The sequence below is a fragment of the Mustela putorius genome, unplaced genomic scaffold (genome assembly GCF_011764305.1).
Source record: "Mustela putorius furo isolate JIRA1106 unplaced genomic scaffold, ASM1176430v1.1 tig00003942_pilon_pilon_pilon, whole genome shotgun sequence".
Lineage (NCBI taxonomy): Eukaryota > Metazoa > Chordata > Mammalia > Carnivora > Mustelidae > Mustela > Mustela putorius.
The window spans coordinates 13,837,259-13,980,807 of record NW_025422087.1 but is presented as its reverse complement, the minus strand read 5'-3'; the positions used below and the strand labels follow the sequence as shown (position 1 = coordinate 13,980,807).

The 143,549-nt window shown below is 52.0% G+C and overlaps 1 protein-coding gene across 1 annotated transcript; it reads right to left on the bottom strand.

The window, feature by feature from the left end:
* Positions 1-26,274: 26,274 nt before the first annotated feature.
* Positions 26,275-116,426, bottom strand: CNIH3 (cornichon family AMPA receptor auxiliary protein 3). The gene is made up of 6 exons (XM_004761890.3): positions 115,661-116,426; positions 68,947-69,015; positions 65,224-65,271; positions 34,474-34,586; positions 30,491-30,634; positions 26,275-27,308 (listed from the first exon to the last, which is right to left on the bottom strand). The coding sequence occupies exons 1-6, from the start codon at positions 115,739-115,741 to the stop codon at positions 27,281-27,283; spliced, it is 483 nt and encodes a 160-aa protein (XP_004761947.1). The 5' UTR covers positions 115,742-116,426; the 3' UTR covers positions 26,275-27,280.
* Between the last annotated feature and the right edge of the window lie 27,123 nt (positions 116,427-143,549).

Sequence of the window (143,549 nt, the reverse complement as noted above, 5' to 3'; positions counted from 1 at the left end):
GCCGCGTACTGACTCCTGGAGCCTAAGCACGAGGACTGGACTATCATAACCTCACGGAGCGTGGGAGGCACGTGCTAAAGCAGGGGTGCGGTGCTCCCCTCAAGAACTAACAATGTCTGCTCTGCTGTGTTTCCAGCCAAGAGCACAGGATCACTAAGCAGAACGTCTGAAAATGTGTAAGAAGAAAATTATAAGGACGCCTAAACTTGTCTGTTAGACACCTCTCTCTTTTCTTTTTTTTTTAAAGATTTATTTATTTATTTTAGAGAGAGAGAGCAGGTGTGAGCAGGGGAGAGGGGCAGAGGGAGATTCTCAAGCAGACTCTCCTGAGCATGGAACCTGACGTGGGGCTCTATCCCATGACCCTGAGATCATGACCTGGACTGAAAACAAGTCAGCTGCTTAATCAGCCGAGCCATGAGGTGCCGCAGCACTGTCCTGGCTCTGGCTAAGGCAGTGTTTTCTAAGCTACAGATACACTCATACTGAACCCCCACCTCCTACTACAGCTGGCCTCCCATAGACCCATCCTTTCACAATAGCCCCGCAAACCGCCAGTGAGGCTGTTTCTCAGACGCACCCATAGTGGTTTGTGCCAGAGGTGGGATGTGAGATCAGTGCTTACTACTTCAAACCTCCATGGTGGGGGCCTTGAGGTCTCTTGATTGTGTGGGTCTCCTGCATACCCAGACCTGTCTGTTCTGAAGAAGCACAGCCCTTCCCCCACCTGCCTAGGCAGAAACCGGTCCTGTGAGGACCCCCAGTCTCTTTGGACTCCCAGGGGAGCAGGGGGCATTTCCAAGGGGCTCCCCACCAGGGCTCCTGGCCCCTCTGAAGCCACGCCCTCCAGAAGGATGCTGACACCAAGGACACCCCCGCAGAATTTCCCTGAAGAAGCCAGATGTCCCAGGGTCCCAGATGGGCCTCCCTGGCCCTCAGATGGGGGCCTGGGAGCTAAGTAGAGGAACAACGCCCTGTCCAACTTGGGCCGCACTGTTTCTTGGCCCCAAAGAGATGCTGATGGTTCCCAACATTGACAACGACCGTTGGCAACGCTGATCTTCTGGCTTCTGGCCCGAGCCTCCCCCAGCTCGCCGGCTCTGGCCTTGGAGCACTTGCTGGCTGCTGGTGTGCAGCACCCGGGCCACAGGAAGGCGCAGATGACACTTTTCAACTCACAGCCCCTGAGTCACAAATGCACAAAGAGGGTTCCAAAGTTGGGATCCAAGAAATAGCAGATAAAAACATCGAGTGCGCATGAGGAAGCCACGTAGTCCCCCAACCCCCTCTCCTCCCGCAGCTCTGTCTCTGGATCCTCTGGCCTCCTTTGGCAGAAACAAGCAAACAAAGAAATATTAAAATCCCCCCTGTGTATTAGAGCACGCAATTCAATACCAGGGCGGAGGCAGAATCCCACACAGCAGAGGAGTCATTTGCAAAATAATGAAGAAGAAAACTGCAGAGAGCTTTAAATAAGGCAATGCCAGCAAATGTGGCTGCAGACCCTTTCTTATTAAATATCCCCCTTCTCCTACCCTTGGGAATCAGGATAACTCAGAATCCTACTGAGCAATAAGCTAGTTCATATATTTCCATACAATTTTACATCGTTACACTTATTTTATGAAAGCATTTTAATATTGCCGTGAGAAACATCCATAATTGCTTTTAACAAGCATTTTTAAAGAAATGGTTTTTACTTAAAAATCAGCTTTTGGGGCACCTGGGTGGCTCACTTGGTGAAGCATCTGCCTTCCACTCAGGTCATGATCTCAGGGTCCTGGGATCAAGTCCCCCATAGGGCTCCCTGCTCAGCCGAGAGTCTTCTCTCTCTGCCTGCTGCTCTGCCTGCTTGTTCTCTCTCTCTCTCTCTCCCTCTCAAATAAACAAATAAAATATTTCAAAAATGCTTTTTTAAATTTTTTAAAAAGAGCTTTTATTCTAAGCGGAAGCTATAGATTAGAAGTTTTCAAACAGCAGTCTATAGTGGCTAAGTAAGCAAATTTTATCTGCGAGCTGGGGGCTCCTACAGAAGAAAGGAAATTTAACGTTTGGGTGCAATGCCGGCGTGGCGGCTACTGGGACCAGCCTGCGCTCTGCAGCGGTGCCCTCCTCCCAGGGCCCGCAGGCCCTACGCACCCCTTAGAGAGACCCCCGTGGACCAAATCAAGCCCCACTCTGTAGATGTGAGTGGGCCCAACTGGCCCTGACCAGGGAGCCCAAGCCATGCCACCCTCAGGCCCAGGATCCTGCCTCTCCCTACCTGACCCCGCCCTGACGGCCGTCTGCAGCCCTGGAAACACGCCAGGCCTGCCTCCAGGTCCCATTTCAGTGTCTCTCGTGGTCTTCCGTGGGACTGTGGCTCACCGTCCGGCACCCTGTGCTCTACCTAACAAAGGTTAACAGGGTCATGGTTCCTATGCTCCAAGCTCTTCCACGGAAGCCTCTTGCCCCTTTGAACAGGCCCAAGGGACCGCACTTCCGGAATCTTCCTCCTGTGAATCCACTAGCGTTCAGAAGGATTCTGACATTCAAGGAAGCGGCTCACGGGTCCGAGCTTCAGTTCTGGGTCCCGCAAGGGTTTTTCTCCCTCTAGAAAGTTTCTCGGTCATGCTGCGCAGGACTGACTCTGGAAATAACACCCATGTTGCCAAAGTAAATGTTTCACTGTGTCTCTGTTTTTCCTTCTCTAAACGTGGATATTTTTATTTCAGAAATATTCCCTGCTCACTTAAACACTTGGAAATGCAAAAGGTAAGAGAACATAAGTCACAGATTGTTTTCACAAACACGGTGCTGGGTAACACGTCAGTGGTTTTCCTTCTGGGCTTTTCTGCAGGTACGTGGAACTGTCTCACTTACAAAACCATAGACACACCACAAAGGCAGATTCTCGCTCAGCCTCTCGCTGTCAGCGTTTTTCCACAACGTTACCTTCATTAACATTCATCTTAACCGTAAGTTACTCCAGAGAGCAGAAGCAGCCTAATTTATGTAGCTGGTCCCTTCTGAGGGCCATCAGGGTGTTTCTGACTGTAAATAACCCACGTCAGCTCCTTTGTGCAGTTGTAAACAGGGGAACTAAAACTTAGACATTCATTTGCTCTGATACAGAGCCCAGCCAGCGCTGACCCTGCTCAACCCCTTCCCTCCTCCCCTCATTCTGGTACTGTATTATCTCAAAGGACATGTGTGTCCTGCCAATTCTGTCTTTTTCCCTTGGGGGTGAGAAATGTCTGTTTTAGGGATCTGCTTAGGTCTGAGTGTGTGACTGAGGCTTGGACCTGCTCTTGCCTTTAAAGTTCAGATTGCCAAGGCTAGTCCTTCCCTCTCTTCCAAGCTTAGAAGGCTGGTAAATCTCTCTTACCTTTTTTCTGTTTTTTTCCATGCTTTGAATGATTTTAGATTTGCCTCCTTATTCCATCAAGCATTTAGCTTTGCACGAAGAATCAGGTGTGGAACTTAGGATACAGAGTGAAGATGAACTAATTTCTCTCGAAGTCCCAACCCTGTAACCTAGTTCTGTGTATTGCAGAAAATCTCTTTCCTAATCAGAGAGTAGTTCCTTCATCTAGAATACAAAGTGTTCCTTGGCTTCCTCTTACGCTTCCATACACCCATCCAGCAAGTATTACTTCAGTGTCTGCCGTGTGCCCGTCTCTGTGCTGGGTTCTAGGGGGCCCCGGGGTAGATGACAGCCAGTTACCACATGGGTAAGCAAACCAACCCTCGCTGAGTTATAACGCATGACACAGCCAGGGAGAGCCCAGAACACCGTGATAGCTCATTGCAAGAGCAGACAATCCGTTCCCTCAGCTCTCTGAATTTTCATAACTAATAATTTACTATCCCCTCCCTAACTCACTGCTACTCCTGCCTGTTTATTCTGCCAGGTGGGAGTAAGAACGCTTTTTCCCCCCACTTAGGAATATATCACATGGTATGATTGCTTTAAATAACATGAAATAGAGCGATTAAATTGTAAAGAATTGACATTCTGATGTTCCAAGACAATTCTATTCAAGTGTTCTTTTCGAATTCTTAGGAACTATTTGTAGTTTTATAGCTTTCTCCAAATGCATTGTTCAGTTCCCCCAGTGGCGTGTTTGTGGGCAGCTGTGTTCCCCCTGAGACCACAATGCCCTATATGCATGTTTGTGGGCATTTCATATTTTTTCTGCTATTGTAATCAGGATCCTAGGTTTTTTCATGTTTTCGAACTTGTTTTTAATGTCATAAAGGCAAACTATTAATTTTTATGTATTTACTTTTATGTAAGTTACATATTAATTTTTATGTATGTACTCATCTGCTCTGCTGAGCTCATTAATTCCCATCCCCCCCCAAGTTACCCATTTCAGTTTTCTACAGATGCATTCCAGTCTGCAGACAATAGGCTTGTTCTCTTTCTTCCCAATATTTAAGACTTCCTGTTTCTCTGCCCTATTTGTATCAAATTTGCCAGACTGTCCAGAAAAATAAATAAAAGTAATGGTGATTATGGGCTTCCTTAATTTGTGTCTGGTTTGGTGAAAAGTTCATCAAAATTTCACGGTTTCATAGGCTACTTTTTAATCAGGTTAAGAAAGTATCCCTCTAGTACTAATTTTTAAAAGAGCTTTTATTAGGAACAGGTGTTAGATTCTTTATTTCTGCAATCTGTTGTAATTTTTTTTTCCTAGTGACTATTTGTGCAAGATAATGATTTCTTTAGATTCCTGGCAGCTGCACGAGTCACACTTGACAGTGTCATTGCCTGATGTCTCTCTAGAGACGGCCGTGGCGTCCTTAGGTACTTTGGCAATTCTGGAAAGGGCTTAACCTTGGAGTCATCCCCCCTTGGAAGGGCAGAGATGGCTCTGTGGACTCAAGTGGAAGACACTCTAGGCTCCAGACGAAGAGATCCAAGTCCCAGCAGACACCCAAGTGAGGACTGCCACGGAACGTTGTGCAATCTTGGGGGACACACATTTCCAGGGAGAATGATGAATGGATCTGGGAATGGAAGGGGAAATGCATTTTTCAGTGTCACCGAGTGGCAGCCAATTTGGGGGCACGTCCTCCTTCTGCTCTGCAATGTTCCTGGACCTTTGTGTGGTTTGATTGAGGTCTGGTCGGTTTGGCTGGAGGACGTGGCAAACATCAGCGAAATATGAAATTAACCTTGACCAGAACATTTGGGTCTGGTGTCTGGTCGGCGTGGAGCGGGCCTTCTGTGCAACATCTTCTTGCCCAGTCTTGGAGGCTTCTGGTAGCTGCATTCAACAGCCCTGGCTTACTCAGCTGCCCATCTCGTGGGCAATCACTCAACAAATATTTACTGAGCACTGCTAATGTGCCCTGCATTATGCCAGAGTATTTTGAAATGTAGGTTTTATTGTTTTCTGGTGAGGCCAACGGATCAGGCAGAGACTGTCGTGGACATGATCGTCTGCTCCTAGTGGTCCCCAGGAGGAGGGAGCATGGTTCTGTGCAGGGCCCCACAGGGCATACCAGGGCCAGTCCGCGGGCAGAGAGGGCAGGAAACATGGGCAGAGAGCCTGTGATTCCTGTGGAAAGAAGCAGACTGGGGATTGGCTACTTGGAATGATTGCAGAGGACTTGGGGTGGGGGACCAGGGCCAGTGGACAGTGACCCGAAGTGTGCGAGCCTCATGAGAGCCCAGGTGCTAGGGGCCTGGCTCGGGTTTGGTTGGTGGGCACATGAACGTTGCTTCTGCGGGCGGGTCCTGTACTATCTCTTGGAACCAGTTATCCCTGCCAGGGGCAGCCTCCCCAGGCTCAGCAGAACCCCAAAATGTAAAAAGGTAAGAAAATACAGAAACTAAAAAGACGTGGTCAAAGCGGCAGAGCTTACAGGGAGAAAGAGAGAGGTGGCAAGCCATGAGAAAGGGTCAGAGAGATAACTTGAGGGAAATGCAGGGGAAACCGGGCTGATACTCCATTGATGTCCCTAATAGAGGTGACAATAGGCCAGGCCACCACCGAGTCCTTGAATTAACAGAAGAATAAAGCAAATATGGTGAAGAGTTAACTGGACTCTCTCCCCTCTGGGGGCCTCACCGGCTTCTACTCCTCCACCGTTCCAATTTTGCTCTTCCTGAAATGGATCTAGGAGAGAGACGGCTCCAAGGATAGAGCCCAGGAGAGTTTGTAAACAGGGCCGGACGGGACGGGCACCCTCCTGACCACGGGCCCCTCTTCAGGTGGCTCTTGGGCACCCCCCAAGCTCTCCTTTCCTGTGTGGCTCCTCTCCTGGAGGCGTGGTGGCAATCTGCCCCCCCCCCGAGGGATGCGCAGAGGAGAGTTCAATTCTGTCGTCTTTTCGGGCCACCAGAAGGCTGTTCTTGCCGTTACTTCATGAGTGGACCGTCCAGACTAGTTCCTGCCCAACATCAAAGTCCAGCAAACACAGTTTGACAAACCAGAGTGTTGTTAGGAAAGAATGGGACCCAGTTGCCCAAATGTTCGTTCAGAATAAGACATCTAACCGAGCCTTGGGTGTTATGTATTTTTATATGTTCTCACAGGCAAGAGCACAGCGTCAGCGGTCCTCTTTGGGTTTATGGAAGGAACGGCACGAAGAGGTATACCCCTCAGGAAACCGCTATCAGAGTAAACATCCTTCCATGACCCGGGTGGCTGACTGGTCACACTGGCTGATGGTCACACGGCCATCAGCATGTATAGACTTTTCCTTTTGGCCAGTCTGCTCCAACATTCACAAGAGCGTATAGGGCAGAGTAGTGTCAAGAAAGCGGAGAACTCTGTATCTGGCCAAGACTGTTTACATCACCAGGGGCTACATGCACAGTTCCGAGGCTCAAGAAGACTCGTTCAATTTTTAGCACCTTGGCGCGGAAGAAGAGGCTGGGCATCTGAGACCTTACGTGGTCGAGAGGAGGAGGGTTGCACAGGGGTGTTAAAGGATGTTCTGTTCTCATCGTGCATCTGAACGTAGGGCCAGCGTTTCCAGATGTTCTCAAAGACAATCCTCCCTAGAGCCCACCCAAGTGACTCGACCCCTTGCGCCCCTGCCCCCCACTCCTGGACCTAGTTCTCTCTCTGGCATCCTCACTGATGGAAATGCTCTGGCCTCTCCCACCAGGTGCTCCCACGAACGTTCCCTTGGAATGAGAGGGGGAAGGACACTCAACAGGTTCTCCTTCACAGTCAGGGAGGCGATGCTGTCACTCCGTAATTTAATTTTTTTTTTTCTTTATAACTCTTCTCATCAGTGTGGCAACATTGAAAAGGCCAAGATTAGGGTGTAGCTCTTGGAAAATTGTCCATGGAGCCCATCTGGCATGTTGCAGACCAGACCCCTGCTCCGGGGGTATGAGGGTTGGCGGTGCTTGGGGAGAGGAGACAGGTGAGATCAGTCTGCAGAGGACTTGACCAAATTATCCGTGCTTCTCCGCAAAAATTCAGAGCTCATCCTCTCAACTGAGAATCAGCTTGATTCTCATCCTCTGGACTCCTGTAATATTCAGTTTATCAGTAAGTCCTGCTGAGGCTACTTGAGCATGTCCCCAGATCCAACCACCCAAACAGCCACCTCGCCGGTCCAAGCCACTACCAACGGTAGTGATGGTCTGGCAGACCCATGTATCCTGTCCTGTGACCACGGTAACAAACCACCACGAACCTCATGGCTAAAAGCAGCACAAATTCATCATCTGCAGCAGATTAGCAACCTGATGCCACGGGCAGCCTTATGGCCCCATGCGTGTAAAACAGCATGTTCGTGGGTTTGGGGCTGAGGACGCGGATGTTACTGGGAGGCCCTTATTTGGCCTCTAATGTGTCACTCAGCTCCTTTCGCCCCTCACATCAGTCTCCTCTCCACACAGCCAAAGGGAGAGCATGAAGCCATTTACCAAACCACCTCACTCTGCTCAAAACCCTCCCGGGACCCTGCTCCCCACTCCCACAGTCCCCAGCTCCCCAAGCACCATGGAGATTCCCCCATGTGCAGTCCCGGCAGCCCCAGCACCATGGAGGTCCCCACCCCGCAGTCCTGCACCTGGAGCACTGTCGAGGTCCCCCGCCCCCCAGCTGCAGGAGCAGGTTCTCAAGCATGGAACAAATCCCATCACTCCTGGCACTGACCCTACTACGTCCAGAGGAGTCAGACTGCACTCAGGCGCTCTGGATTATTCACAATGTCTTCATCTGTGCCCCCGGTGGAGGTTGGTCATTGCTTTCTGGTTTCTGCGTTACTGTGTTATCTGTGTTTGGTTTTGCTTTGTAGAATAGATTGTTGGAAGCTTTGCACCTTCTAGCTCACAGAAATATAGCTAGCATAGAAATGATTTTTGTCTTTAAAATTCGGAAAACAACCCATGCCTTTCTACATTTTCAAATCTCAGTGAGTCTTCAGTTTAGCACGGCCAAGGGTAAGGCACCCCGTGAGGAAGTCTCACGGAGCAAGCTCTCAGAAATACACGTGGTTCATTGTCATGCTCCAGGACCCTTCCCCGTCTGTGTATCCACTTACTCTAGCCCAAATACAATATAAAGACTCTGGTTACGGTGCTCCCTTCTGATCCGGGGCTGTGTGGAGCCTGAGCCTCGAGCTGTTTCCACCGCCAGGGCCACCCGCTGGGGTGTCCAGACACCCCGCACTGGTGGCCAAACAGCTGACCCCGCTCCCAGGGTCCTTCACTCTAGCAAACCGTGCACTAACCAAAGGCCTGGGTCACTTTCCAGACTCTGGATGCGCCAGGAGACGCTTGGCCAGTCCTTCCCAGCCCAGGACCCCACACAGGGTCTCTGACGGGCCAGCATGCAGACCTGGAGGAATTGGCCACGGCACCCCACACGTCAGGATGGTGCCTTAGTCAGGCTCTGTAACAAAACACAGGCCCTGGGGCTTGAACATCTATTCCTCATGTGTGGGGAGGCAGGAAATCCAAGGTCAAGGAACGAGTATGCCTCCTCTCTAGGGAGAGCTCTGTTCCCAGCAGCTCCCAGGCCTCATTATGAGGGGATCAGTCCCATCGCGATGACTCTCCTGTCATTAACCCTCACTATCTCCCAAAGGGCCCAACTCCTAACACCACCACACTGGGGTTTCCAACGCAGTTGGATTTGGATTTGGGAGACACAACGCAGTCCATAGCAGATGGGTACGCTTTAGTTAGGAGGAGGTCATTTCCACTGCAATCTGCCAGAAGAATCACTATTCACACACACACACACACACACACACACACACACACGCGCGCGCTTTTATTTTGATTAGAAGCTACTAACTTGAAACTGACATTCTGATATTCTCCCCAACATCATATTTGCCAATATTTATAAACTCTGCGAGAAAGCCCTTGTGAGGTCTGCTTTCAGAAAGAGCTTGAATCTGTTACAAGAGAGTGTTACATCTAGTCCGTGAACATGACCCCAGAACAGAGCTCGGGAGTTCACTGTGTGTCTCGGAACAAGACTTTGCTGCCTAGAAGAGAGGACAGGAGCAATTTCAGAAGCTTCCATTGTCACATCATCTGAGGATCTTTGCCAACTGACTAACCCACACACTCCCCATCAGTCCTGGGCTCCCCTCGTGCTTCTGACATCCCAAGATTAAGATAGAGTTAGTTATATACACCTGTTTCCATGCACTTGGCCTGCATTTGCTTGAGGGTGAAGGGAAGCCTTCCGGGCTCCTCTGCATGCACCCCTGTGTTCTCAGAGTCACTTCAGTGGTGTCTGACCTCACAGCAGCACCCACGGTCAGCACAGTGCCTGCTGCTGGTAAGGGCACCATGCACCTTCAGAGATTCATGGGTAACCCAAAACTGGCCTGTCCTGTGCTTCCAGATTTCCCCTCTCTTTGAACTCCTCAGCTCCATCTGAGAAGTGCTACATAGTGGGGGGATGGGTTGAACTACAGGCCCCATAAGACCCCGAGCTCCACGACATCACACAGGTGTAAGCGAGCACCTGTGTCGGGGGAGCCCTGGCCCCAGGCCACACACAGTGGAGTAGGAGAAACGAGAGAAGCACAACCTATGGTCCATTATTTGGTGCCCAGAGTCCTGCCGGAGGTGAAGATGGGTCCCCCTGCCTCTGGTGAACCCAAGTGGAGCAGTGAGACCGGAGCCAGGCAGAGCGCCTCGGAGCAGAGCAGGTGAATTTGGAGCAAATCAAGGAGGCCCCTGGGAAGTGGTCGACAACGGAGCTGGGACAGCAGCCAGTCACCTTTCTGGGCCGCTGATCATGGTGGGGTCACCATCAGGAAGCTGAAAGATCAGGGCCCACGAGCAGGATGGGACCACAGTGGTTCTCAAAGTGGGGGCCTTAGTCCGACAGCACCGGCATCGCCTGGGAATGGGGAGAAATGCAAATTCTCAGATCCCAGACCTGCTGACTGTGAAACAAAAGGTGGGTCCCAGTGTTGCTAGCAGAATGGCACCACAGGGAGGCAACAGTTAAGCCCGCCTTCCTCCACTTCAGCTCCCCCAGAAAGTCACCTGGGCAGCCCACCCTAGACCACATGGGCAGAATCTTTGAGGGACAGAGTGGGGCATCTGGCTGTCTTTTTAGAACTCCCTGGGGAATCCCAGTGCTGGAAAACCACCAGCTCTAAAACCATTCCTGAGAAGTCCTTTCTCAATGAACGGCCATAATATGTCCTCACCGTCTCGAGGGTTGGAAATCGTGGACAGAGCACGTGCTCCTGCCATCCTGGCCCCCGCCTGTGATTCCACGCAGCCCTGACTGGGGAGGGTTATCCAGAAAACATTTTTTTGGGTTTTTTTTTTCCTGATTCTTTTTTTTTTTATTCTTTTTTATTTTTTATAAACATATATTTTTATCCCCAGGGGTACAGGTCTGTGAATCGCCAGGTTTACACACTTCACAGCACTCACCAAAGCACATACCCTCCCCAATGTCCATAACCCCACCCCCCTTCTCCCAACCCCTCTCCCCCCAGCACCCCTCAGTTTGTTTTGTGAGATTAAGAGTCACTTATAGTTTGTCTCCCTCCCAATCCCATCTTGTTTCATTGATTCTTCTACCCACTTAAGCCCCCATGTTGCATCACCACTTCCTCATATCAGGGAGATCATATGATAGTTGTCTTTCTCCGCTTGACTTATTTCACTAAGCATGATACGCTCTAGTTCCATCCATGTTGTCGCAAATGGCAAGATTTCATTTCTTTTGATGGCTGCATAGTATTCCATTGTGTATATATACCACATCTTCTTTGTCCATCAACAGATGAGTGGATAAAGAAGATGTGATATATATATCCAGAAAACATTTAACCGCATGAACTGACCGCACTTACCCAACACTTCTCCTCTCCTGCTCCACGGCTGGCTGACTCCTTGGCCGTCAGGCTAGAAGCGAATCCTCAGAAGCGAGTTAGCACGTGCTTTCCTGAGATCTGAGATCAGTGCGATGCATGTTGAAGGCAGCTGTGCTGGGGACTCGGGGATGGCCTGGGAGGGACCCGGTGCGGTTCCCAAAGAAGCCAAGAATAACAGGTTTGTCATACTCGCTATGTGATGCTCTGAGTTTGGTCTCCCTCGGGGCTTCATTTTTATTGTCTGCTCAGCATTTCAACCTGGTTTCAGTTTTTCATGCTTCTTTATTGAATTCCAACATTATGATGCTCTCTCTGCTTTTCCCTCTTTTCTCTGGCAACGGGGTTTGGTTCCTCCGGCTCTTCCCCTCGCCGTCATCCCTCACACGGTCCGGGAAATGCCGCATAGACCTGATGTGACACACGCTTGGGACTGGGCCTTGCTTGAGTGAAACCCATTCAGCATGACCTCCAGCGACAATCGCCATGATAATTGTGTACAGTTATGGACTAAGTGTGCTAACCGAGATTAAGTGCCTTTCATAATCTCTTCATGCTTCCCATCAAGTTTAGGGGCTGCTTAATTCAGCCCTTCTTGTAAACGAATTAATCCACAAGCAATATGTGCTTTATAGTCTGACTGATTACCAAGTTTATCCAGTCTTTGCTAAGCTCAGCCCAGCTGGGCAGAGGCAAGGTCCCGGGACAGCAGTGCCCACCCAAACCCCTGCTCCTGCTCCTTCCTCCCCTGCCTCCTTGCCAGCAGGTGAACCAAGCCCCCCTCCCCTGACAGTAAGGTTTCTGATGGCTTCTCTGTTTCTTCTTTGAATGATAAGAGATGGAGAAGCAGAAATAAGCTCCAGATCTTACAAAAGCAGTCTCTTTATGCTTCGCTCTCTGCTCCCCGCTGCAGGACGGCTGGGGGAGGTTTGGGGATGGGGACCCCAGCACAGCCAGACTTGTAGAAGTCAGGCCGGTGGGGGAGGGGTCCCAGGAAGCCACAGGCCTTCCTGCTCTGTGTCAGGTAGCTCAAAGACCTGCCTGCACCCCTCCCTCCTGCCCCGCCTCAGCCCAGCCCCAGGCCCCACCAGGTAAAAAAAAAAAAATCTGTGCTCTGCATCACAAACACCCTTGGGGGACATTCCCCTCTATTCTTGGCTATTTCTTTAGTTCCTTGCACTTCACCTCATCATGAGTAAACTGGAGGCAAAACTAGCCCCCACCTCAAAGGAGTGCTGGGCTGGCCTAGAGTTGGTGTGGGGGGAGGGGGAGTAGTGGTGCAGCTCCCTCAGCCCCATCGCTCAGGGTGTGGCACATGCTGCTTGGGATAAGGGGCAACACCTCTCCTTCAATTTGGGAAGAGCAAAATGGCCGTGCTTGGCCCATGTGGGAATGGAACTGGCTGCTCCTGGGACAGACCTGCCCTTGAAGGAGGGAAGAGGCAGAGAGGAGGGAGAATCTGGATCCACCCAGATCCACCTATGGAGCCCAGCCAGCTGCATTCGGAGCTCCGCGGTAGGAACCGGTAGTGTGGTGGCCTGCTGTACCGCCACTGCCGGTGACTGTGGAGATTTTGTGCTTCCCACCTCTTGGATTCTGGATTTTTCAGGGTTAGGGGTCCAGGTTCAGGGTGGAGAACATTCCCACCAGGGGACACACAAAAGAACTACTGAGCTGAGTGTAATGGCCCAGCTAGGGCTCTTGGGGCTCATGCCGAAAGACTTGGCAAGAAACAGAGTCACTCTGTCGGCAGGGGAGCTGAGCCTGACCAGCAGGAGCGGGGAGGGCTGCTGTCCATGGCAGGGCACAAGGAATCGGGGTTGTCAGCTTTGCGCCTCTTGGCACGCCCCTGACCAGTTTTTATCGTAAACGGATGTATTCAACCACGGCCAAGGGCCAGTCATTTGGGATGAGGGTCTTCGTCCCACACACAGATTGGTGGAGGGGTTGGCGGAGGTGAGGGAGGCGAAGACCTTCAGTCGTGGCCTCAGGATCAGAGACTGTGCTGAGCTGCCGTTCACCCTCCGACCTTCCTCGTATGTGCTTCTGGCCTCCTGGAGAAGCCACTTCCAGAAACCAAATGAGGAAGATGATGGTTTTGTGCCCTCCTCCCCTCAATCCTGCGCAGCCAGGAACTGCTCTGGGGACTGAAGGACTCATCCCCTCTGCTCACAGCCCTCTCCGGGGATTGTCCATACTGCACCTTGCTGTCCCCCAAGGTGACCCCAAAATCTCCCAAGGCAGCCTGGACCCAGTGACGGGCACACAAAGAGGCAGAAACACCCGCATGCACCAAGGGGTCCACTGAGGCCTTTGGTAGGACAGCATCACACAGCGTCACTTTCCCTCTGCCAGCCCTATGTCAGCTCCCCTCACCCCTCCCCTCCCTCCACTGCGGGCTGGCCCCCAGAGGAACTCACTAAGAGACTTGCACAACCAAATCCCCAGCTTGTGCTTCCTGCCACAGACACCCCTTTTGATCTCATGGGAAGCCAAGTTCTCCAGTCTGGCCTTATAGCTAAGGTCACTGTATATATGTAGCTAAGATGGTTTCTGGCCTACGTCTACCTTATTCTGGCCTAGCCTGAAGCCCATCACAGGATCCAACTCAGCTCTGGACTTTCTCAGGGACACGGGGGATGACATGCAATACAGAGAAATGTCTAAGTCGGAGTGCAACCAGGTCAGCGTGAGGGAGACTTGGCCCAGAGCACCCCCTTCTCACTCACCCTGCTTCCTCGGGCTCTTGGAATCAGCCCCTTGCGAATGCACCTGCTGCTGGCACAGCCCTGCCCTGACACCTCCCCTGAGAGGCCCCCCCAGACTCTAACCCCTTGTGTGTATGCCCCATGCTCCCACAAAGACACATGCTTCAGCACTGTCTTGAGACTAACCTTCAGGGGTCATTTCTACATTTTGTCACGAGAGAAGTTTCTAGGAATGTGCAGAACACGGAAGAATCCATAATAAGAAAAAAAAAGTCCCATTATTTGGTGGGGGGGGGGGTCAGGGAATGACTGGTTTGTTATGTTTCTTGATTGTTTCGTGTTAATTTTATTTTTCCAGGAGTATTTCAAGATCTTTTGGGAAGGAGAAGTTTGACTCACTTATCTTGCTTTCTGTTTTTCTTTCTTTCTTCTTCTTCTTCTTCTTCTTCTTTTTTAAACCTTCACAGCATCTGTCAGGGTGCCAGGGAACTAAAAAAACACTCGGTAACTATAGTCAGAGGATGGTGAGTGAATTCCACATAGGGCCACCACCCAGCACAGCTCCCTGCTCACCAGAGCTCAATGGTGTTTGTTGAATGAGTGAGCGAGCATCCCCCCCCATCTTGGAAAAGGCTCTTGCTTATCCACTCCTCTTATTTGCCAGCCTGGTGAATACGAAAAACAATATAAAAAGAAGGAATGAGACAAAAATATACAAGAGTGGGATGAAATACTTGGTATTTAAGTGATTTCTCAACGTTTTACCGGGGAATTCCGGCTCTTATCCTGTCTCCTTCGTTGGCAAAAGGAGCTGGGCGTATGTTTGAAAGGCCTTTCCTCTACCGAGTCACCTTCCAAAATCCCCCTTCCTCAGGTCACAGGAAGGCAAGCCGCAAGACGGGAAATTCAACATGAAGAACAGTTGCGTATATTGAAATGCCGGTGTCCAAGAGAAAACCTTCCATGAGACTTTCAATCCTTTTAGCTGCTGTCTACACAGGCGGACTTTGGTTTACTGAGGGGGGCTTTAAGGCAAAGTCTACAGCTTCACGTAGTGATGGCTGGCTCTGGCTGACATGCTGATCAATTTGCCTGCTGTGCTGAATATCCCCCCCTAATTTAGGATGCTGTTCCCATGCCTTCCAAAGAACTAGACCCTAGAGCTAGAACCAGAGCTAGAACGTGGAAAACTAACACAGGGACCAGTGACATTCCACGGAAAGAAACTCCAGCCAGGAAACCCTCAATATCACTCGAGCTATCTCTTCATTTGTGAAGTAGGAATGTGATTTGGAATTAATTGTAATCACTTCTGCAAAGCACTTCACACAGGAAGTGTGAGCCCCGTCAGTCACGGTCACTGTATATATATTATTGTGAAATATGTTGTTGTTGTTGTCGTCATTGTTGCTGATGTGAGGGACAAGTCTGCAGGCAGGGGTCTGAGTTTCCGTGTGGGACCATGAAAGAGATCTCAGCGCCTGCCTTCTCAGCTCAGCCCCACTGGCCTCTTGCTTGCAGATGCTCATAAGGTTGAGTCCATGCCCTTAAGTCTGTGCCTGCTGCAGCCAACCTTCCAGATGGCCCACCACCACCCCCATGTGCTGTCCCCTCCACCACTGAACCAGGACCCAAAACACAAGGGGTTTCTCCCTCTCCCCTGAGTCATCTGGAGGATGCAGTGAGGGGAGGCCCATGCCGTGAGGAACTGAAAGCCAGGGCCCCCCACCCAGAAGCACTCAAGTCTTCTGGTGACCTCCACCCAGCCAACACCCACACAACTTCAAGAGACACCTGACGCTGGAAGGACTCAGCTAAGCCACCCCCAGATTCCTGGCCCTCAGAAAATGGACGTTGGTTGTCCAATGCAGCTAAATTTGGGGATGATTTGTTATGTACCAAGAGATAACTCATACATGCCTTCTTGCTTAAACCTGATTGAATGCATAATCTCAAGCCAAGGTCCTTACTTCAAGAATGTTAGCTTAAGAAATGGAAAAGCAGGGGCGCCTGGGTGGTGCAGTGGGTTAAGCCTCTGCCTTCAGCTCAGGTTCTGATCTTGGGGTCCTGGGATCAATCCCCACATCGGGCTCTTTGCTCAGCAGGGAGACTGGTTCTCCCTCTCTCTTTGCCTGCTGCTCTGCCTACTTGTGATCTCTCTGTCAAATAAATAAAATCTTTAAAAAAAAAAAAAAAAGAAAGGCAAATAAAACTGTAATAGCTGAAGTTTCTCATGCTCTTTTTCTAGTGACCCTAGTTTTAGGGATGATGACTCACCTGCCTGTCTGTCATTTCCCATCTCTCACTCATCCATCCAGGCCATGCCTTAAGATTGGGGTTTTAAGATAGAATATATACAAATAAATAATACATAGTAGCAGGGGGAATCCTTTTTCTTTCTAGAATTTCTTTCGGGAAGTTTTCTTCACAAAACTGTTTTTGGGGGCACCTGAGTGGCTCAGTTGGTTAGGTGTCTGTCTTCTGCTCAGGTCATGATCCCGGGGGTGCTGGCATAGAGTCCCACATCAGGCTCCCTGCTCAGTGGGGAGTCTGTTTCTCCTTCTCCTGTTCCCCCTGCTTGTGCTCTCTCTTTCTCAAATAAGTGAATAAAATCTTTAAAAAAAAAAAAAAAGAAAGAAAGAAAACTGTTTTGACCACCTAACTTGGGGGAAAGTTAGCCTCTGGGGCATGATTTTTTCAATATGAGACTGTAGTGTGTGTGAGTGTGTGTGTGTGTGTGTGTGTGTGTGGTGTGTGTTGGGGTCAGGAGGGTGGCAAGTCACATTTATTTGTGTATCTTCAGAAGAAACACAAGAGGGAGAGGAAGGGAGAGGAGAGGGTGAAGGACAAAGACTCCATGCTGTTGTTCTTTCCCTTGCTCCCCCTCATCTTATGTAAAATTACTAAACTCACAAAATAAGTGAGGCATATGAATTAGAGAGAAAAAAAACCATGATGGTGCAAGCCTCTGTGTTCATACCAGTGAATTGGATTATGGACTGTCCAGACACAGCAGGAGAGAGGAGAAGGAAAGGTTGGGAATACAGAGGAACTATGGGAGGGCTTTCCGAGTTTCACAGAGCTATAATATTAGGGGGTTGAAACACAGTTGAATCTCTGAGGGCTGCTGAAGACCCAAGGTACCTTGGTTGGATAGATGGGTAGGTGGGTGGATGGATGGATGGGTGGATGATGAATGGATGGATGGAGGATGGATGGATGGGTAGGTAGATGGATTGATGGACAATGGATGGATGGATGGATGGATGGATGGATGGGTGGATGAAAGGATGGATGGATGGACGGATGGAAGATGGATGGAGGTGTGTGTAGATGGATTGATGGATGGATGGGTAGGTGGGTGGATGGATGGATGGGTGGATGATGAATGGATGGATGGAGGATGGATGGATGGATGGAGGATGGATGGATGGGTGGGTAGATGGATTGATGGACAATGGATGGATGGATGGATGGATGGAAGATGGATGGATGGGTGGATGGATGGACAATGGATGGATGGATGGACAGATGGAAGATGGATGGAAGGGTGGATGGATGGACAATGGATGGATGGATGGGTGGATGGATGGACAATGGATGGATGGATGGATGGATGGATGGATGGAAGATGGATGGATGGGTGGATGGATGGACAATGGATGGATGGATGGATGGGTGGATGGAAGGATGGATGGATGGATGGATGGAAGATGGATGGATGGGTGGATGGATGCAAGGATGGATGGGGGATAGAAGGATGGGTGAGTGTATGGGTGTAGGGTGGGTGGGGGGATGGGTGTGTGAATGGATGTAGGATAGATGGGTGGATGGCTGGATAGATGGGTGGATGGATGGAAGATGGATGAATGAATGGAGGATGATTGGAGGATGGATGGATGGATGGATGAAGGATGCGTGGCTGGATGGATGGAGGATGGATGGATGGAGGGTGGACAGATTGGTGGACAGAGAGATGGGGTGGATGGAAGATGAAAGAATGGATGAAGGATGGGTGAAGGATGGATGGAGGATGAATGGAGGATGGATGGATGAATGGATGGTTGGAGGGTAGATGGATGGATGGATGGATGGGTGAACAGATGGGGGATGGATGGATGGATGGATGGATGGATGGAGACATCCGAGGCAGAGTAGTAGACAGGTGTCAGTTCCCTGAGGGCTGAGGACTGCAGTTTCATTTTATTCATTTTTATACACTCAAAGTTTCACGTGACAGACATTTCATAAAACTTCATGGAATAGATAAGTGGGTAAATAAATAATATACAAATGAATAAATAGATGATTTAACTTTCAATTACTAATCTAATATATGCCCTCCATGTCTGCACTCACTGTGTGGTTATCCTGAAACTTGGGAATTTATTTCATACGCTTACATGTATTTCAAGGCTGTGGAAGATATTCAGCTCAGGCATACTTGCCGCAAAGCATGCTTACTGCTTCCAGCCGGCAGAACCTTTCCTCCTGGTCCACCAGACAAGCATTTAAGCTCTGTCTTCCCCTGAGAGATGCAGAACAGACATGGCATACACATCCAGCCTGAACAGAGCAGTAGCTCTCACCATCGAGCTGGCTTGTGCTGATAACTGAGTTCCGAGTCTCTTTCTCGGGTTTCTCCAGGGTTCTGCAGTGGGACCTGCCATTCTTTCACACACATCTGAGCGGTTCTCATCATGGGTTACACATGAGAGCCCTCTGCCTACAGTGTCCCGCATCGGCCACAGGGGCTTTCCCAGCCACGCACACACCACACGTAGCTCCAGGGGTCTACATTGGAGCAGCAGCGGTCACCGATCTTAACTCAGTTTGCTTTTTTTTTTTTTTCTAACCACACAGAAAACCTCACTAAAAGGAGATCATTGCAACACCAGCTGTCAGCTCCAGAGCAGTCCTGTAATTACCACCTTGCTAGACCTTGAAGTCCTCCTACACACTATGTCATGGTTCTGAGTTCATCAGAACTTATGAATTATTTGCAGAGATAATGAAACCTATCAGATTACCTTTCAACTTCATTCAAAAGGAAATGAACTGGCAAGGAGACTGTAAGGACTTATGAGAAGACTTTGATGTCCTTAAAATAGTCAACCGGCTTCCTCCCTCCTCTGCCCTCCGCCTTCCCTCCCCTCCTGTTCTGCTACTTCCTTTCCCTTGTCATCAGAAGCTTAGAAGGGTAGGAGACTGGAGGGGCCAATTGGGAGAAAAAGTGTGTGTGTGTGCACGCGCACACATATAGGAGTGTGTGCACATGCGAGTGTGTGCAATTGTGTGTGAGGTGACTGTGCACAAGCGGCTGACTCCGACTCACAGGGAAGAGACCCCACATCTTCCTGCCTGTTTCCTCCTGCCCCCCCCCCACAACACCCACTGCCACAGGTGAGATTGTAGAAGTCAAGCCTCAAGGATGAAAGCCCACCAGAATGGATATCATGAATAAAATTATTACTGCTCCTTTTCTTTCCTGTCCCCTCTCATCGCCCAGAAGGCTATTTATGGATGTCCAGAGCTAGCCCAGAACTTCCTTCTGAGACCTCACACGACTACCTCACACCCTCTCAATGACCAATGAAGGGTCAGTCCGCATGCCCGTGGGAGGTGCTGCTGCAAGCTCAGTGTCCGGCGTCAGGGCACGTCTCTGCGTGGGAGGGCGAGTCTCCGCGTGGGAAGGCGTGGCTGCACATCTGAGCTCCAGGCCCATGAGCAGCACGCACTTGACCCTCCCCACTCTTCCCCACCGTTGACAGTGCAGACAACCAGAAAGGCCTCAAACAGGTGGGGCTATGGGACAGAGGGCACAGCCGCAGATGAGCTCACAGGAGGACAGGGGACCAGAAGCTTCTCCCTTGGACCATGACTTGAGCCAGAAATAAGCTCCTCGTGCTTATCTAGGGTCTACCAGTACCCATGTGCTTGCTTGCCTGGGAGGTAGGCGTTGGACCAACGGCCCACTCCAAATGTGACTTGCATGTTGAGCCTGATGGTGCCACATGTGGACCAAGAGGAAAGAAGAGTTTATAACTGAGGTGATGAGTCTCAGCAGGGCAGGGCAGGCTCCCATTGGGAGGGCTGGAGAGCCAGGAGGTGTCTGGATTTGGTGTGATGGGGGTGGGGGGACTAGAGTGAGGAGTCCCACACACAGGCTAGGTTTTGGGCAGCTGGAACTCTTCCCTGGTGTCTCCTCAGCCAGCCCAGATATGGGAAAGAGGAGGAGGGACCAAGGAGGCCTGGAAGCTGGCAGCAAACACACATGGGAAATGGAGTCAGTCTCCCGGTTACACCACGCCTGGAACTGCCTGGACTCACAGGACACCAGAACCGGACCCACGATCCACATTACCTGCTCGAGCCTGGCCACTCCCCTCCTGGGGACCAGGCCTCCCAGCCCCAAGCTGGGTCTGAACAGAGGGCCTGTTGCATAAGTGACTGGGGCTAACGTCTCTCTCACCGTCCACCCACCATTCCCACCCTCGTGCTGGGGAGAGGGGGGCCACCAGGCCCCTGTCTGCAGGAACGCTGCTCAAGGGCTGGACTGTAGCTAGGGAGCAGCAAGCAGAGGCCTGGCTCTTTTCTCCCTCCAGGTTTTCTAAGCTGTTACGAGCAGGGAAGGTGGTGGCATCGAGGGTTGGTCACTCCATGACTCTGGAGAGCCACCATCCACTCCTGTGAGTCTGGGCTTGTGTAGAACTACTGAGCCCAACAAGATACATCCTGTACACGACTGCACAAGCCTCCACATTCCTCCCAGGACACCGGTTCCCACCGACTGGAACAGCTTTCTCTGCTTCCTGATGATTCCAGAAGGGACACAGAATTTCACTCAACGTGTATTTACGGCTGCCTAATGAGAACTGAGCCAGGTCTGGAGCTGCAGAGTGAAAGCCTGTCCTTGTGGAGCCTGTAATCCATGGGATCCTGAATCCAGGCTTTTCCAACTTTTTTCTGCATTTGAATTATATGGATTCATTCTCTTGAATACCATCGTCCAATTTGGGGCAAGCCCTACTTTTTCAGTCGTTTCCCCCTGTGTGAACCCCTCCAACCTGAATACACGCTCATGTCTCAGGCTGCCCTGGACCCAAGGGCTCTGCCCCACTCCTCCCCCAGAGTCCCCTGGCTGCATTTCCCAGAGAGTGCTCCACACGCCAGCCTCCGCCTGGAGGCCTGGACCGGAGCTCCCTGCACCAGTGAGTTGGGACGGCTTGTGGTGTGTTTAGCCCTGCAGGCCTGCGGGTGCTTGACCACAGATCTCTGCTTCTACCTACCAGTCCTCCACGCAGAGGGCTCTCTGCAGCCCGTGGAGCCCTGCACATCACCTCACCATCACACTCACTCCCCGTGCAGCTGTGGGAAAGGCAGACCAGCATCATGAGGCCCCTGCCCAGCAGCATTTCCCCGAGAGTCTCCAGCTCGGTCCTGCTGTTTTCACTGTTTTCCACAGTCAGAACGGACAGGCCCAGCAGGGGGGCCTGATGGGTGCCTTTTATTCTCATTTAATGTGGGGACTGGTGTTTAATGGGTTCTCTTTCCCCCAGGGCTCCTGCTCTGAATCTCAGCGATGTATTCCTAGTGGAAAGGTGATGATGTTTCTCGGAGGTGCCAAGCATCTCCGAGAGGGCCAGGGTCTGCTGCCCAGAGCCCAGCCGTGGCATTGGGCAGAAACACTGTGGTAATCTGTAAGTCTCTCTGCCAGCTACCAGTCACTCCAGGAGCCAAACAGCATCCGGGTGCTGGTACGTCTCTCCACCAAGAGGTGTGTGTTTGCCCCTGAGGTACCTGGTCCAGCAGGAAAGGGGCCTGCCCGGAGGAGGCGGGCACGGAGGAAACGCAGCCCTACGGCTGGCCGGGAGCAGACACCACACTCACCAGCCTGCAGAGCCAAGCAGAGAAGAGCTGTGGTTCCCAGGATTATTCTGTGTGTAAGGCACACGGCAGGCACCCCAGAGACACCCTAGACCCTCCTCAGCCCCCAATGGAACAGATAACATGTGGAGTACAGTCAAGATCACCCCAGCATTCATATAGGATGCAAGCATCCAACTGCAGGACCTGGAAGACCCTTGGAACGGGACCCACCCTACAGGATGGAGGGTGGCCCCCAAGGTAATTCAGGGGCACCAGAGTTCAAGTTCAGAAGCACATTCACACTTGGCAGTATTCCAGACCTTCCAGACTTTCAGCTGAGAAGTCCAATCACCTCTCGGGGACAAAGCGCATAAGTGAGAGCTGCTGGTGTCACTGGGCGGGTCTGGCCCTGAAGGTCCTGGACTCTGGGCTCTGATGCATATGGCCTCAGCAGGGCTGGCTGCCAGCTGCCATGGAATTGCCGGCTCCTGGAGCATAACTGTACTGCAGCCGTGGACGTGAACCCCAGGTACTAGTCAACATTCAGCACTGGGCCCTGGGGTAGCACGCAGGGGAGAGGAGGGCACGCGATCTCCCACAGGTGCAAATGTGCCCACCGCAGCCAACCTCCAGCTCCCAGCCTCAGCCCATAGGGATCTCCACATATGCACAGCAGACAGAACCTTACGACCCCAGAGAAGGTAAAATGCCATGAAATAACCAGGAGGTGGTGAGCTTTGACTATACGTTACCTTTGGAATAGGATTTATTTCACTGTGAGCTTACACAAGCGGTTTTCATAAAGGCCATGTTCAGAGCAAGAGCCCTTAGAAATGTAGCGAGCAGCTCCCACAGCCCAGCGTTCTGCCAGCTGGGAAGGAAGACTGGGTGGGCATCGCACAGCAGCCGAGAGGTCAAGCACAGGAAGACACGCCTGGGGTGCCCAGAGCCATCTGGGCCGGGGTGAACAGGAGCAGAAATGGTCATGATGAGGTGTGGGATGAATCCTGGGAGGCCCTGCGCTGCGGCCTGCTACCCTGCCCCTGGCTCCTGGGCATGGGGGCCACCAAAACCCAATCCAGGGTATGTGCCAGTGACCACAGTAACAGCAGCCCTCCGCCTAAGCCTCATGGTCCAGGCGGCTGCCCTGAGACTGGACCACTGTCACCAGCACGCTGTTTGGAAAGGAGGAGCCCCAGCCTGGGAATGGGAAGGGTTTAGAAAGGGGTCTATGCAGGGCGCCTGGGTGGCTCAGTGGGTTAAGCCGCTGCCTTCAGCTTGGGTCATGATCTCAGGGTTCTGGGATCAAGTCCCACATCGGGCTCTCTGCTCAGTGGGGAGACTGCTTCCCTTCCTCTCTCTCTGCCTGCCTCTCTGCCTACTTGTACTCTCTGTCTGTCAAATAAATAAATAAAATCTTTTTAAAAATTAAAAAAAGGGGGGGTGGTCTGTGCAATGGCCAAAGCACCTGCTGGCTCTCTTCAGCTCTCCCGTGGGAGAACAAAAGTTTCTCAACAGTGATAGCTTCGGTCAACATTTGTGCAATGGCCAAGCCTAGAAATAGGAAGCAAAGGGGAGATCTTGAGAGGCTGAGCTCTGTTCCCCGGGTCATGTGCCAGTGACAGCCAGCTGCAGGACTGGGGGATGGAAGGAAGGCAGCTGAGGTCCTATTCTGAGAAGTTTCCTTTCAAGTCTTAGAGGGCAGGAGGGGAGCCAGGCACTGAACACCAAGGTGTGCCCAGCCTTTTGCACAAGCCTTATGCACATAACTCACTCTGATGATCACAACCACACTGGCAAGGGAGGCACTCTTGCCCCACCTTAGAGGGGAAAGCTCTGTATCAGAAAGATCGGGAAGCTTGCATGAGACCCAGTAGATCAGATCCTCCTGAATGCTGCCAGGTCACATACCCTGAGCTACTGGCTGTGGGGACGGGAAATGCGCTGGCCACACTTCTGGGATAGTGCCTGTCCCTTTCTCCCTGTTCCGTCCCTGTCCAGCCGCACCCCTTCAGGACTGCAAAGTGGCCAGAGCCCAGCAGACAAACAGACATGGGTTGGAGTCCAGGCTCCCTGCCTCCCAGGCAACTCTCCCTCATGAGATGTCCCCCAGCTTCGGTTCTGGAACTAGACCCGGGGACAGCTCCTACTTCGAGATACTCATGTGGGGTTAAGTGAGACTGTGCGCACGGCGTGCTCTGCATGGGAATGCCCAGGGCAAGCTTTGGAGGGCAGCTGTCTCCGGCTGGAGAGCACGGCGCTGGAGAGAGGGGTTGAGGTACTGTGGCCGGAATGCGGAGGCAGGCAGGCAGCTGGTCCAGGTGATGTCCCCTCCCCACCGAGATCCTGAACCTGGATGGGCACAGGGCAGAGTGAGGACAGTGAGGGCGACCCTCCCACAGCGGGGGACCTCTTACCTGACTTCCCACATACAGGGCACTTTTCCCAGTTCTCTGCAAATATGTTCACATTTAACTTAACGAGTCGGGCATGAAAAGGACATGGGGTTTTTGAAGTCAGACGACCTGCCTGTAACCATCTACCTGACTTATCGACATGAAAGTAAGTGACCCCCCCAAGGTCCCGCTCTGCCTCTTTGGGCACAGCCAGGCCAACGCTCTGTGTCTCCGAGGAAACAGGAATCAGGTCCCTACAGCCCCTTCCCCGTTGCCTGTGCCCCGAAAGCCTCTCTGCAGAGTGGCCAGAGCTGTGCGGGGCAGGCAGAGCTGTCTATCAGTCAATTTGGGCATTTACCCAGCGCACTGTCCCCTGTTCCACCCTCCCCCCTGCCTGTGGTCATTTTAGTGGGATGAAAAATGATGGAAAAAGATATCCCAGCAGGCAACGTTACATGGGGGGGGAGGCACATCTGGGCCTGGATGCCAGTCCAGCTTTGCCCACCCCTTCCACGCTGAAGATCTCTGAGGTCCCACCATGTCCTCATCTATAAAATGGGGAGGACGTCGACCCCACAGTGCTGCTAGGAGGGGAGCGCCTGGAGTAACGTCCCACACCTCGATTCAGAGCTGTGATCACCACCTGCCACTCAGGCGCAGCCCCAAGCCCTGGTCTGGCCCCGTCTCTGAGGCAGACTCACCCACCGGAGCTTCCCTGGCTTCCTCGTCGCTAACATGGGGTTAAGAACACCCACCTGCTTTGTGGAGTTGCCGTGAGTCTGGCAACGTCATGGCCCGGAGCTGGGCACCCAGCATGGCTCTCGCAGGACCCGAAAATGGCTGAAGGTCCTGACAGAGCAGCCGCATGGGTTCCTGGTCACAGCTTTGGGGAGGGAAGTCCTGGGGTGTCCGTGCACTCACGGCTTTTACAGCGTTCAGAGGACCCCCTTAGGGAAGAACCCGCCACGATAAAGCAAGGCTGAGGCTCACGCAGGAGGAAAAGAAAACCCGGCACTTTGTCTATAACTCTACCTCTTTAAGTCTCCCTATCTCGAAAATTTTTATGCTCATCAAACCATCCCAGGAGTCTAAGCTACTTCACTCGCTGGCTTTCAGGGGTTGGAAAGGACACAGGGTCTTTGAAGTTGGATGACCTGGGTGTAAGGCAGGTCTGTGGCGGCTGTGTGACTACAGGTAAGTTGCTTACCCTCTCTGAGCTTCTGCTTCCTCACTTAGACAACGGGAAAAAGGAAACTATTGACCTCCTAGGACTGTGAGGAAGGTCAAACAGGAAGCAAAAGGAACCTATAGAAGGTGATGTTCTAGGCAAACGTGGACTACCTTTTACTGCAAAGAGAAGGCAACATTCAAGGTTCGGTCTCAGGAATCAGAACCTTGGGAAGTCGGTGCATCCTCTTTATGGGTCCAAATTCCCTACTTCCATTTTAATGATTTCTGTGTACTTGTGTCTGCTGCTATGAGCCCCATGGCATCTTTCTGGAAGGAGGCAAATTAGGAAAGCAAACAAGACACTCCGGCGTGAGAAGTGTGGCGGGTCACGCCCTCCAGCAGCCTGTCTTCTCAGGAATGGGTTCAGAGATGGGGCCAGCCAACCCTCCAGCTACCCAGCCTAGACAAAGGGGCTCTGCTTCCCAAAACACCACCCGGAATCTCCTGGTTTTATAGCTTCAGGCTCAGAGCAAAAAATCTGTGTTTTGTTCTCTGTACAATTTTTAGAAGCAAAACACCTTTTGGAAACTTTTTTCCTAATGCACCAAGCTCGCAGAGCCCAATGCAGCCTGTATCGGGGTGTAAACAAGACCAGCCAGGTAGGCGGATGGGACGCCCAAGCTGCCACCGCGCCTCAGACATAACGCACGACGCGTCACACAAACACCATTCATAAACCTGAGTCACAGGCCTCGGACGGGAGCTGGGTGCAGGTATAAATAGCCTGTACGTGTCAAACAGAAGAAAGGAAAGCAGGGTCGGGGAACAAGGTGGAAATCATTGTGCCCAATTTAAACATCAAACATCTCAGCCTTGTCATTATTTACAACGCTCGAGAACAACTCCCACCCAAAGAGGGGGAAATGTCGAATGGAAAATTCTTAACCAGCGGATGTCCCCACGTGGAGCAAACAGAAGGAATGAGGAAGCAGCACGTGACTGCGGAGTCACTTCCCGGCCGCCAGCCGTGCGGCCACAAAGCAGGCGCTGCCGCATTTTCTGGACATGTGGCTGCTCGGGGTCCTTGACACAAGGCAGCTGGACACGGGGGAGCCATCCATCGGCATTCATGGGTTCCGTGATGCTTTTGGACTGACTGCTGAAGAGTACCGTTTGTGGGGGCCAAGAGCTAATACTTGGAACCTGTGAATGCTTTACAAAATCGTTCTTCCCTCGGATTCCCACCTTCCCTTGGCTTTGGAGATAACTCATGACTGACGTACAGCCCCAAGCTGCATTCCTGGCATGGCCAAGCTGGCTCTCTCATGGCAGAGCGTGGAAACAGACAGCCTGTGGGCTCAGGGACAGTTGGGGCCCAGAGGCAAATCCGTGCACCCTCCAGGCTGTCCCACGGAAGCACGGGGCATGGCCAGCGGTCAGAAGAAACACGAGAGGCTCAGACAGCCCACGACACCCTCAAGGCTCAGCGGGTCCCATACACTCGGCCTGGATCCTGGGTCAATCTGTTCTGGGCAGGCCCCATGCAGCCTGCCAGCTGCCCCTCCCGTGGTCTTGGGGCTCTGTGTGCATGGCAGGAGGTGTCGGAGAGGGGCGTGCACTCAGGAGGCGGCAGTCCTTGCCCAGGAGAGGTCCCATGGCCCAGAAGAGATCGCGACCCGAGCACAGGTTGGGCAGAGATCCCTGCACTCGGTAAGCTTGGCCCACCGCTGCTGCAGGAGCCCACAGTCCACAGTTGTCTCTCACGCGTCCCCATCTGGGCCTGGCACCCGTGAACTCAGCCTTGGAGGACGTGCGTGGTCTGAGTTAAGAGCTCACTAGCGTGTAGATCATGCTGAAGGCAGAGAAAAAAGGAAGAGAAGGAGTGAGCAGGAACCTGTGAGGGACTCAGACTGACCCTCACCCGAGGGTCCTTCCCCACGCCGGACCCCGTGGCTTCTTTCTCATCCCAGTTCTGGAGCCCCACTCCTTCCACCCCATCGGACTACACCTGTGCTGTGAGCGCGTACCGAGTCCCTCGGGTGGTGGATGTGATTACTGTAAGTGCAGGGTGTCACCCTCACCCGCGTGGACAATCTGGCGGCTGTTCCTCCTTCCTGCAACTGTACAGCAGGTCCCTGGGGTGGGGCACGAGAGGTTCTCTTCCTGCCACCTGCCATGTATGCTTCTGTGATGCCGCATGATACCCCAATGCTGGGGAGATGCCTGTCACCCCTGTTCTGAGGACAGACATGAATGCAGACCCTCTGGGCACAAAAACGACATGGATTCTGAATTGGGTCACTCCCTACGTGTTGAAGACTCTGGCTTTTAACCGAATCCAGGCACTGAGCGTGCATTAAGAGCGTGTGTCCTAAGGTTGTGCCCCGACTCTACCAGGGAAGGAGTGACGCAACCCTATGCTTTTAGCAAGGGCTGCGGTCTAATTCTGCAACATCAAGGAACATTCCATGACAAAATATACCACTTTGCTCTCCTGGCACCAAGAAAACAACTACCTGTTCACATAAGAGAGAGGAAGAAGGATCATCTGAGAAAGGAAACCAAGGGAAGTTACTCTGTTTTCTATCTAACCCTATCCAGCTTCCAAGGCCTGGTGAGCTCCTCTGAGCAGCTCAAGTACCATCTCTGAGAACCGAGTAACACCTGTGTCCACGGAGCATGACTGGCCGGACAGGAGTTGGAGGGTCTCCCTGCACTCGGGGTTGGGGGAGAGATTGCATGAGAAGTGGATCATTCAAGGTCACAGAGGACAAGGCAAGGAGTCACATCCCATGGCCAAAGCCAGTGCTCTCTCCACGATGACACCGAGTGAGGTCACGGGTGTCCTATACCCACTCTACTCACTTTCAGACTTTCAGTCACTCATTCAGCATTTATTGAGCGCCTCCTGCATGCCAGGCCCCGTTCTCGGTGCTGAGAGACAGTGCTGACCGTGCAGACTGACACCTGCCTGGAGGGAGCACAGAGCCCAGCTTCCACAATAACGAGGAGCTCGTGGGCTCCTACTGTGCCCCACGCTCTGGCCAGGGCACCGCAGACACATGGTGAACGAGACCTGCGGGGTGTCTGCCACCAGGCCGGCCGGTGAGAAGATGCTCATACAGGGAGAGGAACAGACATGAAGGAGGAGGCAGCTGTGACCTGGAGGAAGGGGCAGGGGACTGGTGCTACTTCCCCCTCCTGGTTTGACAGATGGTTATCTGTCAAAGGTGGGCAGGTCACCCACATTGGACTAAGCCGCTAGTGTTTGCGTTCATGTTAGCTAGGATCAATTCCAGGAAACTGTGCACATCTCCAGGTCCACGGGGCACCTGCTGGGCACCGATGGGGCACCTGCTGGGGTGGTTAGCATGGGACACGGAGAAGAGCCTGAGCTGGGACCAGACAAACGCGTCTCAGCCAGGGCCCTGGACACATTTCTTAATCACTGGGAGGGCCTATGAAATGCCAACCCCAAGGTCCCAGCAGCTGTCACTTCAGTCCTTCACTGTGCTCAGCCTGGATGCAGCTGTCCACGTGCGTGGGTCACCCTCCCCGCCCTGCATGAGAGTAGCCGGGGCTGACAGTCCCGTGTGCCCACAAGCCCTGGTGCCAAGGGGCTGGGAGTTCAGGAGCTGGAGATACACGGCCTTGGAGGAGCTCTGCAGAGCCCCAAGACGCCAAGTTCAACAAAGAAGGGGGAGTCCTGGCCGCCACCCAAAGTCCCTGCGAGGCAGGAGGAGCAGTTCCAATTATGTTTAGCAACGAAGTAATTAGTAAATGCAACACGAAGGCAGAGCCAGACTGAACAAAAGGACAGACGGCCAAATGGAATGTCTGGGACACGATGTTTATAGGATGGTCACATTCAGCCAATGGACAGAAGCCACCCTCCCCCCCAACACACACACACACACACACACATACACACACGCCCGCCACCACCTCATGCCCCAGGGTGGATGCCCAGCCCCGAAATCCTGAGTCAGCAGATCCAAGCCCAGGAATCCACAGTTTTCAGAAACAAACCCACCTCCCTCCGGCTTCTGATACAGAAAGCCCAAAGACCCCACTTGATGAGACTTTTTTAGCTCTTTCCTGTGACAGTCAGCAGTACAGATCCCACGTTTGGGATCAGACTTAAGATGCGCTATTAGCTGCGACATGGGAAAACATTGGACATCTGGGATTCCATCTCCTGATTGTTACCGTCTGGGCAATGAAGGTGTTGAGCCCCAGGCTTAACTCTTGGCTTGAAGCACGGCTCATTTTTAAGTGTGGTTAAATGCAGCAAACCCCCCAGCCAGCCCCAAGCCGGTGGGGGTGGGGCTCGCTAACACCCCACCCTCCTCTTCCTCGCCTGGGGATCAACAGCGCCCAGGAGGGGGCCCCCAAGAGGAACAGGAGGGAGACACTTGAAGAAAAAGCACTCTGGGGGCCCCGCCATAAGGCAGGCTGCTTACAGCCATCTGCTTCCCTGGGCCACTCTGTGCAGAGGTGCAGACCTGGCGGGGCAGGGGGCAGGGCCCGAACAATCCCAAAGTCAGCACAGTTTCCCTCATTAACGTGGTGCCGTGTAACATTGGGAGAACGTGAGTGTGAGCACATGAGGACCTCGTGTGCCCCTTCAATACACACGACTGCCCCCCAGGGTCTCTGTTCTGTTCCCCAGAAGCTGCCACGCAGACTAGGGGCTGCAGGGGACCCAGGGGCTGAGCTGGGGAGGGAGCTCCATGGGGAAGGAGTGACTAGCTGCATGTCAACAACCGCCTACCCAGAGGGTGAGGGCAATGCATTTCTCTGTGAGGTCCTATGGATGTGTCTGCCAGGGGCCAGGCCTCCTGTAGAACCCTCCACCCCACCCCACCCCCGCCTCTGTACACAAGCCCAGGCTCCCAACCGAGTCAGACGGCTGGCCTCAGACCCACATGGCTGCAACACCCACCCTCACAGCCGCCACCCCCCACCCCCGCCAAGAGCAGGAGGTGCAAAGCGCCTGCAGGACCCAGAGCACCCAGAGGGACAGAGACTCACCAGTAAAGGTAGTAGAAGAAGGAGAGCAGATAGAACGCCAATTTACACCAGGCCTCCTTCTGACAGTAGCTCAAGGTGTCCGCGTTCATGACTGCCGGTGGGTCATAGGCAAGCTCTGAGCTGTCAGCCGGACAGTGGAAGTACCTGCAGGGACAGAGAACACAGCATCCTTGGCTCTGGGGCTCAGAAAGGACATCCGAGGGACCTCTGCCCTCTTTGCTGCCTCGCCCTGAGAGCCACTCCACATACGGAGACCCTCTGGTACCAGAGGGACTGCGCCCACAGACAGAGCTACCCGATGGAAGGAAACTGAGTCACCTAGAGGCGCCGAGAAGGGCCTCCTTGCTCCTATGGGCACCCCTGTGGGTGTCAGCCCAGAAGAGGGATGGTGACATGAGGGGTGGCATTGCCACCGATCACGTTCTACCCTGAGTCTCATGCTGTTCTCCACGCAGCTCTGCTTTTCAAATCCAGAATGCTAGGGAAGGGATGTCACATTCCCATGGGAGTGTGGTGGAGTTCCGACATTTTTCTTCTTGGTAGAAGGACCCAGAACAGCCAAAGCGCATTGGCCTCTGCGGGGAGAGAGCAGCAGAGGGACCCAGCGAAGTGAGAGCACAGGGCGTGGGGCAGAGGCAGGCTGAAGCAAGCTATATATATCTCCATGGAAACACCCAACAGAGGCCGGACTCTGGTGGTGAGGCTGGGCGGGACATGAGTGCTACCCCGGGGCTGACCTCTGGCCCCTCGCAGGGCCTCAGCGGGCTGTGGTATGTCACTAAGTGAAGGAGGCTAGAGGCCAGGCCGGAGAGAGGCCCTGAGCAGAGGACCCCTGGGCTCAGAAGAGCGCCCTGTCACTAGGATCCTGGGCCCTGGTGTTCCAGCCCATCTTCACACCCCAAAGGACAGCGACAATGTTGGTCATCACAGGGTGCCAGGAGGACAGCAAAATCTGGGTTCAGTGATGCCTGCCAGCTGGCAGGCCTCATTCCTCGCCTCTCCAGGGGCAGGTTGCAAACAAGGGGCCTTTGGTGAGACCTCGTTCCAGGGGGCCCGGAGGGCCAGGCAGCCAAGCAGCTCAGTGGAGAGAGTCAGGGCTCTGTGGGTCACCGGCCACCAGACTGACCTTCCTCCAAACTACCACTGACCCCTCCGAGCCTCAGCTTTGCCATCTGTAAAATGGGGGCAAAATGCATTGAGACAACTGGGTGTAGGATGCAATGCGGGACCAGATGGATGTGCCCCGCTGCTTTCCACCAACACCTAAGAAAGAGCTGGGTCAGCAGGACAGCATTCTGGCCTGGGCCCGGGGGGAAGCGGGAACAGAAACCCAAGGAAGTCCATCTTCAAGGACTCTGATTTCCAAAGGACCCTCTGCTCCTCATGCCTTTTCGTTTCCTGAGCACTTAGGAATTTCTGGAAGTAGGCTAGAAGGTCAGACAAGGGCAGTCCCCACCCTGGGGGTGAAGAGACCATAGCCACTCCCACCTCCCGCCTCCCTCTCCCCCCTCCCCCGCCCGCGCCTCCCCGCCAATGGCCTTGAGAAGCAGGGCACCAGTCAGAGCCTCATAAAGCCACCATGTCTTTGATACCCGGGGCAACAGGACGACTGATCCATACAGAGGCGGGGCTGAACTGGGCCCTTCCCTGTCCTGACTCAGCGACCCTGGGGGTGCTTTAACCTTGTCAGTCGCAGGTCCCCAACCCCCACCCATGGGTGAAACAGAGAAGGGGCCACAGCTCACCGGATTGTGCTCACCGGGCTGTCCGTATACTGGGTGAGCTGAGCCCACACAGCCCCAGAGCCGGCAGGAAAGACATTCCAACACCATGTTCCCGCCTGACTGCTCTCCAAGCTCAGACCTCAGGGGGTTACGCTCACTCAAAACAGGACTCTCTCGTGGGCGCCGGTGGGGCTCAGTCAGTGAAGTGTCCTCCTTCAGCTCAGGTCATGATCTCAGGGCCCTGGGGTTGAGTCCTGTGCGGGCTCCCTGCTCAGCGGGGAGTCTCCCTTTCCCTCTGCCCGCCGCTCCCCTGCTTGTGTCCTCTCTCTGTGTCTCTCTCTCTTGCTTACTCTCTATAGATCAAATAAATTAAATCTTTATAAAAAACAGCAGGACTTTCTTGTGTAAGTGAGTCATTTTCTTTTCTTCCTAACTTGTGCTTTCTCCTCTCCTCCTGCCCCGGTCAGTGGCGCCACCCCCTCCTTCAAGGCTGCCTCTGCCCCGCCCCCTGCACCTGCTCACAGGCCAAGTTCACCTCCACGGACCCTCTCTGTCTCTTCCAACATCCACTGCTCCATCGCACTGGGAGTCAAGTTCCGTTCTCTTCCCCTGCGAGTCCATGGTGACCTCCTAATTCCAGATTCACAAGTTCACCGTCTTACCCATCTGCACAGCTGCCACCAGTTGCTTTCCTAAAACTTAGATCAGGCAATGCCACTTTCTCCCCCAAAAGCTGCTGAGAGTTTCCACTTCCTACAGAATACATTGATCCCAACGTCCCCAGCGGAGAGTTCCACCCTCTGCGGTCTGTCAAGCCTACATCGATTCACATCCAGTCATGTCTCCCCCAGGACCCTGTAAGCAGCCGCGCTGAGCCAGGGCCCTTCCCCAACACACTGAGCGCTGCCTTACCTCCGAGCCTGTGTCCACGCTAGCGCCCCAACCTGCTGACTTGGCACCGTCTCCATACTAGTCTAACTCACATGTTTGCTTCCCTGTGTGCCTTCCTCATGTCTGCTAAGACTCTTCTTCCCTGTGGCACTAGAGTACACAGTCCTCAAGGGTAAAGCTTCTGTCTCACATCCACATGGCAGTCCCCTCCAGTGCCCGGTGTGGGGCATGCCTCCTATGCCTGCTAGATGAAGGAGTGCGCGCCCCAGACGTGACCAACACATGTTACATTTTATGGTAAAATGAGTGATGAGATGTTGGTGGGAAGGAAGCTCTGGGAGCAGGGGGCAAAGGGTGGTTCGTTCACCTGCATAGCTGCCTTCTGTACTCCAGTCCCCCCTTCCTGCGTCCTAAGTCCAGATGGTGACTGGATTTTACAGAAAGCCCGGATCACATGATCTGATGCATAGTCTTGACAGAGAATAGAATATTTAAAATCAGAAGTGTCCCAGAAAATCCAGCCCATCTGGTAGGTCATTTTTTATTAAGATATAATTCAGGGGCTCCTAGGGGGGGCCTCATCAGTTAAGCATCCGACTCTCGGTTTCAGCTCAGGTCGTGATCTCAGGGTCATGAGATGGAGCCCCAGGTCAGGCTCCATGCTGGGGGTGGAGCCTGGTTGGAATTCTCCCTTTGCCCCCGCTCTCTCGCTCTCTAGGATAAATAAATCCTAAAAAAATAAAAAATAAAAAGATACAATTCACATACCAGAAAGTTCACCTTTTCAAAGTATACAATCCAGTGATTGTTGGCATGTTCACAGAATTTTCTGGCTATCAGTAGTATCTACTTCAGAACATGGTCACACCCGAAAAAGACCCCACACCCCTTGCCTGCCCCCATCCCTTCCCTCCAAGCCCCTGGCAACCACCCATTTACTTCCCTTCTCTTCAGAGTTGCCCATTCTGGACCTTTCCCATAAACGGCCTCTTGGGACCGGCTTCTTTCCCTTGTCACCCATGTTACAGCATGTGTCGGTACGTGATTACCTTTTATTACCAAATCACACGTCCTTGCAAGGACATACCGCATTTTGTTTACCCATTCCCCTGTTGACAACAACCTGGACGGTTTCCGTTTGTGGACGATTGTGAATCATTCAAAATCATAAGGTTGTGAATCTTAACACCAGGCCCCTGAGGGACAGAGCCGTCACCCAGCAGTTGCTGGAAGAACGGGTCTCCGAAAGGCAGGGAAGGGAGGGAGGAGAGGCTCCGGGCAGCTGGTCTGTTTGGACGACACGGTCTCTGCAGGGCCGGCTGCCCACGCAGAAGGGAAGAAGCCCAGAGCAGTCCCGAGCAGACTCACCGCCAGAAGTGATAGAAAAGTAGAGGGATGTTCAGCCCCAGGGTGAGCCACTCCTGAGCACACAGGAACATGATGCAGAAGAGGCTGTGGATGGAATATTCCGGAAGCACCAGCTGCAGGGGGAGCAGAGACACAGGCCTGCATCAGCGGGAGGGAGAGTCTCTCCTGCCCCACAGGCTGCCACCGTGCTTCGACCCCGAGGCTGCCCTGACACCATGGCCCAGCTCTGCTCTGTTCTCCTCCTTGGGGTCCCAAAGTCATGCTTCCTACCCAGGTCCAAGGGACGTAGGCTCTCAGCACCCTACTTACCAGAACAGGGCACTTGCTTCTGGGGTCACCCCTGCATGGTCGCAGAGGGCAGGAGGAAACACCCCCAGCGGGTTTCCATGGTTCTGTAACCCCCCCTGCTCCTGGCTTCCCGGTCCCTACGTACCCCCCTCTACAAACTGACACTCCTACAGCAAACACATGTATTTGTTTCAGATGAAGGCAGACTGGGAAGCATCGAGAAACAGCATTTTGCTGGATGTGGGTGAACTGGGAGCCCACGAGAGAGACGGCAGTGATGACGGGGGAGAGAGAGAGGCCACCCCAGACCAGGAAGGGGCCGACGCTCGGGGACCAGCAGGAAGACTGAGCTCGCCAGCCCGCAGGGCAGCCACATGAGGGTAAATGGTGAAACGAGCTTCAAGTCGTGAACTCCCCAGGGTGTTTAATAGAAATCAAAGTTGTAACGGAGATCACAGTGACTGTAAAGGAGAAACCTGGTCCCCAGGCCAATAAATTCACCCCTAGAGGGACGCGCACCCTCTTCCCCCTAACATATGCAACATGAATGCCTCCGCACTCCTTGAAAAACCTTTCCAGCCAGCCTTCCAGGATCATCTCCAATGTGAGTTCACTGCCCGCTGCTGCGAGGACCCAGCACGTGGAGCGCTGAGCCGAGCGTGCACACTGGCCAGGAAGACCTCACCCATTTCATCCATGACCCAACTTCTGCCGTCACTCCTCCTGGTCCAATCCCCTGCCCAGGCCCTAGGTCTCACCTCCTCGTCCTGGCAGACATTTCCACCTGGATACTCCCCAACCACCCCCGTCCCTCCCGCCCCTGCAACCCCGCCAGCTCTGGCTCCTCCGTGGTGCCCGTCCCCTCTCCACTCTGCTTCCAAATCTTGCCATTTCTCCTTCACATGGACTTGTGGTTGTTTTCCGCTTTCTCCAGCACCTACCCCTGCTGGTCTGGGTCCCGGCACCCCTTCCCGCAGCCAGGGCAAGAACTTTCTGGCAGGTTTCTGTCCTTGCACGCATGCCCATGGTCTTGGAGAGCCGTCCTCTCTCCCCGCCCACACACATCTCTCTGCTCAGGTCCTGAATCCACAAACTTGTTTTGTATGTGATTTTACTCGTGTTAGAAGTGGTCTAACTACATTTACACATCTTCCTGTTCGCTGGTGGGGACCTTCATTCCTGGCATTAGCTCACAAAGATCTGTGCTGACTGCTAGCCTGAGGACTCGGGGAGCGGGGCACAGTGATGCCGCTCCTTTGTCTTCACTGCAGGATGCCGGGGGCCTCTCCCAGCCTGCACACAGGGAGATGTGACGGAGTAGACGGATGGGACCCAGGAGACAGGGGGAGAGGAAGATGGTGAAGAACGTGCCCGCCCGACCGCTGTGCGCCTGCTCCCGCCCCCTCCGCGCGTCCCAGGCAGATGGCTGAGCCGCCGGTGTAAGTGTGCCTGGGGCCAGACATCCTGGGACCCCACACGGAAGCCACAGGGAAGGTCCCATGGCTGAGTGTGGCCACAGGGAGTGACAGCCGTGAGACCCAGTCTCCGGGGACTCAGGCAACAAGCTTTTCAACTGTGACCACGTGGGGCTAAAAATACCAGCCCAGGATCTGCAAAGTGTTAGGAAAGTTCTGGCGGTTACATAATGGCCACTGCGCGGTGCTGAGCGAGGCAGCTGACCACAAGGGGCCTTTCCCCCCTCATCTGTAAACAGCAGCCCTGATGGCCTACTGGCGAGGCTGCTGGGGGGACCCAGCTTCTCCCCTGCATAAGGCTGCTCTCAGCGGCAGGGCGGTGTCGGAACGGGAGGCGCGCTGTGATGAACGAGGCCATCACAGTCACCAGCAATCCAGCTGACCCCAACCTTGGGTGGGTCCCTTGTTGCTCTTACCCAGCACCGATTCTGGTTCCCAGATTCTCCGCTCAGGCTCCTCTGAACCGCAACCCTACCCCTGCTTAAACTAAGCTCCCAGCTTCCCCCAGCAGGGACAGAAACCAAACCTGCCTCTCCCACCGAGAAAACCCAGACCTGCCTGTTTTCAAGGACACCGGACAAGGACATCTTGTGTCCATCTGCTTTGGGGCCGGTGGGTGGGAAAAGGAAGGATAAGGTCCTTTCATTTGATTCCCCCAAAACAGGAGCCCTCCTGGGATGAGCAGGAGAAGACCATTTTCTCAGGAGCTTCCAGGAGGAAGCGCCCGTGTCACTAGTCCCCAGGTGGGACCCGCACCCCCAGTTCACCTCGGGGGTGGGGCCGCGGGAAGGAGGGAAAGAAGGGTCATGTGCCTGGGAACCTGGACTTTCGCTGACCTGGAAGGCAAGGAGAAAACCACCCCAAGTGTCGGCAGGACCCTTCGGAGACCCTTTGCTCAAGGGAGGCTGCTTTCTCTGCAGCCACTCTGGGCCAAGGGCTCCTGGAGGGCAGCCGGGCAAGAGCTCAAGCGGGCCGGGGGCTGGGAGGAGGGAGCAGCGTGGCCTCCCTCCAGGGCTCTGATCCCTCATGCTGGGGCCTGGCGCCCTGGCCTCAGCTGGCTTGAGTAGCTGGGACCCTGACAGCTAGGCATGGCTGACCTGAGTATTGCCCGTTTAATGGTGCTAGCCAGCTGAAGTTTTGACCTCCTGGAATGTGCCCCAATGTCCACCCAATATTCTAAGGGGTAAGCGGATGACTATGGTACCCAGGTGCCCAGCACAGGGTCACTTGGTCTAGAAATGTAATTTGAAAAGCCACCAGAAACCAGTCGGATGCGTGCTGAGGCGTGTCCCCAAGAACCCTGGGCCTGGCTCTGAGCCCCGCACAGCCAGCAGCAAACCCTGGTGCCCGTCCCGTGTCAGGGTCGGGCATGGCTGCTCCTGGGGACCGGGCCCAGCCTCCAGGGACTCCGGTCCATGATCATGTCCCTATGGGCCTGTTCTGAACACCAAGAGCTCAAGGAGAATCAGAGGGAGACAGCAAGGAAAGAACTTCCCTGCTTGGGTCCCAGCACGTGAGGACAGAAGCACTTGCCTTCCCTGGGGAGGCGGGTGGTCACCGAGGGCACAGAGGGGGCCCGGGAGCCAAGGGGCGTGGTTTCCAGCCCATGGGCCTCCCACCCTCTCCTTGCCCCCCCCATCCCTGAGCACATCTTATGCAAACCAGGGGAGTCTCTGTGGCCTTCCTGCCCACCCACACGGACTCACTTCTCTGCAACAGAGGCACAGGGAGAGAAGGTGGGAAGCAAACCCACACCCCCGCTACCTACTGCGCCTGGCTCCCCAGCGTGTGCACAGCCCAGTTCACAGCTCAGCCTGGAGGCCCCAGCTGACCAAGCTGCGCCACCTGTCCCACAGGCTCCAGACATGCCACAGGCTGCTCGGGCTCCTGCTCACCTTGCCCCGGCCACCACAGCCACCCGGTCCTTCCTGCCCTGACTGCTCCTAGGACCAGCTGTCGGCACCTCTGGCTTTACTGCCACTCCCTGGGGGTCCTGCCCACCAGCCGTACCACCTGTGGGGACACCAACCCACTAGGGAAACTCCCCATTTTGATCCAGAGGGAAGTGTGCATGCCCAACCCCACGAGGAAGAACGTTCCTTCCACCTGAATTCATAGGGGTCTCGGCTCTTTCTGGAGGACAGGGAAGCTGGGAACAGATGGCTCAGCTCCCTGACCTCCCTCCCTACCCCAGCTGCTCCTCCAGGCCCTTTCCTTAAGCCTCCGGCTCCTAGCAGGGCTCTGAGAACCTCAGCGGGAGGGTGTGGCTAAAACACACATGGCTGAGGCTCACCCCAGAGGTTCAGATTTTGTAGGCCTGGGGGGGGGTCTTTCCCAACCAGATCCCAGGAACTGCTGGGAACAGTGCTCCTCACAGTGCTCCTGGGACCAGCACCACCAGTGTCGCCTGGGAGCTTGTGAGAAATGCAGAACTGGGGCTCCACTCCAGACGGGCGGAACCAGAACCTGCAGTTAACAGAACCCACAGGAGATCCACGTGCACATTCAAGTTTGCGAGAGGGCCCCTGGAGCACGGATTCTCAGGACAGGGTCCTCCCGCCACCTGCCCCAGAATGCCTGGGGCATGCACGTTAAAACGCAGATTTCTAGGTCCTACACAAGTCTACCCAGAAAGACTCTCTGGGCCAGGAATCTGCATTTTTTAGGACTGACCCAGGTGATTCTGTTAAACATTGGAGCTGAGGTTCATAGACCAAGGACTCGGAAGAGGACGCAAGGCAGAAGCTTCCTTTCTGAACACCTGGGGTCTCCTTCCTCACCCCCAACCTCCAGCGGGACCATCTACACTCTCGGACTCGAGCCCTGGGCAGGCAGCCTTCACAGGTAAGAGCAGTGTGTCCGGCTCCCGGGTCCCCCAGCCCCCACTGTGTGGGAGAACACTCTGGAAACAACCCCCAGGTTAGCCCTGGCGTCTTCCGGGCATGGGGTCATCTCCCTCATCATCCTCCGCCACCCAAACGCCAGCCTCCCATCCCTGCTCCTGTTCCTGGCAGGCTACCCACCCCCCAAACCCGGCTCCTTTCACCAGTCTTCCTCCTGTCGGGTGGGCTTTCCAGGTTGGGGAGGGGCCGGGTCCCTTTTACGACCAAGCCTCTGGGCCCCAGCCCTACCCCGCCCATACCTCCCCAGCTGCCTCTTGTCACCGTTGTCTTCTCGCAGCTTCCAGACACACTTGAATTCCTAACACCCCTCTGCTACTTCCTCACGCACGGTTAGCAAGTACCTAAGAGCCCGGCGAGGGGGAGGTAAGAATGAAAGCCTTCTCTCGAATAATGCCGCACTTTCAGAGGGACACATGCCTGGGAATCCAGGGAGATCTTGAGTCCCACTCCGCTCCCCACTCCTTCATTCCTTTTCTTTAAGCCAGGGATGGTGGGAGTGGGAACTGGGGTCAGGATACAGGGAATGATTAGGCAAAAGCTCAAATTGTCTGAGAGGAGAGACGCTAAGGGGGCAGGGGAATGTTCTAGAAGGAGAAGGGCAGAAGGGCAAGGATTTCACAAGCCTGCCTGCTGGTGCTGGAGAGCCCACTTGCACACGCAGCAGATCCGTATCATAAGCACTGGCCAGGCACGAACGCCGAGCAGTCTGGTGAGTGGAGACTGCGGCATAGGCGCACAGGGTGCGCGTGGAGCCTGGAGCATCACCAGACGGGAGCCAGAGCACAGCGTGCAAGCAGCTCCATACAGGGAGAGGGGAGACAAGACACGCGTGTTCTGAATGCACTCCTTGGAGGGAGCCCAGCTGAGGTCCTGAGGTTGCTGCTCTGGGGAAGGCAGAGTGTTGGGCAAAGGGCATCCCCATGAGGCCCTGGTGTCAGCCTTCACTGTGGCTTGAGAGAGTCACATTCTCCTTTCCGTTCTGGAATGACATGACCTACAAACCTCCCCTGGAGGTGAGACGGAGACTTCGTACCGGCTTCCTACAGCCCAAGACAGCAGGGAATGGCTGTGGAGAGCTCTCCTGACCCGGGAAAGGCCACATGACAGTTAGGGGGCTTCTGTCCTACTGTTGTTCTAGGCCCCGAGCAGAGAATGTGGTGCACCATGGGCGAGTCAGTCTCCAGGTTGGAGTCCCTGCCATAAGGCTCTCCCAGAATCTAGGCTCAGCAGCTAGCCATGCCCACCCAAGCTGCCCTCCAAGCCCCGGCTGAAGGCAGGGAGCCCCAGCTCTCCTCCTGACTCCGGTCCTCTCCATGGGACGCTTCTGTCCCCAAATCTCTCCTGGAACAGGCACCACAGACAGTTTCTTACTAGAGCGAGGAGGCTGGTAGCAGCCTGGGGCCTGAGCAGCACATACATTCCCAAAGGAGAGCATTTTCCAGGATAAAGACAGACGATTATCCTACTTAACAGCTCTGAAGTGTGTTAATTACCTATTACCTCCAGCTGCTTGGAGACTTTATGCTCAAAACGAGCAAAGGAGACTGAACAGGAGAACAAGTATGGGCACCTGGGGACGGAGAGCTGTCAGTCCTATTTGCTGCGTGCCCATCAGCACCCACAAGGGGAGGTGGGCTCAACATCCAAACCCTGAGCCCTCAGGCAAAGACAAGACTGGTGAGCAGTGTCCTCCAGAGTGCGGGCACAGGGTGGTCTGAGTTCAAGCACAGTGACCCCTAAACAACACAGGTCGAACCACCCAGGTCCACTAAGACGTGGATTTCTTACAGCACGGGGTGGTAGAGGTATTTCCTCTTCCTGTCTTAGTGGCATTTTCTCTATCTTGCTTGACTGCAAGAATACAGTATATAATCTGACAGGTCTCACAAAGGTTGGCGCCCCTCAACCCCCCAACACCATTCAAAGGTCAACAGTGAACACAAGTGTGTTTTCCAAACTCTCACAAAGGCAGATAGTAGCAGGACTGTGCCACACTTTACTGGGAATTTGAGCAAGTTCACGTTTTGGAGAAAAGGCAAAAGAATATGCTAACTCCGGCTTCCAGGAAGGGCTCGAGTGGCAATATCTTGGCCGGAAACAGTATTTGATTCAGGAACGACAGCTGGACTCTAGACCTGCCCGTCCCACGTCAGAACCTTGGGGGAGCTGTTTGAGGTCAAGGGCGGTCAAGTTTCTTCATCGATAACATGTGGCTAAGAACGGCGCCGAGGAGAAGAGGCATCTGACCCGCACGTTCCTACACACCCGCGGGTCATGTCAGCTCAAGTACTTTGAGTTTTTAGATTTTGAGCAACTAAAGTCTCTTGAAAATTAAACCGATATGTCTTCCCTTTCCCCTCCAGTCCATTTCTAGTGCTTGCAATTTTTTTTAAAATCCTCTCCCTCCGTGCATTTCTGTCCACAGAAAAGCCATCACTGTCCATGTCACCATTAGCTACTCTGAGGTCCTAAAGCTCTCATGCCCCTCAGGAGTGACATCCTCACCACTCATCCCACCAAGTCCCACACGTGTCTGTGTGTGTGTCTCCCTGGGTCCCTCTCCATGCAGCTCCAGCAGCACAGCACCTGGTAAGCACCAGCAAACTCACCACTTGCTTCCTCGACAAACGCACGCTGAGGGCCTCCTGAGGGGCTCAAACATCAGACAGGCAATGGAGGTACCGATCATCGAGCACTGCGCCATTGCTCCCTGGGCAGGTGCGAGGGACCCCGGCTGAGCAGCAGAAGCTGCACCATACTTAGTAGTAAGCAAGCCCAAACAATGGGCAGTGGGGAAACTGAGGCAGACACGCAACCCTGCCGCACAAACAGGACACAGTGGGGGCCAGTGCCAGCCTCTGCCAACTGTGGTGGGAGCGACGGCCACTGCTTGACAGGCCGGCCTCCCAACTGCCCCCTCAGCCCAGCTCCCAGCCCACTCTTAGCAGGAGCCTCTCCGTTCCAACCTGCAATGCTTTCCTGCTGCTTCTAGAATAGGACCCATTCCTTATGATGATCTCCATGGCCCTATGTAACCTGGCCCCCCTGCCTTCCTGAACACCAACCTGCATCGCTCCCTTGCCCACTCACTCAAGCCAGACTCATCCCCTTGCTGATCCTCACACCCAGCCTGCCTGTTGCTACCTCAGGGCCTTAGCACGCACCATCACCCCTGACCTCCTCTTGATGGGCTCCTCCTCATCCTGGAATGCACTCACAGTCATCTCCTCAAAGGAGCCCACCCTCTGGGCCCAGAGTTGTTCTGTTCAGTTCTCTTTAGGTGCATCACAGAACCTACCATCACTGTCTGAACATGTCAACTGCGCATCTGTTTACTTGTCTACTGCAAGATACTCACGACTCCCTCCCTGGCACCTGGACCTGCAGCTGGCACACAGTGTCACTTTGTGCTGAGTGAACGGTCAGTGTGTGTGCAAACACCATGATCACCACCCTGAACTGATTGCTCAGTGCAAAACCTGCACAGCTGTCTTGGAGACACACACGGCACTGACTCCACGGTCACTCAGCAAGCCTCGGGGCCGGCAGTCTGCCTCCCACACCCACAGATGGGAGTCCCAGCCCCAGCCAGTCCTTTACAGCACCTGCAGCGGGTCCCCAAGGGGTTGAATAAAGCAGAAGGGGTGCAGACTCGATCACGGCTCAGCAATTCGAGCTCAGAGCGTCCAGGGCAGCAGGTGAGGCCCAGCAGGAGGCCCGGCCATGAGACCGGAAGAGGTGAGCAGAGACTTCCATGACTACTAATCCCACTTCTGTGGCTCCTACTCATTCACTCAATAGTCACCGTACTTGGGGCCCATGTGCCCAGTGGTGGTGTTACAGCAAGGGAAAGAACCGTCGCCCCATCTGTAGGAAGCTTCCATCCTGGTGTGGAAAACATGTACTGGGAGAGGGAAGAATGTGACACCAGGAGCCACAAAACCAGTGGTCAGTGGCGTGGGGTCTGGGAGGGCTGCCCTGGCCGACAAGGGTCATCTTCAGGCCTCCCTCCTTATCTGGAAGGTCCGGGCAAGAGACAGTGGCTGTCAGGACAGGATAGGCAGAGGGGACAGAGCCACCCAGAAGGGCCGGGAAGACAGGAGTTCCCACCTGGTCACAGAGAGCCAGCAGGAGGGAGAGGACAAACCGTCACTCCAGGGTCCTGCACGGCGGTCGTGGGCTCACACACGGGAGGAGCACTGGAAGGGGAAGCATTCTGGGGGGCCGTGAGCCCAGCATTGGCCTGTGTCCAAAGAGTCTGGGACGGCTGGGCACATGGGTCGATCCTCACAATAGGGACCTGGAGGCTGAGGAAACGTGGCAGAGGAAATTTGGATGAGCTGCCGGAAGGCACCGAGCAGAGCAGGTGGGAAACAGAGCCCAGCACAGGGCCCGGGGCCCCCCAGCGTGCAGGAGGAGGGGAGAGGGAAGAGCCCGTGAGTGTAAGGAAGGGCGGCGGAGGCCGGCATTGGGACAGGCAAGCTCCCACGTCGGAGGAGAAAGGACACTGACCTCACCGGGGAGGAAACGCCCACTGGCCTGGGTCACCCACATTCCCGCTCTGTCCCTGCTGCTCAGACACAGGTGTCTGCGAAGGGCAGGCCTGGAAACGTGCCGGGGCCTAGGGTCTCCTTCCCCAGGTTTGCTTTCGCAAAGGCGTCACAGATGACGGAATGACCGACCAGTCCTGCCCCTCACCTCGGGTCAGTGACCCGGTGAAGATCAGTTAGTGTTAACCCCTCAGTCAGGGCACGGTCCAAACACTGTGTGGCAGCTGGAAAAATCTATGAAGTTTGGTAACAGGCTAAAGCGTTCCGGAGTTTTGCAAGGTGGTTTCCAAAGCAACCTCAGGGACCAGATTCTAGAACGTTCTATTTTAAAAACACCCAGCTGATCATCAGAAAGCCAGAAGCAAAACAACGAAATAATAAGGTACACATTGGCAATCCTTATAAAGATGAGCATGTTCTCAAAATGGGAAATAATTCGTCTGTGAGAAGTATTTTGACTCCGGAATCAAACAGGCTTCGAGGTAATGCCCCAGAAGCCGGATGCCCGCCTGCATTTTACACAGAATATTAAAACTGAAAGGTCCCCTGTCATTGGTGTCTTCTCTCAACTCTGGGCACAACACATTCCCTCCAGCCCTCACACTTCAGTACTTGTGCAGGCACTGTCACAAGTCCGCAAGCCACGTCCTGCCAGGGGCCCGAGGCCAGATGACTGCGGGTGCCATCCTGCCTTCAGGAAGAGGACGATCCAGCAGACAGAGACGCAAACACAACCAAGGCAGTGGGAGATCCTGTCATGACTGTGGGATTTCCACCACTACTGCACATCAGAATCCTTGGGTAGAACTTTGCTAAAATGCAGATTGCCAGGCCCCACTTCAGAATTTCCAGAGGGATCTGTAGTTCAAATGCTGTGCTCACTGCTCTGATGAGCAACCAGGTTTGGAAGCAGCTGGTAAAGGTGAGGGGGGAAGAGAGGACCCAGACAACAGGTCAGGGCCAGATGTCAGGAGGCGGCTGTGCGTCTGGGAAGGACACGGCTCTCCCACAGAGGGAGCACCACCTGGCTGGCCCGAGGCCCAGGGCCAATCAGGACAAGCCCTTGGGACAGACCCTGGGGAGGGCCATGAAGGTGGGCAAAGGCTCCAGGACAGGAGTGACACACACACACCAGCGTCGGCAGAAACAACCCAGGGTTCAGATGGCCGGATCAGCACAAGCAGGCATCTGGTTTCAGAGAAATCAGTGAGCAAAACTGGGTCCTTAAAGTAAAGGAATAAAGCTCTAAGCTGGAGGGGTATTGGTGGCGGGGAGGGGGCGCACAGTTGGTTAAGCACAGTTGGTTAAGCCAACTCTTGGTTTTGGCTCAGGTCATGATCTTGGGGTCCTGGGATTGAGCCCCACGTCGGGCTCCATGCTCAGGGGGGAGTCTGCTTCAGATTCTCTCTCCCTCTCTCTCGCAGTCTGTCTCTCTCAAATAAATAAATAATGTAAAAAAAATCCTAAGTTGGTTGCAGTAGGAATGAAAGGCAAGAGACAAAGAAGCAGTATTTAACATTTTTAGATGTGGCTTTATTTCAGAATGGATTGTAGGTGGCTCACCAGCATGCTAATTAATCATGACATGTTGGTCTCTGTCCGGCTATATTTAGCAATACCTAGGATCATGTGTGATTTATTCGTGTTTTTAAACACTTTCCCTCTGGTTTTGTTCCATTTCCTCCTTTGAAGAAAACGCAGTGTTGTAACCACTCCGCGGCAGAGCATCCCCAGTGTGCTAGAACTGCACACACGCCACGGGGCTCACAGGGCCAGAGAAGATGCAGCCTGCGAGGGGAGTCGAACACGCGGACCGGGCTTCACTCTGCAGAACGACTGCAATGAACGCCGTAGGACAGAGAAGGCAGAGGGTATTTCTTGTTTAGTGGGTTAGAGAAAGCTTCGTGGAAGAGACATCGGAGGTGGAACTAAAAGATAATATTTTAGCCATCGGAGAACACTCCAGGTGGTAAAATAGTGTAAGAAAAGACACAAAGAAAGGAAACCCCTGGGAAGCCTGGGTGGCTCAGTCCGTGAAGCTCCCTTCTCAGTGGGGAGTCTGCTTCTCCCTCTCCCTCTGCCGCTTTCCCTGCTCGTGCTCTCTCTCTAATAAATAAATAAAACTTTTTTTAAAATAGAAAGGAAATCACAGGGCAGTCTCACACATCTCTGTTCACAGAATTTGGCACAATCCCTGGCACGCAGTGGGGACTCCATATTTGCTGGGTGAACAGGAAAGTGTTTGAAAGGAAGTAGATTTCCATAAGGGGAGGAGAAATCACAGATAGCCTGAGAAACATGCTACGTCTTGGTCATTTGTCTTCCAACACTGGGACCCAGAGCAGGCTCTGGGACAAGGCAGTAGTACCTGATCAGGTTTGGCCAGATCATTAGCACAGGCTGAATCTGGAAGGAGGGCCGGAAAACAGACCAAAGGCTGGGGGTGGGGGGGAGGGATCCCAGCTAGTAAGCTACTGCAAGAGTCCAGGCAAAAGAGGAGGGTCTAAGCTCTTAAGGAAGGGACTTGGTGAGGAGGGTTGCCATTCATGAAGCACATGGGAAACAGAACCCACAGAGGACAAGTGTGGTATTATATCTAAGTGACACGGAAGACAGTGTCTCCAGTAACCAACACGGGTCAAATGAATGAGCAGAGTATAAACCGGCGTGTTTATGGCTGAATAAAAGGTGAACTCAGAACCCTTCAACCCCTCTGCCTTCCTGCCTCACCCTATACAATGGGAGTTCCCACCAGCAATTTCCACATCTTGGTGAAGCACTAGGGAAGAAGCCCATGGCCTGGCTTCTCTTGCTCCTGTCCCCAAATGCCACACATTCTCTGTCCATACCTGCAAGCATGTGGCAGGCGCCTGAGGTCAGGACCTAGAGCTGCCTCTGCTCCAGCACAAGCCTGGAGCCTGCCCCTGTAGGGCACTTTCTGTGTGTGTCTGTCTCTCTCATACATGACCATGGCCGTCCATGCAGCTGGCAGCATGACACCATATTTTAATCCTCATCTAGACTTTTGTGTCTGTTCTCGACTGGGACAAACCCACAGACGTGGAGAAGTGTGGTTCTTCAGCACTTCTAACCCCAATGCAAGACATACAACTAAGTACAGGAGCTCAGCAGATGTTCAAGAATGCTAGCCCAGAATTCCAGAGGGAGAGAACAGGAAAAGGTACAGTCTGGGGGCCGCTGCCAGCTGACTGAGGACAGAAGCCCCAGCCCTGGGGGAGGTGAGCCCCGAGGAGGCAGAACCTTACACTCAGAGGCACAGGGTGCACAGTGACTGGGGAGGAGAGGGTGCAGGGGGTCTGAGGAACGTGCCTCCCATCAGAAGGGTCATCTGTTGCTCAACCCCAGCAGAGGGCTACCTTAAAAAAAAAACCGGTTCTAGTATTAATGGATCTTGTGCACCTTTTTCCAAAAGCAAGCTGAAAAACCTGGATTTTTGTGTGAATATTTCAGATGCTTAAAATATTAAATGGGTTAAAGAAGACAAATGTGCAGTCCACATAGGATCCACAGGTTGCTGACTGCAACACTAGGACAGAACAAGAAGAAAACGAGGCCAAGGGCAGAACCCAAATGGACACGGGTGTCTTTGGCATGGGGCTGGGGCCGTTCAGGCAGACAGAGGTGCGTGTGCGTGGGACAGAGGGAACCTGGAGTGCTCTTTTGCCGGCCAGAAAGAAGGACATGACCAGCGGTGTCACGCTGTGGGGGGGGTGAGAATGAATGCCTCAGGCTATTGGAGTTCGCTGTCAAGACGTCACTGGTGACCTTCAAGATACCAGTTTCTGTGGAATGAAAGGAGCACCTGTCACCTGCAAGTGATTCTTAGATGAGTAGGAGGAAGTGCAGGCCGGGCTGTTTGTGGCTCTTTCCAGAATCTGGCAACATATGAACAAAGAACCACGGGGGCTGGTAGCACAAAGGGTTACCAAGGCCAGTGACATTTTTAGGACAAGGAAGACAGGATGTGTTTGAAGAAAGAGCCAGAAAGTACTCAGGAAAGAGACAGCTAGTCCAGACACACTCTGGAATGAGCTGGAAGGAGACAGAATGGAGGGAGCCCACGGAAGGGGCGGCCAGCCAGTGTGGCAGGGAGGGCCCCTGAGAGAGGACTAGAGACAGGGAGCCCAACGCCAGCACCCACTTACCCACAAGCACAGAGGGTCACTGCTAGGAAACCACAGGAGAGCTGGGACACTTAGGGGAGCACAGAACGGGCACGCGATGGGGCAGCACAGGCCATGGGGCTACCCGAGGCCAGCACCAGCTGTAAGCAGGAAGGCACGGCCCGCCCAACACATAAATGTTTTACATGGGAAACAGGACACGAGGTTCCCTAACGCCAGCCCCTCAGCCCCACCCCTGCTTTTCACACACCATGGGGACCCTGAAAAACCACCCCCACTCAGGATTCTCCGGAAAGATCATTGTCCTGAAACAAAGTACAAAGACTGTCTTAGACTAAAAGAGATGCTGGGAAACAAGACAACCAAATGGAATGTGGGATACTTGACAGGATCCTGAATTTTCTTGGGGAAAAAAAAAAAAAAGCTATAATAAAGTCCTTTACGCGGGGAGGAGGAAAACCAGCCATGAACTATAATCAAACGTCATCATCCGTGTCCGAGGGCACGGCCAGGGGTTGCAGTTATGCTGTGGAATGTATTTGGGGGGAAGAGCTGTAAGGTGTGCAACCAAATGGTCCAGGCAAACGCGCCCATGCTGTGTGCACGGGGGCAGGGAAGGGCAGACGAAGCACACGTGGTCTTGGTGAAGTCTGTGGGCACGCGTCACACGGCTCCGTCCACGTGCCCTTACACCTGACAACCTCCTCCCAGGAAGCTGAAAGTCCCCATCCAAACCTCAGCACCGCCCTGGAGACTCAGAGGGGGGGGCCCAGCCTCAGAGTTCATGAAACCGCCAACAGGGGACTCCTGCGTGCAGGCGTGGGCTGACCTCTGAAACCCTACCCCTCCTGGCTGGGAGTGCCAGGATATTCTGGGAGCGAATGACTGGGTGCCCGTGCACCCTTCGCAGCCCTGCACTGGGGGCCAGGGACATGGAGGGGAGTGGGGGTGGGCAATGTGGATCAGGCACCAGCCCCGCTGAGCCCCAGCGGCCAGGCCACCAACGCAGCTGAAAAGCATCAGTGAACCTGAATGATGAAGCCTGTTTAGCAAAGGGTTTCACACTGGGCTGCACATTACGGTCACCCCAGGGAAGCGTTAAAACTCCTGACGCCCAGGATTTATTCCGAACCAATTAAGTCAGAATCTCTGGGACAGACAAGAGTTCCTAAAATTCCCCCAGTGATTCCAGTGTGCAGCCAAGTCTGAAAACCAGGGTCCTAAAGAGCACTCTGCGGGCGTTAGGTATCACGGCTGATAAATATGTGGGCCAGGCGAGGACGACGCCCGGCTCCCGATTCCCTGGTTCCTCAGGGGTCTTCCCCAGGCTGGCAGCCTCATCCTCAGGGGTCTTCCCCAGGCTGGCAGCCTCGTTCGGGGACCCCTAAACCAGCTCTTGAGCTAAGAATCGAGGTTCTGACACCATTTGTTTCTTGAAAGACAGAAGCTCATCTTTTTCTCATGAAGCATAAACATCCCCAGTATTTTTACACATGTGAACTCCCCCGTGGTTCCGCAGGACCCCGTCAGCTCTCCCGCCAGCCACGGCGGGGTCCACACGCAGCACACCGCACTGCTGAGGTGGAAGGAGGCAAAGACCTTCGTATCTCCTCTGCCCCAACACACATGAGCGTGTGCACACACACGCACGGGTGCACACATGTGCATACCTGCCACACTCAAAATGTAGGAGTCCCTGCAGGTCTGCCGGCTTCCTACATCAGCCCCTGATGGGTTCCAAATGCTCTAACTTGGGGTGCACGCTGGATGGCCGTCAACAGCAGGGTACCCATCATGCCCTGGAAGAGACCAGGGTCTGGAGCACTGGCCCCTGTATGTGGCCGGTATACCTGCATGGGGTGTGCCTTCCATGGAGTGCGGGCCGCGCCTCCCACTGCAGCCACGTGCATGACGTCAGCGCATGCCACAGTGACGCGGGGTGGGCGCCGGATGGGAGAACAGACAGTCTGTGTGCTGCAGGACGTGAGTGACATCCCCTGTGCAGGAGGAGGACACCCCTGGAACTCCCACATGTTTCTGGTCGTGAAATAGGGGTGTGCGCACACCCTCTTCTCCCCCGGAAAGAGCTCTGAACCGGCCTGGGAGGGAAGGTTCTCTGGAGGCCAGTGGGAGTCCTGCAGTGTCCTGAAGACTCTGGAAGCCAGCAGGGGACTTTGTGCAAAGACTAGAGGCAGCTCCACCCAGCAGTGTGCTTCTGCAGGACCGGGACAGGGAGTAAGCTGCGGCCGGCAGAAGGAAACTGCCTGGAGCTTCCAGCAGAGTCCCCACAGCCTGTGCATGAGAGGAGCTGACGGGGGGGAGGCGAGGGGGGAAGGGAGTGTGGGATCTAGTGTCTGCAGGGTCTCCCGGAAGTGCTCCGCCTTGGCACCCATCAGAATCACGAGGAGGGGAGGGGGCTTTTGAAAACACCACTGCCCATGTCCCCTGGACTAGTTAAGTGAGACTTTGTGCAGGCCAGTCCCCATACTCAGATTTTAGAAGCTCCCTGGGAGATTCGAATGTGCTGATGGGACTGGGAAACTCTGATCACCCAGAAGGCCTGCAGACAGAAAATCAGTCTGTGGGCTCCCCAGGAGCATCTGGCCACAGAGACCTCAACACAGGGCAACAGTCACCCCTGCACACAGCTGGGGGTGCGGCACACGGCTTCCACCTTTTGGGAAAATAATCTGGCAATTTTTTTTTTTTAAGTACAAATTCATATACTCTTCAGCCTGACAATCTTATTCCTGGAATATAAAGTCACAAAGGTGTTCACTGAGGGGTATTTACTGGCAGGGGCCAAATAAACAAGGCTAAAAACAGAATGTCCAGGAATCCGTGGACTGGACAGACTGTCTGTGGGATGGCATATGAGGACAGGTTCTTAGGCAAATCCATTTTGATTTTGAAGAGTTAGCTCTGTACTAGTGACCTACAGGAGAGTCCCTAATGTCACCATATGTGGGCAGGAAACAAGTGCAAGAGACCAATTTTTCCATTATTGGGAAAAAGAAACAAGTAAGTCAGCTCCGAGAGAGAGCGTGTATATGTGTGTGTGTGTGTGGACACGCACGTGCACCTGCCGTGTTCAAAAGTGCAAGGGAATGTGAGCACAGGGATGCAGGCCTCAGCTGGTGCCATCAGTTAAGTTAGAGTTTTAGGGAAGGAGAAGAGTTGGGGGTTTGTTAGTATTTCCTTTGTATTAACTTCGCATCAGCCCCATTTCTAGTAAAAATGAGGACAGACTACTTTCACAATTAAAATGAACCACAATTCAAAGGAAAACCAAAGAGTGAGCTCTGGGCTAAGGCTGCTCAGGGTGGAGTCTGGGCTTAGGGTCCCAGCCACGTGTCCTCATGATCCCGTCGGTGAGGGGGGACCCGGGGACACAGCGTCAAGCACTTCTCACAGCAGCTGGCAGATTTTCTACCACCCACGATAACTTAATAAACATCATCGTCGTGGAGAAAACATTCCTTCAGCCTCTAGGGAACAGGCTTCCACGTCTAGGGAGGCACGACCCCTCCTAGCAGAGAGACAGGACCCAGGACCCTCTCCTCATCCTGTGCTGCCCAGAGCCATGTGTGTCATGACCTTCCCAAGCGGCCGGCACAGCGCCATGGTGTGGGCCATGCTCCTTATCATTTCTGCCAGCCCCAGGGTGGGTCGCACTGTCCAGCAACCAAGTGACAATTTCTGGACAGAGAAGTGCCAGCGATCCCCTTGGAAAGCATGTCCTATAAACAAAAATCGTTATCATAATGACATCTACAAGCAGCCCTTCGTGTGAGAGCGCACATCACGAACCTGGGTTTGGTGCTGCCCCAGGCCTGCTGGGGAGACAGGCACCGAGCTGATGAGAAAGACGGGGAACCTGGTCCCGTCCCGTCCCGTGGGCATCTGACTCACTGTCTGGGCTCGGGCGGCTGGCTCTGGGCGCTGCTCCCAAGCAGGGAGCTCGCTGTCCCTTTCGCTTGGCCCTTCTCCCCCTGAGAATGAGGGGGGCCGTCTTCACAGGCTTTCCTCAGCGCAACTTTGCTTTTCATTCTGATGAACATGCCATAAATCCCATGGAAACAAGCAACGTCTTGTCCTTGCTTTCATTGGATTACAACCTGTTACTCACTGAGGAGAAATTCAAGGAAAGGCCAACACTCTCTCCTCACCACAGGGATGTCATCTTCATTAAAACCCTTCTCTGATGCATGGATCCTTCCCGCAAAACCTGCACATTGAAGTCCTAGCCCCCAGTACCTCAGAGAGGGTATTTAAGATGGTCATTAAGATAAACGAGGTCATTAGGCTGGGTTGGTTGTGATCCAATATGACCTGCGTCTTTGTCAGGGGACCCGTGAGGACACACAGACACGTAGAGGGACGACCATGTGAGGACACAGGGAGGTGGCTGTGGGCAAGCCGAGGGTCAGCCTCTGAAGGCACCAGCCCGCCTACACTTGATCTTGGACTCCCAGCCTCCACGACTGCGAAGAAATGAATTTCTGGCGTCTAAACTGCCCAGATGTGCCAGGCCTCACAACTAACACGGGTAGAGGGCGCCGCACGTTCCGACGACTCTTGTCAGCCAACCTGCCCCCAACAGTCTCTCAAAATTGTGAAGATGCCTTTGGTCTGAAGCTCTCAGCCTGCACTTGACTTGGAGGTCGGGGACCCGCTGAGAGGGGCAGGCGCACAGGACCCATGGGTGCAGGGACAAATGTTGGGTGCCCTGGGGTGGCATCCTGGCGCCTCTGAGGGACACAAAGGCAGGGGACTGTCCTGTGAAGCATGGACATGGATACACGAGGACTTCCAGAAGGATGGGAGCCTGGGAGTCAAGCCGGGTGACTCCACACCCATGACCATGGGTGGGGGCCATGGAGGAACTACGAGGCCACCCACCAAGCTGCCCTGGTGGCCTGCTGCTTGCAGGGAGAGCGCCGAGCGGGGAGCCAGGCGCCCAGACCACCACTCCCACCGTGCTGTCTACTGGGGACAACCAGCATGTGCCTCTGACTTTCCCCTTCCTGCCCTCACTGCCTTCCTCTTCAAGTCCTGACGCTTGGCTCACGAGATGCTTTATGAATTAACAGGAAACAACCGGACATCGGTGTAGTTGGTGGCCCCAGCATGGAGAAAGCATCTGATAGCGTGGTGGCCAGGGTGAACTTCCAGCTCACCCAGGGAGGGGGACAACGGCCCTCGAACTGTCAGCGGTCCATCCTATTGGCATAATCTGAGGGCAGGAGCCCGGCTAAGTAGCTCCTTTCTTTGCTTCCCGCCGGGACACCAGCGGTCCTGACACCACTCTATGTGGATGCCTGGAGCACACTTGCCGTGGTGAGGTCCCCGAGCAAAGACCACAGTAGCAGAGCTGTTCTCACTGTGGGCTCCCCGCCCACCTCCCTGCGCTCCGATCGGTGACCATTGTCCTCCATGATCCCATCATCGCTTGCACCATTTGGCAGACACAGAAAGGGAAAGGGATGGTGCTTGTGTCCCCCTGTGATGATGCCATTCTGTGTTCGTAGAGCCCGTCCAGGCAGCCAGCGCATTTCCCTGTCTACCGCTGGCTTATATGTATGAAACAAAACTCCACATATTTTGTAACTGTCTGTGTGCCATGGACACGGCTTAGGGATCAGAGCCAGTGAAACTCTATGCTGGAGGAGGACCAAGGCCCCGAGTTGCTTAAAGAACCACAAATCCCACATCAGTGGTGAATGCAGCCAGCACGGCAGCGCGGGTAACCCGGGGGGTGGGGACAGACACATCGGGAGCGTGGGACTGAGTTCCACACCTGCTGGGAGCCCCCAGCAAGGCTCATCTGAGTCCTGGGGGTCTCTGTGTCGATGCAGGTCAGCGCTGGGATCTCATTGTACAGACGGGCAGAGCCCAGGCATGCCACAGGGAACAAGGGACCATGAGATTTGGGGAATGTTGGCACATTCTGGGACCTAGAAACATGACCCAGAAATGTTTCGTGCTTTTTCAGCAACTGGGCAAAGGGCAAGAAAGGCCGTCTGGGAGGGTAAGCATTTGGGTGTCGCAGGGCAGGCTGTGGGGGGGGGGGGCGGTTGTTGAAAACAGGAGGTTTTGCTCCTTGTCACATTGTGGGAAAGGGGGCTTCTGGAAGTAAAGCTGCACTGAGAAAAACAGGCTATGTGCAGATTGTGTGGAGCCCTCCACCTCCCCAGGGTGACCCTCTCCTCGGAAGCAGGCAGTCCGGTGCCTAACCCCCCGCCCCCAGCACATTCCTGCCCTTACTCTGCCACATTTAGGGAACCGGGGCACACTCACTCACACCCTGAGGGGCATGCCAGGGCGTGCCACCCCACACCTGCTTCGCCAGAGCTGGGCTTATCTTCCAACTCCGAGATCAGCAGCCTCGCCCCAGGGGCTTCCCAAATCCTGATGCTCAGGCCATGTCCCACACCCACAGGACAGACTCTGGGGGTGGGACCCAGTGGGTGCCGATGGGCAGGCAGGTTGAGAACTGGCGCTCAGACCCCATCTGCTACCGTGCTCACGCACCGGGCAGCGAGGGACGCTCCACAAGACAAAGCGCGTCACACATGCCACCGGCCTCTCTGGTCCTGTCCCCGCCTTAATTCCATGCTCAGCAGACAGATTTCCACTATAAGCCATTATGTGGCCACCAGGCTTTAGTGCCCTGGTTCATTTAGCTGATTAACATAAAGCAGACACCATGCTTGACAAGATGGTAGAGACACAAATTAGGAGGGCATGATCCTGTCCTTCAAAAATATAATTATGTAAAACGTGTGTACATACAGCTCTAACATAAGGTCCCATGTGGTTGGGGCTTCGGGAAACTCTGAGGCAGGAAGTCAGGAAAAAAGCAAGACCCATTTTAGCTGGACTGAGCGTATCTCCACAGTTCTCTCTCTCTCTCAGTCTCTCTCTCTCTCTCTCTCTCTCACACACACACACACACACACACACACATCCATCCCCCACAGCATATGACACCAGGCCATGGGCACAGCAGCTGCTAAATGATTTCCAGTCAAATGAATGAATCCAGTCAGCCTAGTGCCCGCTGGAACGCGCCAAGCCAACATCCGGGAGGCCTTGGCCCCCCTCTCCAGCCCCACGATGCACAGGCTTCTCCAGGTTAGCACCAGCACCCCAACCTCAGGACCCCATCTCTCCCCACCCCACCCCCACCTCTGCCTGGCAGGGCCCCTCCCCCTACTCATGCAGTGCATAACTGTGGCCATGAGCTCTGTGCTGGTGGTCTGCTTGACTGATTCGAGTCGAGATCTCTCTTTTTCCCTGGAACAAAATCCCTGCTCTTTGGCTGATCCCCCCCAAAATAAGACCAGCTGTGTCTACTTGCCTAAGATCTGGCCAATGAGTTAAGTGGAAGATCTGGCCCTTTCCCCTCTCCTCCTCCCCCCGGGGCTTGAAGGGACACCGTGGTGTGACACCCCTGCAGACTGCATGGACAGGGTCCCCAGACGAACCCTTGGGACAGAGTCTCCTCTTACCACATCCCGCTCTGGACGGGGTGAGCGTCCCCGACAGTGAGCGCCCTGTGTCCTTCACTGCCAGTGGCTCCCACACTCATCACTTGCTCCTGCCTCCCACAACCGCAGCACTGGGAATTCCTTTTTACACTCAGGAGAGGAGAGTGGGGTTACAAAAAGCAGCCAGTGACTGGGCGACTTCTCACGGCAAAACCACCGGCTCTGTAACTCCACCCAGAACCTCAGACTGTGAGACAGGCCTTGCCAACAGCCACAGGGAGGGCATCGGCTTCCTTTTCTGGTCCACATGACTGTGGAGACCAGAAGGGAAACCAGGTGCTTGTCACTCTTAGTCGGTGGCCTGCAGAGATGGGTCCCTTGTGTGCAGTAAGAAGCTGGGGAAGGCATAGAAAGTTACCAGCTCCCACAGACAGGAGCAGCAAGGGAGAAAGGGTGTGGGCATGGGCTCTGGAGCCAGACCCAGGATCTGGGTGACCTTACCACCTGCTGGTGACCATCACACTACCCACTTCACAGGAGATGCCACTCGTGGCCATCCCAGGGTCCCTGCACAAACCCGCTGAGCCTGCACTCCCCGGAATGAGGCATATGTATGTGACTGTGAGTGTGCATGGTGTGTGCAGGTTTATAGGACTTTGTGCGTGTGTGCACCGTGCCTGTGTGTGTATTAGCCTAGTCAGCTGCCCACACCCTCTGCACAACATGGCTTTGTTGGATGCATGCATCTACATGTACGCAAACAGAGAGATTTGCAGGGACTTGTTTGTGTAAATGCTGGGGAAGTCCCAGTTCTGCAGGGTGGACCCGCAGGCCAGAGATCCAGGGAGGCCCCATGTTGCAGTTGAAGTCTGTGGAATTCCCTCTTGCTTGGAGAGGTCAGGTTTTTTTCTTTGAGGGCTTCAACTGATTACACAAGGCTCACGCTCATTGAGGAGACCAATCGTTTTTATTCAAAGTCCACCAATCTAAATATTAGTTTCACCTACAAACACCCTCATAGATCCATCTAGAATCATGTCGGACCACGTGTCTGAGAGCTGTGGCCAGCCAGGCTGACACCTGAAATCAGCCATCACTGGGGGTGGGCATTCAGGAATCCATACTTTCAACAACCTCCCCAAGGTGATGTGAAGCCCTGCCAAGTTTGGGGACCACTCTCAGTGAGGCACCTCAAGGTCACTGCCGGTTTCAAGGCTCTCCCTCCACCTCCACAAGGGTCGCTGGCCGTCCTCAGTGGAGTGGAACCAGTCTTCCTCACGTGGGGCCTCAAAGACGTTCCCTCCACGCAGGGCTAAGGACACAGTGAGCCGGGGCTGCTCCTCAGGCCCAGGGCTGCCTGCCATTGGCCACACTCCCTGGCTAGAAGCTCATCTCTCCTTCCCCTCTTCCATAGCAGATATAGTTCTCCAGACCCTGGGAGCTGCTTGAGAATCCCCAGGACATCTGCCAACCACTCAAATCACCAGAAACATCTCACTAAGTCCCTCCAGCATGGCTGCCCACAGACGCCCCTTGGGGCATTATCCAATAACAGGGCAGAAGACTCCCAGGCAGCACGTCCAACGGTCCCGCAGACCTGTCTCCTGCTTCAACCCTGTGCCCCTGCAACCATTTAACGTCTTATTTTGAGTTTCTTACGACCCATCAGCCATGAGCTCCCAGATGCATCAGAGTCATTCCATGGACACGGACGTCACTGTCGACCTCCTGGTCCACCCGTGGGCCTCTTACTCCCACACCCACCTCTCTCCAGGCTTCTATTTGCACCGGAAGGACGTGGCTCTGGAGGGTGTGGGCCACTTCTCCCGCAAACTGGCTGAGGAGAAGTGGACACTGAGCGCCCTGAAAGGAGAACCAGTGTAGCCCTGGGGTCAGACCCTGGACACCACGGAAGCCACCTGGGTTCTAGAGAAGAGCCTGCACTGGACCCTTGTGGGATCAACGTGCCTGGGTTCTGCTTACATGGACCCCCATCTCTGTGACTTCCCAGATGAGCAGATGAGCTCATCCAGAAGCCGGGCGGCCCCCAGGCAAGGCTGGGCGAGCATCTCTTCGAAAGGCTCACCCCCAGGCACTATGAGGTGCCTCTGGAGGCCCCTAGCCCTTGGGGCCCCCCAGTGGACCCCCATGTTGAGCTTGTGTCTGAGCCTCTCCCTGCAGCCATGAGGCAGCTTTTTAACCCACCCCCGGGGCCCTCACCCAAGCCCTAGACCACATGGAAACAATAAAGTTTTCTGTAGCAGAAAAGAAAAAAAAAAAAACAAAAAACCCTCCCAAGACCTCCTACAGCAGAACTTCTGGAAGTGGTTTCTAGCAGAGCACCTTAGAAGACCTACACTGGGGGCAGGGGGTGCACCTGGGGGGCTCAGTCGGTTAAGCGTCTGCCTTCAGCTCAGGTCATGATCCCAGGGTCCTGGTATCAAGCCCCACGTCGGGCTCCCTACTCAGCAGGAATCCACTTCTCCTCTGGCCCTCCCCCTGCTTACGCTCTATCTCTCTCTCTCTCTCTTTCAAATAGATTTTTAAAATCTTAAAAAAAAAAAGAAGATCTTTATGGGGGGTTTCGACACACAAAGTGGTCAGGAACCACCACTTCCACTAATAATAGACACAATAAAGCAGTGCATTGTTTACTGCTTCTGACATGATGCTCGCACACGATTTTGCACAAGACAGATCACAAAACTTTCCTGCCAGTGGTAAGTGTCCTCCGTGGGCAGGAAGTAGAAGTCCTGGGTGTAGCATGCACACTGGAGACAGCAAGGCCGTGCTGCAGTGTTGGGAGGGTGCTGGGTGGCTGACAGGCTCACTCACTAGCTCAGGAACATGTTCACAGCCCTGGCCTAAAAACATGCAGGATCCAAATCCATAACATGGATCTACTGCCAATTTCTGCACATGGCTGGCTTCCAGGGCTGCTTGCAAACAGAACCATGGAGAAGTCCTTTAAGACCCATGGCATGAATGAGGTCACCTCTTTGGGGGAAGTGAGCTAAGACCTCTGTACAGCTGTCATGACAAGAAGAACAGGCAGAGGTGCAAGTCCCCTGCAGACGGTCAGACTGCCCGTGTCTCCCGCATCTACATGAACAGACCACTCACTTTGCACCAGAGAAAGGGAAAGGCTAGTTTTGAAATAACCAAGAATCTTTTCCACAACTTTTGCCAGGAATTGCAGACTATAAACATGGCAGCCTCATTCCCAGGCCTAACAGATGTCAGCTGGGTGAGGGATTGTAGCCTGGGGGGGAAAGACAGAACTCATGCAGAGGAAATGCTGCTCACAGTGGAACAGCCACTGGCACAAGGTAGAGATGTACCCAGCCCAGTGCCCTGAGCTGGGCCCCACAGAGGCATTAGTGATGTGGTCCCTGCCCCAGAGAGCTCACAGCTGGGTCCCCTTCTGTCCAGCCTTGGTGGCCTCGGACTCTCAGAGAAGGGCCGTGGCCATGCCAGTTAAGCGGCCCAGACATATGGCACTGATGTCATCTCACCACTAAGCCCGCGGGTCTCAGTTTTCCCATCTGAAAATGAGGGGTCTGGCCAGATGAACTCGAAGGTCGATTCCAGGTTTAGAATTTCATCTCCTGGTCCTATACCGAACACCAGCCTCGGGTCCCACATTGTGCTAAAATCCGGGGTCCTGAGGATGAACAAGACATTGGTGTCTACACACCACATCTTCGTTATCCATCCATCCATTGATGGACGCTTGGGTTGTCTCTGCAACTTGGCTACTGTAAATAACGCCACGATGAACACAGGGGTGCACATGTCTCCCTGACTTAGGGTTTTCACTTCCTTTGGATAGATAACCTGAATTCGAATTGCTGGACTATAGGGCATTTCTATTTTTTACTTTTGAGGTTCCACCATCCTGTTTTCCAGAGCGGCTGCACCAGTTTGCATTCCCACCGATGGGCACGAGGGATCCCTTTTCCATATATCCTCACTGACACTTGTTATCCTGTGTCTTTTTGATGCAAGCTCTTCTAACAGGAGTCAGGTGATGTCTCCTTGTCCAGACCCCTGAATCTTAATCCCCTTCATACAGATACGTGGTAGATTGAATTATAGTGCCATTATGGTGCCAATGAACAGGCTCACTATATCCACACCGTTGCCTGTAAGTCCGTAGTCCCTCCCACTCCTGCCCTGCGTTAGGGAAGGTCACTGAGAGGACATGATCAACGGTTGACCCGTGAGGTGGACCCTGGTGATTAGGGCTCACTAACCCTTCCCCTGTCTTTGGAATGTGGATCCTGTCTTCCCTGTTCCCAGGAGCCCCCCCCACAGCGGGATAGCCTTCAGACAGATGTGGTGCTGGGACTGTGTGAACTGTCCATGGGACTAGGCCCCATTAAGGCTCTTTATAAACTTCTAAAACTCGGTGGGTAGATGCAGAGATCTACTCATCTCGTGGCTTCCCAAGACAAGCGCCACGTGTCCATCCCCTCACTTGTGAAGCCGGCCACCTGCCAGCCGGAGCGGCCTGCCTTTCCCCTGAGGCCCTCGCCGCCCTCTGCTCACACCTGGGAGGCTCCCGAGGCACTTTCAGACCAATAACCTGGCCTTGGTCATGTGACTCACTTCAGCCAACAGGACACCAGCAGATCTGATGCAAATCGAACCTTGAAGTGTTTCCAAGCCTCCCGCAGCTTCTCTGTGACACCACAAGAAGGGCCTGGGCACATGCTGGAGGACCAGGAAGGAGCAGAACAAACACCCCCTTTTCCCTTAAGCCCAACCAACATGGGGGGAGCCAACCAGGTGACCCAGGGACCCACCAGAAATGGAAGCTGGCTTAATCCTCTATTATCATCATAATGAAGAACTCAGAAAGACAGGGCCAACCAGCCTTGGGCCGGAGGAGTCAGAGCTGCTGCAGGGTCCTCTGCGGGTCCTGCGGTGGCCTTGGGAGCAGAGGGAAGGGGGGACAGGGCTCCTGCCCCCCCACCCCCTGACTTAGGGTTCAGCACCTCCGTGACAGCACCCCTGTTCACACAGCACGTAAAATGTTCCATCTTCCCCTGTGACTAACAAGGACTTTGCCACAGAAAGTGACTGGAAATACATTATACATGAGACACAGTTTCTGAACTGGTTGCAAGTGTTGTTCCAGGATATTTTTACTTCTCTTCAAACATTCCCTCCAGGGGTGAACTAACCTAACAAGAAGTTAAATGGAAATAGAAAAGAGTCTTGGAGGACTCCACTGGGCCCCATCCCGACAAGCCAGCCCAGGACAGGGCCCCCTCGGCCCTCTGTGGCTTCAGGGTCTTGTATCTTCCCTTCAAACAGCCCAGCGATGTTAGCGGAGCTCAGGTTCACAGGGTGCATGCTTCAGAGAACCAACAATTTCCCCAATTTGGGGATTAAAAATGTGGATTCTGATCAGACCTGTCTTCAGATCCCAGCTCCACTGACCTGGGAAGCTTGAGAGGTAAACGTCTCCACGCCCCAGCTTCTCATCTATCAAGTGGGGTTCCAGTTCTTTCTTTTAAAGGCAGACAGTGGTCACTCAGGAAATGTCAGCAGCTCTCAGACCCGTCACGCTTTAGAAACCCTCCAGCCAATAGAGAATTCAGATCTGGAAGATTTCTGAGTCAAGGACGGCCTGTCTATGGTCACTGTTTGCGTGCCCCTTTTCACTGCATTACGTCTCTCAAATAAAATACACCACTCCCTCCAGAACCCCGCAGGAAGAACTGCACCAGCCACCAAAAAGTCAGTCCCTTATGGCAGGGATTAGAGAAAAAGGACCATCTTCGCTCTTCTTCCAAGTAGCTAATGCATGACAAACATTGTGATCCCAAGCGACGTGGGTCTTTCTCTCGGTTCCAGTCCGTTAATGCATTCAGTAGCCTCCTCTGAGGTCAAAGAAATGAGGGCAGAGTTTGAAGCCTTCCATTTATAAATGTGTAGAGTCAGCAAACAGCTGATGTCTACAGGCGCAGGACACAATCACTTTTTTAAAAAAGAATCTCCCCCTTATGTAAGTAGCACATGCTTACAGCCATTGCCTTAATAAGGCTGCATAACAGTGAGCCATTGCCTTAATAAGGCTGCATAACAAATCATTCCTAAATTCAGTGATAATCAGTCATACTTGCTCGTGCATCTAAAGGGCTCTGAGCTCCAGGTACGCTGGGGTCTGCCTCCCAGGCTCCTTGCACCAGTGGGTTGACCTTGGTGGTGTCAGAAGTTCAAGACAGCAGGGACACCCAGGACTCTGAAGACAGCAGCACACATGGCCGGCCCAACATGAGTGTGGGGGAGGGGACCTGCGCAATCACATGGGAAGGTCATGGGTACAGGCAGGGCTAACTTCAGGGACGGGACCCATGCAGACGCACATGACCCCACTGACACAGGGGAGGGGGAAGAATTGGGATCAACAGTGTGATCTTCCTACTCGCCAAACGGGCTCTGTGCTGAAACCAGGTCCTCACCGCTCCCCACCTCCTCCAACCCCGCTGGCGGGACCTCATCGTGGAACTCCTGCAGGGGACCTGGGATTCACGGCGTTCAGGTGTACCTCACCCCATGCTGCTGTCTCCGGCCCCGCAGGTGTGTTTCAGGTAAGTATGAAGGGGGAGCGGCACAGGTGGTCACTAGTGGTAACACGCGTGGCCTTAAAACCACCCTGTTCTTTCCAGATTAAAAGCTGGCACACCCGCCCCCTCCCACCAGCCTGATTATATCCCAGGGAACTTGACACCCCAGACCCCCAGGCCCATGCACTCCTCCTCCTCCTCCATGTCCCAAGGCAACTATTCAATGGAGGATGGGAGAATTATTCACCCACCAGGGGTTTTATTCACCCACCCACACAAATATCAGAAACCCACAGCGTGGTTGGAGACGCGCTTGTGGAGTTTGGGGGGCAAGTTGGAGATACACCTAAGTGTCAAAGCCAGAAGGGACATCCCAAATTCTGCCGCAGAGTCCCTTCCCCCTCGGGCAGGCTCAGCCCACACAAAATCGTCACAGACTGTTGTCTGATGTGGCCCGAGGAAGGTGACATTTCATGGGCCCCCGGGAACAACTAAGTCCAGGCTCTGGTGAGCCCTGCTCACGAAGCCCGCTGCTTCTCACGCCAACCTGGGTCTCCATATCAGCTCCTTCCCTCCAACCCTTTCCTGAAGGGGGAGACACAGCTAGGCCATCCCCCCGCAGGTCAGCCTCCTCCTCCAGGAGCCCGTGATGAGTCCAGCTCCCAAGCTGTCCTCCACCACGACCCACAGAGCCCACGTCCCGCTCCAGCGGGAGAGCAGCATGTGAAGTGGCTCTTGCCACGGAAAATGAATCCCACGCGTACGTTGACGCGAGAATCCTACAGTTCAGACAATTACCCAGAGAACACATTTTCTGATAATTAGAGAGCTAAAAATGGATCCACTTTGAAAATCCCTTCCTTCCTCCCGAGAAAGCTGAGGAGGTGGTTTAGCAACAATCAGCCGCGGAGACACATCACATTCTGGGTGTTTGGGGGACAAGTTCCAAGAAATTTCTTGGAAGGTACAGTTCCCAGAAGGTGGCGGGGCTAACCAGACCTGCTGGCCCTCCCCACGTCCCCGGCAAGGGCTCCAGCTGGGGAGGCCACCGGCCACGGGCCACCTCACCTGCCTCGGCACTGGGCATGCACAAAGGGATGTCACAGGGCACTCCTGGCAGCCGCCGAGGGTCAGGTGACAGGAGACGTGGGGCAGCTCAGAGGCTCACACACCTGTATCCTCTGGCTGAATCTCAAAGCAGGTGCACGGGGAGGGCTCTGTTCTCACCGCCCCCGAGTTAGAGTTTCACCGAGGGCTGGATGGATAATCAGGGGCAGGGACAGCCTCCAGTTGCAGCAGAAGCCTGCGTACCCCACCGCCTCTCCCATGGAAGGGCTCAAAGCTGGCAGGGAGCAGACGCGGGTCAGGTTACCGCATAGACCCCAAGGAGGGCAGCGGGAGTGGACAAGGTAGGAGAAGCTGTCAGTTAGGGACCTGCCAGGTCAATGGCAAATGCAATAAAGAGTTACATGTGATTTTAAAAATACGAATCTGATGTAAGTAGTAAATGTAGTAAAATATAGTAAATGTACATGTTTCGGGCTCGGTTCTCAAGCAGCACAGGACACGCAATCGGGCACAGCTGTGATACCTAAGAACTTGAAGTCAGTGTTTCCTGTCCTCATGTGTCTGCCATGGGCCCTCCTCCCTGATGTTTCCCGCTAACGAGGAACAGCATCTGCATCTGCATGCACCAGAGCAGTAGAGGCCATGGCATGGCAGGGAAGGACCACATGAAAAGGACAAGAAACAAAAAAAGGTACTTGGAGTGTGTTTCCTGGAACAAAATGCCTCCATCTACTGTTGATAGAAATTTATGCAAACTGTCTGTAAATTTGCAAATGGTAATGCTAATTCCTGCCCAGCCTCTGTTCTTTCATGGCCTCAGCTTTGACCTTGGGCTATAAGGAGGAGCCTGGCAGAGGCAGCCACTTGCCACTGTTCAGCCAGAGTCCGTGCTGAAGGGTGAGCCAGACTCATGAGATGGGTATGGATTATTACCCTGCAGGAGAATCCGGGAGGCATATTCAGGACAGAAGGAAGGGAGGAATCGTGACAGACACTTAGGGGTCAAACTGGAAGCTAAAGGGGTTACTGGTGTCCAAGATACGACGAGGGAAAATAACTGACAAATTCATGAATTGCCCTTAAAACCAAATGTCATGTGTTTTCTTACATCATCCTCTACTCTGGATTGCTAATATTTTTCACATGTATTTTCCTTATCTGACCACCTCTCCCTGCTGCAACCCACCAGCTGGGGAACTCTGCCACACCGAGGGTCCAGGAAAACATGAACGGACAAGTAAGTAGCTGGGAAAATAAGTAACTACTTCATTAAGCTTGCTCCTCCCATGAAAGGTGCCATTATGGAAGTAGAGAAAAAAATTCAAAAGAGCACAGTTATTGTCCTCCATTAATGTTGGCAGGGTAGTTGTTTCTCTCCTATTCACCTAAGACTCTGGGTTGACAGATGGCTTCCCCATGTCCCATGTGCTTTGAACAGAGACTGGGGATGTCCTTTGGTTCCAGGCAATGGGCCCTGCTTCCTTGACCTGCCAGCAGCTGTTCCCTGCACTTTGCCGCAGAAAGCAGGCACGGGCCTGACTGGGGAGCGGCAGTTGCTCTGCCGCAGGGCCTCCCTGGTTATGTCAGAGAGGCATGCTAAAAACCAAGTGTGAGTTGCATGTGCACACGTGACCATGTGTGCACATGTGACCGTGCATGCACACATGACCGTGCGTGCACACATGACTGTGCATGTACACGCAGGCTTCCCAGACACACTTAGGGCCACTGTGACTGACCACCCATCCATTCAAACAACTCTCCCAATGCTTGGCTCCCCCTTCAGCAACATTTCCCGTCCCGGTCGTAAAACACTCCCAGTGACACTGTCCATCAGACTGCAAAGCTGAGTGGCAGGCTGAAACCTCAAAGGAAACCCACCATCTAGTTTAAAATGTCCCTGAGTGCAGCACCAGCCAGGAACAAAGGCTGCGAGGGAACCTGAGCTGGAAATGTCATCCGTCATCATGAGAAAGGAAAGAACCTCTAAGTCCAACCAGAGGGTACCTGCAAATATCCAGCACTGCCTGTCACTTTGATTGATGGCCACCCTTCTAATGAGCTCCTTTTATCTCTGGAGGTTTCCAACCAACATAAGGCTCCGTTGCTCCCCCCATCCCCTCCCCTGCCATTTGCCTTTTCGGGGAGACAGCACCGGAGCAGGCACTGAGCCTCACTTGCCCCTTCCACTGGGTGACCAGCCACGCCCATGGGACCATCCATCCCCAGGCGTGGAGCTCCCGCACTGACCTTTCTCAGGAGGAAGCAGATGCGCTCGATGTTCCTCAGCCGTTCCCTCTATCGGGGTGCACAGGAAAGAAGAAGAGGGGAGGTTAGATGCTCTGCTGAAGGAATGTGAGCAGCCCCCACAGTCCGCCCCCTGGGAGAGGAGGCAGAACACCCCTGAGGCCCGCAGGCTCCCTCCCAGCAGCTCCTAACCAGAGTTTTTGCTCATAGCACTCAATAGCAAAAACAACAAACAACAACAACAAAAAAACCCACAAATAATCCAAATGAAAATATGCAGAGGATCTGAACAGGTATTTTTCCAAAGAAGACATACAGCTAGCCGCAGGTACATGAAAAGGTGGTGGTCACTGACGATCAGGGAAATGCATATCAAAACTGCAGTGAGAGGTCACTTCACACTTGTCAGAATGGCTGTTACCCACAAGACAAGAGACAACAGGTGCCGCCGAGGACGTGGAGGACAGGGGACCCTCACGTGCTATTGCTGGGAATGGAAATTGGGGTGGCTGCTACGAAAACATTCGGGAGGTTCCTCAGAGAGTTAAAAAACAGAACTACTGTATCATCCAGCAATTCTACTTCCAGATGTCTCCCTGGAGGGGATGAAGTCACTGTCTGGAAAAGGTATCGGCACTTCTGTGTTCATGGCAGCAACATTTATAACGGCCTGAGTGTCCCTGGATGCACTAATGGGCAAGGAAAATGTTGTGTATGTATACATAAATACACACCATAGCGTACTACATTACAGTAGACTCTCACACTCACGATACACACACAGGAATATTATTCAGCCATAAAAAGAAGGCAATCCTGCCACTGCCAACTACGAGGATGGACCCTGAGGGTACACTCAGCGAAATAAGCCCGAAAAAGACAAGTACCTTATGATCTCACTTCTACATGGAATCTAAAAACAAAACAAAACAACAACAGAGCAAACTCACGGAAAAGGAGATCAGGTGTGTGGTTATGAGAGACAGGGAGCAGGGGAGAGAGAACTGGTTGGAGAGGGTCAAAGGTACAAACTTCTGGTTAGAAGACAACAAAGACCTCCTCGGGGCGCCCTCAAGGCTGAGTCAGCCCTCCCAGGATTACCGCCCACCCACTTTCTCCAGAGCACAGATTAGAGTCTAAGGTAAGGGAAGTTCTCTGCCATTGAGTCTATTTTTCTAAAGTGAGGGCATTTAGAGGAAGGAATCATCCCACTAAATTAGACACCAACAGTGCCCCCAGGCTAAGAGGTTTCCAGACATCGAAGTCCATCCCCGGAGCCTGGCTCAAGGGCTGAGAACAGGAGCCTGCATCCAGGCGGGAGGTGATGGTCACGTCACACACACACTGCTTGCCTCTACCCCTTTCCCACAGTGACTTTCTTGTTTTCCAAAGCCCCTCTGAGCACAGCTGCAGCATCTGCCAATGCTTCATTACAACGCAATTTGGTGACGATGGACGTGAAGCAAATGAACTTGCTCACGTATCTGAAGAAGACAGGTGGCTGGGCCACTTGAGCTTCCCTAATTGAATCATACCATGATTCCTTTGCATCTGTTAAGCCCTGAGGAAAGAGCCCGCATCAGGACAAATTAGTGTCCCCATGGCTGGGAAGACAGACCATGTCCTCTGCAACAAACCCCATGTGTGTCCACACACGTGCATACACAAACCCCAGACACCACTGGACATTGAGGCCGCCTACATGGAGAGTAAGGGGAAAGGTGTGAGGGGCCAGGCATGGATAGGGAACGCACTAACTCCTTCCCCACAGGCTAGTCGTCTGGTGGCTCCCCTTACCTGACAGGGATACTAAAGGGTCCACTAGTAAAGGGAAGGGAAGGGCTGAATGAGAAACTACGAGTAAAACAAGGCCCTCCTCCTCCCTTTCAACTCCTGGAAAGGGGTCCACCCCGACGGCCCCACAAGATTTGGAGCTCTAGGGGGTCTCCAACCCAGAGAGCCAGTGAGCCTGGGGCTCGTTTGTAGAGCAACTGTTTGTAAGGTAAGTCCACCTAAAGCAGGGTCACCAACCGGTGCGGTAGCTTCTCCAAGCCACCTGAGACGGAGACGCAGATTCGGGGGCTCTACAGAGCCCAAAAGACCTTGCACATGAGTTAATGAGACATCCAAAAAACTTAACTTCCTGCTGGGGATGAAATAGTAGGAACCAAGAAAATACATTTGCTACTCTCCCAATGGAGGGTTTTAATGGATTTTTTTAGAAATCTTGGAGAAGAGTCCTCTCCCAGGGAGACTTCAGTCTGTCCATGGCTGGCAGGGTCCAAGCTCCTTGATTAAGTCATTACCCAGTTAGAAGTGTGGCTTTCATAATAAGAGTGAAGAGCTGAGACCCAGCCTTCATGCTACACCGCATTCTCCCCACTGTGAGCACGTACTATGTGCAGGCCGAGCGCCTACTGTGTGCAGGCTTCGTTCCCGCACTGAGCTTCCCCAGAAGCATGCGTGTCAGTCCTATATTCTCCACTCCGTCTGGCGGAAACACAGAACTTGCCATGGCCGGAGGGACGAGGCTCCACAAAGCCATCTCTGGTTTCGCCGATCACCTGGGCTGAATTGGCAGGACAGAATGGAGCAGAGGACACGTGTCTGCACTAGTGTGTGCCTGGGCACCCGGATAGGAGGAGGGAAAGCAGGCTCCCTCAGACTAGAGCAGCTCGGGACACCTGGTGGGGACCAATGGGCCAGGTGTGTGACACTAGTGCCAAACACGAAATATCCAGGAAGAAATGAGACCAGGGGAGGGCGTTACCCTTCAGGCCTGGTGCTGCCAAGTCATCACAGGTGGGTGATGGGGAGACCGGCAGATGGAAACAAAATGGATTTTAATGCCAAGTACGTGTCACGAAGCCTAAGCAGTTTTCAAGTGCATCTTAGAGATTCTTGCAACTTGCCACAAATTCCAGCTTCACACCATCAACTTTGAAAGGTTTTGGCTCTATTTCACAGAACTAAAGAATCTGATGCCCAAGGATTATAAAATCAGGCATTAGAAAATCAAATGTTTGAAAGAGACAACATTGAGAAGGCAGGTGGTAAGAACACGGGCTCTGGGGACAGGCAGACCTCCAGTCCCTGGCCCATTCATTGGAAGTAGGGTTCTCCTCCTGTTCCTGCCAAGGCTGCTTTCCCCGTGCACTCCAGGGCACACGGGGACAGCAGCCAGATGGAATGGTCAGATCGGCGCGTGCTGAGCTTGGGGCCAAGGACCAGACAGCATCAGATTCTCCAGTGGGAGGCAAGCTGACCTCAGGCTCACAGAGCTTCTCGAGAGGAGCGGTGGATATGGACATGGGCCCAGGGTCTCTGTACGTCCACCCACTCTGTGTGTCTCCCTCTGAGAGACCAGGCCAAGCACAGCGGGCAGACAGCCGCTAAGGGTCCCATACCCTGCCAGCAGGCTGGCCGACATGGAGCCTCTCTCCTTATTCAAGATGAATAACCAGAAACACCAGCACGAGGCCTTGAAGACTTGACCATCAGAGCACAGTAGACCTTTCCCACCTGGCTTCCTGGGATCAAAATATTTCACTTTGCAAGATGCTATGTCGGGACCTGGTGGACCTCAAGAATGAGAGGGGTCCCCAACGGCCCTGAGTCAGGAGATGAGGCACTTTATCCACTCCCCCCATCAGAATATCCCTCCTCCACGGGCCCTGGAAACCCGCTTGGACGCCACCCTGCACCCCTCTGACACCCACTACTTACCGCGTGAACGGGGTTACACTGGTCTATGGGGCTCTTAAAATCCGTCCTTAACTCATCGAAGGCAATGATCTGAAATGGAACGTGCAGAACCAAGAAGTTAGTTCAAAGGTGAATCAGTGCACCACGTCTCCCTGTAGATTTGCTTCAAAATGATATAGGAGGCAGGAAGAAGGTACCCGTGACCTAAGAATGGCCAGGAGGTGGTTGCCATCATAGCTGGTGATGGATACCTGGGGCTGATGGTCCTCCTCTGTCTTCTTCTTATGCTTCAAACTCCCCAAAGTAGGGAAAGGACAAGATACTGTTCAAGGGCACGCACCTGCCATGAGGAGGCAGGGAAGTCCTACAGACCTAACGCAGTCTAGTGCACACATACAACACTGTACTCTAAACCTTAAACTGACCAAGAAAGGAGCTCTTAAGTGATAACTATGTGTGGGGACAGAGGGTAGCTAATCCTACAAGGGGAACCTTCCTCAACATTCCTGTATCAAATTGATACATTGTATACCTAAACTTACACAATGTTGCAAGCTAAAGGTATTTATCTCAATGGTTGTGAAGCCCTCAAGGCTTCACACGCTTTGCTTCCCGAGCTTTATAAAGACATGGAGCAAACTCCATTACGGTGACGGCAGGTACAGGTGTGGATAAAGGCACAAGAAATTCAAACTTCAAGCTGGCGCTTTCCACTTTTCTCCTTGCATGAAGAAGCTGTTTATTTTCTATTTGTGTTTATTTTGGCAGAGATGCTGACCAGAAGTGAGACGGACAGAAGCCAGGACAGAGGGAAAAGAAAAAGGCAAGAAAGCAGGGTCGACGTCAACGGAGAGGACCTGACCTCCAGCAGTCCACGGGCTGGACAATCAGCCCTGAGCAGTCCCATCTTCACAGATGGGTCACTGGACATGGGTCCTCCACTTCGTTCTGGACTCACCGCTCGCCAGAGAGCACCGGCATGGAGGACAGGTGTCTCTCGTCTCACCAACACAAGGCTTAGAGTAAGTACTCAGTGGAGGAAACAACCTAGTTCCCAGCACAAAGCAGGTGTAATTTTAAAGCAATCACATGTCATCCTGATTTCAAAACTCCTCCAGAATTCGGGGAAAATTCTAGTATAACCTGTAGTAAGTAGATGTATTTCTGCCTTAACCCGTCCTTGAACCGTTAGTGACAAGAACACACCTCTCACTGAGGGGGCTCAGGCCGTTCCTGGCTCCCTCTAATTAATACTGTCTCCCTTTCTCGCACTTACATAGGACTCCCTGAAGATCCTGCCCACATCCTAAGCCTGAGTCAGCAAACTACAAAGCCAAATCCAGCCCGACACCCATTTTTGTCCAACTTGGGAGCTAAGAATGGTCTTTATGCCTGTTAAGTCGTTGAAAAAAATCAAAAGAAGAATATTTCGTGACATATAAAAGTTATATTCAAATTTCAGTTGCCATAAATAAAGTTTTATTAGAACACAGATGCATTCATTCTTTGCTACACCATGTGTATTTTCCCACTACAATGGGACAGTCCAGTTGTTGCAACAGACACTATATGCTCAACAAGGCCCAAAATAGTTACTTTCTTGCCCTTTGCAGGAAAAAACTTGCCAACTCCTGGTCTACTCTTTTATTTTCCCTCTAAAGCCTTACCATCCAAGAAGTTAGCCACATTAAGCCATTTAAATTTTAATTTTAGCTAGGTCAATTAAAAAATTCAGCTTCCACATTTTGTTTGCTCAAAAACCACATCTGTTTGGTAGCTACTAAATGGCACAGACACAAAATATTTCCATCATCACAGGAAGTTCTGTTATATAACTCTGCTTTGGAGACATATAGGATAAGTCAAATCGCTGTAGCACAAGGAATCCCCTTAAGTATTGTCGGCTATCCTGAAACTGGCAAATCTTTGTTCTTTAAGCTAGCTCTCTCTAACCTTTCTATAAACTGGCACTAAGCTGTCTCGTCATCCTGGTTGCCCTCTGCTGGCATTATGGGTTGGAAATGTCCATACTAAAATGTGACTGTCAAAAATAAGTGCCACAGGGGCACCTGGGTGGCTCAGTGGGTTAAGCCACTGCCTTCGGCTCAGGTCATGATCTCAGGGTCCTGGGATTGAGTCCCATATCGGTCTCTCTGCTCAGCAGGGAGCCTGCTTCCCTCTATCTCTCTTTCAGTCTGCCTCTCCGTCTACTTGTGATCTCTCTCTGTCAAATAAATAAATAAAATCTTAAAAAAAATAATAATAAGTGCCACATTCTAGATGAAGTCAGCTTAGCACAGAGAGCAAATATATCACCTCCTCTGTTCTGTAACCTATGGCTCTGTTAATGCAGCCTGATAACATTAGCTTTTTTGTTTCCATATCACAGCCCTGGCTTCATTCTGACCTTGCACTGCCTAAAAGCCCCAGATCTTTCTCATGGGCTCATTAAACTCAGTTTAATAATTCACATTGCTCTGTATGCACATTGTTGGATTTGAAGGCCTAAAAGCAAGAACCAAACTTTATTCCTCTTTATCCCTCTTCCTCCCTCTTTGGTTTGGTCCATCAGTCCAGTCTGCTGAGATACGATCTATCTCCCAAGCACAAATCCTAATGAACCTAATGTCCTCGATATGCACATCCACGTTCACCCGGACACAGGTGCGAACTGATCAGAGACCAGGGCAGAGCCTGAAGTTCGCCCTTCCTTGCTCCCACGAGGCTGGCATCAGCAACCCTTCAGCCTGTTATTTATCCAATTACACAGAAAATTCGCCATATTTTGATGAAACCTAAAGTCAGTCCCTGGATGGCTTTAGAACCCCACAACCATGGGTGTTCCACATACCAGCCCAAAGAGGCAGGGAACCCAGGAGGAAATGAGTCAGACCCTGAGCTGTGGCTGTGACTGTCCAAGTTCCATCCTGCCTCAACCGGGTGCAGGGCTGGGAGGGGAGTCTGGAGTGAAGGAGCTGAGTGCTTCTGAGAGCCAGGGCCGGGCCTGGAGGAAGGAGTGAAGAAAGGAATAAGCTCCGAGTATGACTTCGGCCCCAGAGCTCCGTGACACAGCAGGCGCTCAGCAGTGTTTCCCGGGGCCGGTGCTGGCACTGGGCACAAGGAGGACAGAGGCTTCAGCATCCCCGCCTCCCCGGAACCATTCACGAATCCATGCCTCGCTCACGTGACAACTTGTTTGTTTATTACATACTCGCCACACCGGGGCCCTGCGCTTCAAGTGCACGCTTCTGATTGTTTAACCTTCGGCCACCCTGTGAAGTAGGTACTATTATTGTCCCCGTCTTAGAGGTCAAGAAGCTGAAACCAAAAGTAGTTACAGTCCTTGCCCAGGATCACTGCTCTGGCCCCAGGATTCACACCAAGGCTTCTCTTGACGCTGACCTCGGGGCAGTTAGCTTTACAAGGCTCTGCCTCCCAAGACACATGGAGGGGAGGAAGCGGGATCCCAAGGACATCCAGAATGAGTAACTGTGTCTGTGGAATGAAAGCGTCCAGGGGCTCCTGGAGGGGCTCAGTCGGTTAAGTGTCCAAGTCTTGATTTCAGCTCAGGTCCTGATCTCACGGTCATGAGATTGAGCCCAGCATCAGGCTCCAAGCTCAGTGCAAAGTCTGCGTGAGATTCTCCCTCTCCCTCTGCCCCTCCCCCTCCCCAACTCTCTCTGTAAGTAAATACATAGAATCTTAAAGGAAGAAAGAAGAGAAGAGAAAAGAAAGGAAAGGAAAAAAAACTTCCAGAACAGGTGAGAGTTAGGTCACCCTCTTCTTAGCACTCATTCATGGTCTCCCAGCCCCCACCTCCTGAGCAGGGTCCGAGCCCGGGAGACACAGGTGGTGCGGTGGGCATGGCCCTGTGCATGCTGTGTGTTTAACTTCATAAGGAGCGGAGAAACTGCTTTCCCAAGAGGCTGCACCACCTCAGCGCACTGCCCCCAGCGATGAGTAAGAAGCTTGGCATCCTTGCCAGCCCTGTGCCAGCTTGGATTTCTTCTACTTCAGCCATTTCCATAGGTGTGTAAAGGTGTCTTGTTTTAATTTGCATTTCTCCAATGACTAATCAGAGATGTTGAGCATCTTTTCATGGGCTTAATCACCCCGTGTATGCTTTCTTTGGTGAAGCATGTGTTCAGATAATTTCTCCATCTTATTGTTTTTAAGCTGTTTTCTTATTGATGATTTTTGAGAACTCTTTATATATTCTGGATGCAAGTCCTTTGTCAGATATATCATTTGGTGATATTTTCTTCTGCTGTGTGGACTGTCTGTCCATTCTTAGTAGCATGTTTCTCAGAGCAAATGTCTTCTTACCACTTTTCGGTTTAACCAATGTATCTCTTTCTCTTTTACTGATCTGGTGTTGGATCTAAAAACTCCTAAGGCTATACAGATATTTCTAGTTTTTTTTCTAAATAGCATTTTATTTATGGGAAGGTTATGATTTTTTAAAGATTTATTTAGAAAGAAAAACTGTGTGCACAAGATGGGAAAGGGGCGGGGGGTGGTGAGAGTCGCAAGCCCGTGCCCCACTGAGCATGGAGCCCAACACCAAGCTCCATCTCACAATCATGAGATCATGCCCTGAGCCTAAATCAAGAGTTGGACGCTTAACCAACTGAGCCACCCGGATGCCCCTCTTTATGGGAAGGTTTATTTTATTTTTTTTTTAAGATTTTATTTACTTATTTGACAGACAGTGATCACAAGCAGGCAGAGAGGCAGGCAGAGAGAGAGGAGGAAGCAGGCTCCCCGCTGAGCAGAGAGCCCGATGCGGGCCTTGATCCCAGGACCCTGAGATCATGACCGAGCGGAAGGCAGCACCTTAACCCACTGAGCCACCCAGGTGCCCCTATGGGAAGGTTTATTAAGATACAACTTCAATTTCTGTAATAGATGTAGGACTATTTGGGTCAACTCGAGTTCTGAGAGTTTGCAGGAACTGGCCCATTTCATCAAAACTGTCACGTTTACAGGCTGCACTTGAACTCAGGGGCCCCCTGGCTGTTTCACTTTCTCTCGTAGGCCATCTCCTCTCCTTGTTTTCTCACCAGACTTGAGACAGAGGTTCCAGTGAGCATAGACAAAGGCTGGAAAGGGCAGCCACAGGTGAGCAGGGACAAAGCTAGAAGAGCGGTTCTCCCACCGGCTGAGGACCAGGGTCTCTGGAGACCCAGGCTGCCTGGGACCTCCTGGGCTGGGCCAGGCAGACAGGGCAGAAGCAAGGCCTGGGGTGGAAATTGGAGGTTTGCTGAAGACAAGAGGGAGACAGGAGGTCAGATGCCAGGACCTGGACGTGTGCCAAGCTGGAGGCTCAGGAGAGGCCGAGGCAGGCCGGGGGAGTCTGCAGCCAAGTCAGGAAGAAAGGGGGTCACAAGCAGAGGAAGCACGTGGTGTGAGGCTATTTCTGTGAACACCAAGCTTTGTCTATGCCAACACTAGGCGCCAAGGTCCAGCGGCCCCCAGCCCCAACCTCCACAAGGTCATGGAGCAATGACTCACTGTCCACCGGAGCCCCCATGAGGGGCCTCCCCCGGGCTAGAGACACCCCCTCCCAGCAGCAAATCAGCCCCTAGTGTCAGGCAGGAGCAGCAGGGACCCACCTCAAGAGGTGGGGAAACACAGAAATACTCCAGAAGCATCTCAAGGAGCCTTCCTTCTTCAGGCCCATGGCATGGATAACCAGGCGATTAAAAATTACCGAGCTTGCCTGAAACAGTTATTTGCTAAAAATAACCGTGCTGGACTGCAGCAAAGCCTCCCTGGAAGAGTAAGAAAACGGCTGAAATCTCAACCTGCAGGAGCTAATGAGTCCCCAGGGCTGCCCCACCGAGAGCTCAGCATTAGGAGAAGCCTCTTCTCTGGAACATTCTTTCCCCTGCCTCCACTCCACAGTGCCCTCTGGCTTCTGAAAGCTCTTACGTGGGTGAGCCCTCGGGACCATGGGTCTGTGTCATGTTATCTCACTGCAGCATTCGATCTGCTCACGCCCTGAGCACCCTGGAGAGGTATGCCCCTCGAGTCTGCGCACGGTGAGTGAGCAGCACACCCTACCCCTGGAGCCCGTCCTGGGATCCAGAATCACCTGTGCTCCACCCAACCCCATGTACTGTTTCTCCGCAGTCGACAGGCTAGGAAGGAGGTGCTGACTTCCTGAACATGCCCAGCCCTGTTCTTAGCCTCAGAACACAGCAGTGAGTGAGCTATGACCCGGTCGTCACAGGGTTTACCCTGGGGACTGTGGAGGGGGTGATAGGAAGAAACACAACTGAGGTACATCAGGGAGGACTCCAGGGAGGGATCACGTCATCCGAGAGATCTGAATGACCAGGAGGTGGACATGGAAGCTTCCAGAAGGAAGTAAGGCCGCAGAGGCTCCAAGAAGGGAATCAAGGTCTACAGCAGGGAGAGGCAGAAGGGTCAACAGCAGCCGCAGCCCACTGATGGAGAGATAACAGGTGGTGAGGTCAAGAGCAGGGATAGGTCCAGAATCCCACCACACGGGGCTCCTGTAGCCACACTCCGTGAGGTAGGCTCCTGGGGTCGCCGAGCCACCCCCTCGTCCCCGGGCACCGTGGCCTCTGGGTGGCTTGTGGAACGGAGCACGTCTGCTGCTTGTGGCCTCTCAACCTGACCCAGGGAGCAGTCTGGATATGACCGAGGGGCCATCGGTGACAGGTCAGTGCTTGTGAACCCAGCACCAACCACACCCACCCAGGAGGTGCTGGTGGGCTGGTGATTTTCAGACCCAGTGAAAAGTCAGTACTCAGATGCAGTGAGAAAAGACCATGCATCCTGGCTTGTCAAGCTCAGGAAGCCACAGATGAATTTGGCTTCCCTACCTCGGAAAGCAACGGGACATTGGGAAAAGCAGGCCACAGTTTTCTAGTGGAAGAGGGCACGTGGCTGGGACCCCCAGAATTTCTGCCTACTGTCCCATCCAGCTGCAGGGTCTGTGCTCAGACCCCCACAGACAGTAAGGCCACCTGGGCCAAGTTCCTCTCTTGATTTCTCCCTGCTGTGAGCTAGAGGATGCCCCCTACCCAAAGTCTTGTCCTCAGACCTGGTCTTATCTGGAAGCAGGGTCTCCAGATACATCAGTTAGAATGAGGTCATACCTAATTACAGACCCAAAAGCCAGGGAAGGTGTCCTTAAAAGAGAAAAGGACACAACATTGCAGTGTTGCAACTCCAAACCAAGGGGCAGCATGGCTTGTCGGGGACCACCAGCAGCCGGGAAGATGAAGGAGAGCTCTTCCCTCCTTGATGCCCACCATCACCTTGACTCCAGACTTCCAGCTTCCAGAACCAGGCATTTAAAGCCACCAAGGCAGTGGGAGCCTGTGAAGGCACTCCATTTGCACAACGTCTGAAAGCTCTGCTGTGACATCATCGGGAAGAAATGGCTTTGGTTGCACCAGTAAATGTTTGTGTGAAAGAAGTATTGCTAACCCAAAAAAAGTACTTCCCCAGGGAGGCGGGATTTACATGTGCCCCAAGCCACACTCAGAATGCACATGTGATTTAGAGTAAGTCCAGTGTGTTTTGTTTTTTTAAGCAGGCTTCCCACTGGATCAAAGTGTGGGCCTTGAACTCAAGATCCCCAAGATCAAGACCTGAGCAGAGATCAAGAGGCAGACATTTAACAGACTGAGCCCCTCAGGTGCCCCCCAAATCGGGTTTTTGTGTCCTCGTCATGTTTTGTCCCAAACACAGCAATTCCTACAAACCACAGCCCAAGGCTCTGTGAGGGTCAGGAGCTCCATGGGACAGGAGAGGGGTGATGGATGGGAACAACTTGACTGCTTGGGACATGCATGTGGTTTAATGTCTCGTCCTGGTTCTACGTGTCACACTGGTGCAGCTGTGAGTCCCAGTGTCCCTGATCACTGCTCCTAAGCTGCTCTAAGGATTTGCTACAACATGTCTCAGCCCCTAGGAAGAAAGAGACTTGGCTCCACACTCATGGATACCAGCTGCTTCCTTGGTCCTGGCTCAGCTCCTGGCATCACGTGGCCTGTGAAAAAATGTCTCTGACACTTGACCTACTGCCCACGTTCTTTTCTAGAAAGGGTGCAGCAGAAGGCGGAGGGCTTAAACCTGCACTCAATGTCTCCATTTCTCTTCCCCGTGTTTTACCGTCAGGCCACACAGATTCACCTCTTCCTACTGGAGAGTGAGAATGGTTTACTAAAGCACCCATCGGTATGAGTTGCCCCATGAGGCATGACACAGCAGGCTTAGCATGCACACCTCTACTTGCTAAGGGCTCTCCATCAAATAAATTACTTAATCCTACCTGGCCAAGAGCTTAGAAAAGAAAAATATTTCAGACCAGCAGAGGGGGGTCTTGCCCTAACCTCACCCCCATCTCATCTCTATTTTAGTCAGCATTCCCATGAGAATTGGCTGGTGCAGTTACAAAGGCTAATCAAAGATCTGCAGGGTGGACCAGCAGCCTGAGGACACAGGAAAACTGATGCTGCAGCACCAGTCTGAAAGCCACCACAGCAGACCCCCTCTTGCTCAGGGGAGGTCAGTCTTTTGTTCTATTCTGGCCTTCAGCTGATTAGATGAGGCCCACCCACGTTATGGTGGATAAAACCTGCTTTAACTCGAAGTCGCTGATTTATTTTTATTTTCTTTTTAGTTGTTTTTTTTTTTTTTTCAAATCCAGTATACTTAACATACAATGTATTATTGGTTCCGGGTGTACAATAGAGTGATTCAACAATTCTCCACGTTATTCAATGTTCATTCTAAGTGTAGTCTTAATCCGCTTCACCTGTTTCACCACCCCCCCCAACCCACCTCTCCTCAGTAACCACCAGTTTGTTCTCTAGAGTGAAGAGTCTCTTTCTTGGTTTGTCTCTCTGTTTCCTTGCTTGTTCTGTTTCTTAAATTCCACGTATGAGTAAGATCATATTTCTCCGACTTATTATACTTAGCATTATAATCTCTAGCTCTATCCATGCTATTGCAAATGGCAAAATTTCATTCTTTTTTATGGCCGAATAATATTCTATAGATAATTCTATCTAATATCTATTCTATAGATATTCTATCTATACACCACATCTTCTTTATCCATTCATCTGTCAAGATGGACCCTTGGGCTGCTTCCATACCTTGGCTATTTTAGATAATGCGGCCGTAAACATCGGGGTGCATATACATTTTCCAGTTAGTATTTTCATATTCTTTGGGTAAATAATCACTAGAGGAAATGCTGATCTTATGGTAGTTCTATTTTTAATATTTTGAGGATTCTCCATACTGTTTTCCACAATGGCTATGCCAGTTTGCATTCCTACCAAGTGGGCACAAGGGTTTCCCTTTCTCTGCAACCTTGCCAATATCTGTGTTTCTTGAGTAGTTAATTTGAGCCATTCTGACAGGTGTGAGGTGGTACCTCCCTGTGGATTTGCATTTCCCTGATGGTAAGTGATGTTTAGCATCTTTTCATGTGTCTGCATGTCCTCTTTGGGGAAAAAAAAATGTCTGTTTATGTCTTCTGCCCATTTTTAATTGGATTTTTTGGGGGTGTTGAGTTGTATAAGTTCTTTATATATTTTGGATACTAACCCTTTATTGTCATTTGCAATATCTTCTCTCATTCTATAGGTTTTCTTTTAGTTTTGTCGGTTATTTCCTTTCTGTGCAGAAGTTTTTCATTTTGATGAAGTCCCAGTAGATTATTTTTGCTTTTGCTTCCCTTGCCTCAGGAAACATATCTAGAAAAATGTTGCCATAGCCAATGTCAGAGAGATTACGGCTGGGTTCTCTTCCAGGATTTTTATGGTTTTAGGTCTCACGTTTGTCTTTAAATGAATCTGAGTTTATTTTTTTTTTAAGATTTTATTTCTATTTCTTTGACAGAGAGAGAAATCACAAGTAGGCAGAGAGGCAGGCAGAGAGAGAGGAAGAAGCAGGTTCCCTGCTGAGCAGAAAGCCCGATGTGGGGCTCGATCCCAAGACCCTGAGATCATGGCCTGAGCCAAAGGTAGAGGCTTTAAACCACTGAGCCACCCAGACACCTGAGTTTATTTTTATATAGTATGAGAAACTGGTCCAGTTTTATTCTTTTGCATGCTGCTGTCCAGTTTTCCCAACACAATTGATTGAAGAGACTGTCTTTCCCCCCACGGATATTCTTGTCTCCTTTGTCAAAGTTTAATTCGCCATATCATCATCATTTTATTTCTGGGACTATTCTGTTCTACTGATCTATGTGTCTGTTTTGGTGCCAGTACCACACTATTTTAATTACTACAGCTTTGTAATATAACTTGAAATCTGTAATTGTGATGCCTCCAGCTTTGGTTGTCTTTTTCAAGATTGCTTTCATTCCTTGGGGTCTTTTGTGGTTTCAGACATATTTTAGGATTGTTTGTTCTAGTTCTGTGAAAAATGCTGTTAGTATTTTGGTAGGGATTGCATTAAATGTGTAGATTGCTTTGGGTAGTAGAGATATTTTAACACTATTTCTCTTTCCAGTTCATCAGCACAGAATATCTTTCCATTTGTGTCATCTTCAATTTCTTTCATCTGTGTTTCATAGTTTTCAGAATACAGCTTTTTCACCTCCTTGGTTACATTTATTCCTAGGTATTTTACTATCTTTGGTGCAACTGTAAATGGAATTATTTTCTTAATTTCTCTTTGTGATGCTTCATTATTTCTATAGAAATGCAACAGATTTTTGTATATCAATTTTGTATCCTATCACCTAACCCAATTTATCAGGGTTTTTTTGGTGGAGTCTTCAGGGTTTCCTATATATAGTATCATATCATCTGCAAATAGGGGAAGTTTTACCTCTTCCTTACCAATTTAGATGACTTTTATTCATCTTGTCTGATTGCTGTGGCTAGGACTTCCAATACTATGTTGAATAAAAGTCCTGTACATGACCTTGGGAAAAAAGCTCTCAGTTTTTCCCCATTAATGATGATGTTTGCTGTGGGTTTTTCATAGATGGCATTTATTATGTTGAGGTTATGTTCCCTCTAAACCTACTTTATTGAAGGTTTTTATTATGAATCGCTGTTGCACTTTGTCAAATGCTTTTTTAGTGTCTATTGAAATGATATATGGTTCTTATCCTTTCTCTTTTTTTATTAAGTTTTTTTTATAAACATATAATGTATTTTTAGCCTCGGGGTAAAGGTCTGTGAATCGCCAGGTTTACACACTTCACAGCACTCACCATAGCACATACCCTCCCCAATGTCCATAACCCCACCCCCCTTCTCCCAACCCCACTCCCCCCAGCAACCCTCAGTTTGTTTTGTGAGATTAAGAGTCTCTGATGGCTTGTCTCCCTCCCGATCCCATCTTGTTTCATTTATTCTTTTCCTACCCCCAAACCCCCCATGTTGCATCTCCACTTTCTCATATCAGGGAGATCATAGGATAGTTGTCTTTCTCCAATTAACTTATTTCACTAAACATAATACCCTCTAGTTCCATCCATGTCATTGCAAATTGCAAGATTCCGTTGCTTTTGATGGCTGCATAGTATTCCATTGTATATATATATATATATATATATATATATATATATATACCACATCTTCTTTATCCATTCATCTGTTGATGGACATCTAGGTTCTTTCCATAGTTTGGCTATTGTGGACATTGCTGCTATAAACATTCAGGTGCACGTGCCCCTTCAGATCACTGCATTTGTATCTTTAGGGTAAATACCCAGTAGTGCATTTGCTGGGTCATAGGGTAGCTCTATTTTCAACTTTTTGAGGACTCTCCATGCTGTTTTCCAGAGTGGTTGCACCAGCTTGCATTCCCACCAACAGTGTAGGAGGGTTCCCCTTTCTCCGAATCCTCACTAGCATCTGTCATTTCCTGACTTGTTAATTTTAGCCATTCTGACTGGTGTGAGGTGGTATCTCATTGTGTTTGATTTGTATTTCCCTGATGCCAAGTGATGTGGAACACTTTTTCATGTGTCTGTTGGCCATCTGGATATCTTCTTTGCAGAAATGTCTGTTCATGTCCTCTGTCCATTTCTTGATGGGATTATTTGTTCTTTGGGTGTTGAGTTTGCTAAACTCTATAGATTTTGGATACTAGTCCTTAATTTGAAACGTCGTTTGCAAATATCTTCTCCCATTCTGTCAGTTGTCCTTTGGTTTTGTTAACTGTTTCCTTTGCTGTGCAAAAACTTTTGATCTTGATGAAATCCCAATAGTTCATTTTTTGCTTCCCTTGCCTTTGGCGATGTTCCTAGGAAGATGTTGCTGTAGCTGAGGTCGAAAAAGCTGCTGCCTGTGTTCTCCTCAAGGATTTTGAAGGATTCCTTTCACACATTGAGGTCCTTCATCCATTTCGAGTCTATTTTCATGTGTGGTGTAAGGAAATGGTCCAGTTTCATTTTTCTGCATGTGGCTGTCCAATTTTCCCAACACCATTTGTTGAAGAGGCTGTCTTTTTTCCATTGGTCATTCTTTCCTGCTTTGTCGAAGATTAGTTGACCATAGAGCTGAGGGTCTATTTCTGGGCTCTCTATTCTGTTCCATTGATCTATGTGTCTGTTTTTTTGCCAGTACCATACTGTCTTGATGATGACAGCTTTGTAATAGAGCTTGAAGTCTGGAATTGTGATGTCACCAACTTTGGCTTTCTTTTTTAATATTCCTTTGGCTATTCGGGGTCTTTTCTGGTTCCATATAAATTTTAGGATTGTTTGTTCCATTTCTTTGAAAAAAAAATGGATGGGATTTTGATAGGGATTGCATTAAATGTGTAGATTGTTTTAGGTAGCATAGACATTTTCACAGTATTTGTTCTTCCAATCCAGGAGCATGGTCTTATCCTTTCTCTTACTGAAAGGATAGGATGGGATGTATCACATTACTTGACTTGTGAATGTTGAACCACCCTCGAATGTGGGAATAAATCCCCCCTGATCATGGTAAATGATTTTTTAACATATTGTTGGATTTGGTTTGCTAATATTTTGTTGAGGATTTCTGCACCTGTGTTCATCAGGGATATTGGCCTGTAGTTCTCTTTTTTGTGTAGTGTCTTTATCTTTTTGGTGTCATAGTAATGCTGGCCTCATAGAATGAATTTGGAAACTTTCCTTCTTCTTCTATTTTTTTAAAATTCGTTTGAGAAGAATAGGTACTAATTCTTCTTTAAATGTTTGGTAGAATTCACCTGGGAAGTCCTCCACTCCTAGTCCTTTTGTTTTGGGGGAGTTTTTGATTAATGATTCAATCTCATTGCTGGTAACCAGGCTGTTTAAATGTTCGATTTCTTCCTGATTCAGTTTTGGGAGGTTATATGTTTCTAGGAATATATCCATTTCTTCTAGGAAATCCAATTTTTTAGCATATAATTTTTCATGATATCCTCTTTAGTCTTTTGTACTTCTATGGTTCAATTATTTTTCCTCTTTCATTTCTTATTTAGTTTATTTGAGCCATTATTCTGTGAGTCGGGGTTTATTGATTTTGTTGATCTTCTCAAAGAAACAGCTTCTGTTTTATTGATCTGTTCTGGTTGTGTGTGTGTGTGTGTGTGGTTTTTGTTTGTTTGTTTGTTTTTTAGTTTCTTTTTTGTTTATTTCTGATGGGGTTTTGTTTGTTCTTCTTTTTCTTTTTAAGCGTAAGATTAGGTTGTTTATTTGAGATTTTTCCTGCCCTCTGACCTGTGCTTATACTGCTATAAACGCCCCTCCTCCAACCACTTTTGTTGCATCCCAAAGATTCTGGACCATTGTGTTTTCCTTTTTCATTTGTCTCCATGTATTTTTAAATTTCCTCTTTGATTTCTTGGTTGACCAATTCATTGTTTAGTAGCAAGTTACTTAACCTCCAAGCCTTGGGTTCTTTTCAGAATTCTTTCTGTGGTTAATTTCTAGTTTTATAGAGTTGTGATCAGAAAAGATGCACGGTATGACTTCAGTATTTTTGAATTTGTTGAGACCTGTTCTATGGTTTAATATGTGATCTATTCTGGAGAATGGTCCACGCACACTTGAAAACAATGTGTATCCTGCTGTTTTAGGATGGAATGTTCTGAATATATCTGTTAAATCCATCTGTCCAATGAGTCATTCAAAGCCACTGTTCCCTGTTGCTTTTCTGTTTATAGATGATTTATCTATTGACATAAGTGTGGTGTTAAAATCCCCTACTATTATTGTATTCTTATTGATTGCTTCCTTTATGTTTGTTATGACCTGCTTTGTGTATCTGGGTGCTCTGATGTTGGGTATATAAATATTTACAATTGTTATGTCTTCTTGTTGGATTATTCCCTTTATGATTATATAATATTATTCTTCATCTCTTGTTAGTCTTGATTTTAAAATCTATTTTGTCTGATATAAGTATAGCTACCCTTTTTTTCACTTCCATTTTCATGATAAGTGCATCCCTTCACTTTCAATCTGCTCATCTTTAAATATGAAATGAGTCTCTTGGAGGCAGCATATAGATAGGTCTTATTTTTTCTATCCATTCTGACACCCTATGTCTTTTGATTGGAGCATAAGTCCATTTACATTCAAAGTAATTGTTTAGGTTGATTGATAGGTATGTACATGTTGCATTTTGCTACTTGCTTTATTAGTTGTTTTTGTTCTTCTCTGTTCCTTTCTTCTATTGCTCTCTTTCATGGTTTGCTGGATTTCTTTAGTCATATATTTGGACTCCTTTCTCTTTATTTTTTGCACATCTATTACCAGTTTTGATTTGTGGATATCGTTAGGTAACATTTTATGCATATAGCAGTCTATATATTAAGTTGGTGGGCCTTATATTTGAACTCATTCCTTACCCCCCGCCCATTTTAGGTATATTGTGTCAGACATTACATCCTTTTATTTTGTGAATCCCTTGACTGATATTTATACTTATTTTTGCTGCCTTATGCTTCCTACTGCTCTTCTGCTTATAGTCTTTCCTATCCACTCAAAAAGTCCCCTTTAATATTTCCTGTAGGGCTGATTTAATGGTCATGAATTCCTTTAACTTTTGTTTGTCTAAGAAACTCTTTATCTCTCCTTCTATTTTGAATGAGAGCCTTCCTGGACAGGATATTCTTGCCTGAATGTTTTTCCTTTCAGCACTTTGAATATAGCATTCTACATTCTGGCCTGCAAAGTTTCTTCTGAGAAATCAGCTGAGAGCTTTAGGGGGTTTCCCTTGTATGTAACTGCTTTCTTTTCTATTCGCACTTTTAGAATTCTCTCTTAATCACTGCATTTTCCCATTTTAATTACTATGTATCTTGATGGTGACCCCCTTGGATTGGTTTTGGTGGGTGCTCTCTGTACCTCCTGGATCTGGATTTCTCTTTCTTTCCCCAGATTTGGGAAGTTTTCGGCTATTATTTCTTCAAATAAATTTTCTGCCCCCCTTTTCTTTCTCTTCTCCTTCTGGGATCCCTATAATGTGACTGTTATTATGCTTGATGGTGTTGCTAAGTTCCCTGGCTGTATTCTTATTATATTCTAATTTTTTTCTCTCACTGCTCAGCTTGATTACTTTCCAATACTCTGTCCTCCAGGTGGCTGATCCATTCTTCCTTTTGTCTATTATTTATTTCAGGTCATGTATTTTTTATTTCATTTATTGAGTTCATCATCTCTGACTGGTTATGTTTCTTATCTCTTTTTTGGTGTCTTGCTTGAGGTCCTCCATTCTTAAATCTAGTGTGCGTCTTTATGACCTTTACTTTCAATACTCTATCAGACATATTCTTAACTCCATTTTGCTTAGGTTTCTTGCTGTGATTTTCTTTCATTTGGGACACATTCCTCTGTCTCCTCATTCTGTATATTGCTGTTAGGAAAGTCAGCCATATCTCATGCACTTGGAAGTAGCAGCTTTATGAAGAACGGGTCCCGTAGTGCAGTGTCCCCTTTCCCCTGAACCTGGCACTTCAGGGCATCTCCCCTGTATGTTGTGGGCACCTTCCTGTAGTGGCAGAGCTGTGTTTGCCTTCAGTCCTGCCTGTGATGGCTCTCTGCCTGTTGTGGGCAGAGTCTGGTCCCTGTGGTGTAAGTGGGCAGTCTGGGGCTGCCCTGGGCTTGAGTTGAGTCACACCAGATGTTTACCAAAGATGAAGTAGCCCTAAACTGCAGGCACTTTCCCTGTGTTGTCCCCTGAGCTTTTGGTGGTGGGTGGGGCCTGAAGTCAGACCAGCTGTCACCCCAGCCCACTGCTGGGGTCACAGTCAGACTGGCCTATGGTTCTCCTCCCCTCTCCCTTTGGCAGAACTCACTCTGGAGTGGGGCTGGGCCCTGTCTGGGCTGGGCTGCTTGCACACTCACCCTGGAGTGGGGCTGCCCCCCATCTGGGCTGCTTGCACACTCATCCTTGGAATGGGGCTGGCCCCTGTCTGGGCTGCTTTTACACTCACGCTGGAGTGCAACTGGTCCTCATCTGGGGTGCTTGCACACTCACTCCGAAGTGGTGCTGGCTCCATCTGGGCTGCTTGCACACTCGTCCTTGGAGTGGGGCTGGCCCCTGTCTGGGCTGCTTGTACAATCACACTGGAGTGCAGCTGGCCCTCATCTGGAGTGCTTGCACACTCACTTCAGGGTGGTGCTGGCCCTGATCGGGGCTGCACACACACTGCCAGGTTCATGATACTGCTTTGCATGGATTCTACAGGGGTGTATTAGAGGGAGAGGTGCTCAGGAGAATTCAGGGGCAGAGCACAAAATGCCAGCAATATGTTGTGGGAGGGGACATGCAGCCATCCAGGAAAACTGCTGCAGAGGCTGGGGTAGAAGGGGCAGGTCTGAAGATGAGGACAGGGGTGGAGCCAGCTGTTAGCAAGCTAGGTGGACAGTGTTGGTGCTGCCGTGGTTCCCATAGGTGTCCTGTATCTAGGCCGGGTTTGGAGGAGGGAAACAGCTCCTGCCAGCCCTTTTGCTCTTAGAGAAGTCTCACAAAGACCCCTGCCCCTCCAGCATGCATTCTTATATTAGCAAATAAGCCTCCTCCTCATGTACCCCAGATGTTTTTCAAATTGCTGCTTCTGTGCTGTATCTCAGAGGGGCTGCTGGTTGTTCCATCTCTTTAAGGACAGGGATTCGGCTTCCCCTCACCCTCCCAGCTTTCCCAGAGCTTGCTCACTGATTTTTTAAGTTCTAGGTGTTAAGTCCCACTGATTTGAAGAACTGGTGGAGTTGGGCCCCTCTGGGTTTCAAAGCCAAATACTACGGTGATTTGTCTTCCCAGTGTGGGCCCCCCATGCCTGGCTGGAGTCTGCTCCTCTTCCCTGCCTGCGTCTGCGGACAGCCTCAGGCCCGTTTGGTTCCCAGCCGTCTCTGCCCATCCTATCCTCTTTGATGTGGACTCTTGCCTACCTTTAGCTGTGGAGAGGCTGTTCTGCCTCTTCAGGTCATTTTCTGGGTCATTTAGGCTAACGTTGGTATGATCTAAGTGTCCCCGTGGGACAAGGTGAGCCCGGGATCTTCCTACTCCACCATCTTCCCTGGAAGTCCCTCAGAGTCACTGGCTGATTTGTTCATCTCATCCAGAAACACCATCCCAGGAACATGCAGACTAACATTGACCACATAACCGGGCACCATGGCCCCATCAATCTGATGCAAAATTAAGCACCCAAACCCCCAATAGCTGAGACTGAGCAGGCTCTGGAGCATGTTGGGACCTGGCCCACAGGTGCAAATGGAGCAGCAGGACAGAATTATGCCCCCAGCAGGTGCTTTTCCCATGGGAGAAACCATCGTGAATCTTGGCATCTGTCAACGAGCTCATTTTAGGAAGGAGCCTACCCTAAAATAACTTGGAAAAAGAGTGTGATCCAGGCTGCTCCATTTAGGGATAAAGACCCTAAGGACCAGGGAAAAAAAGGACTTTCAGGACACTCTGTTCCCCCACAGCACACACGGGGGCGGGGGGGGGGGGGTACGACTGTCCCAGGAGCAGTGGCAGCCCTCCTTACAAATGGGGACTCCCTGAGCTGTGGGCTGCCAGGAAAAGGCCCCACAAAAGGATGCCCAGGCCAGGAGTTCTCCAAGCAGGGCCCAGGGTGGGATGGATGATCTTACAGCAAGTGCATGTCACCAGCGCACTTCACAGCCCTCACCACCTGTATGTTCACAGATGGCACAGAACCTGCGCTTGCAAAAAGGGCATCACGTACAAGTCATGGACTTGAGTTTGGGTCCTGGCTTTGCTCTTGACCATGTGATGTTGGACAGCCTCTTTGCCCTCCCACCATGCCTCATTTTCCTGATGTGCAAAATTAGCCCCCTGGGTTAGATCAGCATTTCTGAACACAGGAGAGGAATGGTATGCATTTTAGATTGACTCCAGGGGAGTTGTCAAAGCACAAGGGGGCAGAGGCCCTGTGCGGGATCTGCTCAACCCAAACCAGAGGGGAGCACTGCCGGGGCTCACTGAGAGGGACCCCTCCTTCCAGCTCTACAAGCATCCTGGAGAATGCTACCTCACCAGGCCACCTGCAGCCTCCCTCAGACAATCAAAGCCCAATTTAAGAGCCTCTTTGGGAACTTCAGACCCAAGCCACAGGTTCCTACTTGGCCTCTGACACTTACCTCCAGATACTGTTCATGGAGATACCACTTTATGTCTATGCAAATACAAACTTCTTCAACATAGTAGCCTCCATCTCTAGACCCAAATTCGGAAACACAGCTTTGACCTGAAAAGTTAGTCCTAGCCCAGAACACATATGTGAAGAACACGAAGGACACATGTAAAGAGTCCCGCTGTGGTCTCTAGGACACCGTGCACTAGAAGAGGAGAGGCTTCTGTTCACTGCTGCTGTGCAATGGAAAACACAGAGGCTGTCCTCTGCCCCCATTTCTGGCACAGAGCTCCTAAAAGCCTTCTCTTGCCCCCAGGGATAAGGGCACTAGGAGCATCTTTTGTTCTAAGGAGGCAAATCTGAGTGGGTTCCTGGATGGCGGCTGGGTGCCAGGAAGCCTGAGCCATGATTGGAAGCTTGGGATTTTCAAACTCACCCTCCACACCCTCTGGAAAGGGCAGAGGGTAGAGGTGAAGTGAGAGTTGGTCCCGCCTATATGAGGAAGCCTCCATAGAATCCCAATAGCTCGGGGTTCAGAGAAGCTTGAGGGTTGGCGAGCACATCCACACTGAGAGGGTGATATGCACCCCAACATCACAAAGACAGACGATCCTGCATTCGGCACACCCCAGACCTCACCCTATGGATCTCTTCATCTGGCTATTCATCTGTATCCTTTACCAAATTCTGTAATAAACTGATGAGTGGGTTTCCCTGAGTTCTATGAGCTGTTGTAGCAAATTAGTCAAACCCAAGGAGGGGTCTCAGGAACTTCTGATTGGTAACCACGTCGGGCAGAAGTTGTGGGTCACCTGGAGACCTACCTGCTACCTGCTGTTGGCACCTGAAGTGGGGGACGGTCTCACAGGACCAAGCCCTTCCCCTCCAGGGTCTGTGCTGTCTTCAGGTAGACAGTAGCAGAACAGAGTAAAATTGTAGCCCGTGCAGCTGCGTGGGAGAACCATGGTGTGGGAGAACCTCGGTGTGGGAAAACCTCCACCCATCAGGTGACCAGAGTGAGGGGTTGTGTGTGAGCAGGAGGGGAGACACCACAGGGGGGACGAAACCACATCTTTCTTTTATGGCTGCCTCCCCCACACCTGGATTGAGGCCAGGCACACTGAAGCTGCTCAGTAAGTATCTACTGAGAAAATGAATGAATGAATGAGTTTGCCCGTCTTTGTATCCCCGGCCTAGCATTTGTGACAGCTGGTAAATCAGTTCATGAACAAATGTGAAGGATTTCTACACTTCTCAAACCACCTTCACAAATTCTTCATTATTTCCTCGCAGCCATCCAGCCAGCTCTCCCTGCAGACAAAGCAGGGGATGTCCTGCTACCCTGCACCGTCTTCCCCGGGTAGATGTGTTCGCTTAAGGACAAATTTTCTCTGCAACCATGTTGGAGCCCTGGGGAATCCAGGGTCTGGGAGGGCAGTCCCCCGAGGCAGGTCGCGGATTCGGGGCTTCCGTCCACACTCACCAATTAACTAGTGATTTACCCACATTTGGGAGTGTGTAAGGATACTCCACCTTATAAAAAAATTATTTTGGGTGGTTTATCAGAACTTTATAAATAGTGAAAAAAAACAATGAAAATAAAAATTAGGGTCAGAAAATAATTTGAACCTGAATGAAATTTTAAAAAGTTGTGAGGGGGGAAATACACACACACCTGAAGACCTCAGGACTCCAAAGAGCCAACAGTTAGGATCCCCACTTCCCTGAAGCGAAAGTGGGAAGAGAAACCCGGGGCACAGCTCTCAACATCATAAAAAAAGGGTGCACACTCATCCAAGAAAACAAATTGCCCCTCAACACACACACCTGAAATTGCTCACGGCACAGATCTTAACCCAGCAGAGGATACAGCACAAAACCAGGAGTTGGACTTTTTATTGTAGCCTCCCTCAACAGTGGCTGAGAAACAGCACCGATATGTGGCCCAGAAGAAACAGTTGATGGGTCAGGCAGGGTCTATGCACTTCCGTAATCTCCCACTAACCTACCTTCCCCCCAGGGGCCGCAGCAGTCAGAGCACAGGCAAGAGGAGGCCAGGATCCCCAGCAAAGACCAGGCTGCTCTCTCCTGCCTGGATGTCCGTGCTCCTTCTACCTGAAGGTGAGTCTCCATTTGTCCCTCCAGATGCATCTCCACTCTTCTCCCTCCTGCTCTTCAAAGAGTGCATCAACTGTCCTTCCTCACCTACTGGCTGTTCATCACTTTAGGCCAACAGGAGGTGCCCAAGGGAGACCCCAGGGTCCTAGGGGGCACCTACTCCCCATTCCCTTCCTGCCAGACGGTCGTGGCTCAGAGTCTGTGTTCCTCCCGTCAAGGACACCCTAATGACCTTGGGAGCTCTCCGAGATGGCCCTGGGGAAGTGCTCTCTGTCTTGCTGGGACCCTAACTGAGGCAGGAGCCGAGGGACCTCAAGAGCAGGCCAGTTGCCTTTCCTAACAACCAAGTAAATACAGACTCTGGATACATCCCAGCACGTGAGTGGATGACTGGTCCCTGCCTCAACATCCCAGCCGCAGGGCACAGAATTACTTTACCCAGGGAAATTTCCAAAACAAGCACGACCAGTGACTGGCTGCTTCCGCCGTTCAGTGGAGAATTTTGTTTATTTCAACCCCAGTCACGTGGCTGTGGAATATTCAGTTTTAAACAGCACAGTCTCCCCCATGAATTCTCCAAGCTGAATTATTTATACAGCATGTCCCTAAATAACTGAGGCCACTGACCTGCTCTGGGTGGTTATTGGTTATACACGATGAAACTTCGCAAGATGCCTGATGATTCTGGTTTTATTTTTTTAAAGATTTTATTTAGAGGCACCTGGGTGGCTCAGTCATTAAGCATCTGCCTTTAGCTCAGGTCATGATCCCGGGGTCCTGGGATCGAGCCCCATATCAGGCTCCCTGCTCAGTGGGGAGTCTGCTTCTCCTTCTCACACTCCCCCTGCACATGTTTCCTTTCTTTGTGTCAAATAAATAAATAATTAAAAACAAAGATTTTATTTATTTATTTATTTATTTGATGGGGGGAGGAGGGGGCATGAGCAGGGGGAGGGGGCAGAGGGAGAAACAGAACCCCCGAGAGGTTTCCTTCCTTGAGAATGGCAAAGGCCAAGTGGAGGAAGGGGACACATTCTGTGCCAGCCCAGCTGATAGACCAGCGAAATATTGGCTGCTGAAATAAATGATCAGTCGGGTTCCGTTTTCTTCCTACGGCGCTGCTTGGCCAATTACGTTTCAAACTGGAAGGGCCTCGTCGTTAAATGGAGGGTATTTTATGAGGCCAAGCCTGGGCATTCCATGTGTCTCTTCCTTCAATCCGTGGTTCTGCATTTCTCAGATCAGTGTTGTACGTGGGGAGCAATTGGGTGTCAGGCATTTCTCCATCTTTACAGATCGGTTGTACACACTTCTCGCAGGACTGGACCTGTCGCCGTCCTCTCTGTGGACGCGAAGCTGTGTGAGCTCCGTGTAAACACTGGGAGCCGATGCTTTGTGCCGCATGTCAGTGCAGCCCTCTTCCAGGCCAGAAACCTGTTTCAATCAAGTAAGGCTCCTGGGTTAAAGCCTCTCTTGCTTTTTTACCTGAAGCTCAGAGATTTGGAGCTCCTTTTACGTATTCTTGATGCCTGCCCCCTTGTTCTGGAGTTTGTTGTTTTTAAGTAGAGAGCATATTCTGTGTGCTGCTGATTCATCTTCTTCTCCCTCTTGGTCCTAAGCGAAAAGTGGCCTTAATAGACACTTCACTCAGCCACTGTCTGAAATCTTGTTCTAAAAACAGAATCAGGGGTGCCTGGGTGGCTCAGTCAGTGAAGGGTCTGCCTGCCTCTCAGGTCATGATCCTGGGGTCCTGGGATCAAGCCCCGCTCTGCCTGCTCAGCTTCTGCCCGGCTGGTCTGGGAGGACGGGAGCCAGGCGTCCTGCAATCCTCATGGGCGACATAACTCACATCAGCAATTGTAACCCCGCCACCTGGTGCAGGCTGACTTGATCCTGCCTCCCTGGGTCTGATTTCTGGAAGTCCTGAGAGATGCCCCCATGGGGGACTCTGCTATCTTTCCTGCTCCCTCTGCATTTATGTGCTTTGTACAGCTGGGATGCCTTCTCAGCCACCTGGCCCTGTAGTGACCAGAAGGGGCTGTCAGGCAACACTGCTTAGCCCTTGTCTACTGCCAGCCCTCAGCCTTGAGTCCATACCGCAAAGCCCCCATTCTCCTGCAGCGGACAAATGGATGAAGCCCAGCCAACTGCAAAGGAAAGGATGGCCTGGGCAGGACTCGGGTGCCAACCTCCCCACTAAACTCATCAGACCCACTGGCAGGGCACAGATTAGCCAGCAGCCCCCCAGGGACTGCAGTCCACCACCTCGTGTGCAGTCCCAGTCTAGGAATCCCAAAGTGACCCCCACCACCTTGCTGATCTGCCTCGGTACGGACACTGTCTGCTCCAGCCTCTGGCCGTGGGCCACAGACCTAGAAGAGAGGCCTGGGCAAGGTCATGGGCCAGCTCTCTGCTCTCCTCCCAATCCCAGAAATCACTGGTCAGACTCCCAGGCCAATACTTCTGCTTTGCAAGAAAAGGCAGCAGGTCAACAATTCCATGAAAGTGTTGCAACCACGCCACAGACTAAGGAATGCAAACACAGGTAACAACAAGATGTTATTCTACACATATCAGATTGAAAGAGAAATTTAATCTGTGCTGCATTACGCAGCTGTCGGGGAGGCAGGAGATGGAAACCTGTTCAGTGCTGCTGAGAACGTGAATGCATACAGCCTGGTAGTCCCAATCTGCAAAGCCCACAGCCAGCAACCCTAACTCTCAGGGAGCCGCTCATTGAAATGAAGGCTCCACCACAGAGCAGAGGTCCAAGTGAAACACGCGCAAAACACTGGAGAAGCAGTAAGTGCCCATCAGTAGGAGGCGGCGGAACGGGCCGTGGCATGTGTGCAGCCTGGGGTCCGAGCCACGTGGAACCTAACCTGGAGGGACTTCCTGGCTGCTACTTGGTAAGAAAAGCCAACTGCCAAGAAATGGAAAAGCAAAACCAAGACGCACCCTAAGTACTCATGTTTGTAGACGAGCATGGGGGTGCCTATAAAGGGCAAACGCCAGGCTGTTACCGCTAGTGCCCTAAGCACAGTGGGGTGGGTGGGGAATGCTGGCGGGCACTATGGCTGGAGGAGGCAATTATGCAAAAAAGCAACAAAAACCACAGTTTAATTCGTGGTAGGAAACACAGAACATAGATAATCCCATCTGATTCCATTTACGTACAATTATGCATGCATGCGCTCACAGAAAGATACGTGGAAGTCATCACAGAATGCTGATGGGCCCTATCACTGGATAGTTTCCTCACACCATTCCCGTGCTATTTGTATTTTTATAATAAGCATAAAATATTCATAGAATCAGGGAAATAACCTGCAAAGCTATTTTCCTGGGCTTTTTCATTCCTCTGCTTTTCTAACTATCATCACTCCAAATGCATCACTTCCAACCAAATAAACCGCAGCACAGCAGCAGCCGCTGACAGCACTGGGCTCACCTTCATTAGTTCTGAGCTGTGTGCTTACATGCGCATGTGCATGTGCATGCCTGGGTGTGAGTGTCTGCCTGTCTGTGTGTGTGCATGTGGGAGTGTCTCTGTGTGTGTGCCTGCTCTGTGTGCATGCATGTACATGTGTGTGCATGCCTATGTGTGTGCCTGCTCTGTATGCATATGTGTGTTCATGTCTGCACATGTGTGTTCATGTCTGCCTGCCTGCCTGTGTATGTGTGCCTGCTCAGTATGCATGTGCATGCCTGTGTGTGCGTGTCTGCCTACCTGTATGTGTACATGTGGGAGTGCCTCTTTGTGCATGCATGTATGGGTGTATGCATGCATGTGTGCGTTCGTGTATGCACATGTGAGTGTGCATACACATACATGTGTCCATGTCTGTGTGTGCCTGCTCTGTGTGAATGTGTGTATTCATATCTGCACATGTGTGTGCATGCTTGCCTCTGTGTGCATGCATGTACGTGTGTGTACCTGTTCTGTGTACATGTGTGCATTCATGTCTGCACATGAGTGTTCACATGTGCATGCCTGCCTCTGTGTACATGTATGCCTGTGTGCGCATGCATGTACTGTGTGCATGTGTGCATTCATGTCTGCACATGAGTGTTCATGTGTGCATGCATGCCTCTGTATGCATGCATGTTCATGTGTGCATGTGTGCCTGTGTGGGCATGCATGTAAGTGTGTGTGCCTGCCTGTGTGTGTGCCTGCTCTGTGTGCATGTGTGTACATATGTCTACACATGTGTGTGCATGTGTGCATGCCTGCCTCTGTGTGCATGCATGTAAGTGTGTGTGCATGCCCGCCTGTGTGTACACACCTGCCTATGTGCATGCATGTGTGCATGCCTGGCTTGTGTGTGCACGTGTGTAATATCTCCCTCTCACTCATTTTCTTTCCAGCCCACCACCATCTGAACAAGCCCACAGACAGCTGAGGACCTGGCACCAGAAGGACCCCGTCAAGCCGGTGTCTATACTGAACACATGGGCTCCACACCTACTGCCTTGCTTTCCCAGGAGCCCAAAGCCTCGGCTGAGCTGGTGGGGAGCTGTGCTGTGTCCTAGTGGCACCAGACGGCTGCACCAGAGAACCACAGAGTCTTCTCCTCGACTATGATCTCAGCAGCTGGGAGCTGACATATCTTTTCCTCGCCTCTTATTTCCAGGACGACAGTGTATCCGGCCTCTGAAACCCCACGCAAACAGAAAACTGTTGATGAACAGCAGGCCAATTTGCTAGAAGAATTTTGCTGTTGTGTCTGCTTAAACTGGAACAGTCTCCTTCCATGCTCCCCAACCCCCAAACCCCCTCCCCGCACACACTGACACAACAGACTGAGTCCCAGAGCCAAAAACAACCAAACACAAGGGCTGCGGTGTTCCAAGCAAGGCGGCCGGGCCAGGCCACGGGGTCCTGGTGATCATCTGCATATGGTTTTGCATAAATGTGTATGTGGGCTTCCAGAGACCTAATTCCCAGTGTTTAGGGTCAAAGTGGTTAGTCTGTGCAACTTCTCGGAAGCGTGCATCCCGTGAGCCTCCCTGCTTGGTCAGGATGCTGGGACACCTCCATCTGCTGATGAGCACTGCTCAGGCGGGAGATCCCTGGCCCATACCCCAGACACAGCATCCCGGGCAAGGACCCCTGCATAGCCCACAAGGACACCCCAGTCTCTGAAGCTGTTGCAGTGTGGTTAGCCTGCCCCAGGTGCTGTTGGGGGTGCTGCTTAGAGGGGACGTGTAGTTATCATTGATAGGTCACACCCATGGCCCGTGTGAGCACCTCTAGGGCAGGTATTCCACACTTCACTTACTGGAAATTTCTGCCGATGAAAAGGCTTCGAAGATTCCGTGAAGCCTAGGGTGCACAGTCCTCCTCCACTTGGATTTGTAGTACAAGAGAATGAAACAGTGCAGGCCAGGCCAGAGACAGGCAGCGAACCAGCTCTCCCCAGTGGAGAGCCTCTCTGGCAGACTCTGTATCTGGTGTTCTGGACCGGGGAAAACTGATCATTTTGCAGTGAACAGAGGGGCCCCTGGGGGTGTCTTTGCTTGGGCCAAGTTTCCCCCGAGCTTCTGCATTTCCAAATGAAGCCAAGTCAAGAGAACCTTATTGGGCTGGAGGTAAGTGTGGGGTTCGTTATTCATCCAATAAATGATGTTGAGCATCTACAATGTACAAGATTTCAGGTGTGTGCCGGAAAAGAGGTTTATGTGGGTGCATTCATTTCCTATACTACTATATCAAACCACTGCAGACATGGACAGAAGAATGCTGAAATGGATCATGCAGGGCTCAGAATGGGTATCAGCAAAGCTGCCTTCCCTCTGGGGCTCCGGGGGAGAATCTGTTTGCTCACCACACCACCTTGGCCCTCCTGCCTCCTTTGCCAAAGGTCCTCTGTGGTTACATCAGGCCCTTCCCCATCTCAGTACCCTTAATTTAATTCCATCTGCAAAGTCCCTTCTGCTACATAAAGTAACAGAGTAGAAGGTGCCAGGAACCAGGCCCTGGGCATCGCTGGGGCCATCACCCTGCCTACAACCCAGACAGCACAACATTCAAGGGAAGTCCACCCACTTCTGAGCTAGCTCCTTGGCTGGAGATTCAGAAAGAAAGAACAGGGAACAAGGGGCCGTGGTTTAGTCACACTGAGGATAAACCACCACCTCTGGGCCTGCCATTCCCCTCACTAACAGAGTGGCTGAGAAACTTCTGGCTCCTCCCAGCCCGGAAAAGAAGAGCATGATCCCACTGCAAATGCCCACCAGGACTGCCTACCGGTGGGCAGGTGCGCTGCAGGCTAAGAGCTCAGGACGCCCTTGCACACTGCTCCTCTCTCCTGAGCCAATCTCCGGCCACCTTCCGGGGCTCTGTGACACCACTGGAGCATGGGGTCCAGCCAGTGCTAAGCTCTGGATCGAAGCTTAGAGGATGTAGAGACTCCGGCTTTCAGGTTGACCAGGAGTCCCCTGCTGCAGCTCAGCACCGTTGCGGGAGCCCTCCACACTAGGGGGTGAGTAATGACAATGTGAATCCTCATTTCCCATCCCCAGTCCTTATAGCTGCATCTCCTCCAGAAACATCCCAGGGGAGAGGAGAGGGGAAATGCAGATAATCCTGCTGAGATAGCTCGAAGACCCCTTTAACAAGCAAACCTCTCCCTGAACCCGATCACTCCTCTTCACTCCTAAAGGGCTCTGAAGACTGAGGACTGGCTATTGCTGAACCTGGTGCCAACAGACATTTGATGAATGCGCCAATGAAGGGAAAACACTGTCTATGATCTTTCCTTTGGTGAACTCACCCTTTCCCCCTCATTCCACCACCACCTCTAGACTGAGACCTCCCAGCCGGACATGTGCACTCCCTCCCCACCTTCCTCCAGACCTCAAGGTCAGCATGCCCGGAAAAGAGCTCATCCAAAAGACCCTGTCCAGCCGTGTAACCAGCACCACTCAGAGGGGTTCAAAGACCTCAGAGATTTTTAACTCATTTCTTATCCACCTGCCACTGATTGCCGCCCCCCGCTCCCATCCCCTGCAGGCTTGCTATGTCCATCTGGGAGCACTGGCTGATACTCTCACTTCTCCTAACATATATTCCCTCTCCCCACACCAGCTGCTTCCCACCTGCTTTCTCTCTGACCACTTTGCCACCCGGCCACAAATTCTTGGCTCTGGGGGTCTCAGCCCCATCAGCCTTTGTCTTCTTCAGGCCTGGGGTTAGCATATAGTCTCCCAAGTTGTTTTTTTAATAGATTTTTTTTTTAGAGCAATTCTAGGTACACAGCAAAATTGAGTGCGAGACGCACAGATTTTCCACAGACTCCCCGTCCCCACCCGGGCACAGCCTCCCCATTATCAACACCAACACAGCCAGACATTTGTTCAACTGATGAATGCATGTCAACACACTAGAAGCGTCCAAAGTCCACAGCTCACATGAGGGTTCAGCCCTGGTGCTGCTCATTCTGAGGGTGGGGACACAGGGCTAAAGACAGGTGTCCACCATTGTGGCATCACTTGGAGTCCCTTCTCTGCCCTCGAAGTCCTTGTGCTCTGCCTGTTCACCCTTCCCTCCCCCGACACCGGGCCACCCCTGATCTTTTCCTGCCCCCACAGCTTTGCCTTTCTAGACCGTCACCGTGTGGAGCTTTTCCAGACTGGCCTCTTCCACTTAGTAAGTTTCTTCCCCGTCTTTCATGGCTGGTAGCTTGTTTCTTTCAAGTTCTCCCAAATGTCTGAGCTACACCTTCTCCTGGGGGCTCTGAGGCAGCTCACTGCCCTGGTTCCTGTCGACCTTCAGTCTTGGGTGGGAACTTCCAGACACCACGCTGGCCATGCCTGACCCAGTCTCCAGCAGCCATGCTTTGTCACCTTCTGCTTACCCGAGTCCCCCAGCCTGGGCAGTGCAGCAGGTCAGACATTCCTGTTTCATCTCAGTCCCTACTCAGAGATCATATTCCACGGACGATGCACGCCAGACTCCTGATGAGTTCTCCCAAATGCATCCTTAGTCTGGACGAATCTGTCCGTCCTTGGCCTCCCGTCCATCCATCAAGAAGTGCCAGCCTACATAAAGGCCACCTCTCCATGATGCCCCCAATCCAATGGGACCTCCATGTCCTGGATGTCCCAGCAGTGACCAATGGGTGCTCAATGCATAGACACAAATTTAAACATGACTGGTTGGCCTGAGGACTGCCCTGCACAGGGCTGAAAATCCGCCATGCATGGCCAAGGGCAAGGGATGGTCAGACTGGTGAACCAAACACAGCCGGTGCTCTCTTGTACGTCTCCCGTGGCTTCCCACCACTGGGCTGTTCCAGTCTGACTGGCTCTTCAGGGAAAGGGAGAGTCCTCCAGTTGCTGGGAGTAAAGGGGTGTTGGCTGGGGCATGCCAGCCTTTAGGAGTCCAGGCTGGGACAGATGACATGCAGGGTAGCCACAAGAGCTCGGAGCACGGCGTCGCCTGCCAGAGCGGGCCGCCATCGGGCCTCACTGCCCGCTCTACTTTGGAAATGGGTGAATCGGGAGCACAGAGAGCCAGTGTCAGGCGGTCCAGGACTTGAAAGCGGCGGGGCAGGAGGCCCTGCGTCCCGCGAAGTCTCCTCCCTCTAGTGGCGGCGGGGGGCGCTGCAGCCTAGGAGGAAAGCACAGGTCTGGTGCTGTGACAAGGATCAGGAGTCCGCGCCCGCAGCCAGGAGAAACTTACACGGAAGGAGAGCAAAGACAGGTGGACAGGGCTTCTTGGGACGCCCTTATCCCTCCTAGAGTCGTTGAGTTGGCTTCAAAGCAGCACATGCATCCAGGTGGGTGTTAGAGCTCACCAGCCCTTGGATGTCGTGTGCCCTGAACCCCTTCCCAGCTTCTGGAGTCCAGTCCACCACACGTGTGCCAAACCACCCAGGAGAGGCGGTCACCATGTCCTCCACACCCTCGGCAGCCCCAGGCAGGCCCGGGCTAGGAGCACACACGGGTCCGGCCTTTGCGGGACTTTCAATCACAGAGGTCCCAGGGTCACCGGGCTCTGCCCCAACCCAAACACCGCACCAGAGTCACACGGCCACACCAACACCCACTGCCTGGCTTTGGAGACTCTGGGGTCCCCTGACCTGACTGGGCTCACCCCCATGTGCCCCAAGCATCCGGCCATGGCCTGGAGGCTGCCGGCCATCACGAAGGCAGGCTCCCCCTTGTTCCCCAAACCCGCCCCTCCTGGCCTGGCTTCCATGACCCCCGGTCCCGGCTGAGCCACTCCAGTCGAGCTGGCCTGCAGAGGTCAGACAGAGCCAGGCTCTGTGTGCCATCTCACTAGTTTCCTAATGTGGAGGAGCCTCTACGTGGCTGGAACCACTGTCCAAAAGATTGTGCAGCTAAGATGCTGTGTGGCTGCCGTTGCTGCTGCTGGAAGCACCTGCGCGACCCCGTGTGTGTCCGCAGCGCGCTGCCATCCCCTCCGGGGCCGGTCTGGTCTCACTCCTCGGTTCGTGTATGATGGCTGAGGCAGAGGAAGTGCGTTTGAGGACAAGAGTGTACGAACTACCACCCTGCACACACATGCTCAGCGAGCGTGCAGACAGCCTGCAGGTGCCACTTCCTGACTTGTGTGTCCAGCTGCCCGGACAAGTGTCCCTTCAGAGCCCTCTTGGACATTCCGGCCCAGAGCAGCCCCGTTCACAATGCCCCCCTTCTCCTCCTGCCTAACCCCCCAGAGGGCCAGGCTTTCTGTGCCAAGATGAAGGACCAACCACGTCTCACTTCCCTTCCACTGGAGCTACTCAGAACACATGCAGCTCTGGGACCATGAGAAATCAGAGACACTGACCATTCTCCTTAAAAACAAACAGGGGTGCCTGGAGGGCTTAGTCGGCTAAGCGTCCGACTCTTGATTTCAGCTCAGGTCATGATCTCGGGGTCATGGGATCGAGCCCCACATCTGGCTCCGTGCTCAGGGGGAGTCTGTTTGTCCCCCTCCCTCCACTCACTTGCTCTCTTTCTAAATAAATAAATCTTTTAAAAATTAATTAAAATAAATTAAAGATAAAAGACGAATCTGTAGCTACAGAGCACAGAGAGTTTGAACTGGTTCCCAACAGGCGGACCACAGTGAGGGTAGCGCAGCACATGGCCAGGGCTGTGCTGGGGGGCAGGCAAGCCTGTCTTGGCCATGCACTCCCTGTAAAGTGCCTCGATTTCTCAACAGAAAAACAGATAACTCTAAGATCTTCAGTAACAGAATGCCAGGGACACGAGGTCCCTGCCAGTAGAACGGGCCCCAGATGGGTCAGTGCTCCCCCAGCACTAGCGACCTCCACAGTGATGCCCACCCTCCCCTCAAGGGCACCAAACAGCCACGTAAGTAAAAGATCACTGACACACTCCCATGTCCAAACAGCACAACCAGCGTTCCCGCCCAAACCACAGTCCCACGGGCAGGAACCATCAGAACTGGGTGTCAGGTTGCCAGTGACTCGCATGCACCCAGGAGCTGGAGATCCGCTGATCTAGAAGAACTGGAAGGAACACTCAGACACAGGTGACAAACACCTCCTACAGCAAACGCTCGAGCAACAAGCAGCAGCCCTCCCAGGGCAAGCCGTCTCTCACCAACCACGCACCACCCACTGACGGACAGACGGACAGAGGCCACAGGTGTCCCCGTGGGAGGAGCGCAGGTGCTCAGCCTTCGTGACAAATCAAACAGAACAGCCCGGCTTCGCCCCTCCAACAACCTGGTTGCTTTCTGTTAACTAGTCCTGGGGAAGGAAAGTGGGAGCCCAGTGGCCTCGGGAATCCGCAGAGGTGGGGACAGGCCAGTATCCCATCCTGCGAGAGACGCCAGCATGAAGACGCTGACAGAGAAGACAGCAGGGGTGCTGTGGGCAGTGGCCCGCAGGCTCTGACAGCCAGCCCCCTTCTCTGGGGAAATGCACTGGTGCTCTAAAGAGGCCCTGGGATCCAGCAGAGGCCCTGAGACCCCGTGGTCATCACAATCTCCCACTCTCACATCGTGTGTGCCTGGCTTCCTTTGGGGCCCGAGAACTCAGAGTGTTGGGCCGTGCTGGTGGCTGCACAGGGAAACCACGGCGGGAAGGTGCCCTAGGCCTTAAGTTTCTATGGACGGGACCAGGGACGGAGAAGTGAGGAGGCACTGACCAGAGTGGCTACAGGCCCCGACACTGTCCCCAGAGGACGGTAACAGTGGGAACCCCAGAGGGGCCAGTGGGGGGAAGTGTGCTGAGTGGGTCCTGGGGGCACAGGTACTTGTGTTTGGACACTGTTCCCAGGAGGTGTCTAGTGGGCAACAGGGGGCCTTCCCATCCATCCACTCCCCTCCCCTGTGACAGTGCCTAGCCTGTCCTGCCTCAGGCTGAGCCCCTCGCCAGGGAGGAGGTGCTACAGGTTAGGGTGACAGCCAGGGGCGCCCGGGTCACTGGGAGGCTCAGCCCAGGCCCAGGCTATCCCCTCGGCGCCTTGAGGAGCCCAACCCCAGAGACACTGAAGAGAGCTCAGAGGCCCGCGGGTACCGAACCTGCCTGAGCAAGGAGACAACACTGCACCAAGTGAAATAACTCAGTGTGACCCTGTGACCGAAAGTCAACGGTTTTGCAGGAACCTGCCACCTCCACCTGTCCTCACGCTGGCCCTCCCTCCTCCACTGTCAGACCTGCTACCTGGGAAATGACCAGCAGGGACCTCCAGCCCGTCTCAACCGCCTCTGCTCCCTAAGGACCGCTCAGCCCTCCCTCGGGTGATGACACACATGAAGGACATCTTGGCTGCTGGTGACCTATATCCCTTGGGCTCAGGGCCATTCCCATAACCCCCAGTTCACAACACAGCAGGCAGGGCTGGAAAGCGTTTCAGAGTCCCTCGGTCCCCCAGGCCCTCCCACCCTGGGCACAGACACCCCAAGCGGACAGCAGCTCAGGAAGGCGGTGAGGATGCTGAGGGGTAAATACATGATCGCCCCCCACTCCTACACAGACCAGAGGACTTGGGTGGGGAGCAGGACAAGGGGATCCCATCCAGGAGTGAATCACAAAATTGTCAGCTAGTAGGACATCTTCTACTTGAAAGTCCACTTCAAGGGGAGGGCAAGGCAGCGGCCATTCCTGTTGAAGACAGACGTCAGAGACCAGCGCTGTTCACAAGACCCCGCCTCGATCCCCAAGGTCCTTGAGGGGAGGGGAGGAGAGTCTTGAGGGGGAGGAAAACTCACAGACCAAAGAACCAAGAGATCACACTTCCTCTGCAAGACAGTGAGCCTAAAGGAGCTGTGAGCAGGGGTCGGGGGTTGGGGGGGGGGTGGGGAGGGTTGGGGACACGTGTGGGACCGAACCGCAGTACTGAACACAGCAGAGAGGAGAGGAAGGTGAGAGACCTCCCGGACCCCCCCTCCCCCGCCAAGACTTTCTGAAGAGCAACACTGTGGGGGGAGGGAAGGGGAGGCTGGTCAGGCAGCCATGGGAGCCCCTGACCCCGCCACCGCACCTCTTCCAGAGCAGGAAACGGAGGCTGGTTGCAAGGAAGGGAAGAGAATTCACCTGGCTGTGGGCACAGGCATCCTGGGGGCAGGGCTGGCCCCAGGCTCCCCAGAATCTCCCGGTCTCCCCAGCAGACATCACGACCCTATCTCCAGGCAGCTCAGCCTCCCGGGACAGGCTGTGTGCCGTCTCTCGGGGTTAACGGAGCTCCATTCCCAAACGAGAAGACTGGCCTGATGACCTCAGGTCCCTCTTGCTGTCGGGATTCCAGCACTGCCTGATTGTGTGACTCCATCCCAAACACATCAACAAGAAGGACACCAAACCCTCCATCTGCCCTGAATTCAGGAGGAGTGCCACCCGCTGAGCACACCATAGCCCACAAGCCCCTTAATAGCACAGCTGAGCCCTTGACCCCAAACACTTTACTGCCTTTGGTTTTGGTTTGTTGTATTGATTTTTTTTTTTTCTGGAACGAAATGCACCCGCCCCCCTGGTGTTTGACATAAGAAAGGGGACCCAGGAGGCACCTGGGTGGCTCAGTGGGTTAAGCCTCTGCCTTCGGCTCAGGTCATGATCTCAGGGTCCTGGGATCAAGCCCTGCATTGGGCTCTCTGCTCAGCAGGGAGCCTGCTTCCCCCTCTCTCTCTGCCTGCCTCTCTGCCTACTTGTGATCTCTCTCTCTCTCTGTCAAATAAATAAATAAAATCTTTTTTAAAAAGAAAGAAAGAAAAAGGAAGAAAGAGGACCCAGAGGGAGGGAGTCCACGAACTAAGAGCCGCTCCTCACGGCCAAGGTCTCACAGGGACGTGGCCAGGCACTCCTCTGTCCCTGTGGCCTGTACCCTGCCTTTCTCCCAGTGCTCGACGGGCCCCGTGGCTGGGGGACTGACTTCTGAAAACAACACGCTCCTCCCAGAGCCACGGAAGAATCCTGCCATGCCTACCTTTATTTGGCTCCTTCATGACGATTCTAGAACGCAGGAGGAGCTAATTTTAACAGAGGAGCCGGCGCACAGCCTCGCTCTGAGCCAATACCGTCACCTGTCCCCTCGGGAGACAACTGATGCTGCCTCCCGTGTACAGAGCAAAACAGCTTACTCCTCTACAGTGGTGGAAGTTGTCGGCTTTGCTAATTATGCGACAGTGGCTCCGGGCAGGCACGCAGAGGGGGTACATTCAGTGGCTGAGACAGGGCTTGGGAGGGGCCTCCCACACTCGGCTCTGCACGAGGCAGGGGACAGAGGCCGGGACAGTCAGATGAAGCCCAACCGTGTGCCACGGAGGCATGTCACATGGCCCCCATGGCACACTTCAACGAAGAGATGGTGGAGACCCTCCTGATGGGCAGTGGATAGTCATCACCCGGGTGGGCCAGTCTCATGGCCACAGCAGAGCTGCTGCACATCCTGTGGCGTGAGCTTCTGCAGGTCCCCTGGGCTAACACAGCATAGCGTCCATGGCCCCAGGAAGCTAACCTCTGCTTCAGGGACAAGCTCGCCTTCTCTGAGCACAGGGGAGGGGACAGAGACGCTGGAGAGCTCAGGGAGGGAACATCCTCCCGTTCTGGTCACCCAGCATCTATGCCCCCTTTCACACCAGTCTGATTTCCCACCTGAGCACCGTCCCAGGAGGAGGGAGAATCCAGGTGCCTGGATAGTCCATGACATTTCCCACTGCTCGGGGCTGCCAACAGGGACACCACCCAAGCCGAGCCTAGGAGACTCTCTATCCTCAGAAGCAGCGATTCTAGGACGGGGGGCGGAGGGCCAGGACCTAAATCCAGGGACTTCTGTGTCAAGGCTTGTTCTGCAGACCTGCCACCCCACGCACTGTATGAGCCCTCCACCCATGCTCCCCAGAATCCCTGTGCTGATTATGGGGGTGGGGAGGGCAGAACCAATCTCTAAAACCTCAGCCAATGTGTTCCCTACATGGAAGACCATCAGAAAAAAAGGCCACTGTCGGAGGTAGGGAAGAACAGGGTGCAGACCACAAGCCACAGGAGAGCTGGAGAGGACCCCAGAGATCGCTGTGTTCGGCACCCTCATTCTACACACGCACATCACACACCCGCATGCACATGCTCACACATGTGCACATGTGTACATACATGCATGCCCGTGCGCGCTGCCCGGGGAGGTGCAGGGACCGGGCACCCACAGAGCAATGTGTGGAGAACGCCGCTCAGCAGCAATGCCCACTCAGGGGGCAGCCAGCCCCTTTCTCAGGGCATGACTTTGGGGTCTCCAACTGTCAGCCAGGGAGGGAAAAGGGTGTCAAGACCAAACACATGTCTCTCCAGTCATTTCCCTGCACTCAGCACACACGCTTTCCTGGCAAGCTCTCATTTCCCTCCGCATCCTCCAAGAAACAGCATCCTGGGAAAGTCACGCTCCAGTCATGATGAAGGGGCTCGAGGTGCCACGCACCTGGTTCAATCCCAACCCCAGATGAGGATTCTGCATGCTCTGGGAGACCATCCCCTCCACCTACCCCCCACTGCCACCGCTCCCTGCTCCCACTCCATGGCTGTCACTGCGCCCTCCCTCCTCACAAAGCCGCTGGCATCAGCTCTTGACCACCATGGCTCAGAAGCTCCATCACCAGCAGGATCTCCACCCAGTGACCTGCCCAGGACAGGCGACAATGGGAACAATCAAAGCTCTGAAAGGGTTTTGGGCAGGCCCAGGGGATTCACAGGGCCCACACCATTTCCCAGCGACCACACAGAAAGGAAGCAGGGGATCATCTGTCTATCTGTTCAGTGTAGAATTGAACGGTTGGCACAAACGTGTCCTCTTTGGCCCTGGTCTGCCTACAGCTGCCACAAAGCCTCCCCAGCTGGCCGTGCCTCGGGCCACAGGGCTTGATCTCCGCATGCGCACGTCAGGACAGGCCCCTCAGCCCACAGCGTGCCGGAGGGACAAGGGGCGCAGCGGGCACCCTGGAGTCATCTCTGGCCGGCTCAGGGTTCCCCGCACATCCAGCCTCACACCTCTAATTCCCCCTTCCTCATCTCTGCGCTCCATGGGGCTCGAATCACCGGGCTGTCTCCATGCCCGCAACCCCTGCTGTTGCTAATTCCTTTTCTCAATAAGCTCACAGAACACATTTAAATATTTTTTTTATCCAGGAGACAAATGTCTCTATTATATAGGGGACCATCTGGGCTGCTATAGCTAGCTGGCTATGTTGCTATCAACTCTTTTTTTAGGGTTCATGAATCAGTTGCCAATAAGAAAAAAAAATAGGAAGTCAGCTCCAAGATTCTGCTTTCCTCCCCTGCATTTTTCCCCAGCAGGAGAGCTGGATCCGAGCGTCCAAATGGACCCCGGGCAGGCGTGACAGCAGAGTTACCTAAGGCGGCTGCTCTGGAAATGTCAGCCTGCAGTTCCCCTCGCCTAGGGGGAGGGATGTGGTGGCAGCTAACTTCCCAGCCCTGGGGCCCTCCAGCTGGGCTAAGTAATATTGTGCAGCCTCCGACAGATCTAGGCTCCATGCCAAGGAGAAGGAACAAAAGGAGGTCAAAAGCAAGAGAGGAAGAAGGGCGGGAAGGAAGGAGAGAGAGCTCACGGCCTGGGAGCCCCTGAGCCTTGGACTCATCACCCAGCACACGCCCAGGAGCGCCCAGCCCACGGGAGCACCTGTGGGGGGCGGGGCGGAGCCGGGCGCAATCCCGGAAAATATGAATGGAAAGCCAGAGGAATGGAAGGAGGGGGACATATTCAACAGGGATTCCTGGTGCCCTGGCCTGCGGTTCCTCCTGCAGTGGGAAGGCTGGACGTCAGGTATGATCCCGTCAGAAACATGTGCCCAGTGCCAAGGACCCGTTACAGCCCAGTCTCGCCGGGCGGCGTCAATCCCAGCCCAGACTCAGGCAGTTCCAGGCGTTGGCCACCCGCAGGCAGGCTCCGGCTGGGGCTCTGGGCCACAAGCCCCCAGGTACAGAGAGTCGGGGGAGGTGTATGTCTCCATCGCCCCCACGAAGGCAAACGGGCACACAGTCATTCGTCGCCCCCCCCGCCCCCCCCCAGCCCACATCCACCACGAACCCTTCCCCCAGCTCGACGGAGAAAAGCAAATCCATCCTCCCTGAAGGTCTGGCCAGGGACGTGAGGGCTTGACCCTGCTAGGGAATATTTTTGATGGTGGTGCTAACTGTGTGCGTGTGTGAGAGACACAGACACAGACAGACAGAGGGCAATTATATTTTTATTAATCTGGGTTGGTGTATTTTTTTTAACCACTTTTGTGACTCAAGGTAGCTCAAGAGAGCTAGAAAATAAAGCCATTCTGCGAATCGCTCATGAGCTGACAGTCTCCGCCCCCCGCCCCCGCCCCCCCCCCACCGCTGGCGCCGGCCCCTCCCGGCCCCCGTGAGCCCCCAGGCCTCCCCCTCCACCCTTGGTAGCCACCAAGGCCAAGCGAGCCTCTGTGGCCCCCACCCTTGTGAGAGCAGAAATGCAAGTTGGGTTTTATTGAACAACAAAATTTTCACCAGATCCCCTGGGTCCTCACTCTGGTGTGTGTGCCCATTCTCAGGCAAATACTGTTGTGTCTTCCTGAGGAAGCCTCCTGGGGCGCTCTCCCCGGTCAAAGCCAAGAGCCGCTTACAACTTCTGACGGATGAAGACCCAAAGCTGAGACTTGAAAAGATAGTCTTTCACCAACTCGCCTAGAAGACTTGAGGGCTCCAGAGTAACGTAACAAAACGGAGTGGGCATTTCAGCCCATGAGTTCACCGGGGCAGTCGTAGCTGTCATCGGTCCCGGAAGAAGGCAGACAGAGGCCACTGGCAGGGGCCAGAGGTCAAGACGGGGCCCAGAGCCCACGCAACCAAGGCTGAGGACTGAGAGAGGTCTGCCCGTGGAAGTAGGGGAACCACAGAAAGTAAAGAGAATCCCCACGGACCCCAGGTCTCCGCTTCTGGGTATGCACGCAGAAGCAGGGAAAATGGAGCATCAGAGACCCCCGGCCACCTGCTCACAGAAAGAGCACAGGTGGACCCAGCGGAGGAAGGGATGAGCAAATCGGAAGACAACGGGATGCTTTCCGACCGCAAGAAGGAACAAGACGGCACCTGCCCCCACATGGAGGAGTCTCCAGGGCACCGTGCTCCTGAGCCAGGCAGCCAGATGGACGGACAGGACTCACTTGTACAAGGCACCGAGAGCAGCCACGTCCAAAGATGACAGGCAGGATGATGGCGTGACGGGGGCGCCAGGGCTGAGGAGCCTGAGGGTGGGGGTCCGTGTTTCATGGGGACAGGGTGAGAGAATGAGAAAGTTCTAGAAGTGGACAGTAGGGATGGTGGCGGAATGACGTGAACACACTTAATGCCGCTGAGATGTCCCCTTAAACATGGTTGGAAAATAGTCAATTCTATGTGACATATATTTTGCTACAATAAAAAAAAAAAAAAATGAAGTTAAAACATGAGAGGAGCAGAGCAGTGCCTAAAGGAGAAACCACCAGTTGGGCAGCCAGGCCGACGTGGAGAAAGGCCAGCCATGGGCCAGAACCACAGAAACTGGGGGAGCTTGACCAGGCAGGCTGAGTCTGGGCCAAATAGTTTCATGAGGGCAGGGGACAGGGCCACCCTGCCCAGCTCTGTACCCCGGACTGGGGCCCTGTGCCAGTTTGGGGAAGATGGAGGCTCAAAGATCCTGGAGAGAGACAGCCGCACGCCTCCCTTGCAAGCACGGCCTGGGGGTCAGTCAGTGATGGGAGGCCCTGTTCTCAGAGGCCCATCTGAGGGGGTGCCAGGGCCCGCGGTGCCGAGCCATCCCCTCGACAGCTGTGCATGCCCACCGGCTGCTAGTGCTCCTGGGACTCTGCGGCGTTGGCCTGGCTTGAATGTCAGAAATGTCAGAAACTTCATTAACGTCTCCCAGCTTCATCTTGATTTCTGTATCTTTTGCAGTGGTTTTCGGTGGTTTTCGCTCAGGCTTTATTTTATTCAGCATGCAAGAATGTCTCGCGCTTTGCCACTTCTATGTCACATTAAAAATATTCACCAGCCTCATTGTTAGGTTCCAGATTGGTATTCAGAGACCAATTCAGGATTTAATTGTGCACTTGGAGCTTTCAGTAACCTTTATGGGAATTAATCAGACTCCAAGAGCTGATAAAAGATGTTCTAGAAAGTCTCGGTTCCCCATGTTAGGACACAGGGGTCCTGGCTGCGAGCAATCCCAGATACTAACCACTTCCCGTCCGGCAGAGCTGGGTGCACAGGTCCTATGCACGGCCTCAGGGCTGGAGCAGAATACACTCAGCCTCTTTAAATGGACACAGCCCCTGTCCCTTTCTGATAACCTCCCTCCACCAGAAGACCAGCATCTCACCAGGAATCCAAACGGCAGAGACATCAGGCTAGAACCTCAAATCCGCCTTATCTAAGCTGCAAGGGGACTGTCTGCACCCGGGCGTCACAGGAAGGAGGAGGATGGCGCATCTCACCATCACCGCTGGTCAAAAATTGGTGTCCCCAGACGCTGTGGGGCTGCTGTCTGCATGCATAAATCATCCCAGCCAACATCATCCTGTCTATCTGACAACCCACTCCAATGGCTCCCTCCCTCCTCACCTCTCCTGTTCAGAACCCGAGCCCAGAGTGGCCCTCCAGACTTGGATGCCCCGTCGAGTGTCTCCCCCACTCCAGGGATGCCGGGCTGAGCTTAGATGTGCTCCTACCACCCGGCCAGGCTCCATGAGTGCACTTTTAATAAGCACCCAGATGACTGCTATAACCAGATAAATCGGGGAAACCATTCACTGAGGAAGAGTCTGCGGACCTTGGCTGGTGCAGGCAATCATCCAGATCCTGGATTTGTGTCTTTTACCCTCCCTGGGCTCTGACCATAGAGACACTTCTGTGGAGGGTGAGGGGCACCTCAGGCTACAAGTGAGGGTGGTAGTTCCTGCCCCAGAAGGGCTAACAATCCAAAGCAATCCCTGGGGACGAGTGCAACAGAGGGGCTCAGACCAGGGTACCAGCATGGCGGGGTCAGGGACCAAGACAGCCAGGCATTGCTGAGGACAGAGGCTGGGACGGGGCAGAGCCACTGAGCTCTGCTGAGCTACAGGACAGCCCGTGCTAGGAACTACAAGAAGCTGAGAATGTCGGGAACATTGAAGCCAAGTGGTCAAAGCATGACCTAGGCCCAGACCCTGCAGGCCCTAGCAGCCAGAAAAAGTGTTTAGTATGAGGATGACATGAGGAGCTCAAAAGTTCTCTCCTAGAAGCTGGGGCAGGGAAGTCATTCCGGTGAGATTTAACCAAGGGTGCTGCTCCAGAAGGGGCGTGCATCCTGAGAAAGGGCAGGAGAAGGCCTGGGCCAGATGTACGTGGGGCAGCCAGAGGCGACACTAATGGACTAACGGGCACTGCAGGCAATCACTGGGGTGGAGGAGGGCACGAACCAGACTGTGGGGCAGATAGCCGCATACACGATCTACAGGGTCAAGGGCACTGGCACTTTGGGATGGGGGCAAGGGAGGAAGAGCCACAAGGAGGATGTGGGCCAGTACCTCGAGGCCATGGACACACCACGGAGGACTCCTGTATGGCATTGGGAGACTGGTCACCTGAGCCCAAGGCCATGGACAAGCCACAGTGGAGCCCTGAATGGCACTGGGAGACTGGCCACTGGAGCCCAAGGCCATGGACAGGCCACAGTGGAGCCCTGAATGGCACTGGGAGACTGGCCACCAGAGCTTTTGCGAGAGCAGAGCCAAGAATAGGCGGGACGCGAGGCGGAGCCAACGGAAAACACATTGCCTTAAATAAGGTGGTTAAGACACTCAAGTGGCAAAATGCTAACATTTGCTGATTCTGGATGGCGGGAGCAGAAGGCTTCTCGGTCTTGGTGCTTTTCTGAACATTTGCTACAAGAATAAAGAGGGAACAGGGAGGCAAAAACCAGTCTGCAAAGGAAGAGGCCAGCAGCATCGGGAGGGCCCAGCACAAAGCAGCTGGCCCGTGAGTTCAGGGACACCAAGGATGGACCAGCGGAGGGCAGCAGCTGAGGACACAGGAGCTGGGGGCCATGATGGGTGATGTCCCCGGGGAGCCCACAGGGGAGGGGCTGGCCTCCCGACAGGAGAGACGCTTCTGAGTCCAAGAGGGAAGGAGACCGGTGCTGGCAGACTCAGCAGCTCGGGGATGGGCCAGGTGCCCAGGTGTCCCTGCCAGTAACCCCACCTTCTCTGTCAACTGGAATTGAAGTCTGGGAGAGGGTATGGGGCTTTGGGGGCTCTGGGAAAATGCCAAGGATCTGGAACAGCATCACAAGAGCTGAAAGAACAGGCCAGGAGCCTGCTGGAGGTCCAGGACTGAGCCATATATCACCCGCGCCAGCAGCCCTGGGCACAAGCAGACGGCAGACAGGGGCCGAGTGGTTTCCTAGGGGACCGTGGGCACAAGGGACCAAGAGCCATGATGAGAGTTGGCTGGAGGTCGGTGAGGTCCGGGGGCACAGGGTAGAACACAGGAAACGGTCCTGGTCACACAGGGCCTCGACCAAACAACAGAATGTGGAGGGCCCTGCCCCCTGCCCCGGAAAGGTGGGAGACACAGAGGAGGCCCATGACTGTGACAGATGCCGGGGCCTGGCAGGACCCTAGGGGAGTGGCCGACAGAGGCAGAACGACATCCCAGGGAGAGCTGGCAAGGGCTCTAACTGCCCAGCACATTTCCAGGGGAGCGGGGTGCCAGGGGAACTGGTTTGCTGACATACTGGGAGGGGGAGCAGCAGAAGGCGAGCGTAGGGGAGACCCCTGTGCAGAGCCACGGGCAGGGGTACAGTTGCTGGACAGGAGTGAAGCCAGGTCACCAGTCCTCGTGATTCAGGAGGGGACTCTGCCCAGCTGGCTTCAGGCGTTACCTGGCAAAGACTTCCCAACAGTCTCTGCCTTTACTGTCTGTTCAGGAACGCTGACCTCAAAGTCAAATGTCACGGTGCCCCCCCCCCACAACATCCCACCCAACCAGGCCCCGAACTTCACCAAGCAGTGGGGATAGGGCCCGGTGCATCCTTGAATTCTACACCCTCCTTCCTCTCTCCAGCCTGAGTAGGGGCAGAGGACAAACCAGAGGCTGGAGGCCGTCAACAGCCAGGGGACACGAGGCAGCACTGATGTCACCCTCTACTGAAGGCACGCTCTCCGGGAACAGCCAGCACTCGTCCCCAGGCTATGCCCCACAAGAGAACCGCTAGGTTCGAGATGGGCCCTCACACCCCTGCTCGTGGCCAGTCTTCTGTTGTAAAAGCAACAGATTCCATGGTTCCAAAAGGCCAGGCTACTGCAGAAAATGCATGTGCTCAAACCACCCAGGGAACAGTCCCAGAGAAGTAGCCAGAAGCCAATTCAGAAATGAGTCACCATGTCAGCCAGAAGAGAACAAGAAATCATCCACGGGGTATTTGCTGAGCCCCTTGCACAAGCCCAGCAGTGCCCTTCAGCTCTAGAGAACTAGGGGGACCCCGATAAGGGGGAGCTTCCTTCCGCACCCCACCCCACATGCCAGAAGGCACGGGCCGTCCCAGGCAGAAGGGAGCGTCGCTGACCTCTCAGCTCCGCCTGCTGAGCAGACCAAAGTGGAGTCCTCCAAAGCCAGGCTAGTCCAACCCCAGGCAGCCCACCACATCACATCAACTACGTCCTTTCTCCAGATTTAAAAGAGAGACTGGGAGGGGCACCAGGTCCCCAGGGCAGGATCTGCGGCAGGCTGAGACTGGCCGCGGGGCTCCACCAGGACACTGTCCTGCCCAGCAAAACTGCGTCTCGTCAGTACGTGCTGTTATCATCTGCTGGGGCCCCTGCAGGCCCTCCCACAGCAAAATGCTGCCCGGAGTCCAAAGAAATATTATCAGGAATTCATTTTATTTGTATCTTGTAAAAATTCAGAGGCCTTACAAGTGACTCTGTGTATTTAAATAACAAATGAAAAAAAAAAAAAAAACTTTGAAAGCTAGAAATCTGAAATGGGTCTTTGATCCAAGAATGGTTTCATCTATATTTATATAAATGCGACCGCCTGCAAAAGGCCAAGGCAGAGCTGAGTGTGCTTTTGTCAGTAAACACTGTTCATTTTACATTGTCTGGAAAGAGAAATCACTTCACATTTGAAACTCTTCAGAACACCTTGCTTCCTCCTAAACATCCATATGCAATTTTTTTTTAATTTATTCATTTGACACAGAGAGAGAGAGATCACAAGTAGGCAGAGAGGCAGGCAGAGAGAGAGGGGGAAGCAGGCTCCCCACTGAGCGGAAAGCCTGATTTGGGGCTCGATCCCAGGACCCTGAGATCATGACCTGAGACGAAAGCAGAGGCTTAACCCACTGAGCCACCCAGGTGCCCCCATATGCAATTTTTTAAGATACATGGATATGTAATGTTTGAAAGAAGAAACCCCCAAATCTTTTCTGGAGAACATGATTAATGGTGACTTTGTTCCATATATGTATGTTCAAATTTTTCAGCAAGGAACCTGTATCATTTTATAAGCAGAAATACTAGATTTTTAAAGACTGAAATAGGATCTCCTCTTTTTTCAAAGGATATATAATGTGTCAGTCGTTTCTGTTGTTGTAACTCCAATCAGAAATTCTGGACCCAAATATTTCATTTATACAGAAAGGTAATCCACTGTGTAAAAACATTAGCTACTATTATCAAAGTTAAACAAGCCAAAGATAGTGACTTGAGTTAGAAAGACGACATGGGCACACCAGGCTCAGGTGCGGCTCAAATCCCAGCTCCAGCACACACCAGCTGTGCAACCTCGGGCAAGTTTCATGACCTCTCTGATCCACAGTTCCCTGGATCTATAAAATGCCAGCTGTGAGGAATGAAGGACTTCCAGGAGCAGAAACCATGTGCCTGAAGGCATGCACAGCCACACACACACACACACACACACACACACCCCAAAAGAAAATCACACCCTCACTTTTATTCTGAATGTTCCAAATGTGGCAAATAGTGGTTGATTAAAAAATTAATCTGCCATTCAAATTCCTTTCATTTGAAAACAGATGCAAATAAATTTTCAAAGTAAAACACAAGACCTGAAAGCAATGTGGATATGGCCACAACCCCCTTTCCCCTGGGCCTCCAGGGGAAGTAAACACCTAGAGGGACCTGTGACAGGTCCTCACTGAGTGCCTAGAACTGGCTGGTGGGACTCGGTCCTTAAGTGGTAGCTACTATCATTCCCTCTAGGAAGGCGTGTATCATTAAGTAAGAAAAAGGTGCCGTCTTCCTGTCTTAGAACCAACACACAGCGACTGGCAGGATTTTGAACTGTAGTATATTGCTAAGTGCACCTTGTATTCTCTGGGGATGTTACAATAAGCTAAGCAATCGATATGGCTTATCAGATCAAAAAAATATATAAGGAAGATAAGAAGCCAGCAAAGCAAACGCACAGCCTAAACTTTCATGGAAGTAATTACCACCCTATTGGCAACACCCACACACACCACATGTGCATCGATTTCCCCTTTCAATGCTTGGGAGCCAAATCAACATGGGGAGGCTCTGGGCTGTTTGATTCCGAGGCAGCGGGAAGGGAAATATACAGGAAAGAACAGGAGCTGGAGACTTGGCCACGCTCTTCATAATCGGAATTCAAAGAGCACAGGTTCTTTTTATTATCAGAAACTGGAATCTTGACATGACACTCCCACTGGGAAGCTGGTCAGGACCCGCCAGCATTCGAACTATTCCCCCGACAAGGGGGTGCGCGCCTGAAACCTGAACGGAGGCTGAGGGGAATCACCCCACCGGCCAGCTTCAATTCACAGGTCAACCAGCTGCACACACCATCCACTTAATTAATCTGCTCTTGAATTATTTATTATCTTCCCCTGAGGGAGAGGAAATTCTTCTTGCTGGTTACCTGCTCTGCTCCTGGGGCTGACAGTTTGATGGAGCTCACGGCTACCCGCCACCCTCTGGCCAAGACAAAAACATAAAGAAACAGCAGCTGAAGTATTGCCGAAAAGGGAGTTGTTAGCCTTCTGGAATCCAAATAACTCCCCAGATCCGGGGAAACACAGAAAGCTCCACTGAAACACACAGGCAGGTACGTGCCGCACTGTTTGGGTGTGATCTGTTCTGCACCCCTATTTATTCTAAATTAGGTAGAGTTTCATTCTCCCTTAACAATGTCAACAACCCCTAGGCTCCTTTCTGCAAAAAGAATTAGACCCAGAATCCGGGGACAGAGGAGAGACCACAAAATCCCATCACTTTCACCGCCTGATTTTTTGATCAGCCCAGAAATTCCTGTGTCTGAATTTCTTCTCCAACGCTCCTCCACCTTCCTAAACCAACTGATTCACAGACTTGCACAATCTAGATGCAAGAGGAAGCCTGGGGACCACCTAGGTCAACTCTCGCTTTGGGGATGTGAAAGGAAATGTTAACCTGTTCCTTTTCCTCACTCCTGGGAAGCCCTGTAACAGGACCTGCTCTAGCTTAGTTCGTTCTTGAGATAAATCCTCTCACTCCAGAAATTGCCCCAGGAAACACCAGCATCCCACCCAGCCTGCAGCTCTTCCCGTGGGGCAACTGCCCCTGCACACGAGCTCTGGAAGGCTGGTCCGAGACAGAGACCAGCCTCCAGGAACCCCTGCCAGGGTCCCTGTCCACCCCCAGACTCGCAGGTCGGTGAGGTTGCAATCTGCGGGCTCAGTCTGGAACTCCAGACTTCCGCTGTTCTTCTACCCACCAGCTCCCCGCTGGCGAGGGAAAGGGGCCCTCAGAGAAGGGGCCCCTGGGAGCGCTTGCCAAGTGTGGCACCGATCTGTACTGCGGCCTCCCCCTCCCCTTATGCAGAAGTGCTGCACGTCCTAGACCCCCACTGCACCTGCAGAACCCGGGCCCACCTCCACCGCTCCCAGCCGGGCGCAGCCCGGGAAGGACGGCGGGACGCTGGAGCGGGGAGTCTGCCACCTGCGCGGGGCCTTGCAGCGACTTTGTGGCTGGGCCCGGGGACAGCGGAGGAGGGGGAAACTCGTGGCCCGCCGGGGCTTCCCCCCCACGGGACAGGCGATCCCCGCCGCTGGTCCCGTCTCCTCCAGGCCCCGCTCACTGCGCGCCCTCTCCAACGGCGCTCCTGTGGTGTCTCCGTTTTGTCTCCAAACGTGTCTAAACGCAACCCACCGCAGACGCTGACATTTTCAATGTTTAATTGTTACAGTTACTCGACTAATTGCCGGGACGGCAGCGGCGCCGCTCCTTCGCTCCCCGCGGGTAGGAAGAAGCAGGGTAGGCGGGGGCGCCGCCGCGTGCCGCGGGCCCAGCACTGGGGCCTCGCCAGGGAACCAGAGCTCCCTCCGCCCCCCGCCAGCAGCCAGGCACCAAGGGCGCGCGCGCCGCGGATTCGGGATGCCCCTAACTGTCCCCCTGACCCGGGACCGGACCGGCCGAGGGTCCATCCTGTAGGTGCGCGGCGGCTGGCGCCGTCCGCCCCTAGCTCCACGGTCAGGTGTACTTCAGAGAAAGCGGGGAAGGAAGGGAGGAACGGGGCTAAAAGAAAGAGCGAAGCCGCTGCCGGTTACTCACGTGCCAGATGGCGAAGAAGATGAGCGCGGCGCACAGCACCAGGGACAGCATGTAGCAGAAAGCAGCGAAAGTGAAGGCCATGGCCAGCGGCGGGGCCGAGCACACCCCAGTCCCGCCGCACACCAAGAAGGTCCTCGGAGGCCAGCGCCACTTGAGGACCGCCCTCCCTCCTAGAGGGGCAGGGTAGGTCCCTTGCGTCGAGGCCGGAGGCTCGGAGGAGGCAGGCCAGCAGGGGAGCCTCGAGGGTCAGGGGCGGCGGTCAGCGCCGGGATCCCGACGCTGCGGCGGGGGGGGGGGGGGGGGGGACGCCAGTCCGCCCGCCCTCGGACTCACGGCCCGGTGCTTCGGCGTCGCTGGCGGGAACAGTCTCCAAATCGAGGAAAGCAGTCAGTAGAGAACTCGTGCAGACCAGTGCAGCCAGAGAGCCTCCAAGGCAAACCCGGCGAGGGCCACGCGACCAGCTCCAGCGCCCGAAGAGCCGCGGCTTCCCGCGCCCGAGTCCGAGGAGAGGCGGGAGCGCCACCCGGGACCCTCCCGCGCCGCCCCGCGAGCTCCTCCCAGATCCCAGAGCCGCCGGCGCTCCCTCCCGCGAGCACAGGTCTTGCGGGGGTCGCAGGCGTGGGAGTCCCGCGCGGCGACCTGACCTTCCCGGCAACCAGGCTGGACCGGGCGCACAGGGCTCCGGGCCCCGCGGGCCTGCCTGCTCCCCGGGGGCCGCAGCGGCGGGTTTCAGGCCGGGAGCCGCGCCCGCCTCCGAGCTCGCTCCACCTGCTGCTGCCGCCGCCGCCGCCGCCTGTACCTCGGCCCCGGGCTCCCGCTGCTGCGAGCGCCGCCCCCCCCGACCCCGCCCGCGGATCTATGGCGGGGGCGTCCGCGCTGTGCGCGTCCGCCTCTCCCAGGACACCTGCGGCAGGCGGCGCGGGCGGGGACTCGGAACACGTGCGTCTGAGGAGGTGGGAGCTGCGGGAGGGGACCGTGCGTACTCGCGCCCCGCCGCGGCCGCCGCCGCCGGTGCTCGCAGCGTCGCCCGAGTGGGCCGGCCCTGTGTGGCTGGGGACGCGGGACGAACCCTTGGGACCCAACACTGCTCCTGTAGTGCCCTTCACGTGGGGCCGCGTTGGCCGCGCTGCCCCAGCCCCTGCAAAGTCCCCCAGGGGCGGTTTTCCCTCGGAGCGCCCCCTCACCCCGCTATCTGACTTGCGGTTGGGAGACCCAGACCCTGTCTGGGCTGAAAGGCACCCACGTTGACTATTATTGGTGTAGGTCCAGTGGAACTGTCCAGAGCATACGCTTTTGGAGTCGGACCCTTTCGTGAAAGTTTCTTAACCTCTTTTTTTTTTTTTAAGATTTTTTATTTCTTTATTTGACACAGAGAGAGAGACCACAAGTAGGCAGAGAGGCAGTCAGAGAGAGAGGGGGAAGCAGACTCCCTGCTGAGCAGAGAGCCCGATGCAGGACTCGATCCTAGGACCCTGAGATCATGACCTGAGCCGAAGGCAGAGGCTTAACCCACTGAGTCACCCAGGCGCCCCTTATAACCTCTTTAAACCTCGGTTTTCTTATCTGAAAAATAAAAAAGTGGCTACGCCTACTCCAGTCTATGTCAAGGGTTTAAATGGAAACATAAGGAAAGAACCTGGGTGGGGGCTGGGTCTGGCTACACGTTCCCTATGCGGAGAGTTATAGTCTACACACTTTGCCCCAGTGGCCCAGCATCTTGGAAACGTGCCATGTTTCCTTTGTAAGCGATTTCCAGTCATTTCAGCACATGGTGAGAGTGGGTCTCGGAGCTCCTGCTGTCTTGCAGAGTGCATGCTAAATAAATAGTTGTTGATCAATTCTGAGCCGGGTGTGTTCATCGCCATGCACAGTTATGACTCCAGTGGCTCTGGAGATAAACGGAAGGACTTAGAGAGAGCTAGTCCTAGACTCATCAGGACAGAGCGAGGATGAGACCTGCATGCTCCTGCCCCAGGGGGCTTTCCTCCATACCTCCGTGTTCTTGCAGCTGTGTGGGCACACCTTCAACTCAGAAACTAGACACCTTTCAGTGGGAAGTACAGAAAACAGACCAACCCAGTGGCTGTTGACAGAGGGTCCACCGATCAGCATTCAAATGCCTCTGGGTGAGGGCTATGCAGGACTGGGGAGGCCAAGTACAAAATGTTCAAAATACTTAAGAATCTCAAGATAGAAGCAGCAGAGCATTCATCCAAGTATGAGGCCCTTCTGGCCACAGGACCTTGGGCAACTGAGGATGTTTTGCACCTGTGAATCCAGCCCCACTCTGGGCTACACTCTTTATCACTTTCTCTTTTACTTGTATGTCTTCTAGTATAAATTCTCGTTCAAGAAAATTTAGAAAATACGGAAATGAAAAAGGATAAAACGGGCACCAGAGTTGGCCGCTCTCAGACACCATCGACACCATGGGGCTGTGCTGCCTTCTAGCTCTGTTTGCTTTTCATTGTATATCAACCATTCCTTTATATCAGTTACTAAGGTTGTAATTATACCATACAAGTTATGTGCCACCAAAACAGTAAGAAAATATCACAGGGAGATGTGATCGTTGCAGTATTTTGAGTTCCATCGGGTTTGATCTATTGTCTTTTGCTTCTGGGGGCTCGTGCTTGTGGAGTCCTCGCTCCTCTGATATCCACAAGGTTTTTATTGTGTGTCAAGCAGGTTTGGTTTTTTTTTTTTTTTTTTTTTTTTTTTTTTTTTTTTAAGTTCTTTGCAGAAATTCGAGAACTAAGATGATGTCCTCTTTCCCCACGGAGGATTTTCTACATCTTTTGCCAGGTAAGTGGGGGACACGAACATTCTAGAATTTTCTTGCTCCAAATGCAGGGTTTGAGATTTTCTAGGGTAACCAGAAGACCGTCGTCTGTTTCAGGGCTGGTTTTCTCAATTCACCCTTATTCACGAGGAGTGATCCTTTTAGATATCCGGCCAAAGCAGGTGGTTATCAAGCCCCAAACCCTCGTAGCCCTTGGAACTTGGCTTTTGCCCCAAAGCCCTACAAAGCACTAAAATCCTAATTCAGACTCCTTCCTACCCTTCCTCCAGATTAGCAAATGCTGATCTTTTGCCCAGGGGCAAAACTGTCTCCCAGTGCTAGGTCAACGGCTCTGGATCTCGCCCACCCTCAGAATTTGGCCACAGTAATTCCTACTCTCTGGGTTAAGTCTTTGGTGCTTTTCAGAAGATGTTTTTAGACTTTATTCAGCTTTTTAAATTGTTTTTAGTGGGAGGATTGGTCTGAATGACCTAGCTCAGCATTGCTGGAATCAGGAGTGTCTACATCAAAATAAAATATCAAGCAAACAAAAATTGAATCCATTATCCTACCACTCTGACTTTCAAAGTTCCATACATACTTTAGCCTCTGTTTTTCTTGAGCTTTCCCCAGCCCTACTTTATCTTGTGTCTTCAACTGCAGAATTATCTGGGGTAGTAGAATCTCAGAAAATAAGAACCGCACGTAGTTACAGTTTATTAATTCAACAAATGTTATTTAGTGGTGGTGAGAACTGTCAGGGACTTGAAAGATTCCCAGCCTCATTGGTGAGGTTATAAATAACTCCTTCACAAGGGAGGGCTGGAAGAGGAAGGAGGAGAAGAACTGCCCGTGACATAGTAGAGGAAGGCAGGAGAAAAAGTATTGAGGAAAGGATGTTGAGAGAGCAACCTACATTGTTTCACCAACTGTAGACATTGAAAGGAAATTGCTTTATTATTTTTTTTTCCTAACCACCATGTAGCCACAAGCAGCCATTTGACACTGTTTGAGCTCAGGAGATATACACTTTTCTTTGCCTGGAATGCAGATATGATATAGGGAGGTACAGAAGCCATATTGTGACAATGAGGAAGAAATCAACACATTAAGAATGGAAAAGCTAAAAAGATGGAGGAAGTACCATTGACAACATGACAAAGCCACCAAACAAGCCCTGAATTTCCTATTCTCTGGCTTCTAACAATGTGAGACAATAAAACTTCTGACTTTTTTTTAAGGCTGGAGAGTAAGGAGTTCTCTTAGAGGTAAACACAATTCTTTTTTTTTTTTTAAGATTTTATATATTTGACAGAGAGAGAGATCACAAGTAGGCAGAGAGGCAGGCAGAGAGAGAGAGAGGAGGAAGCAGGCTCCCTGCTGAGCAGAGAGCCCGATGCGGGACTTGATCCCAGGACCCTGAGATCATGACCTGAGCCGAAGGCAGCGGCTTAACCCACTGAGCCACCCAGGTGCCCCACCCTTAGGGTTTTTTAACAGTTTTCTTTCATGTAATTTATCCAACACTGATTTTTCTAAGCTGAATGTCTGCCATTGAGAGCTCCATGCGGAGCACAGTGACCGTATTCAGGAAGCCCCTGTCTGTTGCTGTGCGGGCCTCCATCTCTGTGGGCTGGCTTGTCTGACTCTGGACCATGCCCACTTGCGTGGCACATGTGCACTTGCGTGGATGAGCTAACTCTGAATTACAGATTTGAGAGTACCGGATCAATCCCCTCTCCATTTTCTTTAAAATAACTGAAATCTAACTGTGTGTCCTCTTCCCACTTGACTAGCAAGGAATTCAGTATCATGTTCGCCGGGGCTCCCCATGAGATCTAGGGGGCTTCCCTCCACCAAACACTGGGCAGATCCTCTCTCTGCCACTGCTCATCTGCCCACCCTGCTTCCTGCTGCCATCCCAACTGGCCTGGCCCCGGGTCCTCTGACCTCTGGCCTTCTGCTCCCTCCTAGCTGGAGTGCTGGGAGCCCCTATGCCCAGGTGCACCCTTCCTGGGCACCACACAGCTGTGTCTGTGAGGTCTTGCCTCCTCCCCGAGCCATGGGGGTCAAACAGCATAGAGGGGTCTCCTCTCTTCCAGAACCCCAACTTCAGCCTCCTTCCCGTCTACAAGACTTTGCTCCCCACCTCCTCCTGGTCATTGGCAGAGTCATTCTCCCCTCTCGTCTCACCCCAGAGGGGCATCTCCCAGAATCTCTCCAGAACTGGAAAGATCTTTGACTTCTGAGATCTTCCACTTTCCACCTCGCAGTTGTATTCAGCCGAAATTCACTAGTATAACTGCAGCAGGGATGGTCTGGTTGTCTTGAAAGTTTCTGTTCTGATTGGTAAATAGCATAACGGTTATGGTTGTGGATGGGAAAACTAATAAATAATGAAGTTCTAAGTGAAACTCATCCGTCGAATGTTTCACCAACTGTCAGAAGCTGTGACAGGGGCCCGTGGTGAGCACACCAAGACAGGCTCGTGTGTCCCAGGGTGCACCGACTCTTGACTCCCAGAGCTCTCCCTGGCCCTCACCTGCCACCGACTCCAACAGTCACTACGTCTGTGCAAGGGCTAAATGCAGTGTTCCCGTATGTCTGCATTTCAGAATTTACCTATAGAATATTAAAGGTGAACCAGTGAAAGAAAATGAAATGTGGATCCGTTTGTTACTGTTCACTTAAATATGGTCCACCTCTATCTTCCGAGTCTGCGGAGAACGAGGAGTGATACTGGCAGTGAATCACAGTCCAGAGCCCCTTCTCCCACACTCCCAGCTCCCACACTCACAACAATTACTACAAAATCACATAATACATGAAATTATGACAAAATAATTCAACACTTCATAATAATTTGAGCATTTTTTTAAAAGATTTTATTTATTTATTTGACAGAGAGAGATCACAAGTAGGCAGAGAGACAGGCAGAGAGAGAGGAGGAAGCAGGTCCCCACCAAGCAGAGAGCCCGATGTGGGGTTCCATTCCAGGACCCTGAGATCATGACCTAACCTGAAGGTGGAGGCTCAACGCACTCAGCTAGCCAGGCGCCCCTAATTTGAGTGTTTTTAACAAAAATACAAGCATCTCCTGGATGCCAGGGAGGCAAACAGTGCTGAGTTTGAGGGCAGATCACATTCTCCCAAAGCTCACGGTTTCATAAGATGATTGTAATTCTCAATAAGAAAAACAATCCAGAGATCTGTTTCACACAATAATGCACTTGAAAGAACAGAACTGCTAAATTTAAATGTTTGAAATGTTGATAAAATGACTAAAAATATTAAGAAAATACCCTGAAAATATGAACACTAGCCACCGTATGCTTAAATATGATAGAGCATTTCCAAACATGAACTACTCAACAGCCATTTAAGAGCGAGTACGACCTATATAAACATACACTGCAATCTCTATCGTCCCACTTATTGGAAAACATGTATCTCATGAAATGAGAAAACAAGTTATTTGAGAAGTTATAAATCAAGACAGTAAAATATTCATTTTCTATGAAACTTCAGTGTTTTGCATAAAAGCATAGTAATAATTTATTTTTTTATTAATATATAATGTATTATTTGTTTCAGGGGTACAGGTCTATGATTCATCGGTCTTACACAATTCACAGTGTTCACCATAGCACATACCCTCCCCAGTGTGCATCACCCAGCCACCCCAGCCCACCCACCCCCCTCCAAGTAATAATTTATTTTAAAATGAGAAATTTAAATTGAATTTTGGTGGTCTTTGAAGTTTGTAAGGAATCATTTCTGAAATAATGACAGAACATTATTGTCAATGTTTGAGAAAAATGGCATCAATGAGAAATATTTCTGTAGAAATCTTTTGTTCAGGCGGGGCTGATATCTCTATGTTAGGGAGAAAGTCTGGCATTTCAGACAGCATTTTAGAAGCATATCTAAATGTTTTAAATTTAAATTTAAAAATTGTTTAAGTAACTGTATTCAGTTATCCCCGGGTGATACAATCAAGCATGTAAATTCAATAAACCACTTTAAATTTTTTCTTGATAAGCTTTATATTTATTACTGTATTAGCCTGCTCTGACTGCTGTAACAAAATGTCACAGACTTTGGTGGCCCAAACAGGAGAATTTTATCTTCTCACAGTCCTGGATGCTGAAGGTCAAGGTGCCCGAAACATAGTTTCTGGTGAGAGCCTTTACCCCAGGCTGCCTGCTGTGCCCCCACATGCCTTTCTTGTGTGCATGCATCCAAAGAGGAGGAGGGATCTGGGGTCTCCTTCTCTTCTTACAAGGATATTAGGGCTATCAGATTATGGCCCCATTGTGACCCTACTTAACTGATATCCACCTCTGTATAGTCCCCACCCCCAAATATACCCGCACTAGGGGTTCAGAGTTCAAGTTTTGGGTCCACAACAAATACCATACGTCAAATACACAGAATTCAGTGCCATGATAATCTGGGGATAAAGATTAAGAATTGAGGGGGCACCTGGGTGGTTCAGATGGTTAAGCATCTACTTTTGTCTCAGGTCATGATCTCCAGGTCCTGGGATCGAGCCCCATGTCCTGCTCCCAGATCAGCTGGGGGTCTGCTTCTCCCTCTGCCTCTCCCCCTGCTTGCACTCTCTCTGTCTCTCTCTCTCTCTCTCAAATGAATAAATAAAATTGTTTAAAATAAAGATTAAAAATTGAAAGACTATCTGAATCTTGATGGGCAGCCTGTAATGGTGTAATGCAAAAAGAATTTAGAGATTTTATTTTTTTATTTTTTAAAGATTTCGTTTTTTATTTATTTACTTATTTATTTGAGAGACAGAGCGAGAGAGAGCATGGAGATTTTATATTCACTTTACTGTAACCTGTAAAACAAGAGTGAACATTTTGAAAATGACAAAAGAATTTAGAGAATAAGCTTTAGTAAACAATAATAATGATATTTATATATATATAAATGATATAATGACATAATGATATATATGTATGATGATATATAATAATGATATTTCTGTTCTCTCACTTTATAAGAAATAAGTGTTTCTGTTAAATCAATTTAATTCAACACTCAATAAAGTAATTAAGTAATTAAGCTAAGGATAAGTCAAAGAAACCACAAAGAAACAAAGAAATATGTTATACCACTTGAAACAAAGCAAATTATAAATCCTAAGAAAGCTCTTCGAATACCTTAGTAAATTACTTAAAGCGATGACACAAGAAGCACAGTGAATTTTCCTTTGATTAAATATTGTTACTTTGTGAAACTACATTTGCAAAGCTCCATGGATTGAAGGCGATCAAAAATTAGTAAGTCAATCCGACTCAAGAAATACGTTCCTTGAGGACAGAGAGGCCCCGCTGGGCCCCAGTCTCTGGTCATGGGGCTCCGCCGCTGCACTGGGGAAGACCTTGGCTTTTCCAGCCCCGAACCCTTGATAAGTGCTCCCAACACCACGTGGAGCAGAGACCGTGCCCAGTGGAGCTCAGCCCAGAGCTGAGTCACGAACAGATAAAGACTAGCTGCTGTTTTCAAGCAGCTGAGGTTGGGGGCTGCTGGTTGTGCAGTGATAATTGCGAAAGTCCTTTATTCACCAAGCGACCTTTTTAACGTGGAGCCCACTGTGGACAGAACTCACAGCTTCTAGAAAGGGAAAGCGTCCAGTAAAGCAAATGCTCCTGTAGTTTAGATAAGCTGTGCCTCCAGATCCCATAATTCCCATTTGCTCTAATTCCCACAGCGCCCCCCACCCCGATCCTTTTCCAGACACATGGCAGGAATTCTCTGGGGTCTGGGGCAGGGTGACTATTGACATGACCCCACTGTGCCACCCCTTGTTTTGTTCTTCTTGAGAATTCGGATAGGAAACTTGAGGACTCAGGCTTTGTTCATATGTGACAAATCTCCCCCTGCCTCCCCACGCTGGGAGCGCTGTGCCATTCTGAGGGACGGTCTCAGGCATCCTGCAGAAAATCTGAGGCTAGAAAGTCTAGCCTCACAGGGAATGAGTCTGTAACTCTCAAGATGAATGTTGGGCCTAATTTTATAGTCTGAGTATCGCTGTCATGATTTCCTTTCCATTCCCACACCCCTCCCCAAACCCCAACTCCCATGGGCCCCAAGAAGCCTCTCTTCTGGCCAAGTTCTGCAGCCTTATCCGCACCCTCTCTGCTCCCCCAGAACTTGGGCTTAGAAAGCTGTGAGTCCCTTCATCAGTTATCAGTAATACAAACTGCATTCTCCGTTTGTGTGAAGGGTTTCTGAAAGCGTTGCTTAGATCAGTGTCTGCACACGCACACACGTACGTGCATGCGCGACACACACGCCCATGTGTATGCACATACATGTACCAGGTGTGTGCACACATACACACATGCACAGGCATGATCATGCACAACCCCCTCCCCCGTGCACATGCAGGATGGAGGAAGTCCCCACAGCTGCATCTGAATGAGCACCACTCGTGGCGGTGACCCCAGCAGGGAAAGACGACAACCGTTGAGTGTCTGGGAGAGTGATTTGTGAACTGTGGTTACTTCTTAAGTAGGCTCCATGCTGGGTGTGAATTCACCACCCTGAGATCCAAACCTGAGATGAGATCGAGAGTCGAACATGTAACTGACGGAGCCACCAGGCGCCCCTACATCGTGGTTATTCACAGTCAGTGCCAACTGCTTCCAGGCACCAGGCCCTGGGGCCAGCCCTTGCAGGGCCTTGTCTCCCTTCATCCTCTCACTCTGCCGTGTGTGTATCAGCATCTCCCTTTCACCGGCGGGAAACCAGAGACTCAGAGAGGTGAAGCGCTTGCCTGAGGTCACACAGAAGACTGTAGGGTCAATTAGGATTCATGTCCATATCTGTCCGACTTGGAAGCCTGATTTCTAAGACAGGGAGGCCTAGGGATGCAAAGACACTTAGCAGCTAAGTCTTTGACAGCACAAATGGGCTGGTGGGTTTTTTAAGATTTTATTTATGCATTTGAGAGAGAGAGAGAGAGAGAGAGTGGGCACGAGTCAGGGGAGGTGGAGGAGGGGCAGAGGGAGAAGCAAACTCTCCACTGAGCAGGGAGTCCGAGGCAAGGTTCGATCCCAGGACCCTGAGATCATGACCTGAGCTGAAGACAGACGCTCAAACAACTGAGCCAGCCAGGTGCCCCACAAATGGGCTATCTTATAGTTTGATAGGTGGGGCCTAAAATCAGAAGTTCTCCAGTTGGAACCACGCCATCTTTTGCATTCCGGGTGTACAGGGCAGGGAGTGGGTATCAAGATGGGCAGGCCTGATGAATCGGTGGTCTCCCCCGATCCTTTGAAATGGGCCTCCAAGAAACCCATCTCTCTGCACTGAGACCAAACCCGTCCCCTACACCATTTGTAAGGCCCAGCAGTACAGAGACGTCAGTTAACTTTGCCAGGGAAACACAGCTGGTAGACAGAGGGGCCGGGATTCAAACCCAGGCGAGCTGACCACACAGCTGGTTCCAAAACACCGCACCTCACAGAGAGCCTGGACTAATCCTCCACATTATACATGACTTGAAATAGAGGAGGAACTTTATGGAGGAGCTGACCCTTCAGCCACAGCTGGAAGCACAGGCAGGACTCAGGGAAGGAAAGGGGCGCAGGGTGCCGACACGTGTGCTCTTTCACAGACCTCGGGCTAGAACTGTTGGGCTAACAGAGTGAGATGGGAAGCATAACAGGTCTTGAATGCCAAGGCCTGAACCAAACGGAAACAGCTTCAGGGGAAGTCAGAGTCCTGCCTTTTCCAGCTGCCCCCACATCACGTCTCAGCACGTGTAACTGTAGGGGAGGAGCTGTTTCCGCAGCAAGACCCTCTAAGTCTTCCGTGGAAACCCATACTCATAAACAGAGAACCAAAGCCCTAGCAGGCTACAGACACAGAGGCCAGGAGTCCCGGCGGACCCTTCCCCTGAGGGCAGGTGTGACAAGGAAGGGCCAAGGGTTGTGCCGGGAAGACAGGGGCACATGTAGCCCCACGCTCACAGTTAAGATGCAGAATGGTCATAGGGCAAGGGCAGGGAGTTATGGAGGCTCCGTTATTCTGATTCAAATGTCAACTGACAGTAATGATGTCACCACATCATCCCTTCCTAGGGCCTCAAAGAGGAGGAGAGCAAGGAGTGGCCAGGAGCCCCCCCCCCCGCCCCCGTGCATAGCAGCGCATGGAGCTTGTGCCTGGGAACAGTCAACAACCCATTTGCCTGATCGTCTGGCCAAGACGAGGCGACAGCAGACCCAGGCAGGTCTCCTGAGCAGTAAGGGTTGCCTTCCAGCCTTTCGTCTCAGAGCCCAGACCTCTGAATGGATCCCAAGGGGGGATCTGGGAGGCGGAGAGTCATCATACAGCCCTTGTGATGGCTCCAAACAAAGGTGGGCCAGGGAGAAGCAGGTGGGGTGGCCCAAGGCTTGATGCTAACAGAGCTTCCGAACTGACCAAGCAAGCTCTCGGGGCAGCAGGTTGGGCTAGCAGGCTCCAGAGCCTGAGAAGCAGCCACCCAAACCCCCAAGTCTTCTTTTGACTCCTAGAATCAGCATCATCAACTCAGAGCTAAGAACTAAGTAAGTTTTTCCTGGTGCTGCCAGCAAAATGAAAAAAAAAAGTGCAAAAATCGAGTTAATTACTCGGGACATGTTGGCAGACACCTCTGCTTGTCAAATTCCGTGGTTGTCTGAATGGTTATTTACATCTGAATTAATTTACACTATAGGAGTTTTAAATAATTTTTTTTTTTTTTTTTGCTAAAGTAGCAGTAAAGATCCTACTAGAAACTACGCTGTTTCTGAAAAATCCTTCTCCTTCATCTCTGATGTACTGACAGGCACAGAAGACCCTGCCACAGGGCCACAGTCCTGTGCTAGCAGAGGTCCCAAACAGGAACTCATACAGACGCACTCCCTAGAGCCACCGCTGTCCTCCCAGCTCCTGGAGCCTGGGCCTGCACCCCAGTCCTCATGATCTCGCGGAGTGTGCATCCAAGGCAAAGGCCCTAAGAAAGCCTGGACACTGTTTAAAATTTGAAAAAGAAATGTGAAACCTCCAGTTTCAAGATAAGAAGTCCTGGGGGAGCAGATAGGCTTAGGGAGTGTAATTAACAGCATTGTGTTATAGATTCGGAAGTTGCTAAGAGAATGAATCTTCAAAGTTCTCATCATGAGAAGAAAAACTGTAACTCTGTGGCAAATTGTAACTATGATCAGTGTTAACCGATCTCCTTGTAACGACCATTTCATGGCATTGTACCTATATCACATCTTCTGTTGCCCATGTTGGACTCCCAGAGTGCAATATGTCAGTGATCGCTCAACAAAACTGAAAAAATAAATAAATAAAACTTGAAAGAAAGATATTGAGGGAAAATGAGAGGAAATGCTACTTACACATTTTTTTTAAGATTTCTTATTTTTAGGTAATCTTCATGCTCCACGTGGGGTTCAAACTCACAACCCCGAAATCAAGAGTCACACGCTCCACCTACTGAGCCATCCAGTGACACTTTGAACGTTGTCATTCAGGCAACAGACAGTTGATGAGACTAGACTGTGTGTCAGGGCTGTCCCGTTAGGTCTCAGGGACACAGATATCCCAAAAGGCAGAACACCATTTCTACCTGCGGAGAGTTCACAGTTTAATGGAGGAAGCAAACATGGGAGGGAAAAAACACAGAATATGGTAAATATTGAAGGGTAGAGCAGACTTTATATTCTAAAACTCAAATATGCAAAAACTATAAATACATTTTCTATAACCAGTCTTTTCTTGTGCTCCATCCCCAGTGACAACATACACACTCCCGGGTTTTTCCAGGAGCCTTAGCCTCAGGCTCTTGGTGGCTGGAAATGTTGCTTTCAGGTAAATATTCACTCACTTTCCGAGTTCAAAAGGTCTACATCCTGTTTCCAGAGGGGCTCTGGCCACACAGCCGCTTCCTTCTCATATGGAAGGGGGACACGGGCAGGGGCACATGTCCTGTCTTGACAGCACCCCACAGGGACCTATGGTCCACAGGCTGTCCCCTGACCTCTTCTGGACACGGATGTCCCCGCTGTGGCTGGTCCCACCAGTGTCCTGGGCTGCTGTGCCCCAGGGCTGAGGTCCAAGGTGGCTGGCCTTCCTCTGTGTCCTCCCTGGTCCCGACCCCTGGCTCCTTCTTCAATGACTGCACCCCTACCTGGCCCACAGAGATTGCAGGATGCAAGGTAGTGTGCAGAGCGCAGGGAACCAGAAATATGGCCCAAAGTGCCAGCCCTGACTAGCGCTCCCATACAGTGTTCATCTCCCAGAGGAGAGAAGTCCCAAAGACTGGGGGCCCTAGAACTACAGAAATGAATTTTCTCAGGATTCTGGGGGCAGGAAGTCTGAAGCCCAGGGCGGGGGTGGTCGGCAGGGGCACACCCCCTCCCAGCCTCTATAGGAGGACTCCCTGCCCCTGGCCCCTTCCAGCCTCTAGTGATTCCCGACCCTCCTTGGTCTGCAGTGGCATCACCCCACCTCTGCCTCCATCCTGTGTCTCCCCACGTGCCAAAAGCCAGACTTTCTCTCAGCAGGCGGCAGCTTCCCAGGGAAGCAAAGAACTTGCTCACAAGTCCCCAAAGTCCCCAGATCATCAGAGTCATGAGAGCCTCTTGGAGGTTCCAACACTCATCCCACGCAGAACAGCAGATCGTTCAGAGGTCAACTTCCCTCTCCGAATGGGATGCTGTCCCGCACGTCAAGCAGTTTCTGCAACACGAGCTGTGTGTCCTACAATTAACTCAATTCTGATACTGTATCTCGGGAGATGGCATCAGACCCCACAGGTTCTAGGTTCTGTCCCTCGAGACCTACCCCCCTCCCCGTTTCAGACTCCAAACACAAGTGCAGGCTGTTAGCCCTCCTCCTGACCCACAGGCTGTTGTTAAAAATCAAAGTTCAGCCGAGTACATCCGAAGATCCAACCGGCTTTATCAATGAGCTCACAAACCTGGCAGCACCCCACCCAGCAAGTAAAGGGACCTCTGGGGAGTTTACAAAATGGAAGGTTTTTATAGGCAGGAGAGTGGGGCAAGAAATTATGAGCAACAAAAAAGATTGTTTCAGGCAAAATCTTAACAAGTCACAAGATTATAACAAGGATTCAAGTGAGCAGCCAGATGAAGAAATACATAGGCTGAGTCTAGAAAGATCCCCAACACAGGAGCTTCTGTCCCCAAGGAGTTTGGAGGAGCACAGATGTGTTCTGTTGCATGAACCTGGAAGCCCTCTGAAGCTCATCCTTTTGGATTTTTGTGGAGGCTTCATTACATAGGCACGATTGATTACAGCATTGCCCATTGACAGTTGAACTCAATCTCCAACCAGATCACTCTCCCATGAGGTCAGGAGTGGGACTAACAGTTCCACCCCTCCAGTCATACAGTGCCCACCCTGGGCAACCAGCCCCCAGCCTAAGGTTGCTTAGGGGTTTACAAAGAGTCACCTCATTAGCATCAACTCAAGTGTGGTTGAAAGGGGCTTCTTACAAATAAGAAGGCACCCACTTCAGCTTTATATCTCTCAAGCCTTTCCAGGAACTGAGGATAAAAATCAAGTATTAGAGCAAAAGATGGTCCCATTGCTCTTATCCCTTAGAAAATCCCTTAGAAATTGAATAAAAACCAAATATGCATATTTCAACATCACACTGCCCTATTCCTCCCCCAGCACTGGGGAGGAGGGAAGGACTTTCCTTGTTCATATAAGAACATTCCTACATCAGCTCGGTATCTGGAGTTCTCTCTAGGCTCAGTAAAAAGCCCATGATTTGTGTTGGCCCAGTTGTCTCTCACTATGAAAGGAGAAGGCATAAAGTCTCTAGAAAGCCCTTTTCTCTTCCCACAAAGTCTGTCTTTCAAGACTACTGCCTGATTATAGATTCAAAACAACCAGGGCACCTGGGTGGCTCAGTAGTTAAGCATCCGCCTTCGGCTCAGATCATGATCCCAGGTCTCCCTGCTTGGTGGAGAGTCTGCTTCTCCCTCTCCCTCTGTTGCTCCCCCTGTTCATGCTCTCTCTCTCTCTCTAGCTCTCTCTCTCTCTCTGTCAAATAAATAAATAAATAAAATCTTGAAAAATACCCAACTATGGCGCTATGCCTACTGTTCACTGAGACACTAATGGATCAGACACGCAGCTATGGGACTACCAGGAATGGGGACTTTCAACAACGAAAGAACTATATTGTGATTTCATGCCACCGGTAGCTGGCACACGTTTTCGCTGCCTAAGGAATCCCATATGGGACCCCCTGAAGGGACCATGTCTTGCCCATCTTTATTCCCATAAACATGGCACCTGGCATATGGAGGACACTTGTTCTACACTTGTTGAATGACTGGGGAGATCTGGAAGGCTTCCTGATAGAGGTGACATTGAGTCAGGCCTTGGAAAATAAACGAGTAGGATTTTGATCGAGGCACATGTGCAGGAAAGGCATTATAAGCAAAGGGCAAAGGACCGAAGGCCTGGAGGCATGACAGCGAGGGCACCTCTTGGAGGTGGAGGACCCCTGTGTGGCCAGTGGGGGTGGGAGATGAGGCCAGAGAGGTAAGCCTCAGATGACGCGGAGTTGGGATTTAACAGGAAGGAAATGGAAGGAAGTGATACAGGCTGAAGACAGAGCGTGCTTCTAGGGTTGTTCGGATGGAGTAATGCCTTACTGGCCTGTGACAGATGACTGGGGAAGCCAGTGAAGGGGTTCAGAGCAAGACTCTCCAAATGGGCCACTTTGGCATGTGGACTCTCTGGGGTAAGGGCAATCAGGATGCAGCAGACTCAGGAGAAACTTCTGCCCCTCCCTGACTACCTAGAGGGATGTAAATTGTGGGTCTTTCCCAGAATCAGAATTATTACTAGAGATCAATTTTATTCAAGTGACCCATCTGAATGAGAGAGCAGACATCTCATTACCAAACAATGCCCTGTGGATGATGGTCCTCCACTTGGAGAGGCCCCAGGCCCCTATCCATCCTTAGTTCAAGACAGCACATGCGGCTCAGTTTACCTCTTCTGTCTTTGAACCTCTCTGTATGTGGGGTTCCAGTAGGCGCAAAATTAAATTTGATTTGTTGCTGTTAATCTGTCTCATGTCAATGTGATTCTCAGACCAACCAGAAGAAACTCTGAAGGGTAGAGTAAAATTGTCCCTCCCCAACACTAACTTTTCTGGGGGATCCTCCCTGACCTTTGAGGCTGATGCCAGCAGTTGCCATGTCCTTCCCACTCCTACATGTGCCCCTGGCTCGGTCCCGGCCTCCCAGACCTCACGCTGGCCAACCCACACGGCCATTTCTGAGACTCCCGTGTTCTCATCTTGCATGAAGGCCAAGAGCTCCACACAGTCAACACTGGTCCTCAAAGTAGGAATATTTCCAAGAAACACATCTCAGGACCAAGAACGGCCTCATCTTTTCAAATCGGTCACTGCAAGTCATAATGCTGACTCGTGTAGCCAAAACATCATGACAAATGATAAATACGCCTGTTCATCAGATTCGAGTTCTGCCATCCTGATGACTGCAGAGTGAATATTTTTACCAGCCTTTCTTTGTTCCATGACAAAAGGATCAGCTTTCCAAACAGGAAGGGTGCACATCAGCACTTTTTCTCTGCCTTTTAATGAAACATTGTCTGCCCCGGCAGTGAGGGTTTGAGATAGAACTGGGTAATTTTCTTCTGGTGCCCAAATGAGACTTAAATCCAGTTTGTTGGAGATCAAGCAGTCCCTTGCTGTCTTATATAATACCGGATCTTGCACTGTCCAGGAGTCACCCTTATTCCAGGGACAGTCAAGGACAAATCAGAGGTACAGAGGGATTAGGTCTATAGGGGTATTACGTGTCTCTCTGCAACAGAAACTTGAGAATTTTTTTCCTAATGCCTTTGCTCTGCACAGTATAACTCTTTTTCAAAGGAAAGAATTAGACAAAACTGAAGTTGGAGATTGCAATAAAATAGCTTTTAAAAACATAATGATGATGGTAATGTCAGCTATAATAGCATGCAAAAATATCCTTTTGAAAAACTGTCCACAAAGAACTCAAATAACCACGTATCCTGTGGAATTATCTCCCCGGAAAAGGCTGTTAATGAGGTTCACGCAGTCACCAGTGAGTGGGGGAGCCCAGCAACGGCTGATGGGGGAGGGGCGCGGAGAGTGGGGAGCGCATGGAGCCTCGCGGCCTGACACCACCAGCAAAGCAGTTTCCAGCCTCCTGGCCCCAGGAAGCTTGAACCAGTCACGGAGGAGTGGCCCAGTGGGACAGTCCACCCAGGAGACCTCTTCCATCCCCCTCAGGAAGCCGCCCTCACCCAAAACTGTGTTCTCTGCGCACGATCTCCACCCTGTGAAAATTTCTCCTTTGCTAAAGCCGGGGGGAGCTCCTTTCTACCTGCTGGATGGGATGTGGGCTCCATTCCGGGCCCGCAGTTGGGGTTTCTGACAGGCCTGACATCACCTTACATCTTCCTTGCTCCTTCACAAAGCCTTTCAAGCAGACCCCCTCTCCCACCTCATGTCCACCCCGCTGAGTTCTGAATCCAAGTTCGACTACATTACAAAGTGGAATGTTGCCATCAGCTTCCATTGCAGTGTTTTAAAAACAAAAATCCTTGAACAGATTTCTTGGGCTCCACGGGAGATCTCCTGATTCAGAAACTCTGTTGGCGAGGTCCCGGCAGGCCCCAAAGTTCTGCCCCGGTGCCTCGGAGGCATCTGGGTTGAGGGATGGCTGACCGACCACCCTGGTCTCTCATCTCATGAAAGTTGGCTCCTGCCCACTGGTTCCCACTCACAATGCAGATCTCCTCCTCACTGTGCCACAGCTTGCCCATACTGGTCCCCTTTCTGGTTGTCATTTCCACCCTGGAGCTGGGACTCACGCCACCCGCTCACCTGACAGGTCCCCCACATACCCAACGAAGACCCACGAACCTCTCCCTAACCAAAACTCATGGTCCTTGGAGACTCATCTCCTGTGTTGCCTCCCTACAGGACCCCGAGGTCACTCAGTGATTGCCCACAGCCAGAAATGCTCCCTCTGTCCCCTGAATTCTTGCAGCACTTGGTAAATGCCTAGGGAAGGTAGGTACATAGCAGATGGACCAGAAGCGTCCGGGACCAGAGACGCACATGACTCAGACCCATGTCTTCAAAGGTTAATATGTGTGTGTGTGTGTGTGTTTTAAAAGATTTTATTTATTTATTTATTTATTTGACAGAGAGTGAGAGAGGGAACACAAGCAGAGGCAGTGGAAGAGGGAGAAGCAGATACCCCACTGAGCATGGAGCCCAGCATGGGGCTTGATGCCAGGACCCTAGGATCATGACCTGAGCCAAAGGCAGATGCTTAATGACTGTGCCACCCAGGAGCCCCAAGGTTAAAGTTTTTAACAGCGTATATGAGTTTTGAATTCTCCGTGGTCTGTTCATGGAGACCACCAATGCTCAGAAAATGTGCCGTGTTTTCCCCTGGGGACATGCCGTGGACCTCAGCAACACATGAGCTGGGTCACATGGTGCAGAAGTCAAGTCGAGTCAGATTCTCCTCCCCTCCATCATTCAGAGCAAAGCAGGCACAGGGCAGGCCTCAGGCTCTTAACCTGCAAGCTTGCACGCTTGACGGTCTCAGTCTTCAGAAAAGCAAACTCTGCAGTTAGTGGGGCTCACGCTTCTTAGAAGGCGTTCGCAACACCTTCTGATTTTGAACAGGTCACTTGTGGTCCTCTGCGCTGACCTTTCCAGGCTTCTCAAAATATTCCTCCCGAACGCATACTCCCTTCTCTCCAAGAGGAATTCAGGTGAATAAAATTCCTTCCATTTCATTACCTACATCTGTAAGGAGGACATTCTGTGGGATCCCGGCGCATTGCACATAGGGTATTTCCACATCCAACGCTATTTTAGATGAAAAACTAGTCCGTAGCTAAGTCAGAGAGAAAAGTGACATGTTTTGTCCTTTTCTATCTTTGGAGAACATGCTGGTCACAGCAAATTGTGCTACAGAAAAGCCTGGCCGTGTCCGCCTCTCCCAGAGTCAGAAAATATTTGCCTCTAGAACTTTATGCTAATCCACTAACCAACTCCGGGGCCTGGCCATCTATGGTGTGTGTCTACCAGAAATAGCAGTTAAAATAAATAAATCAGCCCAGGGACAGCTGGGGGAGCGCAAAGAGAGGGTAAAGGAAACCCCAGCCCTCAGCTTTTCAGAGCCAAAAAGCCAAAAAGGATGTTAATTTTATGAATGAAAATGCAAAGATCATCCAGAGAAGAGTCGGCTTCCCCAGTCCCCCCGCCCCACGCTATCCCCTGTGCCTGATTTTCGTGGTCAGTCTTCATCCCTAATGCTTGCACACAGTCCCCATCATCTGGACATACAAATGTCTGACGTTTCAACCTGGCCCGTCCAGTCTGACTCCAGAGGTGGGAAAAGGCATCAGGACGGGCCATTCAGCTTCCCAGAGTCCTTACCCCAGTGTAATTCAGATATTACAATGTCTGTCTTCCAGGCTTATGAGTGACTCAAAGGTTCTCCCGAAAGTCCCTTAGCAAAGCAGATGAGCTAAATATGACCTTAACAGATCATCTCCCAAGAAAAGAAAAAGGACCCAGTCACCTTTAAAAAGCAACAAGTCAATAATGAAATAACAGGTTTGGGAGAATGACAATTCTTTTTTCCCCATGATGCGAATAAACCACATAGTCCTATTTTTAGGACCAGTACAATTTACTTCTCCTACAACCTCATGTTTGGAGATAATCAACATGTGTTGGGCTCTTCATATTACCGTCTCAAGAGCAATGATTAGGGGGTTCCTGGGTGGCTCAATCAGTTAAGCGTCTTTCTTCGGCTTAGGTCATGCTCCCAGGGTCCTGGGATCGAGCCCCACATCGGGTTCCTTGCTCAGCGGGAACCCTGCTTCTCCCTCTCCCACTCCCCCTGCTCATGTTCCCTCTCTCGCTTGTTCTGTCTCTGTCAAATAAAAAAATAAAATCTTAAAAAAAAAAAAACAATGACTAACGTATTGTGCATCTATTTCTTGCACTAGTCAGTCAGTCAAAATACATGGTCAGATTAACCAGCAGAGCAGAGAGTGTGGAAGTGGCCCCAAAGCGAAGGCTTCTCACAAGGGACAGAGGGGGCAGAAGAGTGGGGGTAGGGATTTCCAGTGCTTTCTCCACAACAAGGCCTTTTTTATTTCCAGAAATCTTGGGACTCTGGTTCGGATGGCAGGCTAACCACACTCACTAGCTGCTGTTCCCTCAGAACCCACAAACACAGGAAGGAGGTGTGCAGTTCAGCTAAGCCCTGCGACAAGGTGCCAAGAGCATTCCAGGAAGAAAGGACAGTCTTTTCAACAGACGCTTCTGGAAACCCTGGCTAGCCGCATGCAAAAGAGTGAATTTGGATCTTTGCCTTACATCATATACAAAAATTAACCCAAAAAGGCTTTGGACATCTGGGGACACAGTCCGTTAAGCATCCGACTCTTGGTTTTGGCTCAGGTTGTGATCTCAGGGTCATGAGATCCAGCCCCGCATCAGGCTCTGCACTCAGCAGGGGGTCTGCTGAAGTTTCCCTCTGCCTCTGTTCCTCCCTCCTGCACTCGCACAAGCATTCTCTCTCCCCCTCTCTCAAATAAATAAATCTTTTTTAAAAAATCAATCCAAAAAGGATCAAAGAGCTAAACTTAAGCGCTAAAACCACAGAACGCAGAAAAAAACCTAGAGGAAAGTCTCCATGCCTTTGGACTCAGCAGTGATTTCTTGGATATTACACCAAAGACAAAGGCAACAAAAGAAAAAACAGATAAATAGGACTTCATCAAAATTAAAGACTACTGTGCGTCCACGGACACTATAGGAGAGTGAAAAAAAATCCCACAGAATGGGAGAGCACATTTGCAAATCTTATGTCTGATCAGGGATTAATATCCAGAAAAATAAAGAACTCATACAACTCAATAACAAAAAATAAATAAATAAATAAACAGCCCAATTCAAAAATGGGCAAAGGACGTGAGGCCCAGGGGCCGTGGTGAGTGAAATCTCTGTCCTTTGGAGGCTACTCAATATTTAACCAAAGCTGTTCAAGGAGATGATGAGCGGAGGGGCTGGCAGGTGCTAGGCACTGTTGCTCTAATTCCTCTTTCGCTGTTGGTATCATAGCACAAAGTCGAGGGACAGTAATCAGTGGCGTCTTTGCACCCCCAGCACTGGCTGGAAGATCGAAGGATGTGCGGGGGCTTCAAAGTCAAGGACTCACGAGGCTTCCCCACCCCCGCTCCCCTGTTCTTGGAACACCCAATGGAACACCCAATGCCTGCTTCTCAATCAATCATCTTCTGGCCCAAAGGTTATAAACGCCGAGGCAATCTGAAAGCATCTGTCCCCCAAGAGGCCCCAAACCAGGGAGAGCTACGAACAGTGCTGACGTTTTAGCCAAAATGGCTCTGACCTTGGTCTCCCCCCCTCCCCACAGCTGTGATTTTCTCCTTCTGCAACCTTGATGCAACTTGAAAAACATCCGAGCAAATAATCCAAAGTTTTATTATTTCACCCAAAGAGACTTTAGTTAGGGAAGTGGCATCCAGGTATGAAACAGAAACAGACAATAGCATTTCTAGGGTTGTCGGGGTGAGGAGGAGGGTTGTCTGGGAGAGGGAGTGAGGGAGAGGAGAAAAAGAAGGCGCCCAGGCCGGGCCTCCAAGGACAACACAGTTCATCCCCTCGCTGCATCACTGAGCACCGACTGTATGCCTATGCCGGGGTCCGTGTGGGAAAAGTAAACAATCCTGTCCAGCAGGCAAAGGGCAGTGTAGAAGCTGAGGGGATAAACGATGTCCCGTGTCCAGGAGACACGGGGGCGGCCACAGGGGCACACATCACCAGGCCTGGAGGCTCAGAGAACCTTCCCAGGGGAAGCAATTTCCAACCCCAGACTCCAAATAGTAAGAGAATAATCCGCTGGCCAGACACAGCTGGGTGAGCAGGGACAGGAAGCAGAGAGACAAAGTCCCAAGCCGGCCAAGGGCAGGGAGTGAGCACAGAGCAGAAGGACTGCACAGACCAGGGGCCTAGAGCATGCAGGGGTGCTGGGTCCAGGCCCTCCAGGGTTCAATGCCCCCTGGGCAAGCCCAGGAAATGTATGTCCTTATCCCTGAAGAGCAGAGTTTCATGACTCATGCACCTGGCCTTGCCTGGATCTCCCGCCCTACCCTGCGCTTTTGCAACAAGAAAGCCCCTGACCACCACTGTGCTGGGGGCTGGGACATACACAGCTAACCATAAAGACTTAAACCATCCTTACAAGGCTTGTTTAACATTTTTGCAAGAAGATAACATTTGCAGTGAGCACCCCCGCCCCCCCACACACACACTTGTAGGTCCATCACTCATAGAAACATCCCTTCCCCCCAACCCAGAATATGTTGAGAAGAGCCTCCAAGCTTTGCAGAATCTATTTGGGAAAATGTTACCAGTTTCATAGCCTGCTTGTTGTTATTGAGAAACTGATGAGTTTCTGGACCTGTCACGTCCTAATTGGCTCACGCTCAGCGCTCGGGCATCTGGGATGAGCTATGGAAGAGGGGCAGGTGTATGTGGTGGATCTGCCCACCACCTGTTTTTTGTTGTTGTTTTTAAGATTTATTTATTTACAGAGAGAGAGCACTTGTTTGTGATTGGGGGGAAGGAGAGAGAGAATCCCAGACTCTGCGCTCAACACGACCCTGAGACACAACCTGAGCCAAAAGCAAGAGCTGGCCACTCGACCAACTGCGCCCTCCGGGCACCCTGTAGCCACCACCAGAGTCTTCAACACACACACACACCCACATCCCCCGCACCATGCCGCAGGCTCCGCTCACCAGACACTGTCAAGGGCCACCTGAGCTCCATCCGCACGGGGTCACCACGCATTGGTTTCCACCATCCATAACAGCTTCTCTTGACCGATGGGGACCTCCCGGTTCCAGGCCGAACATGGGTTCTTGAGGATACCAGTGGAAAGCCGAGGGCAGCTCTGCCATCTGGGGCCAAGGAGGGAAGCCTGAGGCCCCAGACTTCCCAGAGCTAGCCAAATGCTAATACCACCCTACACTTCGGTCCAGCTCCTCCGGTCACGTTGGCCCAGTTTGTGACGGACCCTCTTCCAGTTAGCCCTAGACATCCTTTTCGACCTCACGGGGAGAAAGAAGCTGGCTTGTCAGGGGCAGGGGCTGAGGGTGGGAGTGGAGGAAGCTCAGCATCTGGTCTGTCTTCTGGTCTCCACAAGCCCAGCTCATGGGCTCCATGCAGAGACGGTCCTGGCAGACATAAGAGCGGATTATTCTCTTACTAATAATGAACGCCACAGTTAAAGCTAACTTGTTCTCTGCTTTCGTCGTCTTAGAGAACCAGCTGCGTTCCACACTAGTAGTAGCTGTTGCCTCTACCACTCTGGGCCACCAGGGCCCCGCACAGAGCAGGCATGCACACACGCCCACTGATGCTAGATGGTGGAGAGGCGGCACCAGAGCCTGCTCGTTCAGAAAAGGAAGTTTCGAGAAACCAAGATCTAGATGCACAGGCAGGAACCACCCCTCCAGGGCACAGCTCAACATGAGGCTGCCCACCGGGCCATCCCATCCAACAAATGATGACCCATTCATACCCCATGGACGCTTCCACTGTGAGGACCCATTCCTCCCCAGAATCCCACCTAAGGCTCCCCTGTGGGAAAAACATAGGTTCACCTAATAGATTCGGTTTGAGAGTCTGTCCTCTTTGTGGGAAGATATGTGGAGACGTCACTCGGCAGGGGACACCAGGAGGGACCAGATGGCTGGGAGATGAGAGGCTATTCTCAATCCAGGGCCAACGGAAAGCTGGAAGCCAGAAGCCAGAGCCCAAATTTAGTTTGAAACCTGGTACCCAACCGTATAAAGTTAGCAACTCCCTTGAACCATCTGTCCATCCCTAGCACGGAAAGGAGCCTCAAAATCTAGCTGGCCCCTCCGACCCACCGTCCACACCGTCACCATCCACAGAACCTCGGGCCGAGGGACCAACCAACCAAGCAAGTGGCGGCCGAGCAGAAGGGCCTTCAAGTTCTTTGGAAGCTTTGGGATTCCAACCTCTCTGCCACTCTGCTCTTCCTGCCACCAAATCCCCTTCCCGCTCCGCAGCCTGAGGCGAGAGCACACACAGGCGCGCGCCCGTAGCCCACGTAAAGGTCCCGAAGTGTTCTTGTCCTTCTGCCGATCCAGCTACGACGGTCCTTCCTTCTCCTGGGTGTGCTCCTCCCCACTTCATGTCCTGGGGTCTCCCTTCTGTGACACAGCCCCGCCCACTGACCCATCGTGGAGTCCTCTCCGTGGCCCACCCCAAGCCACCCTCCACGCGCCTGACCAATGAGCCCCAGCCACGCCCCATCTCCGTCTCAGCCGCCACCACCTGACCTACTGCCAGGACTAGATGCGACCTAACTCATCAGTCCTTCCGCTGACCCTGCAGCCCTCGGAAAGACGGCAGGAGTGGGGCCTGACACAAAGACCGAGCAGAAAGGGACACGTGGGATCCCCTCAACTCCTTCCCTTCCTCCGTGCAGAAGGCCCTGCTGGAGAAGGGTCCAGGGCAGATGTGCCCAGTGAACGGTGGACGCCCAGGTCAAATGTAATTTATTACCTTACTTCTCCCACAAAATCCCCTGAACTGGCGTAGAGCTGAAGCTATCACGGGTCCCCACCGAGCCCCTGCTCTGAGGCACAGTGACCGAGTCCAACCCCAGAGCTGCCTCAGCGCCCGTCCTCTCTGCTCTGCACCCCTCCAGCCACTTCCGCCCACTCTTCCTTCAGAAAGCCAATCCCCTGTGCCAGCCTTTATCACTGCAGCTCCCTTATCCCGCTCCCCCTGCCCCAGGTCAGATGGGGCCTCCAGGAAGCAGATGCCAGGTGGGGGCTAGACACACAAGCATCAGCGGGGCAGGTGACCATGGTGGATGGGAGGGTGGCGGGAACAGGAGGAGGCAGGGAGCCTGGGCCCGTGGAGGACAGGACTGGGTACCGGAGGAGGGCAGGGAGCCCTCGGACCGCGGTGCAAGCCCGAGAAAGCCTCAGTTGACCGATGGCAGTCTCCAAGCAAAGGTCCCACCAGAGTCCTCCTCTGAGTAGAGGGGCAGAGACTATCTGGTTCCGGTGCCCTCCCTGTGCTCAATCGCTAAGTGGGGACAGCCAGGGGCAGCATGGCCTCATCATAAACACCAGCCTAATGGGGGAAAGATATTTTTTCAATAAAGGCACTGGGCCAGTGAGATTTACATAACGGGAAAAAAACCTGAAACTTCACTGCCCCCCCCATTCTCAAAAATCAGGTCCACCTGGGGGCGTCTGGGTGGCTCAGTCCATTAAGCTTCTAGAAGATTCTTCATTTTGGCTCAGGCCATGATCTCGGAGTCATAGGATCCTTCCCTGCCCCAACCCCAGCTCCCCACTGATTGCGGTGTCTGTTTTTCTCCCTCTTCCTCTGCCCCTCCCCCAGCTTATGCATTCTCTCTCTAAAATAAATAAATAAATCTTTTTTTAAAAAAAAACAGGTCCATGTGTATTATAAACCCAACTATGAGAGAAAAGAAAAATTAACAGGACAGGAAGCAACAAGTGTTGGAGAGGATGTAGAGAAAGGGGAGACCCTCTTACCCTGTTGGTAGGAATTCCAGGTGGTGCAGCCACTTTGGAAACAGCGTGGAGATTCCTTAAGAAATTAAAAATTGAGCTACCCTACGACCCTGCAATTGCACTACTGGGTATTTACCCCAAAGACATGGACGTAGTGAAAAGAAGGGCCATCTGTACCCCAATGTTCATAGTAGAAATGACCATGGTCGCCAAACTGTGGAAAGAACCATGATGCCCTTCAGCGGACAAATGGATGAAGAAGATGTGGTCCATATACACTATGGAGTATTATGCCTCCCCAGAAAGGATGAATACCCAACTTTTGCATCAACATGGATGGGACTAGAAGAGATTATGCTGAGTGAAATAAGTCATGCAGAGAAAGTCAATTATCATATGGTTTCACTTATTTGTGGAGCATAAGGAATAACATGGAGGACATTCAGAGATGGAGAGGAGAAGTGAATTGGGGGAAATCGGAGGGAGAGATGAAGCACGAGAGACTGTGGACTCTGAGAAACAAACTGAGGGTTTGGGAGGAAAGGGGGGTGGGGGGTAGGTGAGTCTGGTGGTGGGTATTAAGGAGGGCATGGAGCACTGGGTGTGGTGCATAAACAATGAATCTTGGAACATGAAAAAAATAAAATTAAATTTTTTTAAAAGACCAAAGATATATATATATATATATATATATATATATATATATATATATATATTAATTTAAAGAAAAGCAAAGTTTCAGCATTTAGGAAAGAATACAGGAGAATGTATATATGACCAAGAAAGGAAACCTACAAATTATAAAGGAAAAGAAAGATTCATTGGAATACATCAAATTAAGAATTCTGGTTTATCAGAGTTCTGAACTGCTTTGATAAGCAGAGGCAAGTGAAAAGCCAAGCCGCTGTGGGAGAAGGTGGTTTCAACACCTAGAACTGAGAAGGGGCTCACAAGCACACCAATACAAAATCACCAAAAGTCAATGAAAAAAAATACGGCCAGAGAACCCAGTAGAGAAAAAGCCAAGACACTGGAACAGGTCCTACGAGAGGACCTCCGAACTCACAGAAAACACTGAGTGCCACTCATCAGGAGGGAAATGCACACAGAAACCACAGTGACACATCACTCTATGTCCACCTGGACGGTGAATGTCAGGAAGATGGGTGACCCCAGCGCTGGAAATAATGTGGGGCAACAAGAGCTCCCATTGTCACTGGAGGGCGTGCAAAATGCTGTAGTCGCATCAGAAGCTGTTTGCATTACAGACCTGCAGTCACCCTGTGGCCCTAAGATTCCAGTCTTGAGTAGGGAAGTACCAAGAAGTCATTACATAACCCGCGACACGTACAGTGTCACATATGGGAACGCTCACGGCAGCATCCCTGGAGTGAGGCGGGTGTTGGCCAGGAGTCAGGCGGATAAACGGTGTCTGGTGTGTTCACCTGAGAGCACACCCTGTGGACACTGTTTAGAGCTACACCTGAACGATTGGGTGAATTTCTCAAATATGGTGCAGGTGGAAATGCACTCTGTGAGTATAAAAACTTCAAAATCAGGTAACAAATACAGTGTTTAAGGATTCATCCTCAAGTGGTAAAATACTAAAAAACGAAAAAAAGCAAAGACGTGATAACCATGGAAGTCAGGATAGTGGCTGCTTCAAGGGAGAGGCAAAAGGTGTACCTGGAGGGGGCACATGGGGGGTTTTGGAGTGCTGCCAATAGTCTCTTTTCCCCCGAGCACTGGCTTCATAATAATTTGAAAATCTTACTGTTATCTTTCATGCATTTTCCTCTTTTTTACTTTACTGCAAGATTTATTTATTTATTTTAGAGAGACAATGGGAGTGGGAGCAAGTGGAGGGAAGGGCAGAGGGAGGAGAATCTCCAAGCAGACTTCCCGCTGACCACGGAGCCAGACGCCAGGTTCAATCTCAGGACCTGAGATCATGACCTGAGCTAAAACCAGGGGTCAGTCGCTCAACTGACTGAGCTACTCAGGTGCCCCTTATGTATTTTGCTTATTTGTGTTTTATTTTATGCCTTTATTTTTTTTTTAAGATTTTATTTATTTATTCAGGAAAGACAGAGAGAGAGAGGGCACAAGCAGGGGGAGCAGCAGGCAGAGGGAGAAGCAGACTCCCCGTGGAGCAGGGAGCCTGATGTGAGACTCAATTCCAGGACTCTGGGATCATGAGCTGAGCTGAAGGCAGAGCCACCCAGGTGCCCTTTCACAACTTCAAATACACACGCACGTGCATGTGTGTGCGCGCGCGCGAGCACACACACACACACACACACACACACACATATTAAATGTGTTTCTTTAAAATGAAACACAAAAGAGGAGGAGCCTGTAGACAGACCTGGCTGGTGCTTCTGAGGGCTCTCCCTTATCTGATGGTTAAGAGGTGAAGATCCT

Coding starts and splice junctions, on each gene's coding strand:
- CNIH3 (XM_004761890.3), bottom strand. CDS start 115,741: ATGGCCTTCACTTTCGCTGCTTTCTGCTACATGCTGTCCCTGGTGCTG. Junction 65,272..68,946: donor AGTGTAACCCCGTTCACGCG/GTAAGTAGTGGG, acceptor GCACCCCGATAG/AGGGAACGGCTGAGGAACAT. Junction 34,587..65,223: donor TCTGCTTCCTCCTGAGAAAG/GTCAGTGCGGGA, acceptor CTCCCCCTGCAG/CTGGTGCTTCCGGAATATTC.